This window comes from Mixophyes fleayi, chromosome 6 (genome assembly GCF_038048845.1).
Source record: "Mixophyes fleayi isolate aMixFle1 chromosome 6, aMixFle1.hap1, whole genome shotgun sequence".
NCBI lineage: Eukaryota > Metazoa > Chordata > Amphibia > Anura > Limnodynastidae > Mixophyes > Mixophyes fleayi.
The window spans coordinates 52259584-52398697 of NC_134407.1; the positions used below are offsets into that span (position 1 = coordinate 52259584).

Here is a 139114-nt window from a genome sequence, read left to right on the forward strand (position 1 = left end):
TGTCTGGTGATCACACATGATTATTAGACAATAATTTTTAAAGGGCCACATCATTTGAAAGACAGACCTCCCTTCTTTCAAACAAGAGTTTGACAGGTGCCAAGATGGGGTGATTGGGCACTTTTAGTGCAGTCCCCCAGCTCCTGACATCATCATTTCTCACTTCTTTTCCCAGCCCCCACCCTTATTTTTTGTTGGTATAAGCAGCATCAGACTGGCACACCCTGAGGGCCCTGCCGCCTATCCTATGGGCCACAATGTGCATTCCAGCAGAATGTTTAGTGGCAGCTCCCTGTACCTTTAAGCGTTGCAGACATCGACTAATAACATTAAGATGCTGAAAGTGTACAGGAGTAGGGAGGAGCCTGCCCGAGTAATGCATGGAGAAGGAAACTGCCAGAGAAAAGAAGCGCATAAGACCAGTGACGCGGGGTTGGGGGGTGTTGAAGCTTCCATGAGGGGATGGCATACTCCTGTTACTTACATCTACCTAAATCACATTCTAGAATAGATATGTAATTTGGTATTCCAGAGTCCCTAGATAAGGGCTACATATAGAACACTTAGCTAGGACAGGAAGGGGATTTGTTTTGGAGAAAACAAACTATTAAATCAAACAATTTCTCAGTACTTTTTTCCGAATGTAATGCTCGAACCAAGTGCCAATAACATAACAGAGAAAAGATAACCTGAAAATATCTACTAAACATCTATAAAGCCCATCATTGTACAAGTTAAAACTTATGCCATTTATTGTTCACACTATATAAATTAAGAAATGTACTCTGATATATGCCCAACTCCCACTCTTCCAGCAGTCAGTGCCTATATAGTGTACCAGTTGTCAGGGCGCCGGCATTGTCCTAGCAGCCAGAAAGAAGCACAGACATCCATCCATATTCCAAAGCTTTCAGCCAACACTATAGAGTCCTTAAGCACATTGCATAGACCACGTTGTGCACATATTTCCTGTCCATCAGCTACGTTACACATCAACCAACCACACTGAGGTCACTCTTAGTAACACTACACAGAACCCATCCTCATTTCTTAACCGCTCCCTGCCATTCAAGACTTTGCTTAGAGACTTGGGGGTAAATGTATGAACCTCTGGATTCTTCAACTCCGGCGAGTTCAGCGCTTAAATTTAAAGCGAAGCTGCCTTGTAAAGGGAGACTTCCCTTTACAAGGCAGCGCCGCTTTAAATTTAAGCGCTGAAGACGCTGAACTCGCCGGAGTTGAAGAATCCGGAGGTTCATACATTTACCCCTTGATGTAGTGTGTGCAGCATCATGTTTATTTAGCCTTAACCTGCAATGTTTCTTACCAACTAAGTAAATCTATTCGTTAGGATGCAAATTATCTCAGTACTAAAGGAGCTTGCAGTGCTGTAGTGTAATTACAGTGCAGCAAGGGAGGCACTGCAGATAGATGAGGCTATTGGGAATCTAAGTGATTGTTTTGTTTGATGCATCTAGTTTATATAATGCAGACTTCAAAACCTATTGAGGTCAAGATGCAAACATGTATTTTATACCCAAGATGTTTTTTAACTACAAGATGGAGAATATCTATGAGGTGACAATTGGTTACAGTTAAATTGGAGGCCCTGCGTAACTCTGATATAGGAGTCTCTGTTCCTGGACACACATCACATTTCTTCAGTAATTAATCATAACTTTCAGCAAAATGTTCAGTACATTTCTACATATAAATTGTGAGGAAGAAATAATATAGATATTCTGATAACTATATGAATCTATTTGCTGTGTTTTCCTGTCAGAGTAACTGTCACTTGCAAACAGGTAAATATATCTTTATAATGCCATCTCGCTAGCACTTGTTAATGTCAGATTTCCTTCCCGCTGTGTCTTACCACCTTTGTTCACTGCTGCTCATCTGCCACTTTCAGTTTTCCTGTTCACTGCTGCTGTCTATTTCCAGTTAGTCAGCTATCATTTTCTATCTGCTTTCCTCTATTTTCTCTTCTCACAAGGCTCCTCAACCCTCTCTCTGTTACCCTGCTTTCTTGCTGAATCACTGTCTCCCTCACTCTCCAAAGTATTTTTCTCTCTCGCACTTTTTTCAGCCTCTCCACCCCAGGGTTATCCCAGGGTCCTAGTGTCTCTCTTGTATTACCCTGTGACACCATCCTGTTACACAGGGTCCTAATGTCCCGCACTTTCTGGGCATCACACACAAGACGGCCAACCTCAAAGAGCCACACAGACCTACTACCTAAGCTAATGGGGCCACAAGCATAAAGTCCAAATTAACTTGTGCCATAGGCCTAAAGCCTGAATTAGCTTGTGCCACAAGCCTAAACCCTGAACTAACTTGTGCCACAGACTTAAGACCTGAATTAAATCATGCCACAGGCCTAAAGCCTACATTAACTTGTCCCAAAGAGAAAAATGAATGACTTTCCCTGACACACCTAGCTACCGGGGTCCTTGTGCCCACTACTACCAGACAGGCCTGATTTCTGATATATGCCAGGGTCTTATGCCCAAGTGTATAAGGAAGATAAGAAAGAGTGCAGGCGTGGGCCTGTAAGAGGTCTGCCCAAAAGGGCGTTACCTTGCTCCAGCTGTCCCCATGGATGTCCTACCTGTCCGTTGGTGATCCTCCGGCTGCTGTAGTCCACACTGCTCTGCCATTGTCCTTATTGACCACGCCATCTTCTTGCTTGTACTGCTGACAGGGGCGCTATTAGCCCTGACAAGGGCTTCCTGACGTCCATTAGGGTGTCGTCTTGCTCTCGGTGCCTTCCATCTCTGGATGTCTCATGATGTCCTCTCTCTTTGGCTCTGCCGACATAATGCTGTTGGCACTGCCCAAGACAGCAATATAATAACTGTAACGTTGGCGCAGTGCGGTGACACAACAAGCCCTGATTGGCTTGTTGCGGCTCCAAAAACTCAAATGGCCAGAGGTGAGCCCTGATTGGCTCACCGTTCTGGCCACTGATTGCCTGACAGTGGATTGTTTCTGATTTGCTGTTGCCAGCACCAGAGCCTGCAGGGGAAGAAAATATGAACTCACCATCACCAGATCCCAGAAAAGATGGATCTTCTTACTTTGCTTTTGTGCTATTGTGAGCCCTCTTCACAGGCCCACAATAGCACTGATCTCATTGTCACACTCAATATAGTTATGTTGCCTGCCATATTACAACTTGTTTGAAACCCAGCACGTTTTTACAAGTATTCCCTCTTAAAATAGAGCTAAAGTTAAAAAATAATGTTGATATTTAACATAACAGGATTGTGTTTAGAGCTCTAGTTATGCAGTCAATATAATTGTTTTCCTTGCTCACTGCATGCTGTTTATAAGCAGCATTTGACAATTCAGGTTGACCCCAATAACATTTTCTAGTTGGACGAGCTGGGTTATGTAGCCGGCCATGCTTGGAAACCGCCAACCCTCAACACAAGGTCCAGATCCTCCACTTGCTACAGCCCTTGGCATATTCAGCTGGTTAATACGGTTAAGTGCCTGATGCAAGGCAGTGTGACCCCCACAGAGCAGCTGGAAGTTGCAAACACTACTTGCAGCTTCTTATTTATCCACAACACCACAACCCCTTAGGCTGCATGTGCAGCACCCTCTCGTACTGGTCCTGTAGCATAGAAAAGCTGCAATCCTGGGAAAAACTATTTCGGCATGCAGTTCCCAGGGCTCCGTTAATGGAAAGGAGCATGTCAATTTATTTTTTTTACGTTAACCGTAAGGGCCTGTCTGCTCAAAAAAAAAACCTTGGACAATTTTTTTTTTGCAATCTGTCTCTATACACCGCCTCATAAAAATTATCATATTAGGCATAACCAGTCCTTAATGAAACCATTCTGACACTGTCATACTTGCCAACCGGGAGACTCTCGAAATCTGGGTCAGTCTCCCGGGCTCCCAAGAGAGAGGGCAATTCTCCCGATTCCCGGGCCGCTGTAGAAAGTAAATGGAGGAGGCGGGGTTTATCGGCATCACGGACGTGTCATTGTGGCCCCGCCCCCTAGTTTTATTGGACGAAAAAGGTGGTGAGAGCTTTGGGGGCAGGGCTAACGGCGCAATTCTTCGAGCCCCACCCCCACACACCCACCTGACCTCCGGACCTCCCAGGACTTAACCTGCCAATGTTGCCAACTATGAACACTGTGCTATCAAACATTTTTCTTGCAATATATTTTTAGAATTGCACCACTCAGAATTCCTGCAAATAATTTACCTACAACTGAAGTCAGGCTCCTAAGTCTATATTGGTTCTGATTTTGTTCCCATTTTTACCACATCTGCTTTTTACCAATATTGTAGCACTGAGGTTATGATGCAGTCCATACACATAAGAAATAGTGGTCTATCTATTACTGAACTTAATACCAGTAATACACAGTAGATACCACATGGGATATGTACTTGTTTATATCTTCTTTAGGCATAGCTGTACATCCCCCTGTATTAGACAAGTAACCTTTAATGTTGTGACTAGGCTATTACTACATAACCTAGTTCCTGGTATTATATCCACCTTTGTGAATACTGACATAAAAACATTTAAAAGATTAGCTTCCTCTTTCTCTTCTACAATAATGTTCCTACTTTATCATTTAGTGGCCTAATATAATGGTCCACTGTTATGTGTTTGAAAACATTTGGGGATTTTAGGATTAGATTTATCTTTAGCAACCAGTTTTTCAGCTTTAGATTTCACTAACCTGGTTTGCTTTTTGCATTGTTACTCCATTTTTTGTATTACCATAATGTTTCTAGTTTTTACATTTTGAAATGATTTATTTTTCCCCTTATTATCTCCAATACTTTCTTATTTGACTACATTTGTTGCCTTTTATTTGTTAAAAATTATTTTGCCATACGGTATATACATGCAGCAGTATTTTTTTAAAATATTTACAAACATTGCATTTGGTGTGTGTACTGTTATTTCAGAGTTCTCTTTCCCAGGTAGCAGGAGAAGTGGCGATATGGCAAACCACCGCATATCGGCCCACTTCAACCACTGATCTCCATAGTAAAACTCACCCAGGAGGAAGACCACATATTTTTCTGCTCTTTCATTTTATAATAATAATAGAATTTCAGTAGAGTTGTTTATCATAGGTGGCTTATAACAAACCACAATGAGTATGTTTTCTCTCTGTACACCTAATCATCATTTTAACAGATATTCTTCCACTGACCTTTCCTCTTCCTATAATTACTAAACACCTTTCAAAGTTATTGCCCTTGAACCAGGCAATACTCAGTTTTACCCACTATTTCATCATTAATTCCAGTTCCTGTATTTTGTTTGGAAATCTGCTAACATGCGTTACTGTGATCTGATATAGATATATATATATATATATATATATATATATATATATATATATATATATATATATATAAAGTTTATTTATTGATAATCAGCAGATAACATAAATTAAATACTTCAGGCAATATGTCTACAGTAGTCAAGAAATAGCAAGTCAAACAAGAACAAATATCTGACATAGTTAAACAGAAATAGTGCAATTTAATATTTTTACTGCAAATTTAAATTTTTATGCAAGTCCTTATTGTCCCCTCTTCCACTCCTTTCTCATTTTCCTTGACTATACAATAAGTTGCATTGCATCAATTCCTACCCATCCCCGCCATTCCCTAGCTTAAAATCTCCCCCCGCCAGCTTCAGACTGGGGCATGAAGGGCCCACAGTGGGGAATACAATGGTAGAGGCCCACCAGAGAGGGTGTGGACAGCCACTATAGAGGTGTAACCAAACTACTAGAGGGGGTGTGGAAAGCCCATGAAGGACAGCTAGCACTAAAGTGTAGTATATAAAGATTGCAATGTGTATATAAAGAGTACACAGTCTTGGCCTGCCCCTTAGAATGGGCAGGCCAGTCAACATAAATCGGGTTTGTTCCACTAGAATCAGAACATTTGACAGACTGTCCTACTTTCTCCTACCTGTTCTTGTCACTTTCACCACCTGTGTCTGCTGGTTTCTTTAGTTGTGGCTTGTCTGAATCCTGGAATGTTGGGGGCCCTATTTGGAAAAAAATGGGTACATTTAGAAAATGCCAACCAAATCAATAGCACCCACAATTAATAATTTGGCCTTCCTCCAGCCCCAACATTAAAATAATAGTATTCCCATTTAATAAATAGGGGCCTGATTCATTAAGGATCTTAAATTAAGAAGTATCTCATTTAAGTCTCCTGGACAAAACCATGTTACAATGCAAGGAGAGCAAATTAGTTTTCTGTTTTGCACATAAGTTCAATACTGACTGTTTTTTCATGTAGCACACAAATACTTGATAGCTTATTTGTACACTGAAATTTAAAGTTGATATTTGTGTGCTACATGAAAAAACAGACAGTATTTAACTTATGTGCAAAACAGAAAACTAATTTGCACCCTTTGCATTGTAACATGGTTCTGTCCAGGAGACTTAAATAAGAAAGTTCTTAATTTAAGTTCCTTAATGAATCGGGCCCCTTATGTTTAAATTCTTCTTCTCTAGACATCCCAGCCCAATATGCTATCTTTGCCAAAGTGTTTTGTGAACGAGAAGCTTCCAAGTTACCTCCTCACCATCCTTGGGATTGTGTAATAGAATTATTATGTGAGAAGTGCCCTCCACGGGGTCGTATTTATCCTCGTTCCTTGCCTGAATCATAGGCTATGTCTACATATATTGCCGACAATCTGAAGAGAGGATTCATTAGGAAATCGACTTCCCCTGTGGGCATCGTGTTCCTTTTTGTAAAGGATGAAGGACTCCGCCCCTGCATCGATTATAGGGGGGCTGAATTCTATTACTGTAAAAAAACAGGTATTCTTTACCCCTCATCTCCGAACTCTTTAACAAGTCAAAGGAGCTAACGTTTTCATGAAACTGGAACTTAGAGGAGCCTATAATTTAATTTGAATCAAGAAAGGGGATGAATGGAAGATGCTTTTAATAAGCACAATGGTCACTTTGGATACAATGTAATGCCCTTTGGGCTATGTAATGAACAGGCAGTGTTCCAAAAGCTTCATGAATGAGATCTTCCGGGACTTACTTTATCACTCTGCTGTAATCTACTTAGAGCAAACCTTTATCTTTTCTTCTGACTTAAGAACCCACCGAGAACATGTTTTAACTGTCCTGAGGAGACTCTGGCAAAATCAATTATTTTGCAAGTTGGAGAAATGTATTTTTGAGTCTAAACAGCTGCCATTCCTGGGTTGTATTGTTTCCTGTTCTGAAATTTCAAATGGACCCCGAGAAACTCAAGTCTATTTTGGACTGGCCTCAACCCCTTGGTCTTAAGGCAACACAATGGTTTTTGGGGTTCACCAATTATTACAGACGGTTCATTCAAGGCTTCTCTTCTCTGGTGGCACCCATCACCGCCTTGACCAGACAGCCCGCTAATTCCAAAGTTTGGCCACCTGAAGTAGTGGAAGCTTTCTCACAACTTAAAAAGACTTTTACCTCTGCCCCTGTCTAACAACAACCGGATACTTCTCGTCCCTTTATTCTGGAGGTTGATGCATCTTCTGTCGGGGTCAGGGCTGTCTTGTCACAAAGATCTTCTACAGGAAGAGTCTTTCCCTGCGGATTTTTCTCCCGTAAACTGTCTCCTGCAGAAAAGAATTATGGAATTGGAGACCGTGAGCTACTTGCCATTAAACTAGTTTTAGAAGAATGGAGGCACCAACTGAAAGGCGCTTCTAGTCCTGTAACTATCTTTACCGACCACAAAAATGTCCCTGTGCTCTTCGCGTTTCGATATTCAGATCACTTTCAGACCAGGAGTTAAGAACATCAAAGCTGACGCGCTTTCTTGTTCCTTTGACACCTTGGACCAAGAGGAGCCAAGCAAAGTAAAATATATTCTTGATCCTAAATGTATTATGGCAACTACGCCCACCACCCAAGCGATTCCCAGAGGGAAGACATTTGTGCCTCTCGCTTTGACAGTGACGCTGGCATCAAGAAGACCAAGGAACTCATTCTCTGCAACTATTGGTGGCCGACCTTGCCCTCTGATATCAGTCAATATGTCTCCTCCTGCACCATCTGTGCACAAGGAAAATTTCCTAGACAAGGCCCATATGAGTTACTACACCCCCTTCCAGTGCCTGATCATCCTTGGAGCCATTTATCTGTGGATTTTATCACCAATCTTCCCCAATCCAGAGGATAATCAGTGGTCTGGGTAGTCACGGACCAACTCTCCGGGGCAGCTCACTTCATACCCTTAAAAGCTCTTCCATCGGCTTCTTCTATAGCCCAACTATTCATTAAAGATATTTTCTGGTTGCATGGATGCCCGGATGATATCGCTTTGGACCGTGGCACTCAGTTCGTGGCCACATTTTGGAGAGCCTTTTGTCATCTCTGTGGTATTAAGCTAAAATTCTCCTTCGCCTACCACCCTCAGACCAATGGTTTAACCGAAAGAACAAAGAAGGAATTGGAGAAATCTTTAAGATGCTACATTTCACCAACTCACGATAATTGGGTTGACCTGCTACCCTGGGCCTAATTTGCCCACAACAATTTATCTCATGAATCAACTTCTGTGTCACCCGTCTTTACCCTCCAGAGCTTTTTTCCTAAACTCCCTCCTTTCTCCAATCTTCTCCCACCTGGAGTTCCAGCGGTAGATTTTTTACTTCCAGACTGCTCCTCCCAGTGGGCTCAAGTCAAACAAAATCTAACCGAAGCCTCTCTTTCCAGTGAAAAATTATTTGACAAGAGGAGATGGTCTGCACCCTTACTTAAATCAGAATATATGGTATGGTTGTCGACGCAGAATCTTCAACTACGAGTGCCTTCTAGGAAATTCTCCCCTAGATTCATCGGTCCATTCAAAATTTTGGAAGTTATCAATCCTGTGACGTTTAGACTTGAACTTCCACATACCTTGAAGATTCTAAATGTATTCCATGTCTCTCTACTTAAGCCTGTGGTCATTAATAAATTCACATTTTTTAGAACAAAAACCTCCAGCTATTTCTGCATCAAGAATTTGAAGTCAAAGATATTATTTATTCTTGCATCTCCAAAGCAACCCTTCAGTTCTGAATTAATAGGAAAGGTTACGGCCCAGAAGATCGTTCTTGGATTCTGGCTCTGGATTTTCATGCACCACAACTCCTCACTTGAGATTTCCTAACAAGCCGTTTAGTGTCCAAAGTTCACATCTAAAAGGGGGGGTTCTGTAATACTTACCAGCTCCACGATCCTCTGCTCCGCCGGCCGCCTGTCACTTCTGGGTTTTGCGGCAGTCCTGATCATGTGATCTCCAGCAGGGAATTCAAACTCCTCCTCCGTCTGTATAAAGATCGTGCTCTGATACAAGCCCTGTGTCAGAACAACAGGTTACTTACCAAACTCCTGGCTTCCTGCGCCTGCTCCTGTGTCTGTGCCTTGGCCCTCCTGTTGTCTACTCTGCTATCGTGTACCAGACTGGCTAGTTTCTTACCACTCTGCTGGAATCTCCTCTGTACATCTGACATCTGGGACTGTGTACCAGAACCGGCTGCTTTCAGACTATGCAGCGATACCTCCAGAACCTCCTGCAGGTACCATTCCTGTATTATATTACTGTCACACGCCGGTCCCATAGTTAGGTGCCGGCGCTGTGACTTTCCCTTTAAGAACCATGATTCTGCTTGCTTCTGCCTCAGAGACATTACTTTCACAGGTGTTCCTGGCTACTGTGATCTGGACCTCCTCCCGAACCTCATTGGTCCTGGAGCACTATATTAACCTCCCATGATTATGGACTCATTGCCTGTTCTTCGTGTTACTCTGGTTGCATTAGGATCTGGCTGTATACCTTGTTCTTCCGTGTATCCGTTACCTGCTCGCTGGACTATACTTGCCGCCGAAGTTACCTGTCATCCTGGCTTCCTGGTAGGCTCAGCTGTAACCCCTCACCGCTGCTCACCTGCAAGCTCTAACTCCTCACTGCTGTTTGCCTGCAAGCTTCAAACTCCTCACCGCTGTTCACCTGCAAGCTGCAAACCCCTCACCGCTGTTCACCTGCAAGCTGGAACTCCTCTCCGCTATTCATCTGCACGCTGAACGAGTATCGTGAGTTGTTACTAAACCTGTGCCTTATCTATTGGTTCAACTTCACGTCTGGCAGGCTAAGACCGCTACATCTCACTGTTAGAGCTACTATCAAGTTACCTGTCACCTGTAGTTCCGCGTCTGGCACGGGTTATCCTTACTCTGCTGTTACCTGTTTACTGGACTGTTATTGTGAACTACTTGTTGTGCTGGTGGCTAGTACTTTGGCTCAAGTTGCGTGTCTCTGTTCAGTTGCTCCATACTACAGCGAACCTACCATTGCAGTTACAACGAATCCTGCTACCTGTAGTTCCACGCATGGTTCAGATACTACTCACGTCTTTGCTACTTCTAGGCAACATTCTACTGCATGTGTCAGTGTTCATCCAAGTCCTTGGGTGATGTTTAACGCTTACTGCTCTACTTAATAAGAATCACAGCGATTCCAGTTCCACCTGCTATGTTGAGTCATCTCTACTCTCAGATCAGCCAAGTTCTATATACTACTCTGTTTGGACTGTAAGCTGTACCAGTGATTCACATTCATCTGCTGTGTGGTTCTCTATTGGATCCAAGTGTTCTTGTTTATCATCACTGCGTTGAACTGTATATCACTCATCTCATGCTGTTGCCAAGGGTTACCGACTATGAAGTAGCATATGTGATTTGTGTCTGCATTCTGACCAACTGCCATGTATTCATCTCTGCCAATATATATATATATATATATATATATATATATATATATTTATATATATATATATATATATTCCATTCCTGTTGTACCAACATTCAATACACTACGTTGCAGCACTACTACTTTCTCCTGTGTTATTGTTGATGCTTGTAAGCCGTGAACTTATCCTGAGAATTTCATTGTGTTCTGCCTCCACCATCCTCTACTGAGTACAAGTCTGGGAGACCACGACCTGCGGATTAGGAGCAGCGGAGACCATATTCCCTTGCGGGGATCCCTGGTGAAAACCTCCTAACCGTTAGACTCCGCACTCCTGGGCAAGTTCTCTATAGTAGGGGCAAGGGATCTGCAAAAAACCCTCAGAGCCGTGACAGTAAGAACAGGCCCAAATGTCTGATCCCCCAGTGGAGCCTTCTGCGAAGGATATGCTACAGCATCGAGTTGCTCGAGTTGAACAGTAGGACAACACGCAGCGTCAGTTGCTACAATGTCTACAGACACTTGCTGGGCGTCTGGACACGCTTCAAACAAATCAACCAGCAGTGCCTGTTTCTCCTCCTGAGCAACTTTCGGGACATCAGGCCTCCCTTGTGACTTCCTCTACGCTCAGGTTACCTACTCCAGCCAAGTTTGATGGGGATCCTAAATTGTGTCGTGGCTTTCTCAATCAGTGTTCAATTCAGTTTGAGCTTCAACCGCAAAATGTTCCCACTGATAGAGCTAAAGTGGCCTATGTGGTCTCCCTACTAAATGGCCAAGTCTTAGTCTGAGCTTCCTCACTGTGGGAGAGGGATGATCCGCTTCTTTCTAATTATGCTTCCTTTTTGTTGACGTTCCGTTGGATTTTCGATGAACCTGGCCGACTCTCCTCCGCCTCCATGACTATACTCTGTTTACGCCAAGGGAATCATTCAGTGGCACAATATGTTATTGAATTCTGCACTCTATCTTCTGAATTGTCTTGGAACGATGAAGCATTGGTGGCCCCTTTCTGGCAGGGGTTATCTGACCGCATAAAAGACGCATTAGCCTCCCATGAACTTCCTACTACCCTGGATGCCATAATATCGTTATGTAATAAAGTGGATCTACGCTTCAGAGAGAGAACTGTGGAGAAGGAGGTAGCTTGTCGTCTAATCCATAGGCCCATGCCACATCCTGTCTCACATTCTTCTATAATTGATGAGCCCATGCAAATTGGAAGATCTCGGCTGACCCCTGAAGAACGTGACCGCAGACGCCGAGACAAGTTATGTATCTATTGTGGTGACTTAGGCCACTTCTTAAATTCTTGTCACAAGAGGCCGGGAAACGCCAAACCCTGATCTGTTCTGGGGAGGTCAGATTGGGGCTTGAAGAAACCTCCTCTTCTGCTGCCTGTACCATTCCTGTTTCTGTACTATGTGATTCTAAGAGACACTCTACCCAAGCTTTAATCGATTCTGGTGCTGCTGGGAACTTTATTTCGCAAGGTCTAGTTACTCAATGGTCCATTCCCTTTTTTCCTTTAGAAACTCCTGTCGTCATTACAGCTATTGACGGATCTCAGCTTTCAAAAGGGGTAATTCGTACCCGGACCAAGCCTCTTCTTCTTGGTGTAGGAGCATTACACTCTGAAAGTATCTCTTTCCTAATATTGCCTTGTACCACATCTCCAGTCATCCTGGGCCTTCCATGGCTCCAACTCCACTCGCCACAACTAGACTGGAATATGTCTGAGATCCTACCCTGGGGTTCTCTGTGCCATTCAGAATGTTTACCCAAAGTAAGACCATTCCGTTCCTCCAAGGTCATTTCACCGTCAGATCCTTCTATGTTACCTCCTCAATATCAATCATTTGCTGACGTCTTTGATAAAGTTCGTGCAGAGATCCTGCCACCTCATCATCCATGGGATTGCCCCATAGAATTAATACCTGACAAAATTCCACCTAGAGGTCGAGTTTATCCTCTCTCTCAACCTGAAACTGAAGCTATGTCCACTTATGTCAAAGAGAATCTCCAAAGAGGCTTTATCAGACCTTCTATCTCACTGGCTGGGGCTGGCTTCTTTTTTGTAAAGAAAAAAGACGGCTCGCTTCGTCCCTGCATTGACTATCGCGGGCTTAATCTGGTGACCATCAAAAATTGCTATCCTATTCCTCTGATTACCGAGTTATTCGACCGAATTAAAGGAGCTAAGATCTTCACGAAGCTGGATCTCAGAGGCGCCTATAATTTAATTTGTATTCAGTCCGGAGATGAGTGGAAAACCGCTTTCAATACCCGCGATGGCCACTACGAATATTTGGTGATGCCATTTGGACTTTGTAATGCCCCAGCCGTTTTTCAAAGTTTTATTAATGAGATATTTCGGGATCTTCTCTACTCCTACGTTGTTGTGTATCTAGACGATATTCTTATTTTTTCTAAGACTCTGGATACTCATAGGGAGCATGTAGCCAAAGTACTAACTATGCTTCGCAGGAATCATCTTTACTGCAAGTTGGAGAAATGTTCGTCTGAAGCAGCTTCTATGCCTTTTCTAGGTTTCATTATTTCTGGATCGGGTCTACAGATGGATCCAGAAAAGGTTCAGTCCATTCTAGACTGGCCGCTGCCAGCAACACTCAAAGCCATTCAACGCTTTCTAGGCTTTGCAAATTACTACCGACAGTTCATCTTAAATTACTCCAGCATAGTGGCTCCCATTACAGCACTCACCAAAAAAGGGGCTAACCTGAAGAAGTAGCCAGTGGAAGCCTTAGAGGCTTTCTCTTATCTCAAGAAGGCCTTTTCTTCAGCGCCCATTCTCCAACAACCAAATCTTTCACAACCATTCTTCCTGGAAGTGGATGCATCAACAGTTGGTGTTGGAGCAGTCCTATCCCAATGGTCATCTACCAACTGCTTGTTGCCGTGTGCTTTTTTCTCTTGAAAGTTTTTACCAGCAGAACAAAATTACACCATCGGTGACAAAGAGTTATTAGCGATGAAGTTGGCGTTATCTGAGTGGCGATACCTTTTGGAAGGGGCTCAACATGTAGTAACGATTTTCACTGACCATAAAAATTTGCTGTATCTACAAACGGCACAATGTTTCAATCCTCGGCAAGCTCGATGGTCTCTCTTTTTCTCTTGTTTTAATCTCCATGTCACTTTTAAACCTTTGATACTTCAGCAGATTTAGATCCATCTACTAATCGCCCCATCTTGGATCCTAAGTGCCTGCTAGCTTCTACTGTGTCTCAATCTCCTCCTCCTGGTAAATCCTTCGTTCCTAAAACACTCCGGAAGAAATTATAACGTTGGTACCATGCTTCTAAATTTTCTGGCCATGCAGGGTTTCAGAAAACCTACAAGTTAATATGCCGCTCCTATTGGTGGCCATCCATTCGTGTTGATGTTAAGGACTTTGTTTCTTCCTGTGATGTTTGTGCACAGCACACATCTTCTTGCCTGGCTCCTATGGGACCTCTCTTACCCCTTTCTATACCTTCCAAGCCATGGACTCACATCAGCATGGATTTCATAACCGATCTCCCTAACAGTAGAGGTCATAATACAGTCTGGGTCGCGGTGTACCACTTTTCAAAGATGGCTCATTTTGTACCACTTGTGGGCTTGCCTTCTTCCTCAATCCTGGCGCAACATTTCATTCAAGAAATTTTTCGACTGCATGGGTGTTCTCAAGAGATTGTTTCTGACAGAGGAGTGCAATTTACCTCCAAATTCTGGCGAGCTTTGTGTAAGGCACTAGGAGTCCAGCTTAACTTTTCATCCGGATATCATCCTCAATCTAATGGGCAGACAGAGAGAGTAAATCAAGACCTTGAGACCTTTATTCGTATGTTCTCTTCTGCTTCACAAGATAACTGGATGGATCTCCTACCAAGGGCAGAGTTTGCTAATAATAATTTGTTTCATGAATCTACTTCTTCTACTTCATTTTTTATTATATATGGGTTACACCCTAATTTGCCCAAGTTTTCAGAAAATGTTCCTGCTGCCACAGAACTCCTTTGGAACTTTTCTTCTACCTGGGGCCAAGTTATATCCCAACTCAAGAAAACCTCTGCTCGCTATAAGACAGCGGCAGACAAGAAACGCAGGGCCGTACTGGCTCTTTAAGTGGGTGATAAAGTCTGGTTATCTACCCGGAACATTCGTCTTAATGTTCCTTCAATGAAGTTCGCCCCTTGATTCATCGGTCCGTATAAAATTTTGAAAGTTATCAACCAGTGTCCTTCAAATTAAAACTACCAGCTTGACTTCATATTTCAAACTCCTTCCACATTTCTCTGTTGAAACCAGTAATTATTAATCGTTTCTCATCAGCAACATCTTCTTCAACAGTACCAGAATTCTCTCAACATTAGGACTTTGAGATTGCTCAAATTCTGGATTCAAAGGTGGTTCGAGGAGTGATCAAATATTTAGTGGATTGGAAGGGGTATAAAAATATATATCTGCAGCAGTAATGTTCATGTATTATTAAATATCCATAGCAACACTCTAACATTTGCACATTTCCATCAGGTAGCAGGATTTCAAATGACACCTAATGGCATCTTTGATGATTATAAAATATAGGGTGTGGGACGTATTGACATCTCAGAAAGTCCCCCACAAGACACAGTACAAACACCCAGTTTGTTTATTACTGTGTTTGTCCCCCAATTGTAAGACGCTATGGAATTTGCTGGCGCTATATAAATAAATGATGATGATAATGATGATGATGATAATACATACAAGTCAGTCAGGCAAAAAAGAAAATAATTATGATACATCTTTTAAATTGACACTAAAGTTATAAATTAAGTCTATTAATAAAAATCTCTACAGTCATGATGGTAAATGTACAAAATAGATTAAAACATTTATGACCAATGCAAACATTTTTAAATATTTCATTTGTTTATTATGTAAGCTCTATATGATGAGGATCTGCTCCAGAGTGAAAATGCAGATGAGGAAGAGAAATTAAGAATATTATGAAAGCGAAATATCCCCATCTCCTTACAACCAAAATGTAAGTGACACGTTGGACATGCACGCATCCAGCCGCCATGTAAACAATACCTTAAATGCGTCTCCATTTCATCGTCATCATCATCATTTATTTACCTACCAAGATTTTACTAAATAGCTTAATGCTCTATGTATGTCATTTAGATTACCTTTGTTTATGTGTTAATGTACTCTGCAGATGTAAAATTAATTATACTAATATCAACAGGGGAGAGACAAATAGCGGGCAAATACTAAAAATATAAATGGTTGTTTAAACCTGAAGTTCCTTTAAATTATTAGTATGTAACTCGTGGGGATTTTTCAATGTAAATCTCCCCTTCCCCCCATTTTCCCCAACCACCTCTCCCCACTCATTTTCTCCAGCTTCCTCTCCTCCCCATTTTCTCCAGCCACCTCTCCCCCATTTTTTCTTCGGATCCCACTCCCTCTCCCTCTCCCTCAGTTTTCTCTAGCCCCCACTCCGTTTTCTCCAGCTACTTCTCCTCTGATTTTCACCAGCCACAATCCCCCTCCCCTGTTTTCTTTAGCTTCATCTGCACCCATTTTCTATGCAGTAATTACCTTCTCTTCTTCTTCTTTGCTAACTGACTTCTCTCAGCTCCTCTCGGGAGCCAGGCGCCGGACAGATACAGGATGGCAGTGCTGTCTTAAGGCAGCACTGCATTTATTTATACCTAAGGACAGCAGCATGGTGAATTAGCAGGTGAAGGATGCACTGCCTACCCCGCACCCTGGCCGCCTTCTTATTACCAATATCTTAGAGATATTGTTAGGCTAGGTACACATGGGAGTGTTTTCGTCCAATAATCGGGCAAATCAGTCGACCTACGACCATTAGTTTGGAAGTCGGGTTAGTGTGTATAGTGACACGATGGCTGAAAGTCATTGCAAAGTGTCGATTGTTGGCTCATTTGGTTGGTCGTACTGTTTAATATTTTCCGACCAATCACTGACCGATCATGTAGTGTGTATGCACTCATGCTTCCGATGTCCATAGAGTTTACAGAGTCAGGCTCTTTTCAGCCGATGCTAGCGATGAATGTTCCAGTGAATAAATGTAGAGTGCTGTAGAAGGAATAATTAATTTGTTCCTTCTGAGACCGAATGTTTCGTTTCGGAGTCACGGAAGCTAAAGAAATTCATTAGGACATGTGGATAGCTATAACAAGGTGGTTTTAATCAGTGTGACAATAATGAATGAATAAATGAATATTGTGCTGTCATTCTCTGAAGACTGGAAGACCAGATGAAGGACCAGATGAAGAACACAAATCTGGTAAATCGTGTCAGTGTGTATGCATGAATCGCCAGACTGATAGGACCTTCAGTCAAAGGTACAATCGTTTGAGATAACACTTCGATAATTCTTCAGTGTGTACCTAGCCTTAGTGTGTGTGTATCCTGTCGAAGTCAGCAAATTGGATAAAGTCATTTCAATTAAAGTCTAGCAAACTTGGTTGTCTTTGTCTGAAAAGATGCGTACGGTACGCTATGACGTACAAGGGCACGCTACGGCGTGAAAGGGCGTACGCATCCACTACACGTGGCAGCAACAGTAATCGGTCTTTTACCGTACATTCGCACAAACACGCATACTTATAAAATAGTACACATTAATGGTAGTTGCAACACATAGTCAGTTATGTCGAAATATAGTAGTATTTATATGATATATCAGAGTTACATGCATATTAGTGAAATACACGGAATGGGTTAAAGGAATAACATCATGAGTGGTATCATAATGAACCTTATTACATATCCTACTGTTTGGTTCACTCTGCGAGGGAATCGCAGAGTGCATACGCAAGTTATGAATGATAGGAAATTATGAACTACTTAAGACTAAGGAATCCGGGCGGGAAGAGCAGAGCATACCCCCTGCAGAGATGACCCCCTCCTTTGGATTCCTTAGGATGAACCAGCCAATGATTGACGACCCCTTGGACATTCCTGAGACCCGGACCAATAGATGCAAGCTATACCATCTTCATTGTATTACTGTATTTGATTGTGTATATAAGCAGCAGCTTGTGATCCAGAGTGCAGACATCTTGTCCCCAGACTTCAGGATTGAATGACTGCACTGGATCCAGAGCGCCTGCGATAAGTAACGGCTGTATTTACTATTACTTCGCTTGAGCATATTATTCTACTTATTTGCGAATAAATCTTTGTGCTTTGGAAACACAAATCGAGGTTCGACAATCGTTATTGGTTAGCGACAATACACACATAACAATCCGGACACAGTGCCACCCCCCCCAGATCCCAGAGCCCTTAGCAGCTGTCAAAAGCTGCCTGATGGTGGTGCCGGCCTTGAGCAGTATATGTCTTTTATCTAAGAGGACACTATTTCATTATTTATCTATGGGATAAACACTTGGAGTGCACACTTGTGGCACTACAAGTGCAAGTATGTTCTACAAGCACCAGCATTGACAGTTTATGCATATTTTCATATTATTACCTTGGTACTCACCGGCTAACGGTACCAGGAGGGTCATATCTTCAGGCGCTCCCTTAGAGGACCGGGCATGATGTTGAAATACAGATCTAAGTGGTAAAGCAACAGCAGCCACCCAATTTGCTCCACTGAAAATGATTAAATGCTGTTAGTCTAGACAAGAGTTAATTACTGCACTGGCAAGGATAAGCAATTCAAACCACAGGAGCCAGAGTATAGGAACCCCTTTGGTTCTCCTAGTTAATAGAGGGGTGTTATGGTGCAAATATTAACATTAGGTGGAGGTACCTTTTAATGATTTACTTACATTGCTTTATTGTGTGCACAAAATGTTTTGTTTGTGCTTAAGGGGAGTATACAGCTTCCCACTGAGAATCTTATGACCTTTTACCATTTAAGACGATGCACAGCGCAAAATGCCCTGGTTTTGCCCCTAGATGGTCTGTTCTGCACAAATGAAGGTGCATGTCTGCATTCTGCTCTTGGGCAATGCCTCTGCAAACTAGTGTGCCTAGATGTGTGAACAGAGAAATGTAATTAGGCATCACTGTAAACCTCACATCAAATATTCAGCTGCCTAGCACTTTACAGTCATCGCTTTCATTCAGTAAAATATTTCAGTTTATCTGCTAAAATATAAGTTCATCAACATTTATTGCTTAAATTAATCATAAGAGCGAGGGGACATCGGAACTGCTTCAATTATTATGTGTCACTTTGTGTGTTTGAAGATTTATTTTACATAGTGCAAACTGCACCTAGAAATGTGTTTCTCCACCAAATTGCAACTGGAAGGCACAAAATTTGTCCGACTAAACGTATAGGACAAGATCCTATTTCCACCAGCTTAGAGTACCAAGAGGACTGCCTCTAAAGAGTGCCCTCTCCAGCCTTTTTTCAATTCAGTAATCTTACTCTGGAAAATTAAACCTCTGCTCCACAAAACAATGTACATAAGTGTGCCTACTCCATACATTGCAAAGGGTCACCCAATCCTTGCCCAATTTTGGCAATTGGCGGATAACAATTTGCAAATGCCATCTTGGTCCAAAAATCTATGCGCTTTTACTGACATATGAGCTTCTCCAATTAATGGCACGCAAACATTTTGTTTCTGTGTTGTATATCTGTCAGTTTGATGCCCTCTGTATTGTATGGCAATCAGAAGAGAGAATAATTAACAAGTACCAAAAGAATAAAATAAACTTCATAAGGTGGGCTGACCACAACCATGAATTTGACCCACAACCCTTTTATTTTAGATTTATGTGGAATACTTCTTTAAGGAAAGACTATTCTTGTTACACTGCATATTTTGCAATATCATCCAGCAGGACCTCCCTGGAAACACTTCCACGCCTCTTGGTTTCCTTGGTAATGGGGGTCAATTATAATCACACAGACCACTCCCCTGTCCCAGCCTCCAAATTTTTTTACTCGGCGTCATCAGGGGGCTTGAACAATCTTATCTTCCGGGTTGTAGCTCATTTACGATATTCGCCCTCACCCCAGGGAATCTGTGTTGACGGCTCCATCTTGGCAGCAGCGAGATTCCCAGCCTCCTCCTCCTTTGCTCTGCCGTACGGTCGTCAGTGACGTAGGTCTCCCGACAAGGTGAGGGTCCAGGGGGTCTGTGTCCCCATAACACTGCGGGGAGGGGGTTCTGCTGGCTCTTGTACAAGTGTGGGGAAACTTTGTTGCACATAGGGATCCTTGCAGGAAGTGTACATAGATATAACATGATTACATTAACTATCCCTGGGCTTGTGCATTGCACACAGACCCTGCTATGGCCGTTCTGTAAACACTTATGGGGAAAGTCCACTGCATTGGGGTCAGCTGATAGGATCTGGTAGTGGTTACATTAAAGGAGAGTGCTGCACGCAGTGTATGTGTGTCAGGGTTTCCAGTACTCCAGTGACATGTAACCACACCCAAAAAGGTTATTCTCTGGGTGTGAGAAAGTTGCTGAGCGTGTTCCAAATGTAGTTCTATAGCTAATATTGCAGATTACATAGCAAATACAGTATTCTTATGTCGAAGTATCAGTCATATGAAAAAAAAAAAAAGTTTTTGGGTGGCTTTAATGTTAAATTAGGATCTTAAATCTTAGATTCCTCAGATGCTATGTTTAAAAACTATTTATTTTGTGTGAAAAGGGATTTAGGAATGGTAGACCTTTTTTCTGATGACTTGCTATCTGTAGAAGGTGGGGGGAGAAAATAATTAGTGGTACCACTGTACAACTGATTGCAGCAAGTGTGGATAACATAAATTGGACATTCTAGTGGTCTGGATTTAGATAAGACTCCTTTGGTATTAGGCTTGTTTACCCCTTTTCTCTAAGGGTATGTATACTCCCTGTAGCACAGTTTAAATAACCTTTTAAAAAGCATATACGCTAATACAGAACAATATGGAAATCCATGTGATCTGCCATTTGCCTTCTCCATTAAAGGCACCATATGCCTTATTATGGCTGTCAAATACTATAAAACAATTACTAAAGCATATTCAAATGTATTTTGTTAAACAGGGTGTATCAGGAAACTGAAATCTAGAATAAAAACTTAGAGACTTCCAATTCTTGGATGTACTGGGAAAATCGGAATAGGTGGGAGCCCTGTTAAATGTAGGAGAGGTGGTTTCCTGCTTAAGTGAAACAGTAGGAATTTAAAGCTTGGATGTTGGTAATTTGAGCTTTTCACAGCTCTCTCTATCTGGAGGACACCACTATTTGGAGGTATTTGAGCAGTGGAAATAAAGCAACAGTGTTTCCAGATGAGAAGCCTCTACACATCTTACTACCTAGGATAAACTCTGAAGGTGGTGTCCTTTAAGCATAATTTAGTAAATATACACTATTAATTAGCATAAATATCTTATGTGTAGATCCCTGGTAATATTTATTTTCTCCTGTGACTAAACAGGTAGGCTTACTTTTGTGTATTTACTAGGTTTTAGGATTTTTTATTATCTTGTATTTATAAATAACTGACATTAAACAAAGCTTTACATTGAGGGGACAAAAACAAATTGATTGCATTCAAATCCATTACATACAATGACCTGAAGCAGAAGGTAACGATGGCCCTGCCAAAATGGGCTTATACCCCAAAAAGTGTGGTGAATGTTTGATATACAAAAGGTAGAGGAATAGCAATTGTAGCTGCTGCTGCCAATCATAAAGCGGTCATTGGTGACTGGCATTTCTGTGCAGCTGTAGCCCACTTAGGACGAGGGAGACATGAGAAGGAGACTCTAAACATGAACCAGTTGCTGCAGAAATGTTAAAACGGTTATGGTTGACAGCAGATTAGTCATTCACCATTTATTTTAACTGAACATCCTCTTGTCATCAATGTATTATACACAATAAGTATAGATATATATTTTCTTCACTTCACGTGTGTTTTACTAAAAAGGCTTACAGTTTGGGCATAACCAATGCTTCTGACCTATGCATTAGTTATGTAGTATACTTTACATCCACTCCTCCCATTTTTAAATAGACAATTCAGTCACTACGGTGACTCTTTCAAGTGACGAAACGCGTTGGTTGCGCCCACATTGTATATGAGAAACATGAACATACGCATGCATTGCACAGTGGACCCTCTCAGCACTGACAACAAACTTTTTGGGATTTAATCTACGTATGGAAATGCTGGCCAACGGTTAAGGACTCTTTACCATATTTAGAGCGGCTATGAACAGCAAGAATAAAGGTTATTCTACCTAACGTTTGGAACGTATGCAACTTGCAATCAGTTGAACTCTGGTGTCTCTGATCTACATGTGATCGGACTTTCATTTTGAGCTTTATATATTGATTTTATCTTTTATCTTCAATATATGTGGACTGCTGGATCTTATGCAGAAGGATCCTGTTTACCCATTGTATAATTTTTATATATTAGTTGCGTGCCAACTCGTGTGTCATTGGCTTTTTTTTTATCTTTGTAATCATCAGTTCAATAAATTAACAAATAGCTTTTTTTGTAGCATCTTTAGTGCAGTTTAATTTACACCTCACTACCCATACACTTTTTAGTGGATATATCTGTCACTTTTTTTTTTTTTCTCATTCACCCCTCAGCAGGCCCTTAGCAACCTTGAGAAGCCTAATTTCAGTTCTCAATCAGTAACTCAGTAACACATCGGTTTGGGTATAAATCAAGTAACTTCTCCCCCATACAAATTCACATGATATATGGGAGTTATTATATTATGTATATATTGCTGATCAGAGACCTGTTTTTCATCCCATTAGATCATATCCTCCTTTTTTTTTTTTTTTTTTTAATTGTGATAGCGCTGGATCAGTTTATATGTAAGTCCAAACCTACTGGGATTTGTACAATCTACAGATCTTCAGCAGCTTTAGTATACTAAGTCATTAGTTCATATTATAATTCTGTGCGCCCAAATATACCACGTGATTTGTGTCTAACTTAATGTATTTTTTTTCAATGTTAAAGACTTTCAGTCCTAAAAGGATGAGCACACAGGCCTATGGCACAAGAGGGGCCTATGGCACAAGAGGTATTGCTGCTCTGTGAGTGGGCAGACCAATACTGGCTCCCCACACACAACTTGCTGGCTACATTTTAAAGAAAACAAAACTTAGGTTTTTCATATATACTGATCTGTCCAAAGTATAGTTTACAAAAATGAATGTAAAAAACAAAAAAATCCGTTTGGATCCCTTCAATGTTTTGGACAGTTTATTTTAGTTCCAGGAACTTGATTACTACAATGGAAACCACGTGTCAAAATCTCATGATTTAATGATTGCCAACAAATTAAAATTGTTGGCCAATGCACACTGGTTAAAGTCTGTATTTGACAGAAGGCAACTTCTGACATTGCACAATATGTATGAATAGTGGGTAACAGTAGCATTATGTATAAATAATGTGAAAGAACGCAGTGTAGAAAATTACTTCAGCTATTAATCAGCTTGATCCATGTAATGGAGGACACTCACTTTGTTCACTTATGGTGATTGCAAGTAAGTGGAGCAGGGAGCATTGTGAAAAGCCATGACCACACGTGCTAGTGCCCACGGGGTCATTGAACGAATGGGTTCTATTTCCATGCTTTTGCTATCGTTAATAAAAAAAAAAAACACGCAAAAAAACCAAGCTTGTAAAACGTGTCTTGAAGCCAGTAGGTCAGGGGCCTAAGATTATTAATGAACATATATTTGCTGTACATTAGCCTTTTATTTGCATTGCTTATTATGAAATACTTGACCTTTTTGTAGGGTTAATATCCTGGATATCAACTTTGATGTTTGTCAATTGTGCAGGTGATCAATATTAAACCTGCTGTTCAAACATAAGCATTCAATTATTATGTGTCATACATACATATATTATGCTTCTGCTGAATAGAGCTGGTATGCGTGTCTGTTAATATTGAAATGTACTTGTTTGCCTCTTGTGTATATACGTTGTGTTTCTGTCTTGAGGAAGAATATTTAATATATAAAATATTTATTGCCATGTTCAGACATTGTTATGCAGACTGTAATGCACTACGGCTTTCCTAGAAGGCACAGTATGTAAATTGTTTATATATACACCTGTCCAGCACCATTGTGTTCCTATAAATTAGTTTTAAAATATCTGCCACTATTAACTGTTTTATAATATACCTACTGTTGTATGTATGTACACCAATCAGCCACAACATTAAAACCACTAAAGTGAATAACATGGATTATCTCATTACAATGCACAGGGATATATTAGGCAGCAAGTGTGAACAGTCAGTGCTTGAAGTTGATGCGTTGGAAGCAGGAAAACTGGGCAAGTGTAAAGATCTGAGCGACTTTGACAGGGGCCAAATTGTGATGGCTAGACAACTGTATCAGGGCATCTCCAAAACGGTAGGTCTTGTGGGGTGTCCCTAGTATGCAGTGGTTAGTACTTATTAAAAATGGTTGATGGAAGGACAGCTGGAGACCGGGTCATGGGTGCCGAAGGCTCATCGATGGACTAGCCTTTGATCCTTACGCACATCTGGTCCAATCCCAAAATGGAGCTACTGTAGCAGAAATTGCTGAAAAAGTTAATGCTGACTATGATAGAAAGGTGTCAGAACACACAGTGCATCACAGCTTGTTGTGTAGCTGCAGACCGATCAGAGTGCCCATGCTGACCCTTGTCCACCACCCTAAGCACCTACAATAAGTATGTGAGTCCAGAACTGGACCATGGAGCAGTGGAAGGAGGAGGCCTGGTCTAAATCACATTTTTCTTTTACATCATGTGGATGGTCGGGTGCGTATTCGTTGTTTACCTGGGGAAGAGATAACACCAGGATGTACTATGGGGGAAAAAGGCAATCCGGCATTAGCAGTGTGATACTCTGGGCAATGTTCTGCTGGTAAACCTTGGGTCCTGGCATTCATGTGGATGTTACTTTGACATGTACCACCTACCTAAACATTGTTGCAGATCAAGTATACCTCTTAATGGCAACAGTATTCCCTGATGGCAGTGGCCTCTTTCAGCAGGATAATGCACCCTGCCACACTGCAAACATGTTCAGGAATGGTTTGAGGAACATGACAAATATTTGGCCTCCAAATTCCCCAGACCTCAATCCAATTGAGCATCTGTTTGGATGAGCTGGAAAAGCAAGTCCGAGCCATGGAGCCAGATACCGCAGGACAACTTCAGAGGTCTTGTGGAGTCCATGCCTTAACGGGTCAGAGCTTTTTTTGGCGGCAGGAGGGGGACCTACACAATATTAGGCAGGTGGTTTTAATGCTGTGACTGATTGGTGTATGTATTGCATTCATTACTGTGTCTGAGGGGTCTGTATATAAACTGATGTATAACTTGGTGGCATTGTAAAAGATGATTGCTGCTGGAATTCTTATTATGGCCCTCGTTTTCAGGTTTTTTTTAACTGAAATAAAGTTTATTGAATTTTCTAAGATAATTGCAAAGGATACAAAAAAAAAGAAATAGGGAAAGGGTAGGACATAAAGGGGTACATAGTGGGGACGAAACACAACAATATGTCATAAAACACCAGCAATCTAGACATGTATCACTTTGTAGTATTTAAATATAATTATAGTCAGTTGACAAGTAAAACTAAAGATTGGCACTCTAAACATAAGTCACTTTAACTTTACAATACGGAGACTAGTCCATTCCATCCTTGTACCTAGGCCCAAAAGCAAATATTTCTTAGATTAAGGCACGAGCCACTGAGTCGGAGATATCCAGCCTATGGGGGGACTGGGGGCCCTCTTTTTTTTTTTTAAAAAAAGAAAAAAAGCCAATACAATACAGGTGCTACTAGGTTTAATTATTTACAGATTTAAGGTGTAAAGTTCAAATATATTTTTGAATTGCATAAGTATATTTATTGCGTACTTTCCAAATGATCAGCACATCATATCCTGCCTATGCTCCATGCTTTGGCTGGGTACACACTACAGAATTTTACGACAAATGTGTTCTTTACAATGATTGTACCTATGACTGAAGTTCCAATAAGCTGGTCGATTCATGTGTACTAACTATACACATTTTAAATGATTTTGCATGATTAACCTGTCAGGTCAGCGGTTTTTGTCAGTCATAATGTTGTTTGAAAATATTGAGTCTCTATACACACTGAAATTATATTTCTGCAGCAATATGCTGCAGAATATTTAAATAAAGGGCTGAACATCACTGGCAAAAACTCCCATACACTCAGATTCTGGGGTCGGAAATATGTAATCGCCATTCATTCTATACCACCTCTTTGTGTATAATGTATGTTCGTTCGCAACTTCACATTTAATATGGCTTATTTAAATATAATGGCCACAATTGAACAACAGCAAGTTTGTGGCCTTTTGCTAGTTGCCGTGGTAAGAACACTGTAAGCACAGACCCGGAGGGACAGATGGGGAAAATATTGAACCTGTTGGACCAAAGAGTGGTTCCAGAAGAGACTATTTCTCTCATGCCCCGGCTACAGGAGATACAAATCAAATACAGCACAGCAATTTTACCTCAAGCTCTAGGTTGGGTCATACCCGAGACCTGTGACACTATTGTACAATTTCTCCGTGGACAATATATGAAGTTTGGATAACATATTAAAAACCAAAACCACAAACAAAATATACAGTTAAAAAATCTGTAGATATGGATAAGCACTGCTTTTGGCCTATATGCTGTCTGAATATGGCACCCATCTCTGCTCCTCAGGGTTAAAGATGGGAAAGTAAAACGAATATATTAACTTAAATACGGCACACATGAACCACATACAAACCCATAGGGGTCACAGCTGTTCATAATGCAAGTGTTTCCAATAGTGACAGACTCCCTGTATACTAAAGCATACTTGTGCTACCCATAGGTGTAGAGGTCCTGTAGGCTGGCAGGGTAACAGATTGGCCTCCCATGACGGGTTGTTGCATGTGGCATGGTAGTGGTTGAAATGTATATGATTGTGCCGGAGTGAAATGTCCTTGGGCACTTACACATCCTCAGCCCCTGCACCTGATTTTTTTGAAGGCCTCAATCTGTTAAGTTCTTTTTTCTTTTTTTTTTTTTTATAAAATACAGTCCTCCAGGTTCTATAGCTTCCCTTTTACCCACTATATTTGCTCCAGGATAATGTGGAAGGTACACTTTAACCACGTCTTCCAGAGCCGCACTCCTCTTCTGCCTGATTGAGTACTCTTTGGAAAGCAAAATCCACAAGCAGGTATGGGATTTGTAGGCCTCATTGAAGTCCTTCATGAGCTCTGAAGTTTTGTCACATGTCTTGGCAAATTATTTGTCAAAAAAAAATAAAAAATACAAATACTGTTATATTTTCATACACACCCCTAAACAAAAACTACAGAATGTCTTGTGCCATGAATTTGTAGTGTTGACTCCACTGGAGTCATTCCAGGGTAGAAATGCCAGTCACATGAGTGCTGTGTCCTCGCTGTTTGATGAACTATTGGCAGTTGGTTGAGGAATTGATCGTGACTTCGTACACGCTGCAGGATTGGAAGAAGGTTGGAACGAGATTTATAGTTCTGCTGAACAATTCATTGAAACGACGATCGGTACTTTAGAACCACTGTCTTCAATTGTTTAAGTATACACACTTATGTGATATTGTCCCGAGTGGCCGTTTATTGCTCAATTAACCCAATAGTCGGCTAAAAAACTGCTTTCATCTGCTGGGGTTTATTAAGCCCTAATGTATAACAGAATGATAGTTTGGGGAGGACACTCTCAGATATGGCTAAGGCTGATAATTGATTATAATTTGAATATCTACTTTAAATGTAGCCTTTCTTTCTTTTTTATAGTGCTATATGTTCAAATAGTGTATGGCACCTGTGCAAGTTTGAGTTTGCAATTACAGGGACTATAAATATGTATCGAGTTAAAAAATTTTATCTGTTTTTTTTTATTTTAAGAATTTGTTGCTGGTTCTGGAATGGTTATTTTGACATCCTGAACTTCATGGGTCAGTGCTCAAAACAGAACCGAAAATTTAGCTGCAATTGATTTTAAAATTCAGAATCTGCGGCAACAAAATTCTGAAAACCATATACGACGGCTGAGTATACAAGACTACTTTCTGTTTTCTGGCTTTTACATTTCACTTTTTTGGACTATAGTCACTCTTTTTAATGACCCATTTCTCTGTATTTGTTTATATAGCAATAAAGTAATGTTTACATTTTGGCATTATATTTTAGCGGTGTTCTGTATAGTTACTGTTTAAGTAAAGAAAAAAAAAAATAGCAGCAACTATTTTTAGGATTGTGACTGATCCACGTGTGAATATTTGATGTAAAGCCAAAAAGAGTAGAGGCTTTTGTATGTGCTAGGAGTTCGGATTTAGATGATATTTCTGTCTTTAATTACTCCAGTCCTGACAACAATACCATGACTCAGGGTTTCCCGAACCCAGTCCTCAGGGCTCCCCAACAGTGCAGGTTTTCCATATCTCCTTGCTGGAGCACAGGTGTATTCATTACTGACTGACACATTGTAACAGATCCACAGGTGGTCCTAATTATGTCACATGTGATCCGGAAAACCTGCACTGTTGGGGAGCCCTGAGGACTGGGTTTGGGAAACCCTGTCATGACTGATGCATTTTCTTGTGGGCTTTTTTCGTCTTTTTTTTTTAATTGGAAAATGAAACTTATTTAAATCGGTGCTTTAGAGATATATTGATGTTAAGATGACCTTACTTGCACTCCTAAAGTCACATGTTAATGGAATAGTTATGTACACACACACTCGCAATGGCAATATTTAAGCACAATATATATCTTTGTCAATGTTATGGCCATTTAGTGACCTTCACATTACTGCCCTGAAGGTCGTTGTGGATTAAACCTCACTTTTGACATATGACTCATAGTTCCCTGCTTCCTGCTAGTGACCAATATCTTTTTGAATATTGAGCCTTAGTCAGATGTTCTGCAATAGTCATATAATGTTTGCTGCCCTTGGAATGGTTGTTGTCCAAGCTGTCTCGTTTTGTAGAAGTGACAAGTGACTGCGTTACCAGTCTGATTAGAGTATAATGTTGTGTGTAGTGACAACCTCCATAGTAAATGACTGTTGGATGTCTCGGTGTTTGTTTAATCTGGAGTGATTATTTTAACATTAATCTATAAACTTAATTTGTCTAAGTGATGGTTACCCTTTAAAGTTTAGAGACCTTTAAAATTTATCCCAAATTGGCACAAGTGAAACTTATTGTGGTATATAATTCATTGTGAGCAGACTGTCCAATGATGGAAAAATGCAGTGCTGAGAATAGAACTAGTTTGCTTACGCAAATTCTGTCATTGTAGTGCCTTAGGTGAGGGTGTCTATGACAAGAAAAGATGACACTATGCAAAAATGCTGTCACACCCAGGTCCCAATGGAGACATGCTGTTTCATTACAGTGCCTGGTTTGTGTCTGGTCTTCCGTCCGCATATGCAGGGAGGTCGGAGAGCTTTCAGTTAAACATTGCAGAAGTGGGACTTTAAAGAAAAGGACAGGCCACTTTTTTATTTTGACCGCTCTTAGTCTTTTATGTTACTGCACACTTAGACTGCTATGTTCATTCACATAAAAGTTGTTTTATTTTTATTCTTTATCTAGGACTATATTGTACCTTTTAATCTTCAGCGATTTTGCATCACAGATGTATTGAACAATATGGTCAGACTGAAAGGAAAACTATTAGCCTTTTGAATAAAATGAGTTAGTATTGTAATTTGATTTCCTCCTTTGTTACACCTGCTTCCTAGTGTTCTCCCATGATTTCTTTGTGGAACAGATACTGGACTGATTTAGTTAAATGTACAGGTAGCTGCTGTAGACCACGCTAACATAGTGCCTTAATATGATGTTCGAACCGTTTGAGTTTCTGCAGCAGCTTCAGTTTGTAGTAGCGTAGAGTCAGCAAGTGTCTGGAATTCTGCTGAATGGATGACAAACTGATCTTCCATAAGAAATGCCATCAGATGCTGTTTTGTTCATGGTGGTGGGAAATGCTGTCAGAATCTTTCAAAGATACTTATGATATGAGAGTCCTTTCCATCCATACCCTTACATTGACCTATGTAAGGATGGAAATGCTTGGAAGCGGATGGCGATGAGCACTGAGAATGGCTTTATTGGCATCTATCTGGTCTTGTAAGGTTTGGAGTGGAACTAAACAATATAACAGAAGTTGGATTCAACAAGCACCCTCCTGTCACTGTTTACAGCCAGTGCTTTAGTTGTTGCTCCTCTCCTGTGCACATACAAATACATGCAAATGGGAGTTATAAAGAGAGTGGTATCGAGAACTCCACTTCCTGTTTAAAGCAAAGCGGCAGTGGTAATGTACAAGAGTGGTGTGGTGAACATAGCAGCATCAGAAATGAGAATCTCAGGATTTAATGTTAACATGCTGTACTCCATCAAATACTACATTTAAGTGTACTGAGTGGCGTCCTTTAAGGTTTTGTAGCCTACTGTGCAGAATGTTGGTGTTCTACTTTATTGTGGCTTGACCTTTAAACATCAGGATTCACTCATGATTAAATCCTCATTCTTTCATCTAGAGAACATAGTCAGAATCGAGCATTTGAATCTTTCCTTATCTTATACAGTCATTTGTCCTCATGCTTGGGCAACTGCAGTGCACTCAGGTTGGATCACCCAGCAAAAGAATTGCACTGCTTGCAGCTTGTTTAAAATGCAGCAGTCATACTGTTAACTAACCAGCCCCATCCCTGCAATGTCACATTCCCCTCAGCGCCTGTCTGTAAGATGATTTCCTACGCTCCCACTCACTTCGATCTACAGATGGACTACTAACAGTTCATAGAATTTCCCATAATTCATATGGAGTGTGAGCTTTTAGTTTTGCAGTTCCCACACTCCAGAAACATACTAGTAGATACTATTGGCTGCTATTAAATTGACCTTAGTCTCTCTTGATCTGTGTATGTATGTATGTTAAATGCTACACTATTTTGATGTCCTATCCCGTTTCTATTTTTCTCAGTGTGTATGTATGTTTGGGAATTTTAAACTGTAAGCTCCATTGGGGCAGGGACTGATGTCTGTACAGCGCTGAAGGATTACTGGTGCTATATAAATAGCTGAAGATGATCCTTCATGTAGGCCCCAACCTCATTGTTTGATCTAGTTGTCTTATCTCTATCTCCCCCCCACCCCCCTTTCTCTCCTCCTTTATGTTGTATTTTGTGTGTGTTTCCCCGTTCTTCATTAATCTGCAACAGTAAAGCATTTTGGGGCATATTCAATTAAGCTCAAAGTTCCTCCAGAATGGACCCGAAGGCACCTTGCGTTACTGTAGCACCGCAGAAATTTGCGGTGTTGTGGTACTGTAATAACAAAAAAAATGTTGTGGCTTAATTGAATATGCTCCTTTTTGAGTCTTACTGAATGTCACAATTGAGCTATAGGATGCAGTAGGTACACCTGATGTTTTACACTAAAAGAAGACTTCTTACTTTTATGATCCTCAAGTCTATTTATGAAACTTGTATAGTTAATATTTATAGCCTCTGACATACTAATATATGATAAAACTTGGTACAATCAAATAATACTTGGTCACATACTCAGGCTGAAGTGTCAGTTTTTGAAGTATGGATGGTTGACTAGAGGCAATTACACTTTTTTATTTTTCATTTTGTGTCTTGCAGAATGTCGTACCCATACTCGTCGTCAGGATTCCCAGGATATCCGGGGTACCCGGTAAGTATTATCTGTTTTGTCTTTTGAGCTTTATAAACATAGGTTTAAAGTGTTACTTGTTGCAGTTATTTTTGTTGCAAGATATATATTCGTGTGTGTATATATACACTAGATGGACAAAAGTGTTTGGCCACACCTGTTAATTATTGAGTTAAGGTGTTGCCAGAGGTGTATAAAATCAAGCACCCAGCCATGCAGTTTCCATTTGCAAACATTTGTAATAGAAAATGGGTCGTTCTGAAGAGCTCAGTGACTTCAAGCGTGGTACTGTGATAGGGTGCCACCTTTGCAATAAGACTGTTCGTGAAATTTCTTCCCTGCTGAATATTCCACAGTCAACTGTAAGTGATATTATTAGAAAGTGAAAGCATTTAGGAACAACAGAAACTCGGCCACAAAGTGGAAGAGCACGTAAAATCACAGAGTGGGGTCAACGACTGCTAAGGCGCATGGTGCGTAAAAGTCGCCAATGCTCTGTTAATTCCATAGCTGAAGAGTTCTGAACTTTCACTGGCATTAATGTAGGCACAAAACCTGTGCGGCAGGGGCTTAATGGAATGGGTTTCCATGGCCGAGCAGCTGCATGCAAGCCTCACATCACTAAGACCAATGTCAAGTGTCAAATGGAGTGGTGTAAAGCACACCGACACTGGACTGTGGAGCAGTGGAAACGTGTTCTGTGGAGTAACAAATTGTGCTTCTCTGTTTGGCAGTCAGATTGGCAAGTCTGGGTTTTGGCGGATGCCGATAGAACATTACCTACTTGACTGCATTATGCCAACTGTGAAGTTTGGTGGAGGAAGGATAATGACATGGGCTGTTTTTCGGGGTTTGGGCTATAATCCTTCTTTCCAGTGAAGGGTAATCCTTAATGCTTCAGCATACCAAGTCATTTTGGACAATGCTATGCTTCCAACTTTGTGGCAACAGTTTTCAGTTTTCTATTCCAACATGACTGTGTCCCAGTGCACAAAGTAAGGACTACAAAGATATGATTTGATGAGTTTGTGCGGCCCAGTCAAGTTCTTCCGCAATGGAGTCATCATCATCATCATTTATTTATAGAGCGCCACTAATTCCGCAGCGCTGTACAGAGAACTCATTCACATCGGCCCCTGCCCCATTGGAGCTTGCAGTCTAAATTCCCTAATATAGACACACACTCACACACAGAGACAGACAGACAGAGAGGGAGAGACTAGGGTCAATTTTGATAGCACCCAATTAACCTACCAGTATGTTTTTTGGAGTGTGGGAGGAAACCCACGCAAACACAGGGAGAACATACAAACTCCACCCAGATAAGGCCATGGTCGGGAATCAAACTCATGACCCCAGTGCTGTGAGGCAGAAGTGCTAACCACTAGGCCACTGTGCAGCCCTGACCTCAACCCCATAAAACAGCTTTGGGATGAACTGGAATGAAGACTGAGAACCAGGCCATCTTGTCCAAAACAGTACCTGACCTCCTAACACTTATGAAGTTTGTGTGGTTATATATATATATATATATATCTATTTCTAACATTTCTTTCCCCTTTTTAAATAGGGGGGTGACCAATCTGGTGCCCAGCAGGCATTTCCTGGTGGACAGTTTCCCCCTGGAGGTGCGTACCCACCGGCAGCTGGTGGTGGATACCCTCAGGCAGGCGGGTACCCCGCCCCTGGTGGCTTTCCTGGTGGGATGCCATCCTACCCAGGGGGTAAGTCAGTGATTTTATTTTTCTTTGTCTGCTATATAATACTTGTGTACATAACTAGAACATAATGGAGATACTCTTGAACAAAGAAAATAAATAAAAAACATATCAAACGATTGGTCTCCAAGAGAGAGAACTGTATAGCAATCTTAAAACTGGCCAGAAAGTCAGGTCTTTAAATCCATAAATGTTGCAAAATTATAGGTATCCAGTGCCACGATATAATGTATCCTGTTTAAATTGGCTACTGAGGCTAGGTACACACTGAAGAATTTTCACACCGACCTGTTCTCTCAAACTATTGTAGCTACGACTGAAGGTCCGATCAGTCTGGCGATTCATGCCTACACACTGACACGATTTACCCTCAGATCTATGCTCTTCATCTGGTACTCTAGTCTTCAGAGAATGACAGCACAATATTCATTCATCCTTGTCACATTGTCACACTAATTAAAACCACCTTGTTATAGCTATCCACATGTCCTAATGAATTTCGTTAGCTTCAGTTTCTCTGAAACGAAACATTCTGTCTCAGAACGAACAAATTAATTATTCCTTCTACAGCACTCTCTACATTTATTCATCGTGATATTCATTGCTAGCATCGGTTGAAAAGAGCACAACTCTGTAAACTCTGTGGAGATCGTGAGCATGAGTGCATACACACTACATGATTGGTCGTAAAATATTAAACAGTACAGCCAAATGAGCGGACAATGGACACTTTGGAATGATTTTAGATCATCGTGTCACTTTACATACACGATATCTGACCAAACGGTCGGATGACGGCTGATTTGGAGGTTTTTCGTGCAGTCATCGGGCCAGTGTGTACCTAGCCTTAGGGTGCTGTTACTCAATAGTAATCAGAATTGATCTTAAATTACTAAAAAAGTTCTCAGTAGAGCCAACCGTAGTAGCGAGGAAGTGACCGGTGTCTTGCCAGCTTACTGGGTTGTTATGGTTCTTTATTCGCCATCGTGGGAGTAGCAAAACCTCACTGGTTGCATGAAACCATTCGATGTTGTGCAGCGATGACACCACTCCCTCCTCAAATATGCCTTGCGTATCCTATGCCTCCTTGTGTAGGGCTATAGATAGCAGCATAATTGTCCCGCATATAATGGTATAAAATCTCCTGTATATTTGGTTCCAATATTTCCCACAGCATATTCATACAGCAGTAGCCAATTAAGATACAGGAGCAATATTAACAAGTCTGATTACTTTTCTCCAGCACACTAAAATACCTATAAAAGCAAGCTGACTCGTTTCATTGCCTTGGGGCCATGAAAGACATGATATTTGTAGATGACCTATCTGCAAATATACAGCACTTGCACAAGAAGCAAGTGCTTGGTATATGTGAAATAAACAGTGAAATTACCAAAATATTTACCAAAGTTGTGGGTAAATAATGCAAAGTGGACTTTTTGCCTATACACTAAAAATATATCTGATCAGATAACTTATATATAGTTGTTTGTTTATATCTCCAATAAATGTAGAATATCTGGGCAGTTATTAATGTTCAAGAACATTGTTGTGTACTGAGGAAACACAAACTGCAGGAAGTCTGCCAGCTTTCATCACAGTGGCTCTGAATGATCACATGAGACTGGTGTCACCTGAGCTTCAGCCCACATAAACCGCTAATAATAAATAATATATAAAGCATTTTAGCAGGAAGTACTGCTTAAGAGAGGAAGTCACAGATCTATAATTTCTCTACAATGATGCTTGAACGTAATATATTAAAATTTGGCTTTTTCTTGGATTGTTCTAATATCAGGTTTTTCAAAACTGCATTAAATAAGCATTGTATTGATTATACTCGCCTCAAATATCTTATGCAGTAACATCAGTTGTGGTACATTATATCCAAATTTTGTTTTAAAATGACGTACAGTGTTTTAATTTAAAATATTTTTCCTCTCCAGCTCCCGGATATGGAGCCCCAAGTCAAGGTGGCGGGTATGCAGCACCTCCTAGTGGTCAAGGCTATGGAGCACCGTCTGGTGTTCCTGGATATGGAGGACCTGGCTTTGGTGCTCCTGCTGGTGGTTATGGAGCTCCAGCAGGTGGAGGATATGGGGCACCACCAGCGGGCGGATTTGGTGTCCCTCCAGGTGGAGCTCCTGCAGCTGGTGGCTATGGTGCTCCTGCAGCTGGTGGCTATGGTGCTCCTGCAGCTGGTGGCTATGGTGCTCCTGCAGCTGGTGGCTATGGTGCTCCTGCAGCTGGTGTACCAGGATATGGAGGATACCAGCAGCCTGCTCCTCAGACCTATGGAGGAGGAGGACCAGGTTAGTGGATAGCAATAACACCTTAATCCCACAGTAGCAAACAAAAATGAAGATAAAATGTTATGTTTAATTATTCTGCTCTGCCCTGGAACTCCCATTAAAATGGTTAGGCATGTCGAGGTATTCATCCTTGTTACCAACAGGAGATTTCCATCTCACGCCTTTCTTCCAATGACATCAAGTCTCGACAACTAGATCAAATAATGAGGTTGGGGCCTGCATGAAGGATCATCAGCTATTTATATAGCGCCACTAATTCCGCAGCGCTGTACAGAGAACTCATGCACATCAGTCCTTGCCCCATTGGAGCTTGCAGTCTAAATTCCCTAACATACACACACACACAGACCAAGAAAGACTAGGGTCAATGTTGATAGCAGCCAATTAACCTACCAGTATGTTTTAGAAGTGTGGGAGGAAACCCACGCAAACACAGGGAGAACATACAAACTCCACATAGCTAAGGCTATGGTCAGGAATCAAACTCATGACCCCAGTGCTGTGAAGCAGAAGTGCTAACCACTAAGCCCCATGCTGCCCTACAGATGCTCAATCTACCCCTCTGTCCCGCTCAGCTATTCAGGGCGTTCATTGGTTGTGCTATCATCTAGCAGTGGAATTTAATTACTTATGATTGCAAACCAGTCAAACAAACTTTTAACCTAGCATTAAACCTGTGATTAGGCTATGTATAAACATGCATATTGGGCCACAGTTCAGTAATACGCTTTGCTATACATCAATGTTTAGTCTTGTGTATGATTACAAGATCATTTTCCTCATCCAGCTATCTTAACAATTAACAGATTTTTCTCTGGGTTCAAAAACGTCCTGCAAATGCCATGTCTTACGCATTTCACAATGGTCGCTACTGGCAATCTGTACGAACATCTGTTAAATAAACTTTGATATAATGTAAAATAGATTTTATGTTGGGATACTGCTAAAGCAGCTTGATGCAGTAAAACGGAGAGTGATAGGGAGGCAACTCTTTGCATTGTGAAATATTTTAATGTTACAAACGAAACTACATTTTCTGCAAGTTTTAAAACTTACAAATGTAGCTTTCTTTCTATAGCTTGTAATATCCTATATTAGTTGCTATAGTTTTGACTTTTTTGATTGACCTGGTCCTGAGAACACTACTATTTATTATGGTGCTCTGGAAGCCCGAACTGTTCATCCAGGATAATATGTATCTTTCATTGATACCAAGTAGAGCAGTTTGTTACAAGGAGTTTTTATGCTCGACCTTTTGATGGGTAGATGTAGGTTAGTTATTAAATTTATATCCTTTTCCTGCTTTTGAAAACTGTCTTCATAAGTCACTATGTATCTCTCCTTAAGCTGCAATATTAGCTGAAGCCATGAGACGAAAGCATCTTTATTTCTACATATACTTTGTTATCCATTACATATATACATATAACATTTTTTTGAATAGGTGGATATCCATCAGGGCCAGCACCTGGACAGTCCCCTGCGGTATGTATTTATCACAATGAACATGCTTTTGTGACCAAAGCAATACCTTACCAGTATTGACTCTTTAGCAGCCATAATTAGCACAGCTGTAAAAGACAACTTGTAAAATCACAAGTAATAGTCTGCTATAGAAGAGGTCATAACAATCTGCAAGCGATACGTTCAGAGGGGGGAATTCAATGAGCCGCGATGTTCCTCAGAACATTGTTGCCGCTTTATTTTATTTATTTAAATCTTTGCTGACTTTTTTTCACTTGCAGTACATAAAGATGTGTGAGGAAAAGAAGAAAACAATGAGTCAAGATTTTAATGTAGTAATGGTAAAAATGCGCAGCCGCGATGTTCTGCGGAACATCGAGGCCAATTGAATTCCCCCCAGAATGTTCAATCCTTTTTGTAAACTATTAAAGTATGTAAAAGCATAAAATATTTCGTAACATACATCACACAATATAATTGGTAAGCTAGATCACTTTCTTAATTACTTTTATGTTTTAAAATGGAAAATTTAACACTCCTGATTACATTTTAAAACTTTGTATATAGATCTAGCCATTTGTGTTCACTCTTTTCTGTTCTTTAAAAATGGAGTTTGTTCTTTCAAAAACATAACGCCATAGACCAGACCCGGACAACTGGTGATTCTTCGGGTGTTGTGAAGCTGCAAGTGCCCAGCATGCTTTGCCAGCTGACAGCTGAAAGGGTATGCTGGGACTTGTAGTCGCACAACACCTAGAGAGCCACAGGTTGTCCGGGCCTTTCGTAGCGTAAAGTTGTCGGGCAAACAAACCACCAGCTAGCATTGAATGTTAGATCGCAGCAAGGTTTGCCATATACTGAAAGATCATGAGGGACATTGTGATTGTGCTACACCTGTAGAACACTAAGTAATCTGCTCTTGCTATAGATGTCTGTTATGTGTATACTTTTTTTTCTTTACAGTTGTTTTTTTAATAGCTTAGTAATCTTTTAGCACACTGTGGATAACTATTTTGTGTATTATAGGTTAGTGTGCAACATCAGGTATGTCATGCATTGCTGCTAACTGCTTGGCGTTATTTAAGTATAATGCATGCATTTCTTTTCTTCTACTCGCACAGAAGAGAGGCTGCATCACATGTACTTACATTTTAAGGGAACAAAGTTTTTATAGATCCTATAATATTTAGTAGTATATAACTCGTAACATATTTTTTGCTGTATCTGTTTTGTTCCATCAAAAGTGAACTTCCCATGGCAAAAATAACATTGCACTTTTTTTTAACATATTGCTGTAAATATGCAGTTCTATTTAAAACTAATATGAATTAAGCAAAAATGTTTTTATAATTTTTTTATTTATTGCTGCCCCTAATTCTCCCTTGTATCTCCCTCATTGTGTTCCTAATTGCACTATGCTAGTTTGTCCTGTTGGGTGTAAAGCCTGTTGGAGCAAGGTGACTGCATGTGTGTGTCTGCACTGCGTGTGTGTGTTTGTTTGTTTTTTGTTTTGTTTTTTTTTCTTCAAATCTTGCTGCACGCATGTATGACAAATCATCCATAATCAAAACATTTTTATTCTGTGTAGCTGTACTTTTTAATTTTATTTAGGTGTGTATTGCAGTTTGTTAAATATACATGCTGTCATCTTTATTTCTTTTAGAATGTTATTACATTATTGGTAATGCTGCCTTTGTAAAGTTTAATAGCAGCCAGACTATTAATAAAGGTTGACAGCAAGTTCTTCTCTGCAGATCACTAACCGTATTAGACCTTTTAAAAAAAAACAAAAAAAAAAACCCCCAAACTATTAAGATTTAAGTTAACGGCGCACAATTTTTCACATTCTACTGAATTTCACGGCAATAGGTTTGTTTTTATTAGTGTTTGATCCGTAGCAAAAGATTTGATGCCCTTAACTCAGTGGTGGATAAAATAATTAAGATTTCAAGAGCCAGACCGTTATCTGTAGGATATACTGTAGCAGGGGTCTGTAAGGTGTCAGAGAAGTTACTTATTCATTGATGAACAGTAAAGACTCCCAGAACTTGCGCACCAGTAATCCCCTTTAGATGCATGGCTTCTGGGATTTGTCCACCCCTGCTGTAATACAAAGATGTTCAAACCAATGGATAGGCCCTACATCTTTGAAAACAACTTGTTGTATTGCCACTGTTTATCTTGCCTAATCTCTTGGGGATCATACACCAGAATTGAAGCTTTTTTGCGTTTTAGGCTTGTCCATTTTTTTGGAATTCTTAGTGTCAGATCTACTATTTGTGCCCTTGAGGCAAAATAAATCATCCCCAATTGGCATCTCTCTGGACCTGTAATGATGTTTTGGTCTGCTCCAGACTTTGGTATGGGTTAATGTCATAGGAAACCCTACAAGGTTAGGTGAATCATCTAGTTTCCTAAAATTCATTCTACCTACTCCATGAAGTTGTGTGGAATTTTTTTGGGGGGTGAGGGTTTGCAAGTCTTTTGCCCCTTTACAGAATTAGAAATGATGGCTTTCCATCCAGGCTACGCATCGCAACGTATTTCCTAGTTTAACAAGCTGTTGAAAAAAGATGACTTTAAGGGGCATATTCAATTAGGTCCTGGGCTTAAGGCTGATTTTCCTTCACGCCTCATAGGGTTGCAAAGGAAAAGCCGCATTATTACGGTACCATATTACCTTCGGTAATGCACACCCCGTGTGTTACCGCGATCATGGAACCTAATTGAATATGCCCCCAAGATTGAGAGATTAAGTGGGAACAATTATTCGATGAAGGGCTAATGAATAACTTTGCTTTCACAATGTCCAATCTATTGGTGGCAATGAATTTAAAACACTTGCTATACACTATAATATAAACATCTACAAATGTTACAAAGCACTGAAGAATAGCATGGAGGCACCATTCCGGTAGGACTGACAGTTGGGAGGGATGTCCTATGTAACTTATAGATCCTGGTGTCACTAATTTCTTACTGTGTGTTTTTGGGTAGTTTTACTTTATTTTTACGATTTTCATTTTGTATTTTCCCACTATTGTCATCTTGTATAACTGTTGCATTGTATTGCAGCCTTATGCAGCAGCAATGACAGCCACCCAGGGCACCATTAGAGCTGCTGCCAATTTTGATGCACTGGGGGATGCAGAAAAGTTGAGAAAGGCAATGAAGGGATTTGGTAAGAGTTAAACGTTTTTATTTACTTTTATTTTTGCAAGATTTTATTTTGTGCAATCTGCTTTTATAAGTTTTTTTGCATTTTCTAACACATAAACTATGAATGAGAGATTTGTTTTCTCTTTTTGTATACAGGAACTGATGAACAAACTATCATTGATCTTGTTTCTAATCGTTCTAATGACCAGAGACAAAAGATAAAGGCAGCATTTAAAACTGCTTATGGAAAGGTAAGTTATGTGTTAGAGCGACAGCACTGGATAGCTGTAGTAATGATGTGTATTATATCTAGCACAGTAGTGGAGTATTGTTCCCCTTAGGGCTTATTCATAGGGACACCTTGCTCACATATGGCCTATGTTACCATCTGGTGGTTTAATTGAATTGTGCACACAGGCTGAACATTTAAATACATGTATGATCCCATTTGCATTAATAATTCACACATGTATTTGCAAATATCACATTTGTCCATGCAAATGAGTTATCCTGTTGGCTATAAAATCTGCTTAAAAATGTTCACTATTTTGCAATGTGCTTAGATCGTCTAATTTTTTTTTTTTTACATCTGCCTAATATGAATCGGTATAACGTGACGTTGATTAGTAATAATCAGTGTGGCTTCCTTGGTTTTTAAGTCTTTTACTTGATCCTTCTCATGCATGTTCGCTGGGTTGTAGATCTGCATTTTTTATTTACTTTTTAGATATGTTTTATACAGATAGCAATTGAATAGCTCACGTATCAGATTTCCATTATGAGATCACTGGATATTCAGAATATTTCTTGATACAAAAATGTTGCAATGAAAATACCAAGGACTGCCACCTACTGTCTGACTCTGCTACTGCACACTTGAATAGATGCGCTGCCAAACGTGGTTCATTATAAGTCCATGCTGCTCGTTGACAGCACTTCCTTGTACTGGTAGACTAGTAAAAATGATTATTCATTTTCGCATGTACTGGAAGACACCTAATGTAAAATTGGCTTTGAAACAGCAATCTACAGTAGTTAATAAAGCCTGGTGTTTTATTAAATATATAGATATGTTTAAAAGAATAGAAACTGTTCAACTTAGAAGCGTTGCTATGTGTGAAGCCCTGACCATCATGTATGGGTTCTACTTTTATATAGATCTTTTTTTTATAAAATACTTGGAGAAATTCACAGATAGACCTAACTATGTAGACTTCTAATATGTGCATGATAGAAGAGGTTGTGAAATCTGTACGAGGTCTATTTTGAATGATTTTGTTGTTTTGCTTAAAGGATCTGATTAAGGATTTGAAGTCTGAATTAAGTGGCCATGTCGAAGAACTCATCATCGCACTCTTTATGCCACCAACATATTATGATGCTTATAGCTTGTATCATGCCATGAAGGTAATATTAAAAATGACTGTACCGGGCACATGCTTGGGAAGGATAACTCTATGAAAACCTTTCTACAGATGTTGGCAGTACTGTTTAATTGAACTTACCATTCAAAAACAAAAGTCTGTGGCATAATCTATAGAACCTAAAAGAACTATGTGCATTTTAAAAAGTCTAAGCAATGCTTATATGTTTGAAATCTTAAAAGAAAGAAAGAAATAGATGGAGAGCGGATCAGAACATGGTGCAAAGGGTTGTATGAAAATGTCATATTCGAGTTTTGGCTCCAATCTTCTTGCCATCCATTTGATTGCCTTGCAGAGCTGCGTCTACAGCCTGCTGCCTGTTCATCCCTGATGTGCTCTGCATCTATAGGCAGTGGCTCTGCTCTCCCTATCCTAATGTAACTTGTTGTATGTGATAGCGCAATGTCACAAATAACACTGTGACCCATCCCCAACTTGCTGCTGCCCACAGCTTACAGTCTGTGGATAACCATAAAAGGCGTCCGCCATAACTATGTTTATAAATGAATCCGCTATAACAGAAGATTGGGAATATAATATAAAATGTTTTTACTTTGGTCTGCTTGAGTCTAAACTAGACTCAGACATGTAACATTATTCCAAAGAGGTTGTGAACAACTATATGAGCAAGTACATTGCAGTATATTGTCTGTCTATATATGTATTTTGCAATGTATATCCCTTTTCTTGCAGGGGGCAGGAACACAGGAGCGAGTGCTCATCGAGATCCTGTGCACCAGGTCAAACAACGAGATTAAGAGCATTGTTGCATGTTACAAGTCCGAGTTTGGGCGAGACATTGAGAAGGATATCCGATCTGACACATCTGGTCACTTCGAGAGGCTGCTTGTGTCTATGTGTCAGGTCAGCAGAGCAGCCTTCATTATTATTAGTTATAAAGGCAACTCCCAACTGTTTGTGCAATCCCTATGCAACCATGCTCCCAGTCGGAAAAGTCTGAACTTTGAAACTGTGTCTAACTGTGTCTTCATTATGGCAAGGAATACATCACGTTTCTACATTAGTCTTGTAGAAATTGGATGTATAGTACAGCAAAGTCTTGCTTTTTGTTAAAATGATCCTAGGATTTATCAAAATACTGAATATTTTAACAAAATATTCTACTGAATACATGACTAGACACAGACCCTAATTTTCAGAATTAAATTGGCACACTTGGGGTACATACAATGCTTTGCCTAAATTGGATAAGGCCTGATTCACGGGGGGAAATCTGGATTCAAACTTGGTAGGCTGACTTACTGAAAACCGTTAAAATTCAGACAAAACTAACCAAATACTGGTTTTGGAGCATCCCAATCTTTATGCATCTAAGTATATTAAGCTAAATTTCCTTACGGTCTGACTATATTACTCGGCAGGTTTAAGCGATCTCCACTAACGGCCATTCTTCCCACTTGTAAAAAGCTGCCTTGTCTTTCCCCAGGGCAATCGGGATGAGAATCCCAATGTGAACTTGCAGCAAGCTGAACAAGATGCTCAGCGTCTTTATCAAGCCGGTGAAGGAAAGCTTGGAACAGATGAGTCTTCCTTTAATCTGGTGTTGGCAAGTAGAAGCTTCCCACAGTTGAAGGCGGTGGCTGAAGCGTACGCCAGGGTAAGTGACTGACTTGTTTGGAAATAAATAAATAAAATAATAAGGCTGACTGCAGAACACGCTAGGATACATGTATGTAATCTAGATCAGTGCTGTCCATTTAAGCTTTTTTTTTATAATTTTTTTTTTGGGGAGAGTGGAGAGAATAGTATTCGCCACACATACAAAAGTCACCCAACAGAGTCTGCAGAGCTGTCACGTAATCTGGAGACCACACACAATGCTACAGAAAGCCACATGTTGCACATGGATACAGCGCTGGTCAGGATGTTATAACACATCCTGTGTTACATTAGAATCTGCATTTTACATACTTCTGCCAAAGACTAAAGGAAAATGTGTATGTAACCTTTATTGACAGTCTAACGCAGTCCCTTCTTTCATCACCTTGATTATGCAGTTAGGAGAAAACAAACTGCCTATGCTGACATTTACAGCACGCTGAATCTGCATGGGGATTTGAAATCATTTCCCCCCCATGCACCTACTAAATTCATATACCAGTGCATGCAGAAATGTACTGATTTTCAGCATATTGGGCAATGGGCCATGTATTATTCTGCAGATACCATACTTACATGTTTTGTTCATTAAAAATGGCTAGTTTACTTTAATGTAGACAAACTACATAATAGCTACTAGTCACTCCTCCTCCTCAAACCCCCTAATGGTTTAAAAAAACATAAAGTAAATGTCAGGGAATGGGAATCCTACCATGTTTCTCAACTGCAAAAAATCTCCAATAAAAGTACATACCGTGTTGCACATCCTTTAGATGTATCTCTGCACACTGTGCATGTGCACACCTAGCGCCTGTATCCTGTTGCGGACTCCTGTATTCTGTATCCAAGTTGAGCACACCCTCTGGGATGAATCTTATTTTGAGATATACATTCGTTTAAAAATGTTGGTTATGAGACGTAAAATGTACACTTCTCTAAATCTGGCGCAAAGGTTTGGAGTTGAGGATTTCTATTTTTCGGGTTCCTCATAAGGCTAGCTTTAAGATTGCACGTATCTGGAGATGCAATGCCGCTCTAAATGCAGACATGGAAATTAAAGAGTGCAGGGGCACCTTTGCAGATATGCATGTGGGTCATCATTACGTTTAACCATAAATCAGACCTGTATTTGGTAGCACTATTCTGGAAAGTAGTCTGTTCATAATTGTGGTACATCAGTGATATTTCCTTATGGCAGTAACCTTTTATTTATTTTTTTTTCTGCCTACTATTCAGCATATCACAGTATAGAGGGTTGTCCATAAGTGTGGAAACACCCTGTTAAAATGGAAATGAGTAAGTCAATATTAATCCAGTGTCTACACAGATGATCTGGGTGTGGTGGAAAACCGCAGGGTATGCTTTCCACACTTATGGACCACCCTGTACAATAAGTTTTAATATTGCCAAATATATCACTATTTAATAAACCATATACATTTCATTTTTATAAAGTAAAACTGTATGTAGCATTAAAAAAAAAAAAAAAAGTTCCATAGGACACATGGAACTGGATCTAGACATGATAGCTACCCCTAGCTGTCTGTTATTGAGAATGGATGATTAAAGATGTCTCTTTGTTGATGATCCTGACGATGCACTAATCATATGGAGGACCAGTTGTGTATCCCAGCAGACATCCTATACCTCCCTGGTATCTCATGCACAGTTTTCCTTTTATTCCATTTGTTTATGTACATTTTCTTGTTCTAGGGCTAACTTGTGTTTGTTTATGGTCTGTATAGATTTCAAAGCGGGACTTGCTTAGCACAATTGGCAGAGAATTCTCTGGGTATATAGAAGATGGATTAAAGGCAATTTGTAAGTAAACCTATTTAACCATTAAAATAACTGTAGGAGGTCAGAGCCAGTTATGCTAATACTTACCACTGATGAACGCACAATACTCGTTTTTTTGGTTTTGTTTTGTTTTTTATTACAAGATGATAATGGAATACATAAGTATTTACCTGCTTTTTAATACTTGCTTAGAAGCATCTTTCGCTGCAATCATAGATGTAAGTCTCTACCAGCTTTGAACATCTGGACACTAATTTTCACCCACTGTTAGCAATATTGCTCAAGTTGCATGGGGACCATTGATGAACAGCAGTTTTTCATATTATTACACAGATTCTCAATGGGATTTTAACAATGTGCTTTCCTCATGTGAAGGCCCTGCTCACAGGTTGTGTGGATTCGGCCAAATCCTTATGCTGGATTCAGCCAGAATACTAAACCTGAATGCAGGATTCCATACATCCCTACTAATAATAAAAAAATTGTTCTTTATATAGTGACTTTTTCCCAGTAGGACTCCAAGCACTTTGCATGGATGCTAAATGGATGCTATTTTATCGAATTATTCACATCCATCCCTGTCCCATTGGAGCTTACCCTCTAAATGCCCACATGCACGGGTCCATTTTTATCGGAAGCCATTTAACCTACCGGTATGTCTGAGTGCTTCAGTATCCTCCCACACAGTGCAGAGGGATCCCATGCAAACCTGGTGAGCACATCAACACCGATTATTGAAACTGTTGGGCTTTGCAGAGTCGCTGTGGTTGAGCGGACTGCGGTGTTCTTCCCATTTAATAATGTACTGCCTGCAGGCTGTGCATAGTTATTTTTTGGGGGTGTTTTTGCATTAGGCAGATCCCTCTAAGTATATACTGACATTTTACAGTGCAGGCTTCAGATTGTCTCTGGGATTCACATGAAATTACCCAGAGTAGTCCACCAGTAATTTGCAGGTTCTAGCCTGAGCGAGCGAGAAATGTGACCAATGCAAAGAACGTTGGGGGGGAAAGTTCTCACACTGACTATTTACGCTACAAACGTACATTTAGGGGTCATTCGCTTAAATCACATTTGACCTTTAATTCAGCTTACCTGCTGGTTCCTTCTACCTGATAATTTGAATTAACGATTTAGTGAATTTGTTCTAAATTTTTTGCTACTGGTTATATTAAGCACTGGTTTCTGTAATAAGACACTGTGATAAATAAATTGTCCTCTTACAGGTAGTGAAATTTGTTGTTCGTTTACATATTAACATAAGCTACTTCTCAGATGGTATGCTCCATGAGCAGATCATGCATGTATATAGCTCTAGTTGCCTCATATTCTGTTCATCATACAAGTGTTGCTGTTTGTGTAATGTTTAATATTCTGTAGTGAGTGTAATGACCTTTGAATCTCTTTACAGTGCAGTGTGCATTAAACCGTCCAGCATTTTTTGCTGAGCGACTTTACAAGTCCATGAAGGGAGCTGGGACTGCTGACTCCACTCTGATCAGGATTATTGCAACCCGCAGTGAGGTACAGTACTATTTATAACTTCCCTTAGGATGTAAGCTCGTATGAGCAGGGCCCCTCTCCCTCCTGTCTCCATACCTGTTCTTCTGCTCCGTCTTTACTCCATATGTCTGCCCGGAGTTACTGAAGCATTGGTACCTTGTGTTTATTGTTCTGTACTGTTTCACCCTGTATGGTCTACTGTTTGTACTATGTACGGCGCTGCGGAAACCTTGTGGCTCCTTACAAATAATAATAACTTGAGGTGTATACAATTAAAACTTCTTCTCTAATCAGCAGTTACTTTAATACAGCCAATACCCCTCTTTTACAATATTGTTTTTTTTCAACTACCTGGAATTGTAGAACTCTTTCATAGTCCCCTCATTCCCTACTGCATTTCAGTCTGCCCTCTCCCTGGTCCTCCGCATCTTTTCACATATTTACAACTGAAGAAAATTGCCCAGACACAGTATTTTTACAGTCCTGTTGGTGTACAGTAGCTTTAGTGTGTTTACTGAGCAGTTACAAGAGCAGTCATTTTGTTTTAGTAATGCAAATATCTACTGTGGTTTACGTACAGCATAACACATTGGGGGGCGGGTTTCAATTAGCCGCAAAGTGTCTCGACCATCCTGTAGACACTTTGCGGAGAATATTTTGACAGAAATCTTTGTTCATTTTTCCTTGCGCCTCATAGGGGTGCGAGGGGGAAAATGAGCAGAGACTTCTATCGTAGTTTAGGAAAAGATGTGCAGCCGCGATGCTCTGAGGAACATCGCAGCTAATTGAATCTCCCCCTGGCTCTGGGCAGTTGTTGATCACAGGCGCAGTTGGGCAGTTGACTTAGGCAGTTGATAATTACATAGGAGTAGTGCTAGGTTCGGCAGTAGGCTATTAGTCAGTGTGCTATTTCCAAAGTAAAGAGCTCAACACCTACGCGGGGAAAAAAATATATAGATGACGTCTATGCACGGTTAGTTTGTCAGTCAGTTTCATATTAAAATATGGTTGTTATGGATCCAATATAAAGCAAGTTTTAATAGTCCAGTTAGGAAGTAGCAATATTAGTCATAGTCTAGAGACTCCATTTTAAAGTGAAATTTTTAGTGTGGGTATAATGAGGGTTTCTGCTAGTTTTGGATCAAATGAAATGCCTAATTTGTAAGTAGAGTTTAGTGTTGGATAAGTGCGGTCTTGGGTTTGTTTGTTTTTTTGTAACGGCGAACCAAGGGCGTATGTTCGATAAAGTATTGTGTCTTTACAAACACATTACTGATAATGTACAGCTATTAATAACTGTAAGTTAAGCAATCTGTTGTCAGGGTAGTGAATAATCTGTATTGGTATGCATTAAGTCACAATCTACTAAATTAACTTGGATATAATTCACTAGAAGTAACTTGTTGCCAGAGATGCTCCAGGGACAGAGAATATAGCAGACATTAGGCAAAATCAGGAGTCAAATATATAGACATGATATTGTAGACAAAATGTAAAAAAAATACTAGAATGAAATGGAACTTAACTGAAAATGGAATGTCCCGAATCGGCTGTCTAGTAACGACCAATCAAGAGGAAGTGATTGTTTAAAGCAAGATACTGTCTCTGTTAGTATTTGGTATAGTGCTGTGACGAAGGCCCCACAATTGACAAATCATGTCTTCATTCAATGTCAGAAAGTCCCATAAGGGTGAGAAAATGAGAAGCTTCTAAGGGATCTGTAATATGTAAAAGATGATATGGCTCTATTCCTTAATGGATGTCTAGCTCTTGGTAACCTACTATTACTATTACCTGCACTCTACAACAATAGCTATTTCTACGGCTCTTGATATTTAGTCTGAACTAATAAGTAGTCTATATTAATTAGTTGATGATTTTCATGACAAGTAATCTTAGGGGGCTATTCAATTGTCCGCGGGATTGCCGAAAATCCCGCGGTCCGCGCACGATTACCGTAATTACTCGCTGGATTTTAAATATCGCTTCCCTGTTTGTAGTAATCTGAGGGGAAAAATCAACCATGATCTCTCTGTGGTTTTTTTTTTCTGTTTTTTTTTTTTTCTTTTTTTTTTTTATTTCTTGTGTTTTGCAAACCTCCTATAGTCTAATACTAGTTGAGTCTAACAGATGGGACATACTGGTTTTGTTGTATATGTAGAACAATCAATTTCTCACATACAAATGAGGGACTTGATCATTTAATATCAACAATCCTGGCTTGAAATGCCTGCCCCATTCCTGGACCAAAAGTCTGTAATTTGTCAGCTCAATCTTGAGAGATCTGTTCAGATTGTGTGTGTGTATGTGTGTGTGTGTGTGTGTATATATATATATATATATATTTTATTCTAAATGTCTGGTGGCGTGTGTTAGTCTGTCTGTGTGTGTGGAAAAAATAAAACCAAGCTGCAGCGCCACCTGCTGGGCGGAGTTATACACTGACCTACTAAATTCTTAGGGGCATATTCAATTAGCCTTTGGATTCGCGGTAACGCGCGTTGCCGCGAAAAGTGCGCATTCTTGCGGGTATTACGGTACCGCATTAACGCGGATTTTCGTTCGCAACCCTATGGGCTGCGAATGAAAATCCACGTTATTGCGGTACCATGTATTACGTTTCGCGGCTGTTCCGGCGCGTTACCGCGAATCCAAAAGCTAATTGAATATGCCCCGAAAAAAAAATTCAGAAAGGGCTGAAATTTGGTATACTAAGATGTTTTTAATTTGTTAATTGTTAAAAGTGTTTATAAAGATTTAAAAAAAAAATATATATATATATATATATATATTTCTTGAAGGAGACGTGACAGTTGGGAGTGGTTGCCGGGGGTGACAGAGTGAGAGGAGTGTGATACTCAGGACCGCTGAGAGAGATCCCTGTGTCTGGATAGACATCTGGATAGATGTGGCGATGAAAATGAAGGATGGGGTGATGGAGAAGAATGATGAGGTGGCGACATGTGGACAAAACCACGTTAAAAAAGGGCGCTTACGTCAGGAAGTAACGTTCTTCCCCTGAAGAGGCCTGGGCTATGGCCCAAATGCATGACAAGAATCTTTTTAACACCTTAAGTAGCTTGATTTGACTAGAATGCATGAGTATCATGCACGGGTTAACTTTGTGTGTGTGTGTATATATATGTATATATATATATGTATATGTATATATGTGTGTGTGTATGTATGTGTATATATATATATATATGTATATATATATATATATATATATATATATATATATATATATATATATATATATATATATATATATATATATATATATATATATTCAGATGCCAGCATTGAATAATAAAACATGCTGTGTGGTGATAATGAAAGGCTGACAGAAGACTGGCCTCCCAAGCTTCCTGTTCTGTGGCAGACAGAAGATTCCCAGCTCCTGGCATCTCCTCTAGGTCCAACAGTTCCCATTGATAGATGATGCTGGGGATGCTTTGTCATGAAGTATGCCTCCTCAGTAAAGAATGGCTGAACTGTTCATGCTGATTTCTGCTTGGAGAATTGAGGACCTCTGTGAGACATTACCATCAGAGACCAGAGTCCTTAAATAAACATTATTTACACGAGAGATCTAAATATCCTTGCCCCATGTTCCTTTAAAAATATTTGCTCTGCAAGAGTCCTAGAAAATAGTCTGCATTGGATGGGCTACAGTAACCTTTAGTTTTTTGTTTTTAAATGTAGCAATTTTATAAACACCCTTTGTCCATTTAATCAAGTACATCAATTTAACATGACAAATAACTTTGGTATTTTCCAGATTGACCTTGTGCAGATCAAACAGGCCTTCACACACATGTACCAGAAAACCCTTGCTACCATGGTGTCGAGTGATACAAGTGGAGATTACAAACGTCTACTGCTAGCAATATGTGGCCAGTAGAGTCCATCCTGTGACTGTAATGTGCTGGAAATGATCTGTTTATATATGCAGATGCAAGGAATATGTTACAGTTTTAATAGTGGGTCTGAAAAGTGTCAAGATAGCTCATCAAGATCTTGTATGGTGCAATTTTTTTTTATACACATGCCTTATCCAAAGTAAATTGTTAAATAGAATTTTTCACAAGTCAATAAATATAAAACGTTCAGCATGTCTCTTTGTTATAAAACTGTTTCCCATTAGTTGAGATATGTACACACGTCATAGGCACATTGATCGGACTAAGCACTTTTTTTGTTTTTTAATGCAAAAAAATAAATTCCTGTTTGGGAAATATATTGCACTTTCAGACTTCAAAATAACAAAGATGTATCTATATAACCATACCCATACTCCTTGAATACATAATGTTAATTATATATACAGCATGGATAAATGTATACTAGAATTTTTCTAACTACACTAACCTGTGTGTTGCTGTGTTTGTTTCTTTATTTTTAATAAACTAATGATCCTTCAGTGACCTCACTATAAATCAGGTATGAGCAACTTTTTTAGTTGTTAAATCTCAATGCAATGTTTTCTGTAATCTTGATATATATTTAGTCAGTCCATGTTTCTAAGTATTGTACTTGATTTTTATGACAATTGTGGGAGGGGAGGACGACGACAAATCCTTGGCGTGTGCTGGAGTTCGTGTGAGTGTGTGAAGAACAGGTGTTAGTGCTTGGGGGCAACAACAACTGGCTGATCTGCAGCACAGATTGGGACAAAGTATAAAAACCAGAGCCTGGAGAATATAACTTCTTCTTCCTGTGCACATGTATGAACGTATATTAACAATTTCTCAAACAGCCAGTGAAGCTGAGGTGCTGGTGGAAACATAAATACTGTTGTGTCGAACATTAAAGACATGTAAAATAATTTTTCAGTCCATTCTGTCATAACACCTGTAGAGCAACCAGTTGTCTAGTCCTCTCATCCGATAACAATCAGCATTATGTGACATGGTCTTTAAGAAAACTGTTAAAATATGGGAAATAATGAGCTAGTAAAGTGTTAGTGTTAAACTGTTGGAGCCAATATTCTCGCAGGACAGTGGTTCTTTCTGTTTTAAACATAGAATTTTTACTATGATCATGTTAGAATCAGAATCTGTATTTTCCATGTATGTACTCACAATTTGTCATCAATTTTGATCTTTATGATTAAAGTCTTGTTCGGTGATGCAAATTTTATGACTATACTAGCAAGTTGTATCTGATCACTGACCATTTAAGAAATATCGCTAAGCTATATCTTATCTGCCGGAGAGACAATAATTACACGCACAGGTGGAGTGTACTATATGCTCTGAGTTTATCAAAACAAACCATGATCTATATATAACGTTTCAGTCACGTAGACATTTTAGCACTGCGCAAGTGTGAATCACAAAATCTAACATCAGCAAATATTACAAATAACAAAGAAACACATGTCCTGTGAAACTGGACATAACTATTACAATTTGTAGTTGCAGTTCTTGCATGTCCTTGAAATTTGTTAATAAAACTAAAGCCTATTGTGACTTGCAAAGCTGTAGGCCTGAACAATATTTTTCTGAACAAACAAAGGTAATTCTTTCACAAGGTTTTTTATCAGAACCTGCATGACTTTGGTCAGCCACTGACCAATCAACTCGCATGCAGTCTGTCAGCTTTACTATACTTGAAAGTTATTCTAGGGGAATGCAATTGCTAGGGGTGGGTACAGTTGTGAATTACTGAGTACAGAAATCACAGTTAAATAACAGTTGAACAAGCAGTCAAAACCTGAAAATACAGGTTCATACATCTTAGTCATCATTTACTTAATCTTGTTTCCGCAGACTTTGCTCAGTTTCAGATTTCTTTAACACTCCTTTCATTCTTCCCTTACTGACATCATCTGAGGGCTGTCCTACACCACCTTAACGACACTTAACTCTACTAGCAGCTTAACTCTTAATTCTCACCTCTCTACAACAACTTCTCTCTGTCCTCATCTTGCAGTCTGAAATCTTAAACAAACCCTAGCAACACCTCTTGATCAAGTTGCACCAGCTACCCTTTCCTCTCAGCAATGATCCCCTATCTTTGCTCTGGCACACCAAGGAAACATGCTGCTTTCAAAAACCTTCCTGTAGAGTAGAACATCATTGACTTAAATTTTGGACATCTCATGACTTTTTCAAATCTACTGCTATCCACCACTCCTAGTGAAAAGATCTGAACACTGCAAAACAAATACATTTTCAACCTCGCATCTCTGCATAGGCTTCAAACCCCAAACACCTCTTTGACATATTTAAATCTCTCCTTAACACTCTTACACCAAATGCTTTGACAACCATCACCGTTAAAGATCTTGCTTCCTACTTCAAGGACAAGATTCAATGTGAAACTGTATCCCCTCTCTTGAGCAACAACCAGCTCAATTCCTTGCCTGCATTTTCTCGTCATTTGATCCCCGAAAAATGACAACAATGAAGTATCAACGCTTCTTCTCTTCCCACTCTAATACCTGTCCTCTTGAACATGTTCCCTCACAAATCAGTTGAGGCTGGGATGAACACATGTCATCAGTTGATGAACAGCTGTAATCTCTCTCCCTACTGCTATCTTTCCATCTTTATATAAACAGTAAGTACACTTATTAACAAACTCCTTCCCCCTCCCAATGATTGCACCAATATGCAATAAGTGGCACTTAACCTTGTATAGATTGTAAGCTTGCAAGCAGGGCCCTCTTACTGCTTTGTCTGTTTAATAGTCAGTCTTGCTTTATTGCTGTGAGTATGCTTGCACACTATAAATAAACCTGAATAATAGTAATAATACCCTGGTTGTGTTTTGAAGGGGAAAACTGGCAATAATGGATCACTTTTTAAACCTCAAAGTGTTAAAACTGAATATTGTATTTTTTTTTTATTTTTTTTTTTATTTATTTTTTTAACAAGCTTTCTAATTCTTTATAAGCGTCCAAAGGAATTGGTCACAAGTCTGACAGAACAGTCTACAGCAGCACAGAGAATGGGGTCCCAGATGAGGTACAACTGTAACTCGCTAGGTGTGGGGTTACGTTAACTTTACAAAATACAAATATAAATGTTATAGAATGCATGGGATTAACATTGCTATTACAAGTTGGCAAGAAAACCCCCTCACGCCCCATAAAGACAACGCTCCACCCCTTGCATACACAGACAAAGTATGGGTGACATATTTTCTGACGTCAAATTCTATGTTTAAAAAGCTTTCAGCTGAAAGATAGTTTTAGCCTGTAAGTTTTTTTTCCCAGCATTAAGCAGATATGAGCCTAGGAACCTCTTACCATCTCTACTGGGTGCTTTGTGGCTTTTTCTGTAAAATAAATGGAATACAGATAGAAAATCACTGCCCATTATAATCAGAAAGTGTCAAATACTGTAAATTAACTCTGGACCATTTAGATGTTTAATGTTTGCTGTATCAGAAAGGGTAAACCAGGAGTTATGTGATTTAAACATACTGTGGTTGGGACCCCTTAATTAAAACATAGTATTGGCCACGGCACTGCAGCTGGAAATTACTAGCTGAGTCATTAACTTTTCATCATTATCATTTTCCAAAACCTTTAAGCAATGATTTAGTGCACAGCAAATCAAGCAGCTGAAAAGATGAGTGAATTAGATGCACTCTGCATGTCTTATAACAAAACATTTTTGTGTATTACAGATCTGTTTATTGTTCTTACTTGGGCCAGTGTGGGCACACTGGTCAGGCTGAGGCTTTTAACAGCTCCAGATTCTTTGTTGGAATGATAAGCGAACCAAACAAGAACATAGAATAGACAAAGGGTTGAGGAAACTAAAATGGGATAACAAAACAAAAAACTGACACCTGCCAATGTGACTTGGACTAAACATATAAACAAGGGTAAGCTGTACAAACCTCACACAGAACACTCAGAGCAGCAATGCCGCTAGTTAATACAGGTCTAATCAGATCCGCTGATAAAATACCAGTCTTCCCAAAAGCAAAACAACTCGCACAGATATAGAGGTAGATACAATATCTTCTACAAATAATGGCTTATAGTTGCGTCACTACAATGGTCATGCTAGATTGCTCTTGGGTCACTTCATGAGAAGTGACAGTAGCGTTCTCCACCCAGTTGAAAACCTACAAATGGAGACCTGTGTTTCCCAACCTTATATTGCAGTACTTTTGATAGTCCCTTGTATATTAATGGTCTGCACGTCTATCAAGTTCTGGTGCCTGAAGCTCTACCTGATGCTACCCTTTGTCTCCATGATGCTGATGTATTTTGGTTGAGGTATTCTGCCATGCATTCTGCAGGATTGCAAAAAACTAAAAGGTTCCCATAATACCAACCAACAGCTGTGAGGTTGTGCGGAGTCACATACAAATAACACTAATAAATAACAGCATGTAATGATCATCTGATTATACATGACAAAGTAACATATTTTACAAGGACTTGCTGTTGCTGAATGAAAGAGGTTACAATGATGCATCTCTAAATGGTGTAGCATTTTGTACTTTTGTGCCTGTTTATAAATATGGATGGATGTTCCTTGTAATGTGGGAGGTTGGAACAACCTCTGAACTTATATTAGCAACTGTTGAATGAACTTTATAGTAAACAGAGTTGTACTAACATTCAGAAAAAGCCAAAATGCCACAGTTCGTCCCTCTCTCAACGTATCAAAGTATTGTTTTACGCTCTACTGTTGGAATGATCTGTATGAATTCCTTACTATTGCAAGGACATGAAATGTAATAACATGCTAAACCAATCTCGCCCAGGGCCTTTACATTGTGGTGCGCTTGTAGTAGCTTTATTCATCTTTTCCTGAGCTATCGGTCCCACTAAGGATTAGTGTTGAGTTAGTTTGTTTCCTAATTGGCAAAGTTGTTAAATATACTTTTGTATCCTCCGCTGAGTGAAGAGGAGTCGACCGGTTAAGATTGTATAGCAAATCATAAAATTGTTTAAAAAAAACATTCATTCCTTTATATACTTCCTTGAACACTATTCTCGTTCCTTAGAGAATCTGGATAGGGGACAGCTACACTTATTGTCCCTTTCATATCGCTCTTGGTTTAAAAGAGTGAACAATTTTTCGACAAAAGTTATAGGTAATGAGAACGGGAGGGAATAGGACCCTACTTCTCTACTTTGCAGAAGTTTGGAAACTTACCACTCAGGATATAATGGGCACAAGAGGTGGTTAGCAAGAGCTAAAATATACAGTTTCATCTTCCTCCCCAGTTTCTCAATCAATTTTTACACAAAGGCATTTCCAAATGGAGTCAGTCGGTTCCATCCTCAATGTAATAGGGGAGGGAGATTATGCAGGTTACATATTTCCACATTCCTATTGCAATTTAGCACCATAGGTTTCTAAGATTCTTTGTCCAGGGTTGTCACTTCCAGTTCACCTGCCTTCCATTCAGCCTTTCTGCATATCCAACAACCTTCACCAAATCATGGGCAGACCTTGTGGATGCTCTCAGAAAGCATGTCATAACCCTGTGACCATACAACATTCTAGTCATAGCAAAATTAGAACACGTTGTCCAAAGTATGACACCTCAAGTGACTTTTTCTACAGCAACATGGCTGGGTGATCAACGTAGCAGAGTCATCTTGTGCCGTCGCAACAACTACAGTTTCTAGGAGTCCAAATATATATTGTAAAAGACAAAGTATGCCTGTCACAGGAATGAGTTGGAAAGATACAATCTTTGTCACACCAGGTCCAGTCTCAAAGACGGGTTTCAGTAAGGACTTGTCTCTGCCTGTGAGGGAGGCTTTCTTCAGCCATAGGCATTCCTCCAAGGGCAAGATGACATATGTGAGGCCTTCAATTGGATCTACTTGCCAAGTGGGATGACAACTTAAAAGACTAACCATAATGTCTAAAGAATCTAAGGATCACAAAGTAGTCATTCAACTGGTGGCAACATCCAAGATTAAAATAGTCAAGGTATGAATCTATCAGAACCAGTGTGGATAGTGCTTATAACAAATTAAAGTTCCATGGATTGGGGAGCTCATCTACATGCAGAAATAATAAAAGGCATGTGGCTAGAAAAGGAAAGACAGCTCCAAGGGAATGTTTTAGAAATGAGAGCAGTGTCATTCAGCTACTGCACAAATATATAAATGTATTGTCAACAAAAGAACAGTAGTTGCTTTCATAAACCAGCATAGAGGCACCAACAGTGAGTGCAGAAATTCTGTCTTTTAGATATAGATCTTATGGCAACAGCCCAGGATGCCAAGGTGTTTACATTTTATTTCCAGGGATAACAGGGCACTTGGAATAGATGTAATATCAGTACAATGGAACTTTACACTTCCCATCATTACCTTGCATTCTTAGGAAAATCAAGAAAGAGACATTTGAGGTAGTAGCAATATTGCCCGTTCTGGCCTTGCTGTACTATGTTTGCAATGGCTTGGAGGATGCTTTGAGAACAACCTTAGCCTCTATCGTACAGGCCAGATTTTCTACACCAAGGACCAGTGCTCCACTCGAATCCAAACTCCCTCTCTTTAATGGCATGAGTGGTCACTTTTAAAATATAAGTGTGTCACATATCTAAGTTAATATATTGGGCGAAGCAAGAAAAAGTAATTATTCTATAATTTATTAGACTGGAAAAGATTCATTCTGTGGTGTAAAGAGAGGGTATAGAATCCAATGTCTGTATCAAGATTATTTTAGAATTTCTTAAAGATGATTTTGTTGACCATCTTTAAGATGGTTGTTTTGATAACTGCACTCGGTATTCTTCTTGAAGCCAAGTTGGCGTCTCAAAACCTTTATTCAATTTTTTGCAAGCAGTGAAAAGATTACAACCTAGGAATAAACCTTGTGTGGCACCTTGGGACCATATTTTTTTCTTTTATACCTTGATATCAGATTCATTTTAACCTCTACAAGATATTCCTCTGACATGGCTCATCCTTAAAGTATTGTTTTTAGGAGCACATCGATTACAGTGGCTCATTGAGTGGAGAATCTACATGCAGCATGTATTGAGCCTTTCTCAAACATCTATGCAGACAAAATAGGTTATAAGGACTAATCCTGCTTTTCTATATTAACCAAGTAGTAATATTACCACCTTTCCATTCACAACCAACTAATGAGAAGGAAGAGTTGCACACACTAGATTTTGTCAGAGCTAGATCTACTTATTTTTCAAAAACAAGCAGTTTCAGGAAGACAGCATCTTTATGTTTTTCCTAGAGGCCATCAAAATCTGCTTTGGCAAGATGGATCAAAGATGTTAATGCACAACCCTACAAGGGGAACTGGTGTGAAGTGCCTGAAGTGATAAAGGCACAATTGGCAAGGACTGTGGCTAACTCCTGGGCACGCAAGACTCAGTCCTCAGCAAACAAATTCTGCAAAGCAGCTGTGTGATAATCTCGACACACCTTTACTAGACAGTACCTTTAAGATGTCTCGTCTGCGAACGCACAGCCATTTCTGCACAATTAGTGTTATTGTTTTGTTTTTTTAAGCCCACCTTGTTTATAATACTTTGCTACTTCCCATTGTAAGGACCGCTATGGAGTTGGAAATGGAGATGGGAGAATTATACTCACTGTAAATGACCTTTTCTTGAGACACTCAAGGTCAGCCCTATACTCCCACCAATGGTCTTTTCATATATATATGTTTTCATAGGACAGTTTGGGAAGTTACTAAAGACACTAGAATGGAATCATCTGAGTATGGAGTTAATCCATTGTGAGGGCTACCATGAAATATTTCAAGGAAAGGAAATTTACGGTAGAATTCTCCCATTTTGGGAGGAATTCCCCCCAGATTAGCGCCGCGATAATTCTATTTCCGTTGGTACAGTAAATTCAACCCGGATTTCTGTGAGTAAAAAGCCGGCGTTGAAATTACTGTAATAATGGTATCAGTGCGCAGACCGCGTTACTATTATAGTAACGTGATCAGTTGAATTCCCCCTCCTTTGTATTTAGTGATATGGGGATGAAATATATTACTCCTTCAGATTTAATTGAAAAAATTAGCCAACTGGGGGATTAATTTTGATGAAAAGGTTTTATATTTGGCCATTGAACAGCAAACTGGGCTAAGGCCTTCAAGGGCTAGTTTGATTTCCTCCTCTGAAATATCTGCTAAGATATAAGGATGTAGATGCATTGATTTCAGGTAAATTGCATAAGGCTAGGTGCTTTCAGACATCCTCTGAATTTAAATCTTGTGTTTTATTCAAATTTGAGAGCCAATCTAGGGTCATATGTTTCTCTCTAGCTGGAGTTATCGCATGCAATACTGTCGTGAACATAGAGAGCTTGCAGTTATTTATAAATGATAATTCATAACTGCAGTGTAAATAGGTTATATCAAATGTATCCATTGATAAGTTTAAAGTGTACAATTTAAAGACAGAGAGACTGATGTAAATGTGTTTGATGGCTTTGCACATCCCAGTGTGAGAAGATAACAATGCCACCTCTATCAGCTTCAAAGATCTCTTACTGTTAGTCTTAGACACTTGAATTGACTTTGTGGGGCCAATCACAGCTGGAGATCCTGGTAGGCAGCATGTGAAAGCCTATACAGGTATATAGAAATATGAGCTGCCAAAGGAAAATTCTTTCATAGTTCATATTTTGGGGAATCTGGGTGCCACTACATACTGAGGAGGAGAAAACACACCAGGGTTGTGAATGACAGGTACGGGTGGTATCCGTAAACAGCTAAAATCACATATCTTTGAAAAAAAAAAAAGGTATTTCACATCGTCATAATTCCATCATATTTGGTATTCGAATGTACGGGAGATTATGACCGGTTTATTGAAGGGGGCGTTATGTCGCTGGGATATATCTGTGAAAAGCTAAGCATACAGATTATAAGTAAGTTATGCTCTGTACTTTCATCTCTTTTATTTTAAACTGTTTTCCTTGTTATGTCAATCTATTAATTGTTATTCATTATTTTTTTTATCTGCATGCCATGTATTTTTGTATATTAAACTTGTAATTTGATAAGTTGTGTCCTTGATACTCTAACGAATCCATTAGCCTGTTTAGAAGAGACAGATTGCTCGACCAAGTTAACCCTTCGAATGCCAGTGTGTGATTTGTTGATACATTTAATTAACAAGCTGTGTGTGCTTGTATTTACATTTGTGTAACAGTCTGGAGGTGCGAAGATGTAACCCTTTGTGTGCTGGTGTGGGTCTTGCTAGTCTGTGAATAGCTAGAAGCCTTGTGTGTCACTGTGGGACAGTGTATTGGGGTCCTATTGCCCTTATTCAATAGGTGGTGGCAAACCTGAATTGTCTGGGGGTGTGAGAGCGCTGTGCTTGGGGGCGATTCCGTAGGTCTAAAACCTGTATGATAGGTAGAGAGAGACTGCGGACTGAAATCGTGTGTAACCTCATACAGTGAACACCCCAAAGTCACGGCAGCTGGGAGCGTGATCTTGACAAATACCCTCTTGGCCCTCAATTTCTTTAGTAGGGAAATACAGTTTGCTCAGTTGTTCAAGGACGCTATTTATGTGTTTGTTTTAAAGACTGAATTTGAGAGGTTAGGGAGTGAATAGATTCTACTCTCTTTCGGTGAGTGGCAAATGCTCTTATGTGCTTCCCAGATTGTAGGCAGATGGACTGAGTTTGAGGTCGGTGTAATATTTAACGCAAACTCCTCAGCTGGAATCACATAGGAGCCACTCCCTATAGGCTCTTCAATCTCTGTCCATTATTGGACTGAACGGAACACGCTGTCCTTAAGGATCTCGACACCCCTATAGACCAATATACGGGACTGATATCTCTGCCCAAGGTCTGTACAGCAATACTATTTACTATAGGGAGTGGGTCCTATGTGATTTCAGCTGAGGAGTTTGTGGACTAACAGTAATATTCATTTTCATTTACCACTTACCTGCATTTGAAAAATTTTCATCGTCGCACTGAGTGGATAAAATGTAATACAATTTCAGACTGCAACAACTCTTTATATTTGGTGTGGCCACACCGCTATTCCCACTCCCCACGTTATTGGGACTTGAGCTAGCGGCATATCGTTTTTGCAGTCATTAATGACATTATGACGCATGAATATCTATTAATCTAGGATCGGTGCTTGGATTTCCTGTTTTGTGAATTAGCGATCATTGTCTACTGCACTGCAGTTATCTATCATTCACACTGGCCAGTGTATGTTCTTTTTGAAACAATTTTTTATTGTTTTATGTATCAATTAATTATTTTTATTTATCTCACGGATGGTATCAGCAGATTCTGTGTGTGCCAGCTGCCAGCGTTGTTGTTGTGTGTTGTTTCCAAGATCTCACTGATCTTTTCAGCTGCAGGCGCCGACACACCTTTTTCTGCATCTTTTGAGCATCGTACCTCTTTGCGCCAGGTTTTGTGTTCGATAATGAGTCTCCTGGCAACAGTGAAGCATGGTGGATGTTCCTTGCAAGTTTGGGGCTGCATTTCTGCAAATGGAGTTGGGGATTTGTTCAGGATTAATGGTGTCCTCAATGTTGAGAAATACAGGCAGGTACTTATCCATCATGCAATACCATCAAGGAGACATCTGATTGGCTCCAACTTTATTATGCAGCAGGACAATGACCCCAAACATACAGCCAATGTCATTAAGAACTATCCTCAGCGCAAAGAAGAACAAGGAGTCCTGAAAGTGATGATATGGCCCCCACAGAGCCCTCATCTCAACATCGAGTCTGTCTGGGATTGTATGAAGAGACAGAAGGATTTGAGCAAGCCTACATCCACAGATCGGTTAGTTCTCCAAGATGTTTGGAACAAGCTCCCTGCCCAGTTCCTTCAAAAACTGTGTGTTAGTATACGTACAAGAATTGATGCGGATGAGACGGAAGGGTGGTCACACTAAATATTGATTTGATTTCGATTTCTCTTCTGTTCATTCACTTTGCATTGTGTTGATAAAAATAAGCTATTAACACTTCTATTTTTAAAAGCATTCTTACTTTGCAGCATTTTTCCCATACCTGCCTAAAACTTTTGCACAGTACTATATCTCTTGGGATACCTTGGGAAATTTGAGTGGCATGCTTGGAGGAGCTTATTTAAATACATTAACTGTATGTTAGGAATATCCAGAGGAGTCACAGTGCAAACAAGCTTTTAAAAATTAGGACTGGTACCCTTAGTAACTGGAGTGACATGAGGGGGAAGAAATGAGGAAAAAAAAAAAAAAAGGGGATGGAAGAAAAAGTAGCTGAGAGTACCTGGTTCCGGGGAGCCAGATACTTGGTTAGAGTCCTACCTAAAGTGAGGGATCTGGGTTGGCATTTATTACAGGCCAAAAAGAATGGCTGAAGTCTGTAACCTGAGCTGTGTGTGTGTGTGTGTGTGTGTGTGTGTGTGTGTGTGTGTGTGTGTGTGTGTGTGTTGGAAAAAGGACTGGTTGAGACTAAGTACATCACCCCAAAGCACGCTGGTGACAACTTAGTGCAAGAACAGACTTGAACATTTATGTAACATATTAAACACGGTTATAAACATGTAGAAACCATAACAAAGGTGATGTGACTATAGAAAACATACTGTAAAGATAGAAGGGCAGCTTGTAGGAATGCATGAAGAGACTATTTCGGAATTAAGCCTTCATGACCAAGGGAGATTAGAAGAGCCATAGGGCTACCAAAAAAAATCCCAAAATTTACTTACCGGTAAATGTCTTTCTCTGAGTCCATAGGGGACACTGGAAATCTTGACCATGGGAATGTCCAAGTGCAACCCTACCAGGAGGGAAAGCCCTGGGACCCCTGCAATACTTATCGACCAAACTGATAGACAGAGGCAGATACAGTATCAAATTTGTAAATCCGCAGAAAAGTCGACCCAACCAAGTGGCTGTTCTACATAATTTCTCAATAGAAACCCCTCTAGCAGCTGCCCAAGAAGGGCCTATAGATCGAAGTGAAATGAGCAGCAATAGATGGCGGAGGCTTCCTAAACGAATCCACATAAGAATGATGGATAGTAAGACGTATCCATCATGCTAAGGTCTGCTTAGAAGCAGGCCACCCTGGCCGTGCTGAGTCATTTGCTACAAACAGTGCATTTGTCTTGCGAATTGATGCCGTTCTATTCAAATATATTCTTAGTGCCCTAACCACATCCAGAGAACGGACTGATGGAGAATTATCCTCCAGGATGGGAACCACAATCGGCTGGTTAATGTGGAAAGCTGATACAATTTTTGGAAGGAACCCCAGCTTTGTTCTTAATTCCGTTCTGTTATTAAAAAAACACTAGATATGAAGATTTACATGACAGGGCACTGAGATCTGATACACGCCTAGCTGAAGCAAAGGCCAATAATATAACCACCTTCTATAAAAGATATTTCATTTCCGTTAATTCCAGAGGCTCAAACAGGGAGGACTGAAGAAAATATAACACCAACTCCAAATCCCATGGCATAGTTGGTGCAACAAATGGGAGTTGCAATCTCAAGACCCCCTGTAAAAAGGTTTGTACCTCTGGGAGAATAGCCAGTTTTCACTGAAAAAATAGATAAGGCTGATACCTGTGCCTTCAGGGATCCTAATCTTAAACCTGCCTGTAAAAACAAGAGATATCTGGATGTTTTGAAGGCTCAGGTAGATGATACCTTACAACCCTCGCACCATTTAATGTAAGATTTCCGGATTCTGTGGTAATGCTTCGATGTGACCTCCTTTCTTGCAGCAATCATAGTTGTAATGACCGTAGAAGGAAAACCTCTGCGCCTTAGGATTGCCCTTTCAGTAGTCATGCCGTCAAACGCAAGCGCTGTAAATCTGGATGAACCAGTGGTCCCTGCAGAAGGTGGTCTCTTCTTAGTGGCAGGGGCCAAGGGTCGTCCAGAAGAAGGTAATGTATTACAGAATCCCACACTCTCCGGACCCAATCCGACGCTATCAGGACCTGCTGATGCTCTTGAGAAGTCGAGGAAGCATGGGAAAAGAAGGGAACACATACCTGTACTGGAAGTTCCATGGGGCTGTCAATGCGTCTACCGCCACTGCCCCTGGATCCCTTGTCCGAGCGCAATACAGTGAAAGTTTGTAATTGTGTCTTGACGCCATTAGGTCTATTTGTGGCATACCCCATCTGCTTACTAGAGCCTGAAACACTTCTGGGTTCAATTCCCATTCCACTTGCAGAATGTCCTGACAACTTAAAAAGTCTGCCTCCCAGTTTTCTATCTCTGGTATAAACACGGGCGATATCACCTGGGCGTGATTCTCTGCCCATTGCAGAATGTGACTTACTTCGTTCATTGCACTTCTGCTGTGGGTTCCGCCCTGGCGATTTATATATGCGACTGCAGTCGCATTGTCTGACTGCACTTGAATAGCCCTTCCCTGGAGAAGGGTCTGTGCTAGTTGCAGTGCATAAAATATTGCTCCGAGTTCCAGAGAATTTATTGGTAGAATTCTTTCCTGCCGTGACCAGCGACCATGGAAGATGTGACCTAGAATCACTGCTCCCCAACCTCTCTGGCTCGCATCTGTGGTCAAGAGGGTCCAGTTTGATACACCGAAAATCCTGGCACTCAAAAGATGGCTTGACTTTAGCCACCACGTTAGGGACAACCTTGTCTTCGGGGCCAAGGTTACTAACTGTTGTAGAAACAGATGAGATCCTGTCCACTGACTTAATAAGTCCAGCTGCAGGGTCAGAGAGTGGAACCTTCTGTAAGGTATGGCCTTGAACGTGGCCACCATCCTCCTTAGCAGGCGTGTACATGTGTGGACCGATACCCTGCGGTGTTTTAGTATATCCCCTATCATGTTCTGGATGGCCACTGCCTTCTCCTGGGGGAGAAAAATCATCTTCTGGACAGTGTCCAAAATCATCTTTTTAGTCTCTGGGAAGGAATCAATCTTGATTTTTCAAATTTGACCACCCATCCGTGGCTAAGTGGTTAGCACTTCTGCCTCACAACGCTGGGGTCATGAGTTCAATTCCCGACCATGGCCTTATCTGTGTGGAGATCGTCCAGGTATGGGGTGATCATAACCCCTTGAATATAAAGCTATGCCATAGTTCCTGCCATCATTTTAGTAAAACTCTGGGAGCAGAGGACAGGCCGAAGGGAATGGCCTGTAACTGATCATGCCTGTCTTGTATCGCAAACCTGAGGTAACTTTGGTGAGGCGGCCAAATAGGGACATATAGATATGCATCCTTTATATCTAGGAATACCATAAACTCTCCAGGCTCACAATTACAGACCGAATGGACTCCATCCTGAATCCAATTATTTTTAAAACATTCAAATTCTTTAAATTGATGATCGGCCTGACCGACCCATTTGGTTTGGGTACCAGGAAAAGGCTGGAATAATATCCCATGCTCTTTGAGTAATCCGGTACTGGTATTATCACACCTGAGTCCAGAAACTGCCGAATAGCCCTTTGAAGAAGTAGGCACCTTTCTGTGGAAATTGGCAGCCTGGTTGAGAAAAACCAACACTGGAGAATTTCTCGGAACTCCATCTTGTATCCATGAGTGACGAGGCTTGTCACCCATGCATCTGAGCAGGTCTCTCTCCAAATCTGAGAGAAATCCCGAAGGCGACCCACTACTCTGGGATCCCGCAGGTAGGATTGAAGACTGTCATGCAGAGGGCTTAGTACTAGATCTACTCTCCTGCGAAGAGGATGCGGCAGCAGAGCGACCTCTGCCCCTGAATCCCCTAGAAGACATGGTAGCTCCTCTGGATCTTCCCCTGTACTTGGTGGAAGTCCGAAAGGACCAAAAAGATTGTGCAGCATAGCTTTTGCGTGGGTTAGGAGTAGCTGAAGGCAGAAAAGAGGATCTCCCCCCCCCCCCCCCCGTAGCCTGGGAAATCCATCTAACTCTTCCCTAAACAACATCTTTCCGTTGTAAGGTAGAGCTTCTAATCCTCTCTTAGAACCCCCATCAGCCTACTATTGTCTGAGCCAGAGATTCCTGCGGCCCGCCACTGCCATTGCAGATACGCGGGATGCGACCATGCCCACGTCTCTAGCTGCTTCACCTAAATAGGAGGCAGCTTCAGTAATATGGTCTGTTAACCTTACTAAATCTTCAACCTCGGCTCCCTCAGCTATACCAGTCCTGAGCTGAGAAGCCCATTCCTCTACAGCCTTGTTGACCCATACACTAGCCATAATATGCCGCAATTGTATTCCGGCTGCAACATATATATTTTTAAGAATGGATTCAAGCTGTCTGAACCATCTTTTAAGGATGTAGCTCCAGGGACCGGTAAGGTCATTTTCTTAGACAACCTAGATACAGAAGAGTCTACTAAAGGAGACTCACAGTCCTTCCTATTATCCTTAGGGAAGGGATAGGATGCCAAAACGCTTCAGGACACGGATAATCTTTTATCTGGCTTTTCCCATGCCTCTGCAAAATGCTCATCTAGCTCAGCAGACACTGGAAACGTTATAGCCGGCTTATACCTTTTGGTAAAGAACATTGGCTGAGATTAACCTGGGTCAGGCTCACTAACCTTAAAGACCTGGCAGACTGCTATAATCAAAGCTTCTAGCCCTTGTGACACTAACTCCGACCCTTCCTGAATCATATCTGTGTCTGAATCTTGAAAAGACTCTCCTTCTTCCAAAGGAGGTAGTTTCTTAACATCAGATTCATCTGACTGTAATATGACAGGCAAACCACTTTTTTTAGTCACTAAAGTGACAAGGGGCCCTGAAGCTGCCGGAGTTACAGATTTTGCCAAGAGCTGAACAATGTGAGCCAAAGACTGTGCCCATTCAGGTTCAAGTTGAGACCTAGACGCTTCTCTTTCATGGAAGCGGCTAGTTCGGCTGTTAATACCGACATAGCTCCGGCCATCTGGACTACCCATACCGAGGTCACCTCGATCTGGGGGAGAGCTGACTGGGTGGTAACAGGAGCAATACAATTCTCACAATATAGTACAAGATCACTCTGCCCTGAAATTAACTTAACAAGTTCTGCATACTATAGATTTTTCAGAAATCCTAGCTGCCCCCTTCCCCGCCATGTCTCATAACATTCAACACAGGGAAAAAACAATGAAAGGAAAAAAAAGCAGGAGAAGCAGATAGAGAGGATATGAGCTATGCATATACCTGGTATACACTGCGTGTAACAGCAAACAGTGTCTAGACCTGCGACACCATACTTACAGTTTCTGCAACTCAATGCTCTATCCCCATTGTTCGGGGCTATGAGTGATTCAGCTGGTGTTGCGAGGAGGGACTACTGCGTGCCTCTCGGGAGCTAGCATGCTGGAGAGGAACGTTTTTTTTTAACTTCACAGCTGCTGCATTAGGCTCCGCCCCTTCCGCTTAGTGCTTACAGCCGGCCCGTCTTGCTCCTACTGATCCTCCCACAAGTGGGAGGAAACAGCTATACTATATCTGCTGCCTGTCTTCGCCGGGTTGCGGGGTATAGCAGCGGTAACCAGACACAAGCTTCAGCAGCTGCGGTGCGATACCTAGAGACAGTGGTCTCATTTGCTGCAATGCCAAGCCTCAATCTGTTTGTGAGATGGGCTGGTCCCCCTCGGTGGATCCCTCGGTGCAGATGAAGGTAAGAGGCAGACTAACCTATCTGTCCTCAGGCTTGAGCTTCTCTAAAAACTAACAAAAGTTTTGAAAATAAATAAAATCTATTGGAGAAGCCCAAAGTGTGTCCAACTCCTTGGGCACAAAATCTAAACTGGCTTGTAGGAGGGGCATAGAGAGGATATAATCAGCACTTCAAACTTTACTGTGCCAACTCCAAGCGAACACTCACTCTATACTCCATGGTCAAGATTTCCAGTGTCCCCTATGGATGAAAGAGAAACTAAGGTTTGTTACCAGAATACTTAGAGATGTGGCAAACAGGCAGTATCACCATGCGTCCCTGCACCCTTCAGTTTATAGAAACATGATATAAGGATCAAGGGGACTGGGGTGTGGAGATCCTTTGAGACCACAGGTTATGTTGAAGGAAAAGTTTTCAGAAAAGTCTCCTGCCTTCTAGATTTATGATGCTGTGTTACCTCCCTCTGACTTCCATCACTAGTTGGACGGAGAACCCTCATCTGATTCCTTGATCGCAAAGGGCGAGGGCGACTTCTCTTCGATCCTTTTTTGCAGATTGTCGAAACTTTGAAAATTTGTAGCATAGTCTTTGAAATAAAAAAGGGTTGTTTGTGTTCCTACTTACAACTATAATCTACCTTGACTTTAGATGAATGGCATTTCAAAATGACATCCCTAGGGAATCAAGAGTTCTTGGTTTTGGGGTGAAGGACTCTGTGCGCTCTCTCTGGTGAGCTGTTGATGGGTGAGGGAGGGAGAGGCTTCCTTCAAATCTCCGATGGTTGGGGAGCCAGGCAGGTTAGTGCAACAGACTTGTTGATAAAAAGCAGGGTTGGATAGTTTTCATGCCCCTAAATAGTGTGATTAAAAGATTTTGAAAATGAAACAGATAGGCAAATTTGCGGCTATCCAAGGGCCGGTTGAATCACTCATAAGTATGGGTATGTCCATCCCTCTGGCTTGCCAGTCTTCCCAGTTCTGGGTTTCAGTGGCTGTTTGGTGACTGAATAGGAGCCTGTCTCCCCAGCATTATGGATTTGTTGCCCTGCTATGGGTAGATATTGGGGCCCTGGGTCTTAAGCGTAGATGGATGCGTGGGCTGAGCCCGATGTGAGTCAACGGTGTCTCAAACTGGTGTAGGCCTCGGTTACCAGGTTGTTTGCTAGCTACAGAATTTAAATATTTACACTTGTTGGGTGCCAGACACACCGTGGGGTACACAAATCTGTGTAGGGTTCATCTTCAGGCGATGAGGTGTCCTCAATATTTAAGTCTTCACAGAGCTGTAGGAAAACCTTGTCTACTCGTGATGGCTACCCAGCCCATCCCCTTGAAATTTTATTTTTGCAACATTTACACTATTCTGTATTGAAAAGCTTAGAACAAAAAGAAAAAAAACTACTACTTTCATGTAATTAATAAGCAACCTTAGTCCATACAGAATTATTTGCATATTTTAATTTAAATGCGATTAATAAAAATTATTGAAGGCTAAATTCACTTTTCTGTAATTTTACATTCTCCATAATTTATATAGAATTTCCCATACACATACTCACCACCTACATCAAACTCCCCCAAGATGCATCATCCCTAAATCAGGCAATCAAATATATGTTAGGAACCCATCCAGCCGGAACAGCAAAACCCGGAGTCTGCTCTGAAGTCTGGTGTTCACTGTTGCCTCTAGTGGTGGGGACAGATTTGGCTGCAGACAACAGAGGGTCGAAAGATGTGTACCGGCTAAGGAGATCCCAGGAATAGAGTGTTCCGGCAGGCAGCAGCGTGGGGTCCAGGCCAGAATCGGTCTGGCAGTAGACAACGTATCCCGAGAACAAACCAAGGTCAGGGGTCACAGGCACAGAATCCAGGAACAGGCAAAGGTCATACACGGTTAATCAATCACAGGTTAACCACCACAGATAGGAACAGGAGCAGAACGCTATAACCGGCAGTGAGGCTCAGTCCTCACTGCCTTAAATAATACAAACAGCCAATCAGGGCAAAACCCTGAAAGTATCCCCAGAGCTTGACTAATAATGGCAGTGGGGCCAGTGAGGTCTAATGCGCCCAGGCTGCACCAATGACTCAAGGTGCAGCCTAATTATAATCAGCCAAGGATGGCTGTGTCTGGAGAGCCCTGCACGCGCGCGCATGGCTGTTTGACAGCTGGCCGGGTGCGGCGGCAGGGAGCCTCAAGTGTCCCGGTTGTTGCCTAGTCATGGAGACAGCCGGGACGTCATGAGTAGTACAGGAAGAGTCGCGGTGGCCGCGGGCACTGCCGCGACTGCTGACTATATACAAGTGAAATCAACATCCATGCTGACAGTTTGAGTTCCCACGCAATGTGCATCCTATGGGGAGTGGGGGATGGCACTTGCATGCCCCACATATATGTAGTAGTTTGTTGTCAGAAAGAAATGTGCAAATACAGTTAAAAACCAAATGCATTAGGTGGAGGTTCTATTAGAAGAATTGCTACTGTGGAGTCCAACTTGCCTGACAAATTATTGATGCTACCTGTTTAGGGTTAATTTCAAACAGCAATACATTATTTTATCAAGCATTATGTATTAATAGCACTAACAGTCAGCATTTTAGCACAGACAACAAATACTAGACCCAATAGTAGACAAGATTTTTTGCCAGTTAAGATCTCAAGACAAAACTACTGAATCATTTATTTTTTAAATACATTTTTATTTTATTTGGGAGAACATCATACATTATCGCCTGCAAATAGGTTGCATATTGTAGAGGAAGAAGTTTGGCAGTATAGAAGAAACATACATTTTATTATAGAGGGATTACACATTAAGAGAAGGTTTCTTGATGAAAAATTATACAGAATTCAGTCATTTTTGTTGCATGATGGTGTGGCAATTTTAACTGTTTTAGCCGTCAGGGAAATGTATTTTTATTTTTAATTTATTCTAGATTATATTAAAAAGCAAAAAGGGCAGGAACATACAAAAAAGACACACTGTTCAGAGCAGCGGCCCATGCACAAAATGTATTGTGTGCTACTGTTATAAAACTTTTCAATAATTCAGAACATGCATAAAATTTGCGACCTTGATGAGTATGTACAATTTGTATGGTAAAGGGGGATGACCTCAACGGACTTGTGTTTCAAGTGATTGCAAACATGTAAAGATTAATGTCAAAATATATACCAAAATACAATGGCAATCAGTACATTTCATTATTTGTGGAACAAATAAGTAAAATTGTTGGAGTTTTAAAACTCAGCAGTCCAGCAAATATCAAAAAAATACCATGCAGTCTTGGAAGTACAGTTACTAATGTTTTAATGGTTGGATAGAGTAACTTTCTTATGGTCTGCACAGTCTAAACAAATGTTTAGAATGCTTTTAGTCTATGCAGAAATATAATAAAAAAAAACCTCCTGCAGTTAAGCAGTCATGTGATCAGCCATAGAAGCAACTTTAATACTCACAATAAACTAAAAAGTATTCATAACATCTATTTAACCTATAGATGCAGTTCCTGTACATCATAGGTTTATATATTAAATATCTGCAAAAAAGAAAACATGCATACACAAAATACAATGCCAAGCTTTACAGACTTGATATGAATCAAAATTTACTTTAACATAATGTACATTGCTCATTTAAAAGTACCCTAGGATGAACAATCAATTTTTTTACATTTTTTTTTCCTTTGACATTTTTATTTTAAAGGGATGAAAAAATCTCCACAAACTTTGGGCAAAAAAGTATTTAAATTAAATATTTGTTTGATCTGTGTTCAAGTAATAAATGCTCCTATGTAGAAATATTTCCATAATCCTTAAAACTAAAAAATACAGTGAGTATAATACATAATCCGCAACATCTAATTAATAAACCTGAGGTCAGCATTAAAGAATAGCCAACTTTTATTTTGGCATTGGTTCGTGGATTTTCAAAATACATTTTGCAGCCTCGGTATATTTAAGACAATTCTAATCTATCTTTCAAAGACATTTAATAAACAAATGTCTTTTAAATAAATAGCTTTTGAGGGATGTACTTAAATTCTGATTGAAAGAAAAAAAATCTAGCTAGTGAACAAAAACAGAGATTTCCATTTGTAAACTTAAGTGTCAACAATGATAAGCGTGAGATGCTACACTAGATGTGCTTTCATGAAAAACAGCCCAATACTTCCCCATGATTCAAAGACCATATAGATAGTGGCAGGTTCTAAACATGTCCAGTTCTTATAAGTGAATTTTGCTTCTTTTGGAAAGCATGAAAGTTTAAACACAAGAATCTGCTGAATTTTCCAGGACTTTGAGCTGTCTGTTATTAGGTCTTCTAGTGCCCCATGGCTATTGAAGCTGTTCTATCACAAAGCATGAATCTAGGACTTCTCAGGCAAAGTGTGAGAGTAAACCTGGACATGGAGCAGTCACTGGACGTTGTTATTGCCAGTCCCGTTATTTTCCTTGGCATTTGTGTTTACTGAATTAATACCATCTTGTTGCCTGGCATCTTTCCTGGGTGGCATTCTTTCATTGATCCTGTCCAATCCCTTTGCTTCTTCAAAACTGCAGATTTTATGTTGCGGAGAGAATCCTCGTATTGCTTAAAATGTAAATGTGAAATGTTACTTTACAGAAATGGCATTTAGATAACTACACACAAAATAAATAATTTATACAAACTAAAACGTAAAATTATCTTATTTTTTAAAATGTTATAACCATCTATGAAACGCTATCCTTCACTGTATACAGTTACAACAGTGTAAAATATCCAGTGCTCTTGACATCAGAACTTGACTGATTATATTTTTAAATATTAAAATTACCACATTGTACAGCTGTTTCTATCAGCTAATGGTATCTATATCATAAGGACATTGCTCTTTTTCATTACAATCAATCTATCTATATATATATCTATATCTATATATCTATATTACTCTGAATAGGGGATATAGTACTACAGGCAATAAACATTAACAATAGCAAATAAGGAATGTTGGTATATTTGAAAATGAGAATAAAGATACTAATACCAGGTTCTTTCATTTACAAACTTGTAAGTATAAATTAAGTTGTTTTTGTCTCATGTTTGCTTATGTCTTTTGAGTATAGAAGAAACATAAGTGATAAATACAGTTAATAAAAGAATATTGAGCCTAGGTGTATATACAGTACACAAAGATGCTAACACTTCTATGAAACAGGTTGTGGCATTTAATTATGTGTGCATGATCCAAAACACATTTGTGGATTAATAATAAAAAACTTAGTTTAGCGTAACAATGTCTGACTCCAGGCAGCATAATATCATATACACATTTAATGTCTAAACTATTATTTTAAGAACTTAGAACAATAGTTGCTTATACCGGACAAACAGGGAAGGTTGTATAAAGACAAAAAAATAAAATAAATAAAAATCTTGCACCACCAGAATAGCTGTACAAGCACATGAAAAGGAATGTACCGCAGGAATTATGGTTTTGGGTCATGCAGAAATCAAATTCCAAGAGAAGAATTGGATCTAGGGGTGTCAGATCTTTCCTTCCACCATACAACACAGAACACAAAGTACACAAAAACATTCTAAGTGTAAATAAAGGACCAAGGAAAATGACTACAAATCCATGCCAGGGGTAAGAAATAAAACACAGGTAACCAAGTTGGGAGTACAGAAAAGGGGGACGGATCAATACAGATCCATCTCTGGTTGTGCAAGTTAAAACGGTCTAAAAACCACACATAACAGTTGAGTCCCCAACCCAAACAGTTCTCTGCCAATAGCAATGACACTAAGCATACCTTTATCAGCCTCAATTGCCTCAACTGTGGCTGTACAGAAGTGAGCAGATGCATGCAAAATGAATGAAAAAGATGAGAAGTGTAATATCGGATAACAAAAAAAGGCAATGACCAATTCTATATTATATACCTCCATCCCAATGTATGTTTTATACATATAATACATAGCAGATGCATTTCAAGAAGCAAGTTTGTTAGATTTGCAATGTTCAGTCTGATAGTATAAATGAAGAGCAAACAAAAATGTACATTACATTTCTAAATTATGAGAAAGAAAATAAACACTTAGTAATGCTTATGCTAAATGGAGCATGTGTAAGCAAAAGGTTACATCATAAGGGGGGAAGAGGAGAAAATCTTACATTTATTTAATGTGAAAGTTGAAAATAGGGAAAGAAGGTTACTTAGATAGCCATTTAGTGACACAAACTTTTCAGTATCATAACAAAATAAAATGACTTTGGCTGCAACCAAAATAGCAGCAAGGCACATCACATATTAGTGTACTTATACAAATATATAGCACCTGCCAGACACAGATTTATTCTTGCTGTTAACAAAACAAACAACAATAATGCAAGTTAACAATGATGGGGTTAACTAGACAACAGAGGGTATACTTGAACAAGTCTCAGACAAATTCACACAAGAAATACAAAACGACCAGGATACAACATGTGGGCAGCCTATTATATTTTATAATACAGCCAGAATAATGGACAGATCAGAATCCATACTGCTGACCCTTCAGTAAAACCAAAGAACATATGCTGCTCTAAAAAGAAAAGTATGTTTAGCTACTGCATAGAATATGATTTATAGATATTGCAACTGACACACACTTTTAGAATATGTGTGTTATGATGCAGTGTAAATAAAAAAAAATATGAGTAAGGCTACATGCACAATACATGTAATATGTAATGGCAGATTGCTGTCCCTTTAGTAAAGCCAAAGAATATGCACACTATAATTAATATAAAAATATACACACACACACACACACACACACACACACACACACACCATACTTGCCAACTCTCCCGGAATGTCTGGGAGACTCCCGAAATTCGGGTAGGTCTCCCAGACAAGCAGGAAAGCATCCCGCATACGGAACTCACGCACCAAAATGACGCTATTCGTGGTGAATCGCGTCATTTTGACCCCGATCCCTCGACAAAATTATGTTTTTTGTCGCGGGGACGGGGCCAAAATTACGCAATTCACCATGCCCCACCCTCCAACCACGCCCCCTGACCAGGATCTCCCAGAATTGCCTTTTCAAAGGTTGGCAAGTGTGACACACACACATATTGTACTAGTCCAAACAAGCAAGATGAATCTAAATTGTGCTGACTAAAGATAACAAAAATAAATAAAATGAATAAGCTGCTTTGCTGATCGCAATACATGCTACAACAGACTCTTTTTTAATTCACTCTGCTAATTATTAGGGGCATCAACATGGCAGCCCACTGTTAGAAACTAGATTATCCAGCTCAATCTTATTCTAAAGATCTGTGCTTTACCATAAAACTTAACCAGCTTAGCCTTTCATTTGATCAAAACAATTTTCAAACATGATATTTTTCTCTCGAGGTGTTTGTGCTCAGAGTAACACTGTGCCCTCCACTGTGGTGTCCCCTTGCTGCTATGTCAGCAGGCTCATCGGAGTGGGGACAGCAGTGTGTTTCTATGTTATATTCTACACACAAACATGACTTCAAATAGCAGTTTCTTTCCAACACTATAAAACTGTTATTTCAATGGCTGGATATGTGAAATAGCGAACTCATAAAAAGAGTAAAAGTAAAACATTTTTTGCATTTCAATGCGATTACACCAATTCTAAACTTATTTGTAAAATGCTGCACTAATGTATCAGTGGATTAAATCTTCTGTTTCTGTACAGTAAGTGTTTAGTGCCTACATCTCTAACATATATCAAAATACACTATAACATAAGTTTTAGTTCAACTTAATGTTGCGGATTTATTTCAAACTTGTCCACCAGCACTAGTTACTTTTCCTTTAAAAATGTTGCTAGTTGCTCCATCACAGAACATGTATGTAGACAAGTGGCACAATAGGACATTATGTACTCTTCTAACAGAAGCAAGTTTTCAGATTTGTCTTTCCAGGTAGAAATCAATCTTTCAAATTATTCAATGCTTAAAGATACAGGATTTGATCTTTACATTCATTCAATACAACAGATAACTGATGTCAGTACAGATCTTTATTTTCATGCAAAAATACTGGCACACTTTATACCTTTCAGCTTGATATTTACAAGATTTCTTATTGATATCCTCTTTCAATGTTATAACAATACACATTTAAATGCACCTAATGCACTACAACCCTCAAATGTAAGATGTCCATAGGTTAAAACACAAGACAAAAACTTTTACATATATGGTTTCAATAACATATTAATACAGAGAGTGGATTAGACAAATCAGACTAACACAAAGAATTATCTACACCTTAGAGAACAGAGACAGAGCAGAACAAGGAGGTTTCTCGGAGGTTGGGCAGTTTACAGAACACACATATAACAAAGCACACATTTTTTTTTACACAGACTACCAGGGTCCAAAATGCAGTATGTTGTGAACATGATACTGATCTCCAACTCTAAATCTGCAATTGAACATTTTATAAGGTTACATTTGTTAGTAGTCGGTTTATATTTTTAAAATGTTTAATTATTCACTACTATTTATTATAACTATTCTTTATTAACATAAGCTAAAAGTTTCTACCCTGGTATGAATTTCTAGCAGAGAGAGGTTGGGCAAAGTACTAACTAGTGTTAGCTACTTAGACAGGAGCTGAAAAGCATGAGAAATCCCCAGCATGCATTAGCAGTAGAATTGGAAAGAGAATGCGGTGCGCCCCAGTCCATCTGCGGGACAGCTAGCTGTTTATCATTACCACTTTGTAAAGTCTGTCGTCCTCCAGCCAGTACCCCGCTCGGCAGCATTCCAGTAGGGGTTAAACCCTTCAGCGTTAACACACTTTCACTTTCCTCCCTAGGAGACACAAATGGGGTGGGGGGCAAACAAAAAAAAATTAAAATAGCATGTTTTAGTCTGCATGATTCATATTTGAGTATAAAGAACGAATCAACTATTTTGAATTCACTGACAAGTTCTGGGAGAGCAAGCAGATTGCAAACTAAGACAAAATTCGGCCACTGTAAAGCGGCATAGGCACCCCATGCTGTAACAGGTTAAGAATTAAGAAAACAGATAACCAAAACAATAGGAGGCAGAAATATTTACACTGTTTTGATAGCAATTTATGACATGTTAATACTCTCTGAGGATAAACCCAAATATAACCCATGAGTAATAAGGTTTAGTGAACTGTCCTGCATTGGTGGAAGTGTGTGTCCTAGCTCATTTAAAATACATAAATCAAACCAGAACATTGGCACACTGCATATCCACCTCTTTAACCTACAAAGAGCTATAGAACCGCAGAGTAAAAAAGTGTTGCACTGCTTTTGGTAGTGAGTGACCTGTAGAACATAAGTACCTAGACACACTTCAAATGCTTCACAATATACAGTATAAATACTTAAAGTGTAATCCGACTGGAAAAGAACTGTAAAAGGTTTCATGCCAAGTGATCTGAATAGAGGCACACAATATAGTAAATAAAAAAGGATGGATGACTCTTCTGGAAGTCTAAAGGAGTAAGATCAAAAAACAAATATGAGGAGAAGATCCAAAAGAAAGCGAGCATGCAGAGCAAGGTGTCAGGATATGCACCAATTAATAACTGAAAAAGGCATTCCTGGATGTCGTACCCACCCATCGGCTGCATGGCTGGTAAGGGATCCATTCAGAACTTACAGTGTGGATATTATAGGCAGCGGAATGCTGTCTAGTGTATTCCCACGACGGATGTCTGCACAAGCTTCATTCCCAACACATTCCAAGGTAAGTTACCAAGGAGAAATACACCATGTTGGGGTTAGCTGCTCCCATAAAACAGTAAACCAAGCCATAATGTATTTGGTTTTTAAGGAAACATTTGAAGAGAAAGTTACAAATTCTAATGAAAGATAATTTCATTTGTTGTTAATATCATGCAGTCGAAATATTGTTTTAAAATAATTCTGCAAATGTCCAAACACTGCTTTAATGCCATGTGGTATAAGCCATCTTTGTTTTCTAACACAAAAGATGTCTAAAAACAAAACGAAAGCTAAACACAATGGAGGTAGTATCACAGAAAACTTTATAAAAAAAAATAATAATCAGATCACTAGGTTGACTCCTCAGTGGCCCCCTCAATAGTACAGGCCTTGGTTCTTCCCACTGAATAAAATTGCTGTGATGTCAGAAAGTTCTCTTTGTTATGTTATCTAAAAACTGATAGCTTTTATGTTAAGTTTGAAAATCATACTAAAATTAATTATTAGTGTAATGGCTGATGTGCTCCCCTTTGTAATGAGCAGCCGGCTGCGATCTAAGGACTTACACAGAATCTATTTGTTCATCTCAACTCATTGCAGATTACATGAAATACTGTAAAATTGAGGTACATAAGAGACATTACTGTTTAGATATTTAAAGTAAGTTGTATTTAACCTGTCACTGGACTCCTAAATGTGGCCACACATGGGCAAGCAAAATTTGCCACACATCACATTGGTCTCACAAAAGATGGTCAGGAATTAGTTGACTAGTGTGACCACTATTACTATGTATGTATTGTCATCAGCCGATTGTAACAATAAATCCCCAACATTGGGCTATTTGGCCTGACCGCCAAAAGGTTTGGATAATTTTCAAAATAGGTTATATTCAATTATAAAAATGCAACCTATGTTAATCGCATGTATTAGTATGTAGCAAATATATAACTAGCAATTGATTAGTGAAAGACACTTTCAGATAGGCATTTTGGAGGCCACATGTAGAAAGGAAAACACAAAATCCATTTCTGAGTCTAAGCAGACAGAAAACATTTTGTCAGTGGGAAAAAAAAACCCAGAACTGAAATCCTGTATTGAACCTGCACAGACTTTCTGTTAACTACATGAAAAAAAAATAATCACGATTTAAAATAACTATGCTAGATTTTCATTCTCAAAGGTATATTGGTGGCAAGCCATCACTGTTACACACACATAAACACTGCTCAAAAACAAATAACATTTCACACAGGACAAAGGATGGGTCACTTTTGATAGCTTATGTACTAAAAACACTTATTTATGACATATGCTGTTATACGTTTTAGCCAGGACATGACCTGAAAATTCTCACATTGTATCTCTTCATGGTGGTACTAATAATTAGAAAAATTAATCAATGAAAAACAAAAAAAACAAAAAAAACAACAGGACCCCCCCCCCAAAAAAAAACCTAACAAACCATAACCAATTACTGAAAACACAGTAACAAAAAGTGTGAATTATACAGGAAAACTTGTTTATGGATTTGAAATCTCCACAGGTAGTGCTACACCTCCTTTTGGGGTGCAAAATTGGCCAGTCTTCTGTCACACCCACTTTTATTACCATAATAAAGATTTTAACATTTTTGGAATAATTTTGCCAATTCGCCTGACTGATGTTAGTGTGACTATTAATTTGCATTACAATGGAGGTAGTAATAATTAATTAGAGGTAGTGAACCACAATCACAAGTGTGTTCCAGAGGTTGGGGACAAGAGCACAGTGGCACTATATAAATAATTATTACCTCTGCACAACTGTGAAACAGAGCACACCATAATTTTTAACACTATACTGAACCGCTGCCAGTTATGATGCAGGCTCTTCTCCAAAACCTTCAAACAGAGCGGTTCAGAGACTGCAAAATGAAACGGTTAGTAAATAACCCCCCATTAGGTTTCTGTTCATTAGCAAAACACAGGAGCAACACTGTTTGGAAGGCCTCCTCCTCCTTCTGGTTTGTTCCTTCTTTGCTTATAAATATACTCCTCTAAAAGGTAATTCCATTACTTCTGCAGTTTGAGAGATGTTGTACAGATGGGAAAAAAATTGGAGTTGGTGCATTCTTTTATTACAAATGTACTATAAAAACACATGAGCAATCAATGGAAATAAAAGTACAATAGGTGCAAAAGAGCCTCATTGATAGTTATCCAAATGTCCTAGGATTGACAGCCAGCCTTAACAGATCATGACATGAGAAACGTATTTTCATTTACCTGAGCACAGAGAAGACTCTTGCCATCTTGCCAATTGCCCGAATTTTGTTCCTGATTATTTCTTTACGAGCTGCAGCTGTACCTACTTTCAATGGAATAAGAAGAATCTCAAGCTCAGGAATATACTTGGGTATAAACAGAATAGCACAACAATCTTACGAAAATTTGACAGAAACTGCAACACACCACCACACACTTTTAAAAGTTTGTTTTCACAAACTTCCAATAGTTTTAGTTAAATAAAATAGCAAAAGCAAAATATAAAACAAACCAGAGCAAATAGACTGCAGAACAAAGGAAATACATTTCCATTCTTGCCATTAAAAGGTCAGATCCATTGTAGGTGAGAACATTCAGAGAACAAAGTTGAACTGTTAGAACAATAAATGAATCTTGATGGGCAAAGAAATGACTGTTAAAGAGGATTACATCGAACATAAAACTATAGCCTTTGTTTTATTTTACTATGCTACTCACCGACTCATGCACTGGATCATAAGTACTAAAAAAATTGTAGTCAGAACTGTACCTAATAACACCTAAGACAAAATGTCATGATTCAGACACAAGATAAACATGCTGCATTGTTTCACTGAAATTAGTTTACTTACATGTTCACAGCATGTTCATTTTAAATATGTCCAAATTTAGAGGTCACACTGTGCATTACCAATGCTGTATTTATCCAGGCAGGGAAATTCAATTATTTAGAAGCTAGTATAAAGATATATAGGAAATTTGTTTTTCCTGTCACTTTAGCTGTGAGAAATCTACAAGCACATATTTAATCTCTATCTCTCACAGCTGAAGGACCCAAATGTCAGGGAAACAATGTTTCCCATGGAAAATGTTACCTCACTAAAGGAGAGAGGGAGAGGGACACAGACATTGGAGGACACTGAAACCATGAAACAAGGTCATAACTTGCGCCGTCTAAGAGGCACTCACCAATATGGTGTTCTGACATTTTCTGGAACAGGCTTTGTACCAAACACAGTGCCTGGTCTCCGTGAAAAATGTTATAGGGAGATGTACACAAAAGATCATCTAGATGAAGAAAAAAATTCTTCCGTGAAAGGTTACCAACTTCCACAAATTCCAAGGCTTCATCAAATGGAGGCTGTTTTAAAACAGACAAGACTAACTTAAGATCCCATGGAGCTACCAGAGGAATATATAGAGGCTGACCATGTAGGAGCTTCCAGAAATGTCTGTACTTCTGAGGCCAGTGCCAGTTTCTTTTGGAAGAAAATTCAGGATGAAATGTGAACATTTACTAAGCTAAGTCGAAAACTGCTGTCCTAAGCTTACTGGAAGAGGAGAAATTATCTGGATAATTTAAAGGAGTCGTAGAAGATCCATTTTGTTCAAACTAAGATATATCAATCCTCCATACGCTATGGTAGGTTCTTAGCTGAAGTTGATTTTTTAAACTTTTAGCATAATATCCACTATACTGTCAGAAAAGCCTTTAGTTTTAAGAACAATGGCATCAACAACAGCCATGCCGACAGAGTTAAATCTTGATAAAGGAACGGTCCACCATGTAACAGGACCTGGTGGAATGGAAGACACCATGACTGGCCTGTTTCCATCTTTAGAATCTCTGTGTACCAAGCCATTCATGGCCAATCTAGAAATTGCTTATACCTTTTGTCTTTTTAACTTTTTTAGAACGCTCAACAGCATTACCACTGGAAGAAAAAGGTAAACCAGTCGAAAGTTCCACGGAACAGAATGTGTGTACTAGAGATGCCTTTGGATGCCATGTTATTTAAGAGTACTTGACAAACTATCATAAATTACTTTTACAAGATGCCATCATGTCGACATCTGGTTGAACCCACCTTTCGACTATCTGTAAGAATACTACTGGATCAAGGGACAATTATCTGGGATGTAGAGCATGAGATTCTAGAATCTGGACAGCATCTGGATGTGGGCACAGAGAATTGGAGAAGAACCTGATTTGAGTAGCAGGTCTTTCAAGAAAGGAATTAAAGTCACGCCTATGGCTCCTGAGAGCCCCCATCGGTGCCATGATATTTGTAAAGATCTTCGAGCAACTGCTAGACCTACGGGAAGTACATTAAATTGGTAATGTTGTGACTGGACTACAAATCTGAGAAGGCACAGATGACCCTCCCACATTGATGCATATAGTATGCATCCAAGTTGTTTAAGAATACCATAAATTTGCCCTTTTCCACGCCATTCATCATAGATCTCAAACATCCATCTACGAATTGACAGATGGAATCTCTAAGTGATCCAAATTCAGAACGTGACAAGTCTGGTTTCTGAACCAGCAACAGGTTTGAATAGAACCCCTATCTTTTCTGCTCATGTACAGTAGTACTGGCAAGATTTCCCGCCTGAGGAGACTCCAACGCCTCCAACATGGCCAGTTCTTGTTTTATGTCCCTGTGAAGACCGATTTTGAAAAATCACCAGATCCAAAACGTAGCCCTGATCTAGGATTCCTCTCACCCAGGAATTTAAAGTGGTAGTGAACTACTGATCACTGAATAGAAGAAGATAGGCTCCCACCACAGGAGATCCCATCATGCAGTTTGTTTCTCTGAGTCTCTTTCCAGTCCAAGCAAGTCTTTTTTGTTGTCCCCCACAGAGAGCAGAAAACTTTTTCCTAAAATAAGAACTCCTTCTTGCAACAGAATGAAAGTATCAAAGCCTCAGACTTGTCAGTTTAGAAGTACTAACAAGCAGGAACGAACTCCTTCCCTCAGTTGCCTGGTTGATCATTTTATCCAACTCGGGACCAGTAAATGGAAGGGACTCCAGAGTTCTCTTTGTATTCTGGATCAGCATCCTTCACCTTGAGCCAGAAAATCCTACAGGCCACACATAGCTAAAACGGAAATATTGGCAGTGATAAGACTGGCATCCAAGGCCACAATGCTGAAGTACTTCCTGATACGATCAGCCAAAGTCATTAAATTGGACTTTGTAGTACAGGAGTCAAGGCTGTCTGAAAGCTGTTCTGACCATTTAATAATGAATTTGTTAACCAGGACTGAAGCCAAAATGGGTCTGAGGTCTAGTAGTCCAGAAATAGACTTTAAGAGGACTTTGCATTTTCTGTTCGAGCCATCCTTAAGTGAGGCAGCACTGGGAATTCGGATCATTGAAAGACAAAAAAAATTGCATATAGATGCCTACTTACATATGGGTCATGCACATCTTTCAATCTAACTGAATAACTAGGCATTCCTATAAATATTATTGGACAATTACATGAAGAAAAGTTAAATAAAAAGGAAGTTACTATTGAGTGTCATTAAATTGCAAATATAGTATATACTTTATTATATGTAGTAAAGATGAAACGGAGAATTATTTTAAAACATATCAACATGATTCAAGTAAGCATTTTTACAAATGCTGATGAGAAATTATCCAGAATGCAAATACATTCTGTGTAAAAAAAAATGACCCTGCTCAAGTACCCTAAACAATCAGATTTTAGGATTATCACTGAGGGAAGGGGGGGGGGGGGGGGTGCTTAGAAAAAAGAACATCTTCTAAACCATGTTATTTAAGAGTACTTGACAATCTATCATAAATTACTTTTAGGAGACTAAAAACTCAACTGTGCTAATATGACATTAGGTGACAACTGTAATGGCAGAAGCACAACAATGCTTTCTGTTTGTATCTTCAGTGGCTAGAGTTTACTTGGACTATGGACTTCTTAGTTGATATAGAATATTTTTCTATAGATCTGATTCAGTTTGGTTTTTTTTTAACTGATTTGATAAACAAAAACAAGTTTTTTGATACATAATAGTTATATGAAAGAGCTAAATGAAGATGCATTTTTTAATCAAAACTTGCTACAGATGATAACTGCATTTCTACAAAGTCACTAAGGAACCTCTGTTTGAGACCACCACCAGGAATACCTGCACTTAACTAAGGATAAATCCTGCCAACATGCATTCGCAATCAAATATGTGTCAAACATTTCCCATTGTAACCACACAGTGTGTACCACAATGGAAGAAACGGGAATAAACATCTCTAACAAAAAACATTTGTATTTAGAGGTGTGAAATGATAAATCTTAAATTATCTAAAACATCATTACTGAAGTCATTGCTACATAGTGGCAATGCTTACAATTTCCCACCCCAGACCTTCACAAACATCAATCTAAAATGATAGTATAGTCTGGAAACACTTCACATGCAGAAATGTAAAAGAAAACAAAAAATGGCCAGAACTAAGACCATGAAGCAGGAAACACACAAATGGAAATGTTCCCCTAGTCATGCAGGGCCAACGATACAGAATGTTAGATACAAAGAAGATGAAATTTACGAATGAAAAGAATGGAATGAAACATAAGAGAAAATGTCATGCACAGAAAGACAGATGTCTAGGAATATGACTTCTGAGTGGTGCAAAACGCAAATAATATTAAAATGCTCTCAGGAAAATGTGTAAGCAATAAAACCAAATACTAATATAAAGGAGGGGGAAACCAGAAACAAGAAAAATGCTACACGTATAGCTGACATGTAACATCATTTAAATGTGTTGTGTAGCAAATCCAAAAAAAACTGGGAAGTCATATTTCAAAACAAAGGTGCTCTGTCTGGTCTGTACCTTTTCTATTGCCATATATGAGTCGTTCTTCAGATGGAGAGTCCAGAAAAAAAGGAAGTGAACGATGGAGAAATAGGTGAGTGAGACAAACAAAAAAAATAAAAAGATTTTTACTTGGCAGTAGCAAGAATGATGGTGGACTGGCGAAAAAAAAAATAGGAAAAAAAATGGGGAAGCTGAAACTCTAGGACTCTTGAAAATGGTGGCAATATATTAATTCAGTATAGAATGAAATAGTGTTGAGTCTCGTGCAAGACACGAGTACAGCAAAGCGTTAACCCCTTCATGGCCAAAGGGCCATCAACATGCTGTTATGTTGCTTTTTTCTTTTAGCAGTGGGAGTAAAAAGAACAGCATATTAAAAAAAAAAAAAAAAAAAAAAAGTACAGTAAAGAATGTAAAAAGTTTAATGTTAACAATTTGACATGCTATCAGCAGCACAGGGTTTCGGATCACGGGATAATTTTTTACAGAAAGCGTACACAATGGTTTTCCCTAAAGCATATCGTAAAAGCCTGCGCCACTTGTATGTAATTATAATATGGAAAAGTAGATGGCAGATCCTATTTTATAAGGACTGCATGCTTAAGAATGTGAACAGAACAATGGAAATGAGAAAGTTGCAGCTGTTGAGGCTTGCGTAGTGATCAAATAATGTGCAATTCTAACAATGCAAAACTATTGGATAGCAACATGGTAAATGTAAACGGCACAACAGTGATCAGGACACAGCTCAGTAAATTTGGAAGCACATGAAAATAGAATAAGCATAATATTTCAGTACATCAAGTTAAATAAGCACATTTTGGTTTACACTCAATGAAAATAGGTGTGCACTACAATGTGTTAGAGACAATTGTACTTCACCATTTAAGGTGGTGTGTTTCGCAGAACAGCTGAAATTTCAGGAACAGTAACCACCATTTTGTATCTGTAAAGTAGTACTAGATTTTGGCAGTTAGATTGTCATAGATTGCAAAATAATGCAGTGGCCTAGTGACACCTATCATTATTCACATAATGATCATTCCATAGTTTAGTAGTTAGATTACTAGTGCAGCTGTATTTATACTGTGATCCGAAGTTTGGACAAAAGTGTTAAGTCAGTTACAGTAGTTGGAAAGTAGTAAGAAGGTTCTGATTACAATCTCCCATTCTCACAATTACCCACAAGAACGAGACCCTAACAGACAACATAAGTGGCGTGTTTAACAAAGAGAATACTCGGGAATGGAATCAAATTGTTCTAGGAATAATAGAACCAAATTTAAAAAAAATACAACAATTTCATACATTAAACTAGCACTGGGAAAATTATGCCCTTCCACGCAAGGGAGTGTAACCATTAAGTATATGTAACAGTATTTTATCTCTGAGCACTTTAATTACAATATTATCATCAGTTAGGCTCTATTAGGTAAAATCGGGTGTAAAAGAATAGGGGGAAATCTTCAATTATTCTATCTTTTAACAAATGTAGCTAACTACCAATCTGAATCAATAAACAGTTATTAGAACTACAAAACAGAGATACGTTATCATTAATAATGCAAAGTAATAGTAGCTTTTCACTATACAGTAAAAGCACTTTCTTTATCAAGCTTTTATATCTGATGCAATGGGATCTTACTGAAAAAAAACCCAATTATTTATTGGCCTGCATGTTGGACAGCTACGGGTCTAATTATGCTTCCACTTCGTTGGTTAATTCACATGTATACTTTGTATCCAATTTTCCTGTATTTTGGACACATGCAAATTAGAATGCATTGATTTTTATAGCACTATGCACAGAATGTGTGTACAGCTGACCTTTTTCCAATGCAGCAAGGTAAAGTTTTTCCCTTTCATTCAATGTAATGCAACCCCGCTCAATGCATAAATGATGCATCAAGAGACGTGTTTTTGTGCACGCTTTGGGTTTGTTTTTAGGGAGTCCTATTTATGTATATTAAAAAAAAAAAAGACTAAAGTTTTGTCTAAAGTTTTAATAAGCTGAAATTTTCCCATTGACATTGATAAAACCCAAGGTATGTTGTGAAATACAGATAAACTAGTTGTTTAGAAAAATACAGAAATATTAAAATGATCCTACCGTCAAATTGGTCTTCTCCTTCTGTCATTAATTCATCATCAGAGCAAATGCTGAGAACATTCACCAGCATCTCTGTAACTGTGTTGAACAGAGCAAAGTATGTGTTCGAGCAGTCCGCAAAACAGGTCACAAAAAAACAAAAACATGGCATTTATTTCTATTTTACATGGAACTTGCCTTCATGTTGTATAGAGCTTTATTTTTTTTTAACAATTTTGTTCAAACAAAAAAGTAAATAGAAGCACTGATTGTTAAGAAATTGTTAAGCAACCCAATCCCAAAAAAAGTTATACACTATGGATTTAACAACATGATTGTATGGACAAATAAATTGGACAACAATAAAGAAGGAAAGAACATCAGGACATTTTTCAGAAAAAGTTAATAAAACATTGTAATAAAAAAATAGTCACTTTAAAAGCAACATGTAGGGCCTCCTCTAAAACAAACCCTGTCACCAGGATTTTTTTACTTATAAAACATGTCCGTTATCCAATAATCAACTACTCGGATAGATGTGAAACAATTACTAGCGTTGTTACTCTTCTGCATTAGTGCACGTCATCATGAAATTTGTAGAATACATTCTGTACATAACTAGAATGACTCACCATGTATCACCAACGGAACCAGAGGAAGCAGCACTGGGAGGGGTAACTAGTTATAGAAATTATCCCCCAGCCACTTTGTAGCATCACATTTAGCAGTTAGGGCACCATGTTTACAAAGTCAAAGGCAGCCCTGTATTGTTTGAATTTATTCTATGACCATCTACACCAGTGATGGACAACAACCACCTGCGGCCCACAGCTCCTTCCTGTTTTGTCAGATTTGTTTCTTATAGTTTGTAACACATAAAACACCTGCTGATGTTATTACAGATAGGTGTCTCTTTGATTAAATATGTTGTTTTAACTTATTGCCGAGATTAAGGAGTTTTGTTTGGCCCTTTTAAAGGTAAGAGGGCCGCCCTGAAATGCATCAGTGATCTAAAAAGTGCCCATAACTATTTTGTGGGCACAATATTCAGCCTATTGCTTTACTTGAAACATGTATGCTTCACTGATGTTACTAGTCCTTAGACCATTGACCGTCCATAAATACTTCTGAAGGTTAGAGGGCCACAACATGCGCCACTGAAGTGTATCAGGTTGCCTGTCTCTGATATACAGATTATTGAACAACATGCTATAATAAACTTTTTTTTTGTTTAACAAGCATTAATAACTTATCAAACATGAATATGAGTAGACATTTTAATGCCAACCACTGACTTAACAAAGGATACACATTTAGTAAAACACTCAAAATTAAAGACTGAAATAGTGAGCACTATACCTTTTTCGCCAACAAATGGCAATGACCAAGTGAAGACATCCATGAAATTTGGCAGCCAGTACGGGTGTGGTGAGCAGTTGAACTGTCGGATATTCATCACATTATTTTCATACTTTAATACAGCAGCTGCAATTTGAGAGTAAATTATTAGGAGCCGTAACCTCCTAAAAATCAATCATAAGAAGCATTTTAGTTTAAAATATATATTTATAGACAAGAATCTTTAAAGGGTTTGTCTGTTGTGTTGGAGCTACTAACCATGTGGCCCCAATAACCAAGACATCATTCTCCTCCTTCCCTCTCAAATGTCACCTGCAATTTCCACAGTGCTAAACCATTAATGGCTCTGGCTGGACAATCACATTAAGCATGAGTGTATTAATATTTTCATAAACTCAACATTTTTCTCTATATCTGTATTTAGCACAATTAAATACTGTACACCCTTGGAATTAATGTAGAGAAATGAAAACATACCTTTATTATTGTAGACATCTAAGTAGTTAGGTGCTGAAAATATTGTAATTAAAGAAGGGAATCCTGTCGTTTGACTTTTTCTATACATTCGATAACTGCAATAAAGAAATGCAAATGTGAATCAATTGAATTTGTCAGAATGTAGACTGCTATATAAGTGAATCAATCATGGTCTTACCCTGCATCTTGCGCTTCATGTGCTCTGATGATTGACAGCAGGTTGTTAGTCAGCAAAAACTCACAAACAGCTGGGTAACTTAATTAAAAAAAATAAAAAAAATGAATCACACGTTCCATTAATAAAGTAAACCTTATATACTTGGAAAGTCGTCACATACCTATAGAAGTAAGAGCACCCTCTGACAGTATTATGACTGAAATGTTCTTGCGACTTCTCATTACCAAAATCTTCTGAGGGATCAGACCATAACAAGTCACACATTGGGCCAAATGCTGGAGGTTCTTTGAACCTGTCTAACTACAAACAGGAGAGACCTCAAGTTTGTTAAATGGTCTTGGACAGTATAAAAAAACTTTACAAATTAAGCATTTTGATTATCCTACAAGCTTTTCTTTGGGGTGAAAGCACCACAGAGAAAGGTGAATTGTTTACTAAAAGAACAGGCACATTTTTTATTTCTTGCAATAAATCACCCCAAACTGGCAGTTTTGGAGAAACTCACCTCCTGCCAGTGCCTGCAGTCTAATTACACGCCAAGGCCCTAAGCCTTGTATGTAAATGTACAGGACAAAGCACCTTGACAACCTGTGTTTATTATTTACTTTCAACCCGGGACTATAAGACCTGGAGCACCATGGGAGAGCACTACCCAATAGGGAGAGTTTCTCCTAAACCACAGGTGGTGGCAGGTTGTTTGGAGGGTGGTTTATTGTTAAAATAAAAGTTGTGGATGGAGTTCCTCTTTACATCAATAATCCTTCAAAATAAAGAGGCATGCTCTGGTATCAATAGTGATGGGGAGTGCTGGTGCTATACTGCCTTTTGAGGCTCTTTGGGTACCTCTTGGCAAGTTAGCTCTCAATTTAAAGCCACATGTACGACCCAAAAATAGTGAATCTCATTGATTAGAGTTAGGACCACTCTATTAGCAGAAGCACCGTGATGAGACGGGTGGCTTATCATGCATTTGCAAATGTGTGTAAGATTTATGCATTTTTACGTACAAGAAATAGTAGTAGAAATGTGCTGGGAGAATTTCTCGTAGTCCATTGAGGGACACTGCTCACCCACCCTGGCTTTGAATGTTGTATGGTTGACGGTGTTGTTGTGGTTAGTTAACCCTACACGGCCTCATTTGGGCTTTGTTAGACATAAACTGAATATCCTTCCTATGGGAGGAGTATAGCTGGGGTGGAGTTACACTCACAGATTCAACTGTAAGTGCCTGGATTCCTGCCCACATACCCTTATGTATCGCAGTGTCCCCCAATGAGCTACAAGAATGGGATTTTACGTTAAGTACTAAAATCCTATTATCTCATATGTCCAATTAGGGGACACTGCAATACATAGGGGTCCTACCAAAGCTGTCCCCTAAGGGAGGGACTGGACTGACACAGCTGCAGGCAAAAGCCTATGGCCAAAGCTGGCATTCTGTTAAGCAAAGCCTTGCAACCTATAGAATTTTACAAAGGTGTGAACAGATGTCCACATAGCTGCCCAGCAAAGCAGTTCAGCAGAAGCTCTGTGATGTGCCGCCCAGGAAACACCCAAAGCCCTAGTGGAATGAGCCGACAAACCTCCTGGCAACAACCTATCTCACCTCGAGTAAGCCAGCTTGATGGTGGAAGTAATCCACAGAGTTAAAGAAAGCTTAGAAGTAGGCCAACCTCGTTTTTTTGCGTCATAAAACACAGAAAGATCTACAGTTTTGCGCAATATGGCTGTGCAGTCAACATAGTATATAGGGGCCCTGACTACATCTAGAAGCAACAAAGACTAATCTAGTGACCTAAAACTTTGAGGAATACTAGGGACAACAATTTTGTGATTTAAATGAAAGCAGGAAACAACCTTAGGGACAAAGGAGGGCTTGGTGCGAAGAAAATATTTATGCAACTAACATATGTAGGCCTTTGAATTTGCAAGGGGTGCACAACTGGTGGTATATGTAGGAAACATTGCAAAGCTTTACCAACATATAATGGTGCATTCAGATTTCTCAAATGAAAATAGAACATTTACCCTCATACTTGGTGATTCCACTTTGTTACATGACTTATTATAAACATGTTCCACAAGAATCACCCTTTTCATGCTAATTGAACTTGTATATTAAAAGGAATAATGTTGTACTGTAAAATGCAAAGGGTATTCGATGTCATGTTGGTTGCTTTCAAAGTACTTAGCTTCTACATTAGGCAAAATATATCCAATTATAAAAGAATATTTTGTAAAATATATTGTTATCATAGACACACTATGTAATCTGTGTGCACCACATATAAATGTAGGTTATACAAAGCCCACTTTTCCAACCTTATATCACCTGTGTCCAATAGTATTACCTGCTAGAATGCAAGCAGTTTCCTTGTATCAGTAAGCAAAATGCTATATAACTGCCAACCTGTGCCCTTTGTTCATAGAAAAAACATATCTTGTTTCTAAAGAGGGTGTTCATGTCTAGAACATACCCACTGTGCTTATCGGGAACTGGAAACTGCATTTTCCCAACCTATATTAAGGTGTATATGCATATATTCACACATTTGCATGTCTATGCATAGCTGTGCCCATAAGTAATATATGGATTTTGTAAGTAATCCACTATTCTGTAATAAAAGAATATTAGAAGACATATTGGAATTCCTTGACCTGTATAAGAGCACTAGGATTTTATGTTTTTAGATTTTAAGTAGGGGGTTCTACATCTCTGTATATATCCACATATGTGAAAGTTGCCAGTGGGTAGAATATTGGTAATCCACTTATGCAGACTGGAGGCTGCTATGATTATCGCTCCCAAAGTGGGCAGAATTATCCTATATAAGCGGACTGCAAAATTCATGGAAAGGTATACAATTCCAAACGAATACACATTAAGTTCTGGATCAATTAGAAAGTATAAAAAGTAATATTTACACTGAATTCTCACTATAAGTTACATGAGCAACGACATTTTCAAAAACGTTCTTATACACAAGAGCATACTTACTGGATATAAATATACTCACTCTTTTTATGTCATCTAACGTGTGTATTTCTGGGGAAAGTCCTCCATGGACACAAAGAAACTGTTGATTTAAAAGTGCAGCTAAAGGAAGACAATCAAATGCTTCCATACAGGCTTCGTATACCCTCTCTGAATATTTTATTTTACCTAAAGAGAAAACGCATTGTTCAGTACTAAAATCACTGGTAAGTATTTATATTGTTAAACATTAAACAAAGTAATGCGGTTAATTCAGTTTTCTCTTACTCTTCAAACGATAGGCTTCGGTGATACTACTCAGTGCTGCATTAATAGGCCACTGGTCACGTGTGGTTGTGGCAGGGAATACAATCATTGGCAATATAGTAACAGGATCTTAAGTATCATGATGGGTTTGTTTTGTTTTTTACTAAATGGATAAGAAATAGGAGGAAATGTAGGAAAGTATGTCCTTGTTCATCATCCATTTTGAGAGTCATCAGGAGCAGGCTAATTTGTGTTTCTTCACAGATACCCTGTAAGCTCCATACTACTGTATGCAGCTGCTTCAATTGTCAGATGGGTCCATCAGTAAATGGTAGCAAATAATAAATCACAGACACAGCATTTAGACGCAAAAAATCTGCATGCCTTGGGTCACTATTCCCAATATATAGAATAAAACATTTTGAAAAAACAAGGGATTTATGATAGATTATGTATTTGAGGAAAACTAACTGCAATGCTGATGAATCCCAAAGTTAATCAAGTGATTTATTTGCACAAAGTCTGCTAAGAATGAATGCATAGTCAATAAAGTGTGACTCAACTTATCTTAAACAAACAAAAAAAAGATGTTTACTTACATTCTTGCTTAAAAGTGAAATATTCTGTAAGGTGCCTGCATTCGTGATTGCCTCTCAAAAGGAAGAGCGTATTGGGGTACAGAATCTTCAGGACCCATAAATACAACACACACTGTAATTATGAAAAAGGGAAATAAACAATCTAGCTCCTTGACTAAAAATATGTTGGGACTTATTTTAGTATTATATAAATGTATATATAAAAAAGGAACACAAAACCCCCAGTGGGGTTTTAGTCTCACATAGGGGAAAAAACTTCCTTAACTCTAAAAATGCCAATTGAACATATTCCAAGGATCCACCATGCCCATAATGTTCTCTACTAATTATAGCTACATAATCCATTTTTAAATTATCTTAGTGAATTTGCCATCACCACCTCATGAGGTGGAAAGAAGGAATTTCACAGCTTAAACAACCCTTACAGTAAAGAACCTCTTCCTATGCCAATGGTGAAACCTTCCTTCTTCCATTTGTAACTAAAGACAACTTGTCCTGTTTGGTTCATGGTTCAAAACGTTCTTTAGACAAATCTTGCAGCAGCTGTTTTCTGTGAACAAGTATCCCTTTTCCATCCCCATTTACGCCTACTGTATTCCATTTAATGTGTAAGTAGCAAAGATGGCATTTCAAACAAACTAAAAAGTAGTACATTCTCTACAGTAGTGATGCCAACTTAGACAGGCTGTGTAAATATTAAATGCCATACAATAAAAGCTAGACTGTGTTAATACCAACGTAACAGCAAATGTAAGGGCCAAATGCTCCAGTTAGACACTTTTACTTCAAGTGACTAGATCAGTCACTGTGGCAAGTAGATTGCTCAGTTAAATACAACAGGCCAGTTGTAAATGTCAAAATTCTCTGTTAAACGCTGCACATTCCACAGAAGGGTTTCAATGTTTTTAAACACTTCAATATAAAGGCATACTTTATTTTTTTTTTTAAAAAAAAAAAGATTCATATGGTGTTGAATTCACAAGAAAAACACAGAAAATAAGAACCAAAACTATATTTTTACTGATCTAGAAGACACGGTAAAGCTGAATTTAAATACATCTAAAATAAATGAAATAATGTTTGAAATTATAGTTGCATAGAAAAGATCATTTACCTCTATGCTAAAATAACCTCTGTCTACATAGTCCCCCAAGAAGAGGTATCTTGTGCTAGCTGGCGATCCTCCCACTTCAAACAACTTCATCAAGTCGAAAAACTGACCATGAATATCACCACAAACTAGGATAAAAAACAGAATGGAATCATTAAAAAAAAAAAAAAAAAATTACTTTGCAACATTCTAAGTAATCCGAACAACAATGAGTATATTCTCTGACAAATTAATTTGTGTAAATGTTTTCACAGCTTATAACAACACATTACAACAGCCTGTACACCCTTACTTATAATGCACCCACCTGCAGCCTAAAATGTGTTAATCCACAAACATTGAATTTTACCAATTTTCACTAAAAGTAGTTTGGAGTAGGTCCCTCCTACGGGACACCCATTTGCTGTACATAGCTAGGCCTTGGCAGACATATAATAAAGTGCTCTGCAGATGTCATTTGGTGCTATGCATGTCTCTGGAGTAGGAGAGATGTGATTCAGCGCTGCAAAGGAAAGTAGGTTTCTGGCTGCATGAATGAGAACCATTAACACTGGTTTCCACCATTTAAAGTTCTCAAGCATCAGATACTGTTATTATGGCCTACTTAAATGGCATTATGGAAAACCTTGGTGAGGACATCAGTGGTATTTCTGATAAACAAAGAACAACATTTCTGGCCACTGCGGTCTAGGGACTAATTCTTGGTAGACGAACAAGGGAGGGGACATCTAAAGAAAGCTTTATGTGCACAGGAAATAGACGCTAATGGGTAGGATGACTAGCAGTTTATTCTTGGATTTATTTTCACAGAGGTCTTGAAGAGCAATGTGTTAAATGTGTGTATCAAAACACAATAGGCAAGAAACTATATCAATTTACTAGGAGTGTGCACACATACAAATATAACTATTTATTTTGCAGGTACACCAAGTGTATAAGTTTCTACTGTTTTACTTTTACACAGACTAGAACATGACAAGCAACAGGTTACAGGAGCTCATTGCCCTGTTTCAAACAGGTAGCGCATTTTTATGTTTTATTAAGATATAATGAAGAGCACTCCTGCTTGGAAAATTTCTGTATATAGCTACTGCTTCTCTTAAGAAAATACAGAATATCCTGCCATTGGGGAGTGCAAATAACTCTGTGTAGTGTACTAGAGCAGAACTATATAAAACCAGTATGCAATAGTTGTAATGGAGTGAATATGGAACAATGTGGCACAAAAGTAAAAAGTGTAAAATATTAATATCAATTAAAATCCTTAATGCCCATAGGAAAATCAGCAGAACGAAAACCAAAAACAATGATTAAATAGATAAATAAATAAATAGTGGCAACTAAAAATGGGAGGGGGGGGGCGGGGGGAGAAAAAATATATATAACAAAAAGAAAGATTATATATAAGGGCTATAAACATCACCCGTTGCATTGTAAGCATTGGTCATTTTATCATATTTTTACACCTTTACAGTCTACACTTATCCGCTGCATTTAAATTAGGTTCAGTCTGTCTTTTCTCTCTATTTTTTTTTAAAAAAATTCCCTCTTTTTAATTGCTACTATTTATTTTTGTTAAATATATTTTATTAGGAAGTATTTCAACATTTTTACAAGATGAAGTCAAAATTACATTAAACGTTCATCAAGTAAAAGAGTATTAAAGGAAGCAGAGAGAAAAAGAACAAGGTAAGGAGAGACAAAGAGGAGCGAGATAAGGAAGGAGAAAGGAGGAAGGGTGGAAGCAAGGAAATGTTAGTAGGGAAGGTTTAGGGTGGGATGGGGAAGTTGCCTTGCCTGGCACCTGGGAGAACATTGTGTGTCCTGCGTATAGTCTAAAGTTACTACTAAAAGCTTTGGTCTCCATGCTAAGCGGATTATGGCTGGACCGTTCCTTGTGAGGAGAGCCAAGGGCTCCAAATGGTGCAGAATTTGCTGAGACGGGCATTGATGATGCTTGTGATGTGTTCACAGTGATAGGTCTGCCAAATTCTATGTATTATTTCAGGTAGGACAGGGGTTTCAAGTTGTTTCCACTTTACTGCTATGGCACATTTGGTGGCATGGAGGATGCGACTCGCAAGCGCCGACATAAACTTATCCGTATCAGATATGGGTCTGTGTAGGAGTGAATCGAAGGGACAGGAAGGGAGTTGTAAAGAGGTGACTGAGGAAATTGTGAACCTTTTTCCAGAATCTTGCGACCTTAGGGCAGGACCACCAAATATGGTGGAATGAACCATCTTGCCCGCAAAACCTCCAACAGTGGTTAGAGGCGTCAGGATATATGGCCTAGTCGGGTGGGGACCAGATGCCATCTATATAATAGTCTGTAGGAGTTCTCCTTAGTACGTACACAGATGGAGCTCTTAGCAACTGGTGCCCTGATCTTAGACCAAACATCCACTTCCAACGCTACCCCTAGGTCTTCCTCCCACTTCAGCGAATAGCGGTCCTTGACAGGTTGACTATGTGCCACCAAAAGGCAATAAAAAGTGGAGATTGAGCCAGTTGGAAGGGATTTACTCCTACAGAAAGATTCTAGATGTGTAAATTGATATATCAACCTGAATGCTGGAATAGAGTGGTAAAGATGTCGCAGTTGAAGGTATTGAAAAAATAACGGGCATGTCGAATATCGTATCTCCGTCAAAGGTCCACAAACTCAGGGAATATACGCATAGGAACTATGTCTGTCAGATACTGAAGTCCTCGACGTGACTAGTGTTGAAAGGACGATTGTTGTTGTCGTCAGGGAGAGAGCAGGTTGTTCCATAGTGGAAACATAATGTCAGGGTTCTGTATCAATTGGAATGTGCATGTGCAGTAGTCCCACAGTTGAAGGTAAAAGCGTGTGAAGGATAGTAGGAGGCAGAGTGGCGGGTGGTACTCAATGGATATCCATAGTAGAGTGTAAGGTGAGTAGTTGTAAAAGGTTGGCTTCAATGTTGACCCATAGTCTTTTGAAGTATAGGGAATGGAAGAGAACCAGTTGAGTGAGGCGAGTAGTTACATATGGGCAGTAGCTTAATATAGATTTTGAGCTTAGGGTATTTTTGGTGTTGGGTTGTAAGAGCCTGTATTTGGGTTTCCAAACTAAGAATCGCCTGTTGGTGGGGGGGGGGGTTTGTGTGGTTTAATAGTGGGGGTAATATCTTCTCGGTCACTGTCCGTTTGAAAGTCTAGGAGAGCTTGTTGAATTGTGCCGTTATCCTTTATCAGAAACAAATGGTCATTTAGTCTCCATCGAAAACATGGTGTGAAGGGCGGCAGAACGTCAAGATGCAACATGATAGCTGAGTAATCCGACCAGGAAACTGGTGTAATGAACGGTGACTTCAGGAATCGCGTTGTGTGAGCGTCTACAAAAAAACATATCTAACTTGGGAGTACATGCACTGCGGTACTGAGTAGTGTGTATAGATTCTATCATTTGAAAATAGTACCCGTCATTTATCACAGAGACTGGCTTGGGTAAGCAAAGTATTTAATTTGCTTACCCAAGCAGTTTGAGTGCCGCGCGATATGGGTTGTGATCAATCTAAGTGTATATTTAAGATGGTATTTAAGTCTCCTATTAGTATTCTACTAAACTCTGTTCGAGAGAATCTGGCAAAGAAGTGCGTGAAAATAAAAAAAGAGTTCTGTGAGGTGTTAGGAGCATATACTGTTGCTAGAGTGATAGGTGTTTGTAGTAGAGAACCAGTTAGGATGTTAAATCGTCCCTGAGAGTCTGCATAGGAAGAGTCAATTGTCAATGGGAGGAAATGGTGGAGGAGGATGGTTGTACCCTTAACCTTACGAGGAGATGTAGAATGGTATACCTGAGGGTATGCCTTACAGTGTAGATTTGGATGCGTATGCTGAAAATGTGTTTCTTGAAGCATAACAATCTGCTGAGAGTGTTGCTTTAGATATTGGAACAATTCTGTGGAGTGTAGAAACCATTAAGGGTAATGGTGAGAATGGACAGGGTCATGTCTGGCACCAATGGAAGCAAAACCAAGAAAAATCGCAGCCATAGAAGAGAGGTAGTGGAAGGACAAGCTAGAGCGGGGAAGGTGGGGGAGAGGTGGGGAGGGTTAGTAAGGGGTTAGGAGAAAGGAGGAGGAAAAGACAGCCTGAATGGCAGGGTGTGCCTTCCAAAAACCGAAGCCAATACATCCTGTGTACTTGGGGAATGTGGGGGTTGGTTGTTTATCTAAGGGGACACTGTGTTGGGGAAGGAAATCCAGCATCTTACCAATAAATGAACATATGAGTATGTCGTATAAGACAAGCAGAATATTCACTTGAGTTGTGTACCTTGTAGACAAGCCTATCATCTTAGAATAAAAAAAACAAACAAGGACAACAGTACTGCATCGTCTACGAAAACTAAGTATACTTGTCTCTCAAAGTGGATTCTGCAGCAGAACTTTTCACTTCGTCGAACATTTGAGGATTTTCCGTATACCCTAGGTTGAGCCTAGGGGCTACAAAGTGTATAAACGTTTGTTCAAGTCTATTATGTGTGTGTCCATGAAGCCTTGGGGGCTGTTGGTCTTGTAGTTTCCGTGGTAGTTGTAGGCAGGGTCGAGGGTACCAGTATTCCTAAAGATTGCAGAAGAGCCAATCCTTTTTCTGGCGTCCTGATCTTGTGGGACTGGCCATCGTGGACTACTAGTAAATGAAACGGGAACCCCTACCGGTATCGAGTTTTATAATCACGTAGAGACTTTGTGATCGCAGCAAGTTCACGTCTCTTTTGTAGTGTTGAAGAAGCAAGATCTTGGTCGACCTGGAAATCAGTCCCATCAAAAGCGAGCGAAGTGGCTGCACGAGTGGCTGAGATGAATTGTTCCTTAGATTTATAATATAATAGTGAAATCGAACAATGACGTATCTAGGTGGTTGATTCAGTGGAGGGTTTAAGTCTCAAGACATGATCTGTTTAGACATCTAGTGCAGTGGCATCTGGGAGGTAGTGAGAGACTAATTCCTCCAGGTATTTAGGTAGTAAGTCGTTCTCTATTGTTTCAGAAATGTTTTGAATGCGGATATCGTTCCACCTGGTCCTGTTTTCAATATCTTCTAGATGGTCCATAAACGACTCCAAAAGCTCCTAAGGCATTAAGGAAGTAGTAAGGTCAACCTTTTAGTCTGCTTCCAAGTGCACAGTTACAAAATCATGATTGTGAGTAAGCAGCTTCTGTATTGCCGTGTGATGGTCACTGGATAGTAGTGGAGACTCAGCTATAGAGAATAGATGTTGTTTAATCCAGTGTCTGTGTCATAGGCTGGTCTGTACACTAAGCTTGTTTGTATATTATCTCAGATAAATGCAGGTCTCAAGGATATGGCACTGCAATGATATAAAAGCACTCCCAGCGATGGTGTGTTAGTCACCAGGAATCCTGTGTGGTAGGAAGCACTGGAGCTTGTGCATAAGCGGCATGTAGCGGTGGTGTTGTCACTACACCACCTTATTCCCCCCTCCTCAGCACTGTCTTGTGTTAGATTGAGTGGCAGTGAAATAGGTAACAAGCAGTGTGTATTAGGTCTCCTCTGCGGAGTTCAGGAAGGGAAGTTATGGTAGGTATCGAGATTTTTTAGGCCGCCCACAACTGAGCCCTTTACTGACCTGGGGTAGAGGTTTGGTCCGTGAGAAAAGTAAATTGTGTTGGGATCACTGTGCTTGTAGCAGAGTTGGTGCTGTTTGCAGAGTGGTGCCGCCCGAACCTGCGGAACTGCGTTGTCTTTCCACCAGAAGTGAGGCAGCAGGGGCATAGTGTTCACTCGTTGCCAGTGTCCAGGACCAGAAGTAGGCTTGTGTAATGGGTTATTCAGCCGTGCTGTGCTCTTGAGATGGGAAGCGCTCACCAACAGGGTTGGCCCGGCCAGCAGGGGGTCCAGAAGTCTGTTAGCAGGTAGGGCTGGATGGTAGTCGGGCGCGGTCCGGAGCCAGGAGAGTCCAGGGGAGGATCGTGTATCAATCGGCTCCCTTCTGGCAATCTGCGTCGAGATATAGTGGTAGCGAGGAGCCAACTGGAGGTCAATGCAGGATCAGGAAGCCTGTTTTTTTCCTCGGGCTCAGCTCCTGCGTGGTCGGTGGTCCCCCCTGCGTCCCCAGGATGACAAGGGAGAACAGAGGTGGGAAAGTGTGGAAAAATCTCAGAGGATTAGTAGGGATTGCTTGCTCGTTGTCAGGAGCTTCGGACAATCGTGTGTGTTCAGTATGGGGCTCAAGCCACGCAACGATTTATTTTATCACTGTTTTTTGTTCTGCTCATTAGAGATTTTAAGTGATATAGTTTATATTTTACACTTTTTACCACCATGTTCTATATTCACTCCTACATTACAACTATTGCATACTGGTTTTAGCATTTTCTGTACTAGTACACTTCACTGAGTAATTTTGGCTCCCTAACTACTATATTAATGTTTTATTGTTAATTAGCATAAATCAGCAGCTATTTATATAGCGCCACTAATTCCGCAGCGCTGTACAGAGAACACACTCACATCAGTCCCTTACAGTCCAAATTCCCTAACATACACACGCAGAGAGAGACTAGGGTTAAGTTGATAGCAGACAATTAACCTACCAGTATAATTAAGACGACTAATACACTATATTCCACAAAAATACGTTTTCAGATTCCCATCTAGTGTATACAACCATAGCACCTATTATATCTCCTTTCTTTAATCTACATTGTAAGACTGTTTATATATATATATATATATATATATACATTAGTATTTATTCTGCAGGGTTTTCTTCCCATTATAAATTGTTTTTAATATAGTATCTGTTGTGTGACTTTATTGGAGTTTGGAGACATGATTATATTTTCCACATTATGATTCAACTGTACTCCAATTCAGTCCAAATCATTTGGGTTATCTACATAGCATTCCTAAATTATAACCAGTTTATTAGGATACACCAATATTACTAAAGTTCATCACAAACTATTTGCTGTGTATTGACTCTCTAAGTATGATATCTAATGTGTGTGTTACTCCGTAACAGATGGATAGCAGAAAAGAAAAACAGTATATTTAGTTTGTATTGCTTCACTTTTCTTAAGAATTATATTAAATTCAAATTCGCCTATAACCGATAAAAGCTATTCCATTAACGAAATAAAGATGATAGTCTTACATACATAATCTTCTCGATGTTGGACCATAGTGTACACTGCACAAAAGAATGTGTCTACAAGTCTTTCTGATGTATCTATCCAGCTAAAAGATGAATTTTGATCAGCAGTTACCAGAACTGATGAAGACCCCCTCTATACTTATCAGCAGGTTCACAACACAGCCGACATTCGTGTGTTTACCACACAACTGGACACAATTGTTACTTTTGTTATAGTATAATTTTAGTAGGGGAAAAAAAATTGAATTTTTATACTTGCATAAAAATCTGTTTCTCCTAGTCCATTGGGCACATAATGGCGAACATAATTTGAACTCCTATTGAGGCTTCATCTCACTGCTTTTTTGGCAAGTGCAATTACAACTCAGTTTATATACAAATTCTTTTACACAAAGTGAACACTATATATATATATATATATTTTTTCTCACATTTGCGCAACTTCCAGATCAGAGATTTATTCCATCAGGAAGAACATCTCCAAGAAGGCACTTTCTTTACCCCTACTGAGTGTTGCATTGGGAGAAAAGAGTGATTGCTTGTTAAAAGCTTGAATTCACCATCACAGGGCACACACAACACATCACAACTATACACAGAATAATCTTACACAGTGTATGCGGCTTGTTTTTCTTATTTTACATGGTTTAACATGGAGAAGTTAAGAAGACCATTTTTATTTCATTAAATGCATAGTTCTCATGGGATATTGGCAAATTTAAATTCAATTTAATTATTCATAAGCATAAACCATCCGTACAATACACACTACTTTTTTATGGGTTGCACCTGCTGTGGTGTACACACACACTTTAGGAAGAAACCTGTGGCTTCTTCTATCTACAGGCTGTAATTTTTGAACTCCTATTTGGTTTGATACAGTTTGTTTTAATCATTTTAAGCAATTTGCAATAAATAAAGTCAATCCGTTAAACATTATCTGTGTGAGCTCGCTCGGTCACTATGCGCTTCTTTATGTATGGTATAGTTCCACCAAAAGTAATCATTAACAACCATTTGCTGACAAGGCTCTTTATCGCACAGGTAACTTATTTTCTTTTTATTTACTTCCGTACTTGAGGGTGACTGAACACTCCCGAGTGCAGGACCATCATTGGTAGCCTAAGAGCCATGTGAAGTGGTAGTAGAATGAATCGGTTCCTGACCATTTGATTCCCAGCACACTGCGAACGTAATGCCCTAATTGTGAAATTGCAAAGCACTTCTGCATTATGTGGCAGGAGAATGCTGGGTAAACTGGTGATTTTCTCCCCAAAACACTTCCGTTTACCCTCATAATTGAACTTCAACAGTGTTAAAGCAAGTTAGCCATTATCTATAGGCAGACAAGAACTCCTACATACTAGAGGAAACATAACTAATCTTAAGGAGGAGTAATGTTTGTTAAAATGATTGAAATATATATCAATGTATAACAGTCACTTGAAACATGGCTGACACTGGATCTATTCAAAAGGCAAAGCTTTGTTCAGGTGTCAAATATATCTATTGTTCCCAGAGCTTACAATTTCATTAACAGGTATACTGAAGTTGTGACTGTTGCTGCTTATGAAATGAGGCACCATAAAAAAAAAAAGACAGGTTATGTAAAATGTAAAAAATAATAGCTTTAAGATAACTTAAAATAAAAATGTCAAAATAAATAATGTGGCATGTGTGTCCACAGGTGTGTCACAACATCAAGAAAGTTGGTAACCACTTCTTTACAGAAAACGGACATTTTATAAACTACTTAGGGGAATGCATCTTTGTCTTGCATCACTTATGGAGAGAAGTGCCAGAGTGTGGGCCATTGGCTCATCAGTCACCTTTGTCACAGAAATGCTCTGCAAATACTGCAGATTCACACAGCGTGGATACAGTAAAGCATGTCCATCACAAACACTTTACAAGTAGAAAAATGAAACCTACTGTTCTCTAATGCTCCACTTTAAACTCCCAATAACTCTCTTTAAAACAGATGTCCACCCCAACATACATTTTCTAAAGGTAGCCCTGACACGCAGGTTCACAGTATCCTGGATAAACATTTCCTTTAATATCACTTGATAAACTTACAAAGAGGCAGTGTATTGTAAATAGAAAAAAAAAGTGATTAAATCTAAGCCACTTTCCATATCAAAAAAACATGCACTTCAGGTGTTCCTTTAAGATTTATGCTCTTCGCACTGATTATATATATATATATATACACACACACACACCAAGATGTATTTACCTTACCAACCCATCTGTGATTTTTTATTTTCTATCCTGTTCATGCCCTTTTGGAGACAGAGTCACCAGAACTGTACAGACTCGAGGTGAGATGGTACCAAACACCTATAAGTGGCAATGTAACCTCCCTCTTCCTACTACTGATACCAGTATTCTACTGGCTTTTCCCACAACTTGCTTACCTACATATCTTCTGAAACTTTAATTTTAAGGTCCTTTATATTTGTTGTTCATACCATCACCATTCCTACTGTATTCTGCATATGGATGTGTTGTGCCCTACAAGCATTATTTTATGTTTTGTTTGTAACTAAGGGCAATTTAAAAACAAAGAAACAAAAAGAAAAACCCAATTATGCTCCTTAAAATATGTCTAAAAATCAAAGACGCTAGTAAGAAAAAACAAGCCAATCTACATATTTAGTAAACGTTGCAGAATGGCATATACAAGCCATAATTTAAAGTTGTCTGCAGGTGGAAAGCCCCTTTAAGCTATTCAGCACATGTCGCAAAACCAGTGAGCAAGCCTTAATTATTTAGCACTATATAAAGTCATAATGGTCACCAGTGCTTGATATTGGAAAACTTGACAACACGTCACCTGTAATAGGTGCTTCAACTTCTATCATGGTCTTCTCTCGTCGTAAAATTGCAGCACCCTCATTAATGATCCTAAGCGCGATTTCTTCATCTACCCGGCCTTCTTTTATTAAGTGGTTCTTCAAAATATCCACTCTGGGCTTCCCGTCAGTGTCAAATACTTCTTCGGATGTTAATCGGTGTGTTGGGGGAAAAGGGACAGCTACAAATAGAAAACATAATTAATGTCAAGTAACAAGTATATGAGAACACAAAAAACCCTTAATTCATAGAACACCAAAACACACATGAAACAATATACACAGTACTAACATAACCAAATATAACTCAAAAATATGATTTAACTTGGAGCTGTTGGAAACAGAGATGAAGTTAAAATAATGCCTTGGAACTATATGTACCTTATAAGTGCTAGTTGCAGTCTGTGGATAATATGTAACAAAATAATTATTATGGATAATGAAATACCAGAGGTTGTCCAACTTTAAATTCTGCGGCAACAATATTCAGTACATTCTTTGTAAACATAATATAAACCTAGGTAGCTTTACTCTTTGTATTTATCTTTACACTGCTACGAAATACTTTTAGGTTCTCTCTCTGTACAGGCTATTTACAACCATATCTAACTAGAACATATTTAATTAAAGCCCACAAAGTAGAATACGTGCTCCCATCATGTATAAAAAATTTCCACGACAAACTATGCATCCTAATTATAGAGAAATTATGCCAATACCTACACCAACATTTGACACCTTTTATCGCAATGTTACCACACAGGGGTAGCAGAAAATCGTTAGGTAGGACTTGCTGACCATTTTGTATAAACACTTATACAAAATGATGCACTGTAATTGACTGCCTTTTATGTATTATTTATTAGATTAAGTTATGAATTCAATGTAATTAGTAGATGGAAATGTTGCAGTCAACTAGTGTTTAAAATAATTTCTTGTCCCAAAAAATAAACCAAAGAGAATACTGGTTATAATCCAAAGACCATGTTACATAGATGTGCATCTTCATACCCTAAAGCTGAAAGGCCTCTTACCATTAACTAAGTGTGCTAGTCCACCAAATTTAACAATATTGGTTAATGAAGTATAGAGCCTTATCTTGCAAATTAGCAGGTAACCCACAAAACTTGCACATTAACTCATATCAGCTTCTACACTTGTAGAACAAGTTGAATATTTAAAAGTTAATTTCACATAGTGTACATACTGAAAATAAGCAAAAATAGAAATGACAAGATCCTGTTTACAACTGCTATACCCTGCCCCAAGCTATAATAAACACCAGTGTTCTCCCCAGCACCTATTTCCCGGGTGCTCCACCTGGCTGTTTTTACTTGCCACACATCTCCCCTATTAGAACAGACTATGTGAGCACTACAGCCAGCAGCTTAGATCACTGACCATCAATCTGACCAGTCCTGGCAGGTGTAGGCAATAACCTCCAACATTTTACAATATTATTACAAAGTAATACAACTGACCCCCCATCCACGCACTTGTTAATGCCACCGGGATGGCAAAACTGTCTGGGGAGAAAATTGCACACCTCTTATTATTGGTGCTGGAAATACTACTTTCCATATCTTGCAAGTAAACACTTTAGAATAACATCTAATAGATTAGATACGCCAAGCAAACATCCCATGTTTTATTCACTTTGATTTTTAGATTTAGCTAGCTTCTTTAAATAGAAACTATCTGATGTAATGTAAAATAAACAGCTATTACAATTTTTAACAAACTTGTCATTCAATTTGTCATCCTGCAGAATTAAAATGCAAATGCAAATTGACTTATAAGAGTACATGTACACAAATTGCAAGCAGAACCAGAATAAAACTAATTAAACACAACATCAAGCTGTCTGTATACAAACACAAGTTATTTGGGAATATTTACAGTTTTTTGTTTTTAAAAGAAGGCACTCAATGAGTGTCAGGTGCTGATTAGTTAATTACTTTAACTGTCTTATTGTTGACATCAGATAAGCATATGTGATCTGGGTTAAGTAACAAATATGCACAAAGAATCCACAGTATGCTCTGGGACAGTGTGTGTTTTGAGTTATTTTGAATAACCTGTGGCAAGGGTAGCAAGATTAGACTACAGTGCAGTTACCTGCAATATGCTTCACATTCTCACCAAGCATAAGGAATATTCACCATAAGTCAGCGAAATCTGGTCTATACTGTTTTCACCTAAAGATTTTGTTCTGCCCAGAATTCCTAGACCTAAGATATACGATAAACACTGGGAGACCCCAGCTGTTTTTTAGAGTTTGAGATTTTTACCCCATTTGGACCAAGACAGCTCAATAAAAAACAATCAGGGGGGAATTCAATTCTCAGCAGTATTTTTTTTTTTTTTTAACATCATGGTAAAGTGGGCTTAACATGGTTTTCACTCATTCTAGAACACGTTAACTTTACCTCTTATTCAAATCTATTTTTAACGCACCGTTTTGTTAGCGAAAACAGTGCCATCGCGGAGATGTAGATGATCCATTGAAAGTATAGGGAGGGAGGGGAGAAGTGTTAAAAGCTATTCAAATCTTTTTAATGCGGTGCAGTAAACTGTCAAATCTCCAGTTTTATCTTGCAACTCTCATGGCTGTGCAAAAAATTAAACACATAACAAAACTATTGAAATCATGTAATAATGTAAAAACAAAAGAAAAAATTTTGCTTCTCAGTAAAGCATAACATTTAGCATGTAAAAAAATAAAATAAATAAACACAATCACTACTTAATATATGTATGTATTAATGTGTTTTGTCAGGGTACAGATAGTTGTATAGTAAAAAAAAAAAAAAAAAAAAAAAAAAAAGTATTCTTATTATAAAATAGAAGGTTGTACAAATATATGCCAATGTATTTTTTTAATTCTAGATGACTACGTTAAACCCTCACCTTCACTCCCCTAAAAATTCGCAAGCACCAATAGTTAAAATTGAATAGCACGATTTTGTACGCTGCAGTACCTAAAAACCGTCGCGCCCGTGGGTCAAAACCCCACGTGGATTTAAATTTTTTAACGCTGCAGAAAAAAAATTCAAAAAATACTGCAGTCAATTGAATTTTATTCAATGATACATTATTTAAATAATTTGTGGTAATGGACATCAGTCTTACGGACCACTATCCATTACACAGGGATAAAGGCAACATCCCTGCACTAACCTGCCCAGGCCTGGTTGTCACGATTGCTGGAGTTTTCAACTGTGGAAAAACGCTGAGTTTATTTGCATGATTTCTAAGATTCCTCTAACACATCCAAATGCTGGATGTGGTAGAGGAAAATTATAACTGCATTTTGCAGTTATAATTTATTCGGGTAAAACACCATCAGCAGATGATCTCTAATGAAAATCATTTCTGTCACAATCTCTAGAAAAATTGAATGGAGGTTTATGGTAACAAAAGCAATTTTCACTAAAAATCCCTGTGAAAGAAATGCCTGGGTGCCACCAGCCAAACTTGCAGATATAGGTGCCTCATAGCTACCCGAGCTCTGCCATTTTCACTTTATGGCAAACTACTGCCTACTGTGTCAATGATCCATCATCAGTTTCTTTTATAAAGGCTGTTTTCTGTTTATGAGCACAGCATTTATGGATTACACAGGGCTCAGTTTATGAACATGCACTGCAAATTCAGTTTAAATTTATTACTAAATCAGAGCTGTACAAATGCTTGGAGCTTCATTGCCAATTCACCTAAAATAAAACTAGAAATCTGCTGTTGGCACATGGTTATATTGATGTCAATAAATGCACATTTTACATGACTGCTTAATAGATACTGCTGTCTCCTTAATTCTAAATGTTTTGTCCATCCCTGGACTTCTATATAGCTGACCCAATTGGTTGGAATTGGCAAAAATTATCACCATTTAGCAGTGTGAAAATTCAAAAAGGCATAGTTCTCTTTGTAATCCTGGTAAAAAGTTCAACCCTAAAAACAGCCAGTCATACAAAGAAGTACACTACATGGCCAATAGTATGTGGACACACACACATCACAACCATATGTGCATGTTCAACATGTCAGTCCAAAACCATAGGAATTATTATGGAGATGGTCTCCCTTTTGCTGCTATAACAGCCTCCATTCTTTATTGAAAGGCTTTCCGTTAGATTTTTAAACATGGCTGCAGGGATTTGCATACATTGAACCCATAAGAGCATTAGTGAGTTTGGGAACGGATATGGGCAATAAGATTGCGTTCCAAATTATCCCAAAGGTGTTCGATGGGTTTGAGGTCAAAGCTCTGTTTAGTCAAGTTCTTCAACACCGCAGTCAGGAAACCATATCTTCATGGCCCTCATTTTGTGCACGGGAGCTGAAACAAAAGGATCATACTGTTGCCAAAAAGCTGTAAACACACAATTCTATTGAATGTCAACTGTATGATGTAGCAATAAGACTTCCTTTCACTGGAACTGATAAACAGCGCAGACCACCAAACGTAAGTTAGTAGTACGCTTTCAGGTAGGTAGAATTCTCCTGGCATCTACTAGTTGAAGTGCAATTCATCACTCCAGAGAAGGCGTTTCCACTGGTCCAGAGTCCAATGGTGGTGTGCATTACACCAGTAGACGATTAGCATTGCACAATGTGATCTGAGGCTTGTGTGCAGCTGCTCAGCAATGAAAACCCAATCCATGACGTTCTTGTGCCGACGTTGCTTCTAGAGGCAATTTGACCTCAACTGCAACACTCATTAGCAAGTTCCAGTCTATTTTTTTGTATTAAAAGCTTCAGGACCAGTCCTGTTCTGTGAGCTTGTGTGGCCTACCACTTTGTGGCTGAGCTACTGTTGCTCCTAGACTGTTTGACCTCACAATATCAGCATTTACTGTTGACTGGGGCATCTCCTGAAGGGCAGAAATTTGCCAAACTGACTTGTTGGAAAGGTGGCCTATGACAAGGCCACGTTAAGAACCACTGAGCTTGTCAGTTCGACCCATTCTACTGCTAATATTGACAACCAATGACATATCAGACACAATTATTAGAAGGGGGGTCCACATACGTTTGACCATGTATTTATAGATTTAGTACTCCCATGAGTTAAAAAAAAATCTTAGCTTATAAGAAAAAAGACTCAAGTATTGCTTAACCCTGACACAACCTGTCCAGATATGGTAATTCACCCCAAATACAAAATTGGAAAATGAGGGAGCAAATACCCAAAGTATAAAAATGACCCACTGCTATTGTAATTGGATTTGTAGCAACAACAAAAAAACTGAATATTATCCCAAATATGCCCTCAGGAAGGTGCATAGGCTGCTATATAGTGCCATAAACTGGCCCACAGGTTACAATCTTATCATTCAATCAATTTATATCTTGAATTGTTGAAGCAATAGCAATGTTTGTGGGTGAAAAATGATTATAGACGTCCAAATCAATCGATAATCCAATAGTTTTCAGTGGAACAATTAACTCTAAAGATGATTGGTTCTAAAATGACTGGTGTGCATATTTTAACAATGCAGTTAAAGTCTGTGGACATGTTACAAGATAAAAATTGTAATATGCTTGAAGCATTTACTTTTTTGATTAATCAATGATTACAAATGATTAAATTGTAATGTGTGTTATACAATTGAGACACCCATAAGTGTATTAATACAATTGTTAATCTGGAAACAAAAAGATGCATCTGTAGCCAAATATAGGATCATGCTATATGAAGGGTAAAACCTAAAACAAATAGTTGTTCATATTTATCATTAAGTTATGGTTATCACAGATCATAAGCTTGAAAAAGTAAGCAGTTGTCAACTGTACTTTGTGACTAGCCGTCAGTAATATATATTAAGTCCTGGCAAACTAAACATGTATGCTGACAGGTACATCACTGGGACGGTGGGTTTCATTATGACCAGTGCACATAAACAATCTGTATGTTCTACCCATGTTTGTGGTGGTTTCCTCCCACAGCCCAAAAACTTCCTGGTAGATTAATTGGCTTCTGACTAAATTGACCCTAGTCTGTGTTTATTTGACAGAGAATTTAGACTGTAAGCTCCACTGGAGCAGTGACTGATGTGAATGATTAAAAATTCTCTGAAAAGTGCAGCACAATAAGTCAGTGATATAGAAAGGATAATACTACAGATCAGTGGCTCCCATAGACACTGATTGTATTAGGGAGTTTCTTGATATTCGTAATAACTAGCAAGAACTTTGAAGAACCTTAGGCAGTTATTTTTTCATGCAGTTTTGCCATGTTCATCAGCACCAAAGAGAGAAAGCAAAACTATAAGAAAAGGAAAAGCTAAAGTATAAGACTGAGGTATAGCCCTACCCAATATAAGCTCAAGAAATGCGCTAATATTAGCAAATACTTATATTTTGTCTAATATCTGCATATTGAAATACTATCTTAGTCTTTACAAAATGAAGTCCCTTCATCCATTTTCTATGTTCAAAATAAATGTTATAGGCCAAGGAAAGTGCTTGGTAATGAGCAAATGGCAAAGCAAAATAGAAGGGTGTGGCTCATCATAGAGAGGTCTTTGCTTACCTTAAAAGGGTGTGACTTTACATAGAAATATTGCATAATAGGCACACTGCTCAAATTACAAGGAAACATGGTAATAGGCCAGTTTGGACAATGTGGCTGTTACCTAGAAGACTTCAAGTCAAACGATAAGACCTAAGAATTCAGCATTACTCCACATTTGCATGTATCTGCCTTCATTAAGAGTGTGTGTGTATATATATATATATATATATATATATATATATACATACATACATACACCCCATGTTGGGCAAATGTAATTAAACATGCTACCTTCATTTAGTGGTACAACTGTACTACCAGTCTCTTTGTTACACCTCATTCGAATTAGCTATTGGTGGGGGGGGGGGGGGTAGGGAGGGGAACGCATTGAGTTAATGTACACTTTAAAATCTCATACTTGCTCAGTTTGTTGCAGGGGAAACAGAGGGATGTCTTGCAACCCGGACATTGGCATAGATTTAACACAAACCTGAATGCTCCAGATTGAACTGTCAAAAGTTCTGCTTTTATACAAAGATGGTAGCTGTTCCTGATAATCAAATAATGTAGGACAGTTGAGTAGTCGCACCTTCTTTATTCTATGGAAGCAGTATGGGTATATTTAATTTTAAACACCAGCATTCCTCATGTTGGATTGTTTTTTTGTTGTATAAATAATGACAAAGTAAAAATTGTTGTGGGCTATTTCTCACATTGAGGACTAGATATATATATTTCACTATCTCCATCCCTATGAAACGTAACTACAAATAATTTAAGTGATGGTGGCAGAAAACATCCCACATTGGTTGACTGTAAGGAGTATTTAAAAGTGTTAACATTTTACAATGCACTGAGTGTTTATCAATGTATGAAAATCACATTAAAAGGAGGATAGGTGTTAACACTCCAGGTTCAAAAACTTTTTTGGGCAAGTGAAATAGGCTACCTATAGAACTACCATTTTATATGCTGCTACCAGATTTATCTAATGTATACTCTATTTACATCTGAATAATCTTACTCGAAGAGTATGGATATTTTCATTTCCTTTTTATTTTCAGCTAGTAAAATGGACTAGACTGCAACAATTTTTTAAGATATGTTACAGTGACTCTAATAGCACCCTATTTTCCTATACGTTTTATTTAAATATCAACCTACTACTCACATTCAGAAATATACATGTCAAAATTTCCATACATTGACAGAGTTTTAGCCATGTGATATTGTATTTACATTTGCAGTGTAGCCAAGTGCAAACTATAATTCTTGGTTATTAGTCATTTTGTGCAAAAGATGACTAAAAAGTGGTTGGCTGTAGTGGGCTTAAATGAGATTACCGACAGGAAATCTGCTGTGCGTAGGAAATATCTTCCCAACAATCAAATCATTAGCTCAAATATTTTAATTCCGATAAGCTCCTGAAACCTTTACTTATATATTGCAAATGCCATTACTATCACTTTTATAAACTCATATTCTAAGTTTTGTGGTCCTTAACTACTTACAGACATGCCCACCTTAAAACAGTGTTGTGATGACTTGTAGAACGACAGGCAAAAATGGTGTCAGTGCTCTTTTGTTACTGACAGCCAGAGGATTCAGACAGTGTGCCAGCAATCATCTCATTCGGTTCTTGGCACGAAGAGGACAGTACATAGCGTTCAAAGTGAACACTATGTGCTGCTTGATCATTTGTAGAGGAAAACCTGTGACATCACAGCAGTGATATCACAAGGACAACTCCAAGTAAAAGACAGCGCATAAGTGCCTTTATCAAACACTGTCTTCTGCCTAAATGCTTTAGTGCTGTCAAAAGAGTCTACCCATCAAACAAACCAGGATATCCCCTTAAAATAAAATAAAAAAACAAGAAAATAAAATGTGAAAAAAATGAACATGTGCATTTACAGCCCTATCACTCATTCAAATTTACAATGAACACCACATAAATGGCACTGCCATACAGGTGATCTAGCGGATTACAACTTTAGATAAATTTATGGGCACTAACTGTTACAAAAGGCGGAATCTTGAAAGGTGGTTTTCTGATTTTATTTATAGAATGGGGTTAAAGATATTTATTCCAATATGCTATCAGAGTAGTCCTATATCTCTGTAAAAACAAAAACAAAAGCTATTCCCAACAAAGCAAATAATCCTTATACCTAAACACATATGCTCTGGCCACAAAGTAGTCAAGCCCAAAAAATGCTGAATGAATGATTACTTAACATCCATGCATTATTTAACCAGATTCGCTGTGGTGCCTCAGCAGTCCAATGGTCCCGCGCTGAATGGGACTTTTAGAACATGTGAGTACCCCTGTGTATGCAGCCAATGTCAGGTGGAATGTAAGTAATGTTTTGTAAATCTCCTCAAACTCTACCCAAAACAATTTTATTTTGCTTGGAGTGGAGTTATCTTTAAAAGTATATAAGTGAGAGATGAACTAAAAAGTCATGGTTCTTTACATATACAAAGCTACAAGTAGGGCAAAATCATCTAGACTTGAACAGAGTTGGTCATATGTAAAGTCCTTTATTATTTTGGGGGAATCTGACAATGTGAGAGGCAGGAAATAGAAATGTTCTACCTGTATGTGTTATTACAGAAGTGGCTGTAAATTTTTTATATTAAACTTTCAAATGAATGTGTTTTTTTGGTACATCGTAATTCTTAGGACACTTGCCAAGTCTCAAAAGTGGCCTCAAAACCTCCCCTATATCTCATTATCAAAGACAATTGACGTGACTGTCTGTAAAATGCCAAAGTAAGCAACATGTAAAAAAATCAATGTCATCAAAATCGAAGTGTTCCCGCCAGAACATTTTGCCAGCCGGGTGGCATTAACAAGTAGCCGGGTGTGGGCAGTTGTAATACTTTGTAACAATACAGAAAAAATTTAGGGGGGTGGTCAGACTGGTTGCCAGTGGTCTAACACACACTGCTAGCTGTAATGCTCACAGTGCCTTTTCTAATAGGAAAAACAATGGTTTGTTCTATTATATAACAGGACTTGTTAGACTCCAGAAGCCAGATGGCAAGTAAACACAGCTGGGTGGAGCACCTGGGAAATAGGTGCTGGGGAGAACACTGAATCTGTATCTATAAATGTAATTTCTGAAGCCTTATAAAAGTCTAAAAGACTATTTGAGGTAGTGGAAAGCATAACTATGATGTAAAGCAGTAATGGGCAACAGGCAGCCCTAGGTACACATGTGGCCCTCCAAGCCTTCACCTATGACCTCCAGCTCCTTCCTGCATTATTTTCAGATTTCTTTGTAATACTTTTTGAAATGCCTGCTGATGTGTTATTACAGATAGGTGTTCTGTAATTAAATGATTGAGATAACGTGCAGCCCTTTTAAAGTTTAGAGTACCGCCTGTAACTGATCTAAAATGTGCCCATAACTATTTTGTGGGCACAATCAATATTCAGTCTATCACTTTACTTGAAACTTGTATCTTTGTGCATCATGCCTCACTGATGTTACTAGTCCTTAGACAGCTGATCTAATATTTATGAATTAGGAAGTCACAAAGTGTCTGCCTCAACTTTGGTCAGGCACACTTTAGGGGCAGGAATAGCACATTCTCAAAAAACAAATACAAACAGATTATACAAATTGTACTCTTTCAAAGATCAAGCTTCTAAAACACCTAGTATAGCATGCTTTTTTATGACATCTCATAGTTTCAATTTATGAAACTTCAAACATACAATGCCAAATACGTAAATCAAGCATCAGATACTTCTGTGGTACATGTCCTGTGCCCTGGTAAGACAAATGATCTGCCTAGTTTACTCAGTAGATAACTTAAATGTTATGTCACTAGACATCTGTCAAAAATAGATTATGGTATTCTTGAACTTTTGTAACCAGCTACAAGAGATTTTCCACATTAAATTGTATTTTGCCCTAGACAAGAACAATACTTTGCTGGTGGACCCTTAACCAAGACCCTCTCCATTCATTGCCTTCAGTAGTGTCCTGACAGTCACAGACTGCTGATCACCTTAGGGATGGCTCAGGTGTCTACCAAACTGGAGAGATCCAACATAGCAGCTGTAAATGAGAACCAGTGCTTCTCTAATAATTGATATTAGATATAAGAGAAAGGTTAGATCAAAACAAAATTTAAAGTGGAAAACCGCTTTAAAAACTACAGGAAAAAAACAAGTTGTATGGTTTCAGATTTTTAGAAATGCTTGAATTGCCAGTCTGGCTTATAAATGGGCTGCTCCAGCAAAATGATTACGAGCTACTTTGAGTTCCTTAGGCGGCAGTACAAATAGTTCTGGCAGAATCAACAGAAGTCCACCAACACTACACATAAGTGGTAAACTTTTGCAATTAATACACTATGACGATTATTTCTACCCAATTGTCAGCCACGTCACTCTTCCCAAACAAGAACACATTGCACTATGAAATCGCTGCCGAATACAACACTAACCACTGATATGTACTAAGGATCCACAGCTGTTTGCAGGCACCACAGAAAAAAATCCAAGCTATTTTAAGGAGCTACAATGTAAAAATAGCATTACCATTTGTTAGTATTCCCAATTTGGGGAAGTACATAAAAATATATTTTTTTGTTGTTGATAATTAAACTATGATGATGCACTATAAATATTTCACACTGAAATCTTAGATCTAAACCTTGTTAATCATGTCATTGTTTTAAGTTTGTGTATATGTAACCATAAGCGGACACAAAAAAACAACACATTTTGAGAAGTTATTTGCTCATAAAATGTGTATTTTTTTTGATGTTGTCTGATCTATGTAAGATAAAGCAAGAAATAATATAAAAAACTGGTCACTTTACAGCTTAAGTTCCCTGTGGATGTCCTTCCAGGATTTCAGTACAATGTAAATGTCTTCCTATGCACACACTGTAACTTTCAGATTTTGTATCTTGTATACCTTGTATTGCTTGACCATTCAAAATAAAGAATTATAAAAAAAAAAAAATGTGTATTTTGCTATGCACTAATATAATCCTTAAATTCAGACACCAAACACAACTTAGCTGCAGCTTCAAGGTGAGCTAAGTCGTAAACACTACTCTAGAAACTAGTCATTCTGATTTAAAAAGAAATGCTGCAACCACTCATACTGCAAACTTACATATAGCACAGTTTTCACAAATAATGAAACTGTCACCCATTTTTAGTTATAATCACTCAATAGCACACAGAACACTATTGGAGTTTAAAAATGCTACTTAAAAAATGTAGCTCCAAAGTAGGAGCAGATAGATCACCAAATGAATCATCTTTTTTAAGATTATTTCATAGACCAGGACACTGTACATAATATTAAATTATAGATTTTGCAAACTACATATGTACTCCAAATGAGAAAAGAATGATGTTTGTGTCATGTACATATTATGTTAACCTTATGACATGCAAACGAATTTACCACAAATAATGAAACTGATCAATACTACTCCAGCCAAGACTAGCAAAAATAATATAAGAATACTTGTTTTAATAATATCACTCAATGATTAAAACGCTTATGTCAATATTATTTTTCTACAATATCACAAAATAAAAACAAACACACACAAGTCACATGAGCTAACCAGGAACTCCAATTCTTCAAGCCTTCCTGCACCCAAACATTGACAGCTCCTAAATCAATGCAGTGATGTAGCCATTACAACCACATGAGGGAAAAAGAATCTGTACTCCCCGCAATCTGTCAATATCCAATTTCCACTGTAGCTTTACCAATAACATATGCAGGAATCCCTCCTGCATGGGAATTACTCAGACTGCACGATCCACCACTACACAACAATATAAGCATCCCAATATCTTACATAGATCTTCTATTATTATAACCCATTCACCAGAGCAGCTCCACTGGTAGTAGTGTGGCCAAATGCACAAACGTGTAATAAACAGACAAACACATAACAGATACAGAAATACGAATATATCCAAATAGTGCTATGCGGGCTAAAAACGCACTGACCCACTGGTTGCCATGACTAGTCTGCATGCCGTGTGTACATGTATACATGTGTGGGTTAACCCCTACAGTGCCCGGGAGGTCAGCTTCCTCTGACAGGCCAGGTTCTCTGGAGCTGATATCATATAATGGCTCATGGGGGGGTTCCAGGAAGCTTGGCGAGGCTGCAGGCCGACAGATCCGTCTCCCCACTTCGGTTATAGCTATCAGCTGCGGAGCCGCCATCTTTATTATCGCTGAGGAGGAGGGAGACACCGAGACCTGTCATACGGACAACCCGGGGAGGGGTCCGGGCTTCCCCCCCCCCCGGGAGAGTGGACAAGGGGTGCAGAGGACAGACGGGGGGTGTCAGACCGACACAAACAGACTCACATTTAACCGCCCGCTCGGTGGTGGAGTGTTTACCGTCCTTGGTGGACATGGTTCGGGCTGGGGTAGCTGCGGGGGCCGCTCCCTGCTCTCGGTGACTCCGCTGCGGCCTCCTCCTCCTGGCGGCTCTGGACTGTCAGGAAGGGAGGGGAAGGGGAGGGCAGAAGCGGGGGCACAGCTAGAGGCTGACGGTAGCGGCTGCTGGCAACATGGCGGCGGCAGCGCAGACTCTGCGGCTCACACACGGCGCGGGAAGGGGGATGTCCCGACCCAGCATGCACCGCGCTGACTGCCCCCTCACACTGTAGGTGGCGGCGGAGGCTCAGCCGGGAGGAGCTGGGGACAGAGGCTACGGTGTCTACATGCAATGACACACACGCATGTAGTGCATATTAATGCCAATATACCTGCGAGCTTCTTTCTTGGTTCAACTCAAGTTACTATACAAGTGTATCATGTTATTCTACAGCTTAGATCGAAAGCCATAGACTGACATTGCTGCTTGCAGTGGTGTTTACTCTGAATGTCCCTAAACTCAGTTCACAACTAGCTAAAACCTATTTAATAAATAACCTAAGGATGAACAATATGGGGTTAATTGTATCGCTGCACTAAACGTTATTAGGATAAATTTAAAAAGGCTTTCTGAGCTGCAAGCAAAAAGCTAGCGCTGAAACTATCGTAATAACGGTACCGTAATAGCTGTAATAATGCGCAGGCAGCGTTATTTTTTACAGAAATGCGGCCAATTGAATTCCCCCCTAAAATTCCAAAATGCAAACAAATTATCGATAATCAGGATATATATATGTGTGAATATGGAAACGCACTGCTCCTCACCTTTATGAATACACACAAATACATTTTGGAAAATGTTTGCAAATTACACTTTTCTTTACTTGGCTACTCCTACTTACTAGAATTTCCTCCTTTCTTGGGCTTATTTTGTTTGGTTTAGTTAGGTTTATTATATGGCAGTTACTATTTATAATGGCCTTTGTTATTCCAAATTGACTCGATTTGCTATCCATTCGTTTTATTTGCGCTTTGAGGCATATTCAAATCTGCAATGTTGCGGTACCTTTTTACTGTAAAAAATCCAAACATCACGACTAATTGAATATGCCCCTTAGTGTTAAATTAATAGGAATGTGCTAATGCATTTAAGCCACCTAAAAGGTAAATGTCTGCTGTGGAAGTAACTGCACAGCAAGTAGCAGCAAAAAGACAAAGTATAGAGCAAGATAAAGCCCAACGACAAATTATGACTGATGACCAAAGACAACGCGAACATCATTGTCATGCAAATATGACTCAGCAAATTGAACGTCACAGAGAAAACAATCGAAGAGTGAACAGGACAAAGTTAATATCATGTGAACGTCTGCAAAGTCAGCAAACAAGATGCCACGCCATTTTTTATGTTGGTAACTTTGAAATAATAATGAAACAAATATTAATGCTCATAACTTTGGTACCATGAACAGTATTTGTGAATTTTGCCACACTAAGCATTTTGCGGCTGAGCAGCCATCGGACAAACTATTCAATTAATGCTGCCACAAGGGTAAAGTCAAATTGGGTGCAATAAGGTCTGCCCCAGTGGCAGATACAGGGAGGACGGTAGGGGCAATCGACCCCTCCCTCCCAGCAGCGGCATACTTGTGATACCCCAAAACCTGAGTACCTTGGGCGTATCTATATGTTTTTAATTTGTTAATTTAATTTGTTAATTGTTATAAGTGTTTATAAAGATTTAAAAAAAAAAGAATTCCTGAGAGAGAAGTGACAGTGGGGAGTGGTTGGTGGTTGCCGGGGGTGACAGGGAGAGAAGAGTGTGATACTCAGGACCGCTGAGAGAGATCCCTGTGTCTGGATAGACTGAGAGAGAAAAATAGGGACAGAATGAAAATGGGACAAAGCGATATATAAGCAGATTAAAAGTGAAGAAAGTGTAAGAAGAGAAGAATTGAACAAAATAGAAGAAGATAAGATAGACGTGAGTAAAAAGTAAAGTGCTGAAAATTACTATGAAGTAGAGAGATCTGTGAATACATACAACAGAGACTGAGCTATGTACTGAGGACAGTGTGAGAGGAGAGAAAGTAGAGAGATCTATGAATACACACAACAGAGACTGTGTAATTCAGTTTATTTGGCGTGAAAAAGTAATTTATGGGCCCCAACCACGTGCACCACTTCTACAAATAATTATCAAAATATATGATGTGGGTCTTAAAGTTGTATGGAGAAATTAAGTTATACATTAGTATTAGATATGTCAGTGTTATTAGTATGGTGAATTTATAGGTTTGCCAATTGTAAATAGTTTTAATGTGATAAGATATTGTTTAAAAATAATTGTGTGCTTCTAAAATAAATATCAGAATAATTAATAATAATAAAAGAAAGTTAGTTCAGAATACACTTGTGTCATTTTAAATCTCTGAATAAATCTCCTTACCTCTCTGGGGCATAGAAAATCTGAAGTGTTAAAACCAGTAAGAGAACTATCTAATACTGGTAAGGTGCAATTTCAACGTATTACTCTAAATAACACCACGCGGGGTATTACAAGACTATTTTACTAATATTGTACAGTCTATAACGGCTGAATTTTTTGGTATTTTATACAAGTGGAGGGGGGCCTAGAGAGACAGAAACCAAACTGGCTTTCTCCATTTAAATTAATATTGTACAGTCTATAACGGCTTAATTTTTTTGTATTTTCGACAAGTGGAGGGGGCCTATAGAGCCAGAAACCAAACTGGCTTTGTCCATTTCAATTAATATTGTACAGTCTATAACGGCTGAATTTTTTTCTATTTTCGACAAGTGGAGGGGGGCCTATAGAGACAGAAAGCAAACTGCCTTTTTCCATTTCTTTACATATTTAACTATAAGTGTAGGGTGTAATATACATCCAAAGACGATGGCTGCATTGCCAATATGCATAGATGGAGAGGAAGACAATTTGTTTTGTGTGTAGAATAAATGAAGGCCTACCAACGAAGAATTAAACTGTTTTTTGAAAGATTTATTACCTGTACAATTAGATTACTTATCTCTAAAACAGTTGAAGCACTAAATTGGGATTTTTTAGGCCCAAAAACATTGATTTTCCAACAAAATAGCAAAACAGAACCAAACAAAACCAAAACACGCAATGGCGGTTTTGCAAAACCAAAACACGACGGTAATCAAAATCCAAAACCGGATCCAAAACCAAAACACGGGGGTCAGTGACCATCTCTAGTAATAATATGGACAGTACTACACATAGCAGTAGAAATATATCCCGTAATATGCTCAGTAATATAATGAGCAATAGATGCGATGTCCAATAACATGCTCAGCATACTAATGTCTGGTGATATGCTGCCAATACTAGTAATGTCTGCTATTATGCCCACAATAGTAGTAATAATGTCCAATAATATGATCCAACAGTAGCTGTATGGCAGCATTAGTATTAATACCCAGTAATATGTTGCAGAAGTTTTCACCCCATTGTAGCTGCCAACTCCTCCCACATCTGTATCCTGATCCCACTGTAAGAATGTAAGTATATTTGTACCCTGACTCATTAGGCAGGGACAGTGGAGGTACAAAACAAATATAACAAATTTTTTATTCAATCAAACAACAAAAGAACATCCAGGCTTTCCAGCAATATTCTGAAATGTCACATGTATATAATTCCTTAAATTAAGTATTTAAAATATAAAATCGGCACATTAATGAGACATCACAGTCATGCAATACATAGAAATGGACAGGAATACTTTCCTTATCTCCAAAGAGCTATTTTGTGGCATGTAATGCCTCCTCTGGTGTTCTTATTCACACCTCCCTGTGACTCAATGTGTGGCCCCACCTCTAGGACCCAGAGGCAACACAGCAGGAACAGTATAAGCTGAGGAAAAGAGTGTAGTGAGAGAGGGACAGGCAGGGACCCAGTATAGAGGGGAGGGGATTCTGGGATCCCCCTGCAAATTTGGGAGCGTGTCCGTGGCCTGCTGCCATGAGGACCCAAAGTACATATTATAACTGATAGAATATCAGTTATATCAATACTGATAAAATAAAAGCCAGCCGTCCTGTTACTCCTCCGCAATTTGGTAGAAGTCACAATTGGAAAGAACTCTGGCATCATGTGCACGACCCGACCAGCCCATGTAAATATCTGTGAAACTGAAAAGAACACGTTTTAGTTAATATACATATATAACAGTAGAGGAGATATATTACGTATTAGCTATTTTTTAACCAAAACATCAAGAACATGTTATGCTTACCAGAAACTGTAGTCAGCTATAGCCTGTACAATAATTGAAAGCCAGCCTCTTTCGTTGTAGTAGTCTGCCGAGTTGTCTGTTGGGGCTATAACTGGGAAGTGTGTTTATGGCTCCAGTACACTGTGGATATCCACGTTGTTTGAAACCTTTAATGGTGTCAACTAGGCATTGTCCATGTGGCATGCAGATGGAACGGTGGTACAGGGTTTTCACCAATGCTGCAGTCACTTCGTGCACTAGAGTGCAAACAGTGGATAGCCCTACTCCGAACAAACAAGAAATTGAGCTGCATTCTCTTGGGGTTGCATACCACCACAACACAATGGCTAGTCTCGTACTTCGCTCAATGGGTTTTTGGTAATTTGTCATTTGTTTTGCTAGAGCTGGGGTGAGGAGTCCTAGCAAGTAGCCAAATTTTGCACACAACATGTGAAAGTGTGCCATACTCATCATCAAAACCCTCCACAGCAGACCAGAAAGCTTGTCCATAACATCGTTCTCTGACCCACATTCTTCTGTTTGTCTCAGTGCTGAACTTGACTATGGTGCCAATTGTGGACAACATAAAGGCTCTCCTCCTGTGTAAGTATTGGCGTCAAGTTTTAGCCCTCTCAGCTAACAATTCTGCCCTTCTCCTTTGTAAATAACACTGGGCCAGATTACAGACTGTGTTCAGCTGCATTAAGCTGTCATTTGCATCCAGAAACATAATGAATCCACAATAATAGAGGAACTCCAGTAGCTGCTATCTCTTGTCGGCCATGATTAAAGCAATGCAGTCACTGGCCATTTTTTATGACTCATCTATAAGAGCCTTTGCTATGTCATCTATATGAACCTATGCTGTCCCCTTTTAGTGACTCAACTTGATAATGCAGGGCAGACACGGGTCCAGTGTGAATAGTGTTTTACAACTGTGATTACATTTGTAGTCTAAGGGGTAGATTTACTAAAGGGTAGTTTGCTTAAATCTACGATTTTTGGTGTTTTTTACAGCAGATTCAAAACACTCACATTTACTAAAGGCCAAACCACCAGTATAACGTCTGAAAACCACAGTTCCACAAACCTCCACTTTACAGATCGCCATCCCGATTTTTACCATGATCAAAATATAAACAGCCAGATTTATTAAGCTGCTGTTTGACAAACAGCCAACACAAAAGGGTTAGTTGTGAGAGGTGAGATTGCATGCTGTGTGAGCTACTTGCCATTCACAACATAAGAGGAGGCACCATTGTCTTATTAAGTATGGGGACAATCATTATTTATTGATTAAGGGGCAAAAATAATTTATAATTAACTAATGGGGCACATTTTATTTTTTATTATATTAAGGGGGCAAACACAGTGGTGTAGGGTGAACATATTTAGTTAAGTATCCAATATTCCAGGTAGTTCATGAATATTATTCAGTTCAGTAATATGCAGCCTTTGATATACAGTATGTATATTAAGGTCAAATAGTGGCTTTACTTGCTCTTTGAGACATATTGTTACTGATATTTGAGTGCAATTTACGTAAAAAATTTTATTCCTTGGTCAAACTCCCCATATGTATTCTTATGGTTTCTTGTGTCATGAGTTGCATTTTAATAATTTTGAAGTACTTATTAGTTAATCTTCTATCTGTATTTCAGAGATAAGCCTAAGGTATGTACTTTTTTTGCCTAAATTCAGGGAAGGGGTCTCAGGGGAGGCACCGCCATTGTTCTGCTCCATTTAAAGAGTGATATAGTAGAAAATAAGGGTAAGACTGAACACTGCTCTCTTCCTTCATGTTTCACATATACCTCAGCTTTTGGACTTAGTTGCCCTTTAGCTACTGAGATTGCTTGTTGTATCTGATGTTATAGTGCTAATGCCAAGGAGAGAATGAGCTAATGCTTGCAAAGCTGTCCTTTATGCTATTCTTCACTTTTTACTTTTATCTTTATATAAATAGATTACGCCTTTTATACAGAGACATTATTAGTCGGGGGTATTAGCACAAATGATAACTATAGGAAAATCATTTAAACTAAAGAGACAATTACTGCATGTGCCAAACCCCATGGCAATATTTTCTCATGTTTTGGCTTCACACAAGTGAACATCACATTGTATATGAATCATGCTACATTTAGCAAAGTTGTTTTGTTAACCCATTAAGTGAATCTGTCTGTATCTGTATCTTCCTTTTCTCACATAGAGGGTCACAGGCGCAGAATAGTCCCTGCACCCAGGGGAGGGCTGGCAAAATTTAGCCCAAGGGGCAAGACTCAATTTAGCAGCCTAATTTAAAGGGAAAAAAATGCAGATGGCCCAGTGGCAGAAGCCCCCCTGACCCTCATCCCAGTCTACCCCTGCCTACACCTCCACTCTATACTTACTTTTGTAGGATTGCAGGTCTCGATGGAAATTTAAATGACAGCAATATTGTCACTACAAATTCCAGTCTACTGTCACTTTTATATTTTTCATTTTTCTCCTAAAAGATTGCCTACTTAAGCCTCATGTATGTCTTAAATGAATCATGACTGAGAAGGGAGACATGGCTTTGTTACATGTGTCACTGTCTAAATGCTCTTATTTCCGTGGCTGAAATCTGGCTTCCTGTATGTGTAACGGGGCGAATGGTTAGTACCCCAGAAGTAGTGTTATGAAGGATTCTATAGGCCCAGTGGTATAGTAGAGAAGCAAATCCCCCCCCCCCCCCCAGTAGTTTTGGAATAAAACAAGGAACACAGGGTTAAAACTGCATAAACTCGTGGACTTGTGGGTTTATTCTCTTTGTATGTGGCATAAGGTTTTACCACAACGACAGATGAATAGACAAATCAATCGCAATAGACTTTTAGTGCAATTATACAACAGTTATCACACAAAATCAGTAAAGATGCAATGTTGATTAATCCAGATTGTTCAGGTTAGATGCTTTAGCAGAAATTACTATAGATTAGGGTCACTTTACAATAGATAGAACCCACGGGGTAAATTGTAATCCACAGGATAAAGCGAAGTTTCAGTTGGACACATGAAGCTTATTTACTTACTTTACAAGATAAAATCAGTAGTCAATCTCTCCCAGCAACTGTAGAGTTAAACAACTTGCAATTCTCTCCTCAGTAACCATTTTAGGCAGTTTCATAATAGAATCAAACTTCTGATGCAATATAGACAAACTTGTGTGACAAATGATTTCTTTCTATGTCCTTTGCACACTGTGTCAGCTTGACTGCATTTAAGTATCCCACAAAATAATGTCTAGTTTTTGCATGTGGGCACAATATGAGGTGCATGATTGTCCCTGGTCAGTCTTCGTCCTAATCCATCTAGTGCTTCAGATCAGAATGAGTAAAACCCTATCCTGATCTACTATCTATCTACTATCTATCCATATGTTTACCCATATAAACTGCTGCAGAAGTGTAAATAGCTTCACGCATGGGACAGAAAAATAAGATAAAAACTCTTTTGTACACAAAGGCCCCTTGTTATCCACTCCATGAACACATTGGAGAATACCACCATTCCACAGTTTAATTCTCTGTCTGCACTAATATTTTGCAGATGTTTGGCTGGAGACTGGAAAGATTCATCTCCGTAAAAGTTCTTTCACAATGCTTCATCTACTTTTCTACTAAAATGTGTCTTAAATAATTCATAACAATAAGGAGAGATCAGCATTAACCTTTATTTTAAGTGTCATCATTTTACATTTCAGTTTTATCTCCATTGGTTGATCTGTGCATATTATACATCATTTATGAAAGTGCATAGATGTAGCCCCGCAGCCGATTTCATTATCCACAAATGTGCTACTTTGTCTATTTTGTGCATACATAAGAGCATTTTGCTCTCCGAAACTGCACCTAAAAACTTGCTTACCGTCCTATTGCAAAATTGTGCGTCCAGAAGGAAATGCACATGGTAAAAAAAAAATCTATTAACACTTTAAAATCACCCCTTCACTAAAACATTTTACCTTCTTCTCCTAACATACTACTCATTTATATCTTAAAAGTATCCTAAATTAGGGTGACATTGGAACTGTCTTTATAATGTGTCATATTGCTGCATTTTAAATTAATTAATATTTTATTACATGGGTATGTGTGTTTCTGTGAATGTTTTTACTCACATATATGTGCCAGAGATGGTACAAAAGTATTACTACTGAAAACATAGTAACTCCTCTTTACAGCTCCAAAGCACCTATTAAAAAAGCTTTATTGTGGGTGAAAGATCCTAAGAGGGGCAAAGTGAGAGTCAGGTGAGGTCAGAGAAAAGTAGGTTACGTACCAAAAGGGAATGTACATAAGTAGCAACAAAGGCATGTATATTGTGAATATGGAATTCTACAAGTCATTTCAGACGAGTAGTTTTGCTGAGAAAAACCATTAAGAGTTATTACATACAGTGGATATAAAATCCCTTATTGAAATTGTACTAATTCGGGATTTACATCACAAGCAAACACCTGCAATTTCAGCAAGAATGTGCACACTCATATCCAATGTAAAGCATTATTGAATACTGCAATGTTTGAGGCAGGAGACTGAATCTTACATTCACTCTGTTAGCTGTGACAGAGCGCTATCATATTAATCTCAGAGCACAATTAAACACTTGTCATCTTGTGCACTGACAGTGGCACCCACCAGTAACTTTTTCCCATAGTTCAAACTCAAATGAACAGGTGGGGATAGGCTGCTATGACTGTTTTACTTTATTTAGTACATCTAATATTAATCAATATTAATAGCGCTCATAGAAAACCTCCTAATTAATGACCATCCTAAAACAGCATCAAAGTAATGAAATCAACATCTGAGGTGTCATGAGATGAAAAAAACCCCAATAGATATAAACAGATTTTGCAGCGATATTGATATTACGAGGAACAGAAGTGGATTTAGTGCAATGGTAACTGAGAAAATATCACTCTATTCAGAAATGTACTTCATCAACCTCAATTGGTAAATTTTCAAAATGTACCGTAAAGTTTACTTAATGTCCAATATACTTGATCGTTATCTTCAGCGTGTTGTGTCCCTGGTTATTTAAGACTTGTATGGAAAGGTAATCTCCTGAGGGAAACTTGCCAGTGAACTTGTAGAAATGAAATGAGTCCAGTAAGGTCCGTATCAAGGGATACAGAAGTTCCTACCTTTGTTTAAATTATATCTCCGAGTTTTCTATAGATAAAATGTGCTGAGATGTCATTGTTTGTACAGTTTGTATGTCATTTGACCAATGACTATAAAATTTATGTTCGATTTACCTCAAAGTGAAACAGATCAGAGGGACAGGATAGGTTGAGATGTATGGATGAGTCCTCTGAGGAAATCGCAAGTGTGCAATGAAACGCGTCAGAACAAAGAACATCTGTGTTGAAGGTTAAATTACTTCAGGTCCCACGGACATTGTATACAGCTTTGGAATCGCTCCCATACCTTTTTATCTGTGCCGGTAATACAGATCATTCTGGGTTTATCACCCTATAGCAGTGGTTCCCAAACTGTGCGCCTAGGCTCCCTGGGGTGCCTTGGAGATCTCACAGGGGTGCCTTTGCCAGGGTCAGTGGTAAGCAAGGCGGGGGGCTACTTGGTAATTATTTAGGCTTAGGGGTGCCTTGAAAAAATTTTGCAGACCCTAAGGGTGCCTTGAACTGAAAAAGTTTGGAATCCACTGCCCTATAGTAATCTATCTGTGGATCACGTGAATGGAGTACTCAGCGTCTAGCTTGTTGGCGGAGGCATTGAACGGAGTGCACAGTCCTCAGTCTGTTCTCTGAATCGGTGGACATACAGAGATTCATCGTGCCCCAGAGAATCGAGAATGTGGAAGCTATCTGCATTTTCATATATGCTAATTGATGATTCATTATGGGACTGATTGATTTGTTCTACCCATCTACTGATATACAGATAGAACTGTGATCCTGATAGATAATAGAGAATTGTTCTTATTGCAAGCAGTGGCTTGAAATGCCGATTAAGTATTAAATATTACCATTAGGACACTTTTAAGGAGTATTGGAGATGATATGAGAATATATGCTATCATTATTACTTTATGCGTCTTAGTAAAGTGGAGACTGTTATCAGAACTGTGAGTGACTCTTAACAACCCTGATATATGTGCAGTTTGGATAACAGTGGACATTTTAATTGATTAGATTATTGCACTGATCAGAATTTTTATTTTTTATTATTTTATTATATGCGCATATACTAGTGGTGTGTCATTGATCTCCCTTTTGAATTTATTTATTTTTTTATGTTTTTTGTTTATTTTAGTTTTACTCTTTGGGTATATATTTTTTATATATGTTTGTAATAAAGGTTGATATTGTATAATTCCATGAACTCATTTTTCAGATTTAGTATCTCTTTTCCCAGCACAGTTTTCTTTGTTGTTTTAGAGGGTCAGGGTGTCAGTAATACAATAATGCAAATACAAATGGGACTATATGTCCTTGGTAAGAAATTGCAAATTACTAGTTGAGGTGATGGGCACCTGAACCAGAGCTGAATGTAATATCTCTCACTGGTTTCTGAGAAATGAAGGCCAACAATAACTGTAATCTAAAAATTATGAATTTATTACAGATCAATGATAGAATTAAAACTAGACTTAGATTGATTCACACTTACTTTATTTAGTACTTAATAATACCATTTCTACATTATGGGAGTCCTACAGCAGTTTTCTGTCTATCTGACATGTTATTTTTATACAGCACATCATATTGTATTTAACAGCATAAACACACCACTATTTTCCATTAAAGTGTTAATAAGCAGACAATACTACAAATATTCATTAAATCATACACCAGAGATAATTTTGTTACTTAGTTTTCTCTTGATGGGTGCAGGGGGTAGATGTTTTAACCCTACTTGGTGTTGAAGTTATAACCTCAAGCATTTATTTTTTAAATGTGAACCCTAGGTTTTCCTCCTGATGCAAGTGGCTCTTACAAAGCTTTCTATCTTACTAAGCTTCCTACACAGAATCTATTAGTTGGGAACTAGGTCACACAGATTTCTAGTGCAGGTATCGCTCACAGCAAGCCCAGTGCCCAAATTTAAACAGAACATATATGTCATGTTCCATACTTTTCACCATACCAAGTGGAGAATTCAGGACACTTAGGTAGTATTATTATTAACTTTTTACTTATAAAGTGCTGGTATATTACGCAACACTATACATTGACGAGATCATGACATGAGACAAACAAATTACCTAAAATGGCATGATGGTAACAGAAGATAAATATGTCCCTGGCTAGATGAGCTTACAATCTAAGAGCTGTGGGGAACATAAGACACACAAGGTAGGGGGATAACAATTGGGGAGAAAGCGCAGGCTATTGTTAGGCATTATCTTTATCAGCCTCCAACAATAAATAATAAAACAGTCAATGGTGATGGCATTTCTATGCAGGTCCCGGTGTTGTGGTACGATTGGAATGAAACGAGACACCAGAAGGCAGAGACACAAAGCATGAAACTGGAAAAATCTTAAAACCGTAAACTATGGGCATTCAAATCTATTCATCAAAGCATGCCCTTTATAAACCCAGCCCACTGCTACCAGCCGCGGTGGCCGCAGGCATCGCTGCGACTCTCGATTCCCTGCTGCTGGCGTCCCAGCCGTCTCCATGACGGCCGGGATGTCACTTCCTGCTTCTCTGTCCCGGCCGTTGCCAGGGCAATGGCAGGTTACCCTGGTCGGTTACCCTAGTTACCCAGGTTACCAACGTCCGGTTACCCTGGCCGGCAGGAAATGACAACGGCCGAGAGTGTCCTGTTAGCACGCCTCGGCAACAGGGCAGCCGGGCACATGTGCTAAGTGTACAGCCTCCGGCTGATTTATTAAGGCATTTATTATTTAGTCTGGTCCTAAGGCTTGTTACAGGGCAAAGCCCTGATTGACTGGTTCCAGTATTTTAGGCAGGGAGGGCTTAGCCTTCTGCCGGTTATAGCGTTCTGTTTCAGTACTGCTGCCTGCTTCTGTGCTGCGTTGGTGTTTAACCTTAGATAGCTTTTTCCCATGCATAACCTCTGCCTCTGAATTCCTGGGAAAAAAAGTGGTGGTTTATTTGGATGACATTCTAATTTATTCTCAATCCTTGTCTCAACATCGCCAACACGTTTGGGAGGTTCTGGAGAAATTACGTCAATGCAAAATTGGAAAAATGTGAGTTTGAGGTTTCCAGGGTGACCTTCTTAGGATAGATTATCTCATCATCTGGTTTCTCCATGGACCCCAGTAAAGTTCAAGCAATCCAGGACTGGGTTCTCCATACTAACTTGAAAGCAATTCAAAGATTCCTTGGCTTTGCTAACTACTATCGGAGGTTTATATGCTCATTTTCCATCCTGGTGGCTCCTATCACTGCTCTCACCCGGAAGGGTGCTAACACAGCTAATTGGTCTCCAGAGGCATTGGCAAGCTTTTTTGCCCTTAAAGCCCGTCATGTCTGCACCTGTTCTTAGGCACCCAGACCCAGAACTCCTGTTTATTGTGGAAGTGGGTGCCTCAGATGTAGGAGGAGGCGCCATTCTTTCTCAAAGAAATCCACAAACTAAGAAATTGCATCCTTGTGCAAATCTGGCCAGAAAATTCTCATCAGCTGAGATTAACTATGACGTTGGAAATTGTGAATTGTTGGCCATCAAGTGGGCCCTTGAATAGTGGCGGCATTGGTTAGAAGGAGCAACCCATGTCACTACAATCTTCACTGACCACAAAAACCTCCAGTATATTCAGATGGCCAAAACCCTTAATTCCCGACAGGCCCTCTGGGCTTTGTTTTTCACATGATTTAACTTCATCATCACATTCCATCCGGGTTCAAAAAACATCAAAGTTGGCTCTTTGTCCCGTAGCTTCATGGCATGCCATCTTCAGCCTCCTGACCCACAACCTATTATTCCCTCGTCATCCATTCATATCGGTCTAACTCAACATCTTGGGGCCACATTCCGCCAGTTCCAGAAGATTGCTCCAGTTCAGACTCCTACAAATAAACTGTATGTTCCGGTTCATCTGACAAAGTCAGTCCTCATTGAATGCCACGACAACTGCTCAGCAGGTCATCCAGGAATCAAAATACTATCCCGCTGGCTTTGGTGGCCCACCTTGTACTTGGATGTGAAGAACTACGTCCTCGCCTGCCCAGAATGTGCCTGAAACAAATCTTCTAGGAACCGTCCTCCTAGTCAACTGCTACCCTTGCCTTCTCCGAGCAGGCCTTAGACACATCTTTCAATGGACTTTGTTGTCGACCTTCCTTGGTCCTCGGGTCATAACACCATCTGGGTGGTCCTTGATCGTTTCAGCAAAATGGCACACTTTGTACCATTACCCAAACTGCCGGATACTAGAAGCTTTGCCACTTTATTTATTGTGCATATTTTCCGTCTGCACGGCCTTCCGCAAGACATCGTCTCGGACCGAGGTTCCCAGTCTATAGCACAGTTCCGGAGGTCTTTTTGCAACTCTCTGGGGATCAAAATCAGTTTGTCTTCAGCTTACCACCCACAATCAGGTCAGGTGGAAAGAGTCAACCAATCCCTGGAATAGTTCCTGTGCATATATGTTTCCAAGTTCCATGACAACTGGTCCTCTCTCTTACCTTGGGCGGAGTTTGCATATAACAATTCTTGCCTTTCTGCAACATGTACATACTCGTTCTTCTGTAATGTCGGGTTCCACCCGAAAGCGACCTCCTCCTCTGTTGTTTCCGCTGGTGATTCCGGGACTCCTGCCTTTACATCTTGGCTAAAGTCTGTCTGGAAAAAGGTGCACTCCGCACTATGTCAAGCTTCTTATAAGTCTAAATCCTTTGCTGACCGTCATCGTGGTCCGTGTTTGTTGAAAGTGGGAGATCGAGTCTGGTTGTTTATACAGAACATCAAATTGAGGCAACCCTGTAGGAAACAAGGACCATGATTCATTGGACCCTTTACGATTGAGAAAAAGATCAACCCAGTGGCCTTCAGACTTAAGCTACCACCTTCTTTAAAAATTCCCTGCACTTTCCATTGCTCTCTTCTAAAATAAAGCTGTATCCCCTAGCAAGCTTGATCAGCCTCCTTTAAATAGGCCTTGGCCTCTGCTTGTAAATGGTGATCATGAGTTCATCATAGAGAGAATTCTTGACTCAAGAAAAGTTCAAGGTGAGGTCCAGTTCCTTGTGCATTGGAAGGGTTATGACCCGGAAGAGCGATGTTGGGTGCGCAGAGTCGTCTCCACCGTGACAAGCTCATAAAGGAATTCTTCAGGAAATTTCCCACAAAACCTGGATGTCGGGGTTCCTTGACCCCCTACTCACGGGGGAGGGTACAGTTACCAGCCACGGCGGCCGCGGGCAGTGCTGCGACTCTTGATTCCCTGCTGCTGGCGTCCCAGCCGTCTACATGATGACCAAGATGTCACTTCCTGCTTCTCTGGCAATGTCCTGTTAGCACGCCCCAGCAACACAGGGCAGTCGGGCGAGTGCGCTAAGTGTACAGCCTGCGGGCTATTTTATTAATTAGTCTGGTCCTGAGGCTTGTTACAGGGCAAAGCCCTGATTGGCTGTTTCCAGTATTTTAGGCATGGAGGGCTTAGCCTCCCTGTCAGTTATAGCGTTCTGTTTCAGTTCTGCTGCCTGCTTCTGTGCTGTGTTGGTGTTTAACATTAGATTGCTTTTGCCCATGCATGACCTCTGCCTGTTCCTGGACTCTGAATCTTTGCCTGTGACCCTGACCTTCTGCCTGTACCCGGACTCTGAATCTTTGCCTGTGACCCTGACCTCTTGCCTGTACCCAGACTCTGAACCTTTGCCTGTGATCCAGATCTCCATCTGTACTTGGTCCACTCCGTAGATCTCTGGCCGTTCCCTACTCCGTGTATTACCTCCTGTACCTGTGCGCTGCTGTGTGAACATAAACTTGTACTACACTGAGTGTAAGTCCTGGGGGCATCCGAATACCTGTGAGCATAACCAGTCTCTACGGTAGAGGCTGCTACTATAGGTGAAGACCTCTTCTGCTAAAGTTCTACAACTTTAAGCTGCACTGGTTGCCATAACACCCACATCCCAATCTGCACAGACCAATTTGGTATAACTCAGCCAATGCATCATTATGCTCTGAACTGTTTTGAGTAGGACCGTCCTGTCAAACATGGTGGATTTGGTGAGTTTAATATATAATATGCATATCATGATGCATATATGTATAAAAAGAAAAGTTTAGCATTCAATGATAAGTTTCAAAGAGATTTACTTACACAAACCGATAGCATTCCTTTGAACACATCTTCAATTTGCACTACTACTAAGCTAGCTGTTATAAAGGTGTACTTTTTAACAACTTTCCTTCAATGAATGCATAAAACATCCCACCAATATATACATATAATAAATAATTATTATCTAGTTTAAAGTGTTATACACTTATGAATTTATGTGTACTGAGCTGTAAGACACAGAGAAGGGGCGAAAGTGTTAATTGGAGAAAAATAATGTTTTGTGGAATGATCCCTAAATTAGGTAATGGAGAATTCTGACGCCAAAGAGGGAAAAGTTAGTCTTCTTGGAAAGATCTAATAATAATTGTATTGTGAGCAATGGAATTAACCTTCTAGTATTAATTAAATATGTTAGAGAGCCTTTTAACTTGTGGACTGTTGCCAGCTGGCCTTCAAAAAACAAGCTTGTTTTTATGACTATAATTATCTATTTTCATTTAATACTGGCACAGAAATCCTTTTTTTATCTTTACCATGGTGGAATGTTTTGTACAACATAAATGGTAATGCAGGTTAAGCAGCGTTTACATCATATTTGTGCTGCCACTAATTATGTCTATGTATCTATTTTTTCAGTCATATGGGGGGGATAACTTGTGCACCCCAGTAATTTTAAAAAGTTGCTTCTACTGTTTATATGATCTATATTCTGATGAAATTATCTGCATACACCTAAATATTTCTCACAGTGTGCTCCTCTTCACCTTTGTGCGGCCCTGTAAAAATGGTCTCAATTAGTGTGGCATTTAGGCATAGCATACATCTGCATAGCAAAAATAAACATAGCTTTCTGGCAAAATGCAATGTACAGTGAAAAAATACATAATGTACATGCTAGGTATGGAAGAAAAGTAGTAGAAATATCTCAAAGAGTTTAAAACTAAAACATTGCTCCATGGCAGGAAATTAGATGCCCAGAAAGGAGAGGGTGACAGAGAGCCTCTGCTGTGGAGGATAGATGAGAGTGCCTCCAAATAGCATGAACGAGTTGTCTACAACCATCTCACCTCCTTTCTCTCTTCTTGCTCGCTCCTTGACCCGCTCCAATCCAGTTTTTGCCCCCTCCACTCCACTGAAACTGCCTTCACAAAGGTCACTTATGACCGCCTCCTCTCTAAATGCAAAAGACACTACTCCCTTCTTATCCTTCTTGACCTCTCTGCTGCCTTCGATACCATTGACCACGCACTCCTTTTGCAAACTCTTCATTTTATAGGCCTCTGTAACACTGTCCTCTCCTGATTTTCCTCTTACCTCTCCTACAGCTCCTTCTCAGTCTTTACACATGACTCCACATCCCCCCCCCCTCTTCCCTTACCTGTTGGTGTTCCTCAAGGTTCCATTCTTGGCCCCCTGCTTTTCTCCCTCTACACCTCCTCCCTAGGTGTTCTCATTCGCTCCTTTGGCCTCCAGTACCACCTCTATGCTGATGATTCCCAAATCTATCTTTCATTCCCTGACCTCTCCCCTTCCCTTCTGTCTTGTGTCTTCTGCTGTCTCTCAGCCATCTCATCTTAGATGTCCAAACGCTTCCTTAAACTCAATATTTCCAAGACTGAACTTATCGTCTTCCCCCCTTCCAGGACTCTCCCACCTCTCCCTCTTTGTATTTCTGTTAATAACACTACCCTCGTTTCTGCCCCTCAAGTCCGATGCCTTGGGGTCACCCTTGATTCCTCCCTCTCCTTCAAGTCTCACATTATGTCCCTCTCAAAATCCTGCTACTTCCACCTGCAGAATATATTCAAAATTCGCCCCTTTCTCACCTCGAAAGCTATGAAAACCCTTGTTCACTTGCTTGTAATCTCTCTCCTTGACTACTGTAACCTCCTTCTCTGTGGCCTACCTGATTCTCACCTTGATCCTCTTAAGTTTATACTCAATGCCGCTGCCTGCCTCATTTTTCTCTCCCGCTGCTCTATCTCTGCTGTGTCCCTCCAACAGCCATTACATTGGCTCCCCATGGCCTAGAGAATTAAATTTAAACTTCTCACCCTCACCTTTAAAACTCTTAATCAATCTTCTCCCTCCCTACATCTCCAATCTCATCTCTACCTACACTCCTAGCCGCCTCCTCTGCTCTGCCTCTTACTGCCGCCTCACTGCTTCAATAATCACCTCTTCTCACTCCCGTCTCCAGGACTTTGCCTGGGCTGCTCCCCAGCTGTGGAACAATCTTCCACGTTCCACCAGGTTAGCATCTACTCTCAAAGCCTTCAAGCTTGCCCTTAAGACTCATTTCTTTATTCAAGTCTATCAGTCCTCCTCCTCACTCTCTCCCCCAGTTAGTACCACCCTATTTGTATTTCCTTTAGGATGTAAGCTCTCAGGAGCAGGTCCCTCTTTCCTTGTGTGCTCCTTTTACTAATTCAACACCCTCTGTACCTCTTGGCCTGCTTTCCTAGCCCTATTTTCTTAAGCTTCGGCCTACTTCTCGCTGATTTCTACCATCTTTTTCACTCATTGTCCCAGTAATAATTTGATTTGCAGTACCATGTTACCTGTGTCTGTGTATATATTTTTGTTCTTTCTGTATCATGTTGTGTCATGGCTCACTGTTATTGGTATGTTATGCACGGCACTGCGGACCCTTTGTGGCGCCTTATAAATTAAAGATAATAATAATAATGGAGGATGGACACAGATACACATAGGGAGAGCAGGGAGGACGGACCCAGACACACAAAGGGAGGGCAGGGAGGATGAACCCAGGTACACATAAAGAGGGCAGGGAGGACAGACACAGAAACACATAGGGAGGAAGGACAAACCCAGGTAAAAATAGAGAGGGCAGGGAGGACAAACCCAGACACACATAGGGAGGGCAGGGAGGACGAGCCCAGTTACACATAGAGAGGGCAGGGAGGATGGACACAGACACACATAGGGAGGGAGGAAGGGCGAACCCAGGTAAAACTAGGGAGGGCAGGGAGGATGGACACAGACACACATAGGGAGGGAGGAAGGGTGAACCCAGGTAAAACTAGGGAGGGCAGGGAGGACGGACACAGACACACATAGGGAGGGCAGGGAGGATGAACCTAGGTACATATTGAGAGGGCAGGGAGGACGGACACAGATACACATAGGGAGGGCAGGGAGGAAGGACGAACTCGGGTACACATTGAGAGGGCAGGGAGGATGGACACAGACACACATAGGTAGGGCAGGGAGGATGGACACAGACACACATAAGGAGGGAAGGGTGGACAAACCAAGTACACATAGGTAGGGCAGGGAGGACGGACACAGACACAAATAGAGAGGGCAGGGAGTACAGACCCAGATACACAGCGAGGACAGGGAGGACGGACACAGACACACATATGAGGGCTGGGCGGACGGACACAGACACACAAATGGAGGGCAGGGAGGACGGACACAGACACACATATGGAGTGCAGGGAGGACGGACCCAGGTACACAGAGGGAGGACAGGCAGGACGGACTCAGACACACATAGGGAGGACAGACAGAACGGACACAGACACACATAGGGAGGGAGGAAGGATGAACCCAGGTAAAACTAGGGAGGGCAAGAAGGACGGACCTAGATACGCATAGGGAGGGCAGTGAGGACAGACCCAGACACACATAGGGAGGGCAGTGTGGACGAACCCAGGTACACATTGAGAGGTCAGGGAGGACGGACACAGACACACATAGGGAGGGAGGAAAGGCGAACCCAGGTAAAACTAGGGAGGGCAGGGAGGACGGACACAGACACACATAGGGAGGGCAGGGAGGATGAACCTAGGTACATATTGAGAGGGCAGGGAGGACGGACACAGATACACATAGGGAGGGCAGGGAGAAAGGACGAACTCGGGTACACATTGAGAGGGTAGGGAGGATGGACACAGACACACATAGGTAGGGCAGGGAGGATGGACACAGACACACATAGGGAGGGAAGGGTGGACAAACCAGGTACACATAGGTAGGGCAGGGAGGACAGACACAGACACACATAGAGAGGGCAGGGAGTACAGACCCAGATACACATAGCAAGGACAGGGAGGACGGACATAGACACACATATGAGGGCTGGGCGGACGGACACAGACACACAAATGGAGGGCAGGGAGGACGGACACAGACACACATATGGAGTGCAGGGAGGACGGACCCAGGTACACAGAGGGAGGACAGGCAGGACGGACTCAGACACACATAGGGAGGACAGACAGGACGGACACAGACACACATAGGGAGGGAGGAAGGATGAACCCAGGTAAAACTAGGGAGGGCAAGAAGGACGGACCTAGATAAGCATAGGGAGGGCAGTGAGGACAGACCCAGACACACATAGGGAGGGCAGTGTGGACGAACCCAGGTACACATTGAGAGGTCAGGGAGGACGGACACAGACACACATAAAAAGGGCAGGGTGGACAGACCCAGGTACACATAGGGAGGGCAGGGAGGACAGACACAGACACACATGGAGGGCAGGGAGGACGGACACAGACACACACACAGGAAGGACAGGGAGGACAGACCCAGGTACACATAGGGAGGACAGGCAGGACGGACTCAGACACACATAGGGAGGACAGGCAGGACGGACACAAACACACATAGGGAGGCCAGGGAGGACGGACCCAGGTACACATAGGGAGTACAGGCAGGACGGACTCAGACACACATAGGGAGGACAGGCAGGACAGACACAAACACACATAGGGAGGATGGACACAGACACTCAAAGGGAGGGCAGGGAGGACGGACACAAATAGTGAATGTAACGAGGATGCACACATACACACATAGGGTGGGCAGGAAGTATGGACACAGAGGGACATAGGGAGGACGGATCCAGGGGTGTGGTACGTTATACTGAGTCTGATAAGTCCAATAGTACTTACCCTGACAAGGATTACCCAACCGTCACTTTTCCTACATACTTGTGAAGCCCAATGTTTATTACAGTGATTTTCAAGAATTCTGATCACTTAAGAGGGCGGCAGCTGTGAATGACGTATGTTTTAAACCCGACAGTATTATTTTTGCTCTTAAAGGGATGCTTTAAGGAGGCGCTGCCTCTATAATTTAAAATCCTTACTAAAACACATTGTGAACCCGACGCCTCTTTAAATTATCCCTTTAAGAGCACAAATAATACTGTCGGGTTTAAAACTTGCGCTATTCACAGATGCCACCCTCTTATGTGATCGGAATTCTTGAAAATCACTGTAATAAACATTTGGCTTCACAAGTATGTAGGAAAAGAGACGGTCGGGTAATCCTTGTTAGTAAGTACTATCGGGTTGGTGGTAGTCGGTGAAATGACTACCACTGGGATCCAGATACACATAGGGTAAGAGAGGAAAGGGAGAACAAATCATACATCAGCAGCTGCAAGTCTTATGTACACATGCTCTGCAAAGGTAGCAGGGCATGTGTGCAGCTTAAATGAAGTGGAGAGAAGAAGTTCCGGTATGTCATACTGGCACATACCACCCCACTTTGTGCACTGATCATGACATAATATTAGCACTTAAGAGCAAAAAATGAACAATCATTATGAAAACCCACATTTCTAATGTAATAATTGAACTACTAATCCACTCCTCAGTACACATAGCAATTTACTCTCTGACATGTATTAGGAGATGATATTAAACATAACCCATAATGGTTACATAAAGAGATGCACATTTGTGCCTCTTCCATCTCTCACACCCAACTATTCCCCTCTGTTGGTGCAAACTTATGCTCCTTCACAACTATTCTGCACCGCCCCCTTCCCCCCATCTTGGAATAAATGTTTGTGCACATCGAGGAGCAATGATTGACCTCCAATCTGTGCCATCTTTTGGCTAAGAGGGAAATGGATCCCAAAGGGGAAAATTAGTTAATGAGACAATGGAATTCTGCAGTGTCAGAACTATCGCGTCTGCTAGAGGTTCAGCGTCTACGGGTAGGGAGGAATTACACATCTTCATACTCAAAGTCCGATTTTTAAAAATCTTATTGCATTTTATGGTGACTGGTCAATATTACGAAGTACTCTATAAAATATCCGCTATAACAAACATTCACTTGCGATAATTATTACTCTTTTTCATGAAACCACAAGAAATTTATTTATAACAGATATATTGTTGCATACTGTTTTCATAACAGCTAGATGTTGATATTATATATGTGATAACTATTTCACTATATTTTATATGCATTTTTTTCTGTATGTGCAATTTTTGGGAATTTTATTAAATTTATATTTTATATATTTGCATTTGTGTATTGATATATATGCAGGTTGTCTAGTGCAGTCTTATTTACATCTCCACATCTAATGTAAGCACCTGCAAAGTGGCTATAGGCTACATATTGTGCTGAATGAACCATGCTGTTAAATAAGTTGGCTAGAGCATGAGTAATGTATCTGCATTGTGCGATATCCCAATGGGTGAGATATCTCTAACATAACAAAAATTGGTTTTTAAAATATAAAAAAGAGAGTGTAGAGGCCATAGCCATTTTAAATAAAGTGTATAAGATATAATTTTATTTTGGACTGTATAGGTAATGAGAGATGGGAAGCTGAGTGTGTGGGTCATTTCTGGGTCTAACAGTAACTGGGACTTGGAGAGTTGAACTGTAACTGGTTATGCCCTTAGAAACAATGTAAAAAGGTCTTTGGATTTGTATAGTAGACAAGTCTTTCAATACACTCATTTCAAAGTAAACTTGCACTAACAGATACAAATAATGGCTGGGAGAGGAAAACAGTAAGCATCACTAAGTATGTTGCCATACAAAATAGACCGACATATACAGTGTTTATTCCAAGTACACTGACCATTAATAACAGATGATATATGTCATTACACGCAAGTTGTGAGTTCAAAAAGAGGAAAGAACTTCAGCATAGTTCTGACCGTACTTAAATCCAACCGGATATCAAGATGCGTCTCGATATCTGGGTGTAAGTACACTCTGCCTAAAGAGTACTTGCCTTACGTAGACAGATAGAACAGAGTGCAGTATACGCACAGGCATATATTCAATATAAGGTCCCATCAGAACGCATTCAAAAAAAATTTTTTGTATAAAATAAACAACTCTAAATAGTAAAATCATTAATAAAATTATGGTTAGTTTAAAAATGTTTTTTTTTTTTTTTTTTTTTTTTTTACATTAAATACATAACTCAAGATGTTCTTAAAGTGTACTATACATACTATGCATTTTTATAGTCTATGTTACTTGCAAACACATGTACTGTTCTATCGAGTGGCACACATAAGTGTACTTTTCCAAAGTCTATGCTGTGTGACTGTCACCACTGACAACACACCTGCCTTGGAACTAGTGAAAATGATCTGAAATCACGTATACAAAGGATAAACCCAGGACTTGAGTCAGCCAAATCAGCGCCGGCACACCCTTGGCACGCCCTTAATGTACATTGCCTACGTTCATCCGCCCACTCCCACCTCCATTCAACCTTTCAAGGTCGTAGGCAGTTGTAAGAGTCATCTGCATTCGACATGAATTGCATGCAATTGTGTTCATTGGCATAAGCATAAGCAGAGCTATTTCACGCAAGATACAGCACACAAAAGGTCTTACATCCGAACATGATTTAGACCCACTGTGTTTGGTATCCCTTTAAGTTATTATTACCATAGTTGCAGACTTTGTGACTCTGTCTTCCGTGAGGACAGGTCACGTGATAGGGGTAGGAGGGGGCGTGGTGACATCTGTGCATCACCATAGCCACGCCCTTCTATAAAATGCCTAAACTCACGGCATTGAATAGCGGGGACGGGGCTTAATGACGCGATTAAGCCCCACTCCCTGATATTCAATGAAGTGAATTTCTGCATGTTTTAGGATAGGAGGGTTGCCTACTCTTCCAGGAGTCCGGGAGGACTCCACAAAATTTGGGAGCCTCCCG

The 139114-nt window shown here is 39.6% G+C and overlaps 2 protein-coding genes and 1 long non-coding RNA gene across 13 annotated transcripts; 2 read left to right on the plus strand and 1 right to left on the minus strand.

Annotated features, from left to right (window-relative positions):
• Positions 1 to 19708: 19708 nt before the first annotated feature.
• Positions 19709 to 51632, plus strand: ANXA7 (annexin A7). 3 transcript variants are annotated; one of them, XM_075216527.1, is made up of 14 exons: positions 19709 to 19873; positions 31462 to 31513; positions 33063 to 33216; positions 35157 to 35522; positions 36967 to 37007; positions 38013 to 38030; positions 40062 to 40167; positions 40302 to 40396; positions 41439 to 41552; positions 42263 to 42433; positions 43017 to 43187; positions 44935 to 45010; positions 46401 to 46513; positions 50277 to 51632. In XM_075216527.1, the coding sequence occupies exons 2-14, from the start codon at positions 31463 to 31465 to the stop codon at positions 50397 to 50399; spliced, it is 1599 nt and encodes a 532-aa protein (XP_075072628.1). In that variant the 5' UTR covers positions 19709 to 19873; position 31462; the 3' UTR covers positions 50400 to 51632. The 3 variants fall into 3 exon arrangements, with proteins under 3 accessions (XP_075072628.1, XP_075072629.1, XP_075072627.1); XM_075216528.1 differs by lacking the exon at positions 19709 to 19873 and adding an exon at positions 23253 to 23273; XM_075216526.1 differs by lacking the exons at positions 19709 to 19873; positions 38013 to 38030.
• Positions 51633 to 56100: 4468 nt separating this feature from the next.
• On the plus strand, positions 56101 to 59474 carry LOC142160258 (uncharacterized). The gene is made up of 2 exons (XR_012693116.1): positions 56101 to 57941; positions 58779 to 59474. It is a non-coding gene; the product is annotated as an uncharacterized LOC142160258 (long non-coding RNA).
• A 10252-nt stretch (positions 59475 to 69726) lies between these two features.
• On the minus strand, positions 69727 to 115888 carry PPP3CB (protein phosphatase 3 catalytic subunit beta). 9 transcript variants are annotated; one of them, XM_075216537.1, is made up of 16 exons: positions 115616 to 115888; positions 103106 to 103126; positions 102706 to 102906; positions 92717 to 92841; positions 91603 to 91714; positions 90780 to 90925; positions 87923 to 88062; positions 87763 to 87840; positions 87585 to 87679; positions 87108 to 87233; positions 85770 to 85847; positions 83675 to 83701; positions 79046 to 79130; positions 75788 to 75885; positions 72848 to 72877; positions 69727 to 71642 (listed from the first exon to the last, which is right to left on the minus strand). In XM_075216537.1, the coding sequence occupies exons 3-16, from the start codon at positions 102731 to 102733 to the stop codon at positions 71467 to 71469; spliced, it is 1344 nt and encodes a 447-aa protein (XP_075072638.1). In that variant the 5' UTR covers positions 102734 to 102906; positions 103106 to 103126; positions 115616 to 115888; the 3' UTR covers positions 69727 to 71466. The 9 variants fall into 9 exon arrangements, with proteins under 9 accessions (XP_075072638.1, XP_075072635.1, XP_075072630.1 ...); XM_075216534.1 differs by lacking the exon at positions 103106 to 103126 and having other exon boundaries at positions 115649 to 115888; XM_075216529.1 differs by lacking the exon at positions 103106 to 103126.
• Between the last annotated feature and the right edge of the window lie 23226 nt (positions 115889 to 139114).

Bases quoted from the DNA above. Each gene is read 5' to 3' on its own strand.
- ANXA7 (XM_075216527.1), top strand. From the start codon at position 31,463: ATGTCGTACCCATACTCGTCGTCAGGATTCCCAGGATATCCGGGGTAC. The intron at 40,397-41,438 runs GTAAGTTATGTG...TTTTGCTTAAAG, and splicing joins TTAAAACTGCTTATGGAAAG to GATCTGATTAAGGATTTGAA. The intron at 46,514-50,276 runs GTACAGTACTAT...GGTATTTTCCAG, and splicing joins TTATTGCAACCCGCAGTGAG to ATTGACCTTGTGCAGATCAA.
- PPP3CB (XM_075216529.1), bottom strand. From the start codon at position 115,664: ATGTCCACCAAGGACGGTAAACACTCCACCACCGAGCGGGCGGTTAAA. The intron at 87,841-87,922 runs GTATGTGACGAC...TTTTTAATTAAG, and splicing joins GGGTGCTCTTACTTCTATAG to TTACCCAGCTGTTTGTGAGT. The intron at 71,643-72,847 runs GTATGCTTAGTG...TTACATTTTAAG, and splicing joins GGCAATTGAGGCTGATAAAG to CAATACGAGGATTCTCTCCG.